At 45.1% G+C, this 142,978-nt stretch overlaps 1 protein-coding gene and 1 long non-coding RNA gene across 2 annotated transcripts; both read right to left on the reverse strand.

Annotated features, from left to right (window-relative positions):
- Positions 1-12,135: 12,135 nt before the first annotated feature.
- Positions 12,136-24,719, reverse strand: LOC142062123 (uncharacterized). Its single transcript, XR_012662376.1, has 4 exons — positions 24,458-24,719; positions 23,029-23,151; positions 17,381-17,497; positions 12,136-17,294 (listed from the first exon to the last, which is right to left on the reverse strand). It is a non-coding gene; the product is annotated as an uncharacterized LOC142062123 (long non-coding RNA).
- A 6,727-nt stretch (positions 24,720-31,446) lies between these two features.
- On the reverse strand, positions 31,447-108,430 carry SYT16 (synaptotagmin 16). Its single transcript, XM_075104146.1, has 9 exons — positions 108,210-108,430; positions 94,887-95,060; positions 81,050-81,676; positions 58,876-59,132; positions 54,519-54,962; positions 53,272-53,461; positions 39,888-40,168; positions 34,322-34,395; positions 31,447-32,558 (listed from the first exon to the last, which is right to left on the reverse strand). Exons 3-8 carry the CDS (start codon positions 81,603-81,605, stop codon positions 34,327-34,329), a joined length of 1,797 nt encoding a protein of 598 aa, XP_074960247.1. The 5' UTR covers positions 81,606-81,676; positions 94,887-95,060; positions 108,210-108,430; the 3' UTR covers positions 31,447-32,558; positions 34,322-34,326.
- Positions 108,431-142,978: the final 34,548 nt, after the last annotated feature.

The following is a 142,978-nucleotide window of genomic DNA, read 5'->3' on the forward strand; positions in this document are numbered from 1 at the left end:
ATGTAAAATGAAACATTGGAATACACCACCTGGAGAGGGCAGTGGAGCCTCCATCTTCTGCAGAACACCATAAGTAAGGAGTCAAATAGTGTCAAACCCAAGATAAGGGATTAAATAGATATACAGAGTCCCACACAGCCCCTCAAGAGCCAAATTTCCCAACAGCCCAGAACCACATTTCTGCAGTGTCTACGATCCTGCATAAGTGCTTTTATATCCCGTTGGGACTGCTCCTGTCTTTCAGCTGTACAAAACCTCAAGAAGACTGCGACCAAGACCTGTAAAAAGAGGATTATAAAACAAAGTCTTTGCTTTCTCTTCCCTTGTGCCTCCCAGAAGGACTGTTTAAAACCAGAACCCTAAGTCCAGGTCTGGCCATGAAGAATCTGTGACTTCCAAGGCTTTGCAAACTTCTAAGGTTTTATTGGAGTTGGTGCCATTTTATAGTAGACCAGTAGGGCATCAGCCCATCTGTGGATTAAACCTGTACCTTGTTTGCCATTCAAGAGGTAAGTCTTCATTAGGATGTATTTCAGGAGGCATTTAAACATCCCTGGTTGCGCAGGATTTAGTTAAACTTCTACCTACCTCCTTTGTGGGCCATTTGTACCCAGGGGAAGGAAGGAGTCCAGGAGGCTGTGTTGCACCAAAGCTCTGAAAGCAACAAAGTGTTTGGTCCAGAAATATCTCTTTTTATGGATAAATGCTGTTAGAGATGTAGGAGTTATCAGGGCAGAAGTACTTCAGACACAGAAATGGAAAAGTTCCATATGATGGCTGGAATAAGCTTGTGAGACGTGTTTTGGAGAGGCAGGGGACCAAAGGATATGGTGACCAAGTAGGAACAAGGAATTAGATCAATAAATCCTGTCATCATGTGCAACCCTGCCCAGCATAAAAACATTACCAGAAAAACAAAAGCAAGGCCTGTGGGTGGTGAATGCTGTTCTTGGTCTTCACATTTCTGCTGTTCCTCTGCCCTTTTGTAACTGCTTTTGGGCACAGCAAGAAAAGTGTGGAAACAAATCAAGAATCAGTTGTACGCAGGAGGAGCAAAATCTCAGACAGCAGCTAACGGGAGGCAGAACATATGTTTACTGTCATCTTCCTCGCCACATTTGAAAAGCCACCTTACTTCCAAGGGGGAGAAAAATCCTTTTGCAAGTCTCTTGGAAGAGGGAGAGCACCTCATCAGCCGGGTGCTGGCTCAGCTCTCAGCGGTGGTTCATTTTCCTTCATCTGTGCCACCCTCCCCAGTGCACTGGTGGAGCCTGTGATTAATTCAGCTCTTTACTCGAGTTTAATGCTGTTCCACAGTCATTTTGTGGAAGTCGTTTCTCTCCTGTGGCAGAAAGCATCACATTTTGCATTCACGTCTGCGGGCTGCTGTTTCAGATTGATGGCTTGTACTGCTGCCACTCTCAAAAATGTCCCTTCCACCATCCACACCCTGCTGCCAGGGAGGGCACGGGTCAGCCCGGTTGTACAGAAGGGCCAGGAGCCTATTAGAGGGATGGGACTGACCCAGGCTGGTGCAGGGATGCGGGGCAGCACAGTGCCCTGCACCCAAACTGCACAAACCTGAGCAGGGCGTGAAAATACAAACCAACCTGCACGTTGCTGCCTGGGGAGAGAAAGGGGAGTGAAAGAAGGAATAAAGAGAAGTAACAAATTCCACTTTTGACACTCCTATTTAAGCACAAAAACAACTGTAAATCTCTTTATTCCATAATCAAACCTTATCAATAATCTTCAATTTAGCCTGCAGGGATGATTTTTCCTACCCAAATGCAGTTTGCGCACCTAGTTCGTTTGCACAACCAGCTTAATGGGAGACTGTAGGGCTGTTCACATCTGGAACTGGACCGAACTGGAATTCATTATAGGCTGCAGGACAAGGAGGATTAAAAATGGACTATGCACAAACTACAAGAAAATGACAAATTGCAGGTCTAGGGCTCCTGTGTATAACACAGCACTAGACATACATCCCAAAGGAAGGAGCACTTTTATGCACTTAATTCCTTCACAAAAAATATAATAAACAGACCCTGTAGGTTTCTACTGCTTAATTCTCTGTTTTGTTTCATTTTTTTTCCCAAAAAGTTTACTTGGCCCCAAGCCAAAGTTATCTTTGGAATTTATTACCACAGTGGTTCCTCGGGTCTGATGGCAGCCCTGAGAAACAGAAGTGTACAGCCATAAAGTGCTTAAAAAATAAACAAGTAAGAAATTATTTTTAAAATAAATCAAACTTGTACTATTGCATATTAAGGTGATGGTCACCCTGTTCATTGCCACACACAGGTCACCTTGGAGAAGAAGTTACTCCCATGGATGACAGGAGCCAAACTTTCCCAAATGTAGCCCATCCATGTTTTCTCCTGCCTTCTCGAAAGAGGATGAAGGTTTCACTTTTCAGGTGAGTAGTTTTTACTTTGTGTCCTGGGTATTGTTGGCTCCTGGACAGTCCCACTTAGCAGCTCCACAGCATGGGCACTGCCACAGTCATGTCTGTGTGAGATCAGAGCAGAAAGTACCAGGAGCATTCAGCATCATCAGGATAAAGCAAATGTTCACAGCTGGAAATTTACCTCCAGTGATGGTTTCAGCTGGGGTGTGAGCAACCAGGTCATCTGGTCATCCTTTCGCTGTTACAGGAAGATTTCATGGCACAGCTTTCTGACAAAGTTTTTTTTCTACAGGCTGAGATTGGACAGGTAGTTAAAAGATTCTCAGAGAGAGCAAGGATATAAAGTTAAAATAAAACAAAACAAAACAAAAGCCTTGAGTTAACATATTAATGAGGATGTATGAGATACAAAGAAAAAAATACTTAAATGAGTTGTTAAGGGACATTTTGTTTTGCAAAACATTCATAGCCACATGCTATCCATGACATGTCACAGCCAACACATTTACTTGTTATGAATGTTTGACTTCAGTTGCTCACCAGGAAGATGCAAGGTACTCTCATTAGAAGGCCTGTCGCTAGGAAATCAAAGCTTGCTAATTAATATAACTCACCAAAACAGACAACGGGTTAGAGGTGTAGGCAGTAATATTTATACATTTATTTCTGAAGCAACCTCTTTCATCTCATAATTTCTATTATTTTTATGGTCTCCAGAAGGAAAACTCTCTATTTTATTGATCCGTTCAGAGAGGTGAAGCATTCCTGATTTCATGCTACTAAATCTGCAGCCATACACACTTCCTTTCCCCTCAAATCAGTCACAGTGACCAGACCTACAGCTCTACCTTTGGCTTCATTTGTAGTCTTCATATTTCTGAGTCTCATTATTCAATCCTTGATCTCTCCTTAATTTGGGTCTTAAAAAATAAGTTGGCAGCCACAGATTGTTTGAAGGTTTTTATGTCCCACACGAGGGAAGTTTGAGAGTTTATCTTCTTTTTTTCAGTGGAAGGCAGGGCTGCTACTAGGAAAAAAGAGGTTTTGTCTATTGTATTCTTGACATAGTTGTTAAAACTCTTGAACTTTTATTCTTGCTATGCTTGACAGAAGATATACAGGAATATAAACCAGTAACTAACTGGAATGAAAAAGAAACTACTGTAATAAGAGGGTACATGATATGATTCCTTGCACTCTCAGATACTGTCAAGAGCATAACTAGGCATACACCATATGTGTATGTATATTATGAACCACCATAATTCTTACTGCACAGGGCAATATTTTGGTTTTGCTTCTTCCCTGCATTTCCTCTTCATCCCCAGGAATGAATCAGCCAGTAGCAAAGCCATCTGCACAAACTCACTCGTGTGACAAGTCACCATTAAACCAGTTTCTGGTCTTCACTTGCTCCTGCATTCCCCACCACCAGTCCCAATCCCCAACCCGCCACACGCACTTTAAGTCTGCACTGCATCAGTGGAAGTTTGCTTCAAAAGAAGGAGCAAACGTGCCTCAATGACCTGAAGTCATATGAGTTTTACACGCAGGAGGTTTACAATACAGGGATTTTCTAATGTGGGCATGTTCTGGGCAGCATTAGTGTAACACAGGGCATTGCAGAGGGAGCAGATCCAGCTCCTGCATTGAGGGTCAGGACAGATTTCAAGTATTAGTGTGAAGGAAGGTTGTCTCCTCCCAAGCCATAGCACTATACATATTAATCTAATGTTGATTTACCAGCTATTTCTCCTGTTCTTGCTCTGCAGTAGCAGCTTCCAGTATTGACGGCAAAAATGCTCAGAGTTTCTAAAGTTGATATTACAGGGACAGAGTAAGATTTCCCAGGCTCAGGATTACCTGATTAGCAGCGATCCCTAACACCTCCGCTCTCTTGGAGAGCCCTGTGCTGGCTGCGAGAACCAAGGCTTTGGGGACTTGCATGATCCACTGAGCCCCAGCGCTCTCAAGACACAGAGGGCTGGATTACAGACAACAGCTTGAGCATCACTCAAGGGCACAATGTGGGCTATTTCTTCTGCCTCTTTTCTTTCCTGAGTCGGCCACATTTTTTTCTTTTTTTTTTTCCTCTTTTTCTTTGAATATGCAGTCCTTTTCATGCCCTTGGGGTAGGGGGAAAACAGGTATCTTAGCTGTGGAGGATTTCATGTCAGAGTTCAGGATGCTGTTTCATAGCACAGGTAAGACAATGAGAAACTGTTACTATCCCCAATAGGGAACCAATATAACCTTCTGTCTAATACCTTCTGCCCTATAGCTATCACACTGGCACTTGCAGCAGACAGACTGAGCGTTAGGCTTTCCTGGGTTCAAAGCTGAACTCACAGTCTTCCCGGCCCCTGCTAGCAGGCATTTCTGTCTTCATCTTCTTTCTCCAGGGTGACCTGAAATTAATGAGAACAGTTAATATTCTGGTCTTGACAAAGGGATCTGCACCCCCAGCCAACACACCTGTCTCCTGGCATTGTAGGGTGATATATTCAGAATCAATTGTGCATCCTAGTGTCCAGACCACTGAAACAAACATGAAAAGGCAGGAGTCAAGAAACTGGATAAAAAAGACTTCACTCTGTATTGGCCAAGAAATCCTTAATGCTTCATGTCATGCTTTAGAAAATCACTTTAGCCTAAGACTCACTTAGTGATTACAGTCCCATTTCAGCCCCAGATACCCCAGTGAAGCCCTGATGGAAGGTTTAGAAAAGGCATTTTAGCCACAGACAGGGAGATCAATCTGTTTAGTCTCAAAAGGCAGAGAGTGGGAGGCAGCTTGATTACACTGTCTTCACATGAAGAAGATAACAGGCACTTAAAAGGGATTCTTCATCTAGGAGAGAGGCTTAACAAAATGCTTGTGGCTAGAAGCTGAGCCCAGTCCCATTCCAATTAGAAACGAGACACTTAAAAAAAGTAATTTAAAAAAACACCACCTATTTAAGTGGTTGTGACCACTGGGACAGTCTACTCAGAAAGGACAAAGTCTCCACACCAAGACTGGATGCTTTCTGGGAGGTGTCCTGCAGTCACCCCTTACAGAGCCTGAGAGGGAAAGCCAGCTGGAATTTACCAAAAATCTCACCCAGCAGCTCCTTCTGAGCTTAGCTAAGCCCCCGAAATAGTTCCATAAAAAAGATTAAATATCCCATCCTAGCAAAGACAGCGCCATGCTATTTTGGTCCAAATCTAGCTGGGCTTTAGCAGAGTTTGTACTTTGAACCACCCTATCAAAACTCTCATTGAAATAAGGAGACCACCCAAAACAACCAGTCCAATGCCTGTTTCACTGCGTTAATACCTTACCCCAGCTGGGTCCTGTCTGCTGTCATCCTTTCACGTGTATGTTTGAAATGAACAGAAGCTGCCTTGCGTAGGAAAGCAATACATTTACAGACATCTATAGTATAGCCTTTCATAATACTCTCCTGCATCCACCATCCCATAGGCAGGAAAAGCAAAAGCGGGTTGACTAGAAGCACGCACAATGGGCAGACCTATATTTCATTCCATTTATGCACATTCATTCCCACTGTGTTAAATAGCGAGCAGTACTAGCCTTCCCTATACCAGCGTCTGGCATTAATCAGTATATAGAGAGATGGCTACCACCAGCTACAGGGCTATAAAAGCTCTAGGTTATGCAGAAGTTGTTCAACAAGAACCAATAGGGCTGCATGGCTGTTTCTCCTGGCACATTCGTCCCCAGCTTCTGCATACCAAAAAGAAAATAATACTGTGAGTTCCCAGAAAAATGAAATGTCTTGCTCCAAAAATACAAATGCCATGAGGACACAAGATATATGATACAGCTGGTTCTCTCTCTGCAATGATTTCAAAGGAAACAGTTTGCTCACTGACCAGCATCAGATCCCATTAGTGATTCTGAAGTAAAATGGTTGATTTATTTATCAAAGCTGATATTTTCAAAGGAGTTTAAAGGAAACATGATCTAGGAAGGGAGGGGGAGAGAAACAAGGAGGTGCAGCACAAAAAGGTCTCATCTAGAATGGCCTTTTCAAAAAGTTGAAGTTCCATGAAAGATTTCTTGCACTTGTCTGTGGTTTTGACCTGGCAGCCCTTCCTTGCTTGCTTCTCTGTCTTTTCAGGAGAGACCACATACCTATGTGAGGAAAAAATACTTCAACTATCACACCGTAGCCTGGAAAATGCAGAGAAGAATTTTCCATCCCAGGTAGTTTCTCACTGGCACATGAGCTGGCAAACTCGTTTCCACAGGAGTTTGTGGAGAAGAGCAACATGCTACACCAGCCACCAGCAGCACGCAGGGCGGTCCCCATGCTGGCTGGTGCTTGGTCCTTACACTGGAGCCCCATTCCTCTTCTCAGCTGCAGTGAACTTCTCCAACATAGCTGCAGCTGATAAAATTATCATGGGATAAAGTCTACTTTATTCTGAACAATTTGCTGCCCTCTGTAGTCCAAGCAGAGCTTTATTCAATCCACAGCAGGAACATTACTGTTTTTAATTGAATTCCTCTACTGCCCCTTAGAAGTGTGGGCCCAAGACGGCACAAGAAAAAGGCAGTGATGACAGGTCCAACTGGGCGAGCAACAAAGTCACCCTGCCAAGTGCGTGTCGTCACTGGGGGAGGCATCCCAAGGGTTTCCCTTTGCCAAGGAAACACTCCCCAAGAGTCAATCATCAAACATTGCAGGAACCACCCTGCAGTTAAAAAGGGGACAAACATGGTTTGGGGCAATACCCCCTAAGCCTGGCTTGTTACTTACGTTTCTAGCTGCTCTGCTGGGTCTGCAAGCTATAGAAATTCAAAGCTGGACTAGAAATTTGCAAAGGCTGTGTGAAGCTGGAAAAAAACCCCAACAGCCTGAGCAGAGACCCCCAGAGAGGCACAACTTTTTAGCGTACTTGAACACATCTGCAGATATGACATTCCCTTTGTCAAGCTCGAGCGGCTTGCCTGCCACGTTTCTCTCCAGTGAGTTAACCAGAAAAAGAGAGCTCGGCCCATCGGCCAGGCTCTGCGGAAACCTGCCGAGCCCACAAGTGCTAAGGAGAGCGGAGGTTTGGAGCCCAGAGGGGCTGAGCGCAGGGTCCCACTGGCCAGCACAGGCATGACACATAAATAAATGGCTGGCAATATGTTTAGGCAATCAAGGACCTCTTTGCCTCTGATGGCACATGGCCCCAGTATTTAGATTATTCATGAAAGAGGAAACCCAGCTCAAAACAAACTAAAGCTCCTATTTTCACAGCCGCACTATCCTGAAGCAATTTCCCACCTTCCCTCCCAACCCACTGCCTTTATTAAAACTAACCACAAAGCTTCCAACAGGGGAAAAAAGCTATTTCACTGCAAACTGATGAGGTTTACAGCCGGGTTTTTCCCTAAAGAAAACAGTTGCTGCTTTTCAGCCTTCCCCAATTACGTTGGTACAACACATTTCTCAAGGTGACAGGTGCTCTGGGTTTAAAGTAACCTAAATGAAGTCTGCAGGTAGATGTAGCCCTCCAGTGGTGAAAATAAAGACACACAGCTATGCATTTTTTCCTTGCGTTTATAGGAGACAGAATTATTGTAATGGGCAATGATTGCTTCTTCTTTTCTCTCCTGATGGCATTTGGGGGTGTCAATACACAGAAGACATTAAATCCAGCCCCGGGTCAGAGTGGGCGCATGGGCTCCATCCCACAAGGACTGCAGCTCAGGGGCTGAACCTTTCAGAGGAGCAAGGTTTCTCCAGGTACAACATCATCTGACCAAGAAGGCTATACCTCTGCAAGGAGCCCCTCAAACCACATGCAGGGTGTGCCATACCCAGGCAATCAGGGCACCCGCCCACCCTAACTCAGGCCAATCCTGCATGTTTAGTCTACTGGCATCCAGGTAATACTCAAACCACCAAGCTTGGGCTGGACATTGCCTTTGGGCTACTTTGTGCTCAGTCCCAATCCCTAGAAGACATAACTGCCATTTCACTGTAATTGCAGATGGTCTTCCATCACCTTCTCATTGAAACAGAGCCAATATCGATGCTCAGATCACAGACCTGGCAGATCTTGATCATCCAGGGGCATTTTCCTCACTGTATGGACTAATTCTTACCTGCACAACATAGGGATTATTTGCTGCTACTTCAGGTCTTTCAAGAAGCAAAAGGAGGAGAGGCAGAACATGGGCCCAGGACAGCCAACTTCATTCACTCCTCGTGGCTCTGGCCACCACTGTTTTACTTTATGCGAGCACCTGGGTCACATTCCCATCCACCCTCTTGACACCAGATCATGAGGAGGGGCTCTTGTGAATAAGTCAGAGCAGCTCCTTGCATTTTGTTATGCTCACATCACACCTTTGCAGTGCTCAGCAAGTAACACACACCACACTGCTTCTCGAGAGAGTGGAGGAGAAAGAGTTTACACCAAACTGTTAAGATTTGGATACAGTCTGGGTTCAATTGCTAAGGAAAAACTCAAAATAATGTTATAAACAGGTCTAGAGGGAGTCTTGGTTTGGGGCTACCTGTCTGTAGGAACTGGGATCCTTTGTGACCCAACCCAGACAACACCTACCACTGCACCTGTACCTGAGCTCACGTCAATGCCTCTCCCAGCTACTTTTACCCACATCTTTATTACAGCAATTTTCCAGCAATCCTTCAATATAGCAGTGCCATCTTCAGGCAAAAAGCCTACCCTACACGCCTCTGCTGGGGAAGGGACCTGCCAGGGAGCGAGAGCAAGGCAGATCTGAGTCCCCACAGCTACCGTGTTAGCTGCAGCTTGCCCTCACTTTCCAGCCGATCCCTGCAAATGAGAACTGCAAATGCCAGATCCATGTGAGCTGTTTTAAGCTTGTAACAAGTCCCATCAAACAATCATGGCATTGATTATTTTTTTTTTTAAATCCAAAGTGGAACATGAGTAGACACCGCTGAGACTGTCCATTAGACCCTGGACACTATTTCACTCAGACCCATGTCCCAAGACACAGATTACATATGAAGCATAACTCCTCGGTAGCACAGTGCAAGGCTTCTGCGATCTGAGACCTTCCACCTCTTCCAGCCCGAATTTTTCTCCTGATTCCAATACGCCTACAAAAGTCTTTCCATGCCGAGCAGGTTTTATTCTGCAGCCCGTGTGTCTGAATGACAATGGGAGCTGGACTCTGGCTCTCCTCCAAAGCAGGCATGTCCTCACCTCAGCTATCTGCATATGGACCTGTGCCCCCAGAGGGCACAAAACAGGCAGACAAAATTGACACAAAATTTTGCAGAAAAATAACTAATTACACTGATGCTGTAAGCAAGGAGCCCATCTCATTGGGCTCATCACTAAGGCCCTCTGATTCCATGATGCAAAAGCTGCAGATGTAGGGGGGAGTATCACCCTCTAGACCTGGCCGTGCCCTGGACTTGGACTGATAGATGCTACCACAGCACAGGACACCTAAGTCCTTATGGCACTGTCATGACGGACACGTTCACACAGTCCCACCCCGTGGCTCCATGCACCTGCCAAATCCCAAGGTTTCCCTGGATGACACCACCTGGAGCTGCAAACCCTGCCTGGGCTGCAGAGCTCTGGGAGAGGCGCTGTCTGCCTGGGGCATGGTGCAATCAGCCTTTGGGAATGCTCTCTGGGCAAAGTACCAATGATCCCAGCTGTGTATGGGGACACACTGTGACACTCCTGTGGCTCCCCCCAGCACAGCAGCAAGGGTCGGGGGCCCACAGGATGCCCAGACCATGCTGCCAGCACTGGACTTTCACCATGGAGGACACCACAGGGGATGGTGTAATGGGATGGTCTTAGCACAGGTGAAATATCTGCATGTTCCTGAGCCTCAAAGGATAAAGTGGGAGAGCAATATCAGCTCCCCACTATGAACAAGAGATTCTGGCACCTTACAGGGAGAAAGACCTTTACCTTCCCAGCCATCCTTCCTCTTCCCTAACAGCAGATGTTACACACAACCCTTTTTGCTGCAAAATGACAACAATTTCCACTAAACAGTTTGTTTCAGGAAAAGCTGCCTTCCACCAGTAAGAGCTAAAATTTGGCACCATTCAGCCCAGCTGGGGATAATTTACCATCAGTGGCACATCAGCCTGCGGGCAGCAAGGCAGTGTAGACTGTCCTGCTGCGTTAGAAAAGCCAGGAGGTTGCAATGCTCTGCAGCACACTTCAGCCAGGAGCTCAAAGCATCGCCTAGTTTGGCAAACAGCCTGCTTATCTTGGGGTCTGAATTAATTAAGCCCTGAAATGCATGGATTGTGAGATGTAATGGTGAATTATGGCTTTCAGCTGGATTCCCTGGGTCCTGCACCAGCTGCTCCAAGAATCTGGGCTGGCAGTGCCAAGGTAGGGCAGCCCAGCAGCTGCTTTGATTCAAACTGCTTTCAAACAGACACAAAGAGCGAAAAAAAAAATACAGCTGAGGGCAAAGCAAGCCTATGGTTGTCTGGCCACGATGCTCTCACCACCTCCTTTAGCAGCAGAGGAACTGGTGTAGAGGACCCTGCCCTCAACCTGCAGCACAATTTGCCTTGTGGCAGGATGATTCCTACGGCTTTGAAAATATCCATGGTAGGAAAGTATTTGCATGGGTTGGACAACATAGTGTGGCTGCGCTGGGAGGTGGGAAGCTGCTACACTGCCTTTTATTTACACACTAGAGGAGTTTTCTCCAGGATCGCACCAAGCCCAAGGCTCAGCATCTACCATTCCTGTAAATCATACATGTACCCATACCAAGGTCTAGGTATTGCTTTTTGATTAAAAAGAGGAGAGGTTCAGAGGTGGGTAAGGGGCTGTGTCTGAGGAAGAACATCTCAGAATTTGGGTCATGGCAGCTTAATCCTGGTAACATCGTATTCAAACAAGGTATGTAGGGGACTGAGGATCAGTGGTTTCAGAGCCATCTGCAGGTTGACAACATGCAGCTGCTCTCTCCTAAAGCAGCACCATCAGAGGAGGTGACTGATTTACTGCTGAGCCTATGGCAGCTGGTTGCAGTGCTCTGGTCCTTAAAAAAGCTGGGCTTGTAGCCCGGGGGTGGTACGCGAGCCCTGGCTAGAGGTGGGCACTGAAGTACCCAGTCAGGGAAGATGTTTCCCTGTGGCTGCTTTGAGAAGTTCCTGTGCAGTGGGGAAAGTTCATCCTTTTGTAGATAGTTCTTCTTTTCAATATCCCTAAAATGTTTTCATGGTTTTGCTTCAGTTTCTTCAGGAAAAAGAATCCCCCAAAAAAAGCCCTGAGGATGACAGAGATATTTGCACTACAACCAGTATTTTTGGTAAAAATTCCCATTTTCCTAAACTGCTCCAGTAACTACCTATTTTATCTTTCATCCTTCTGCAGCATCTGGAAGGTGCCCTGCAGAACATCATTAGGAAAATGGTTCCCTTCACATTTTTAAATAAAGTAAATAAACAAAGAAAAGGAGAAGGGTCTTGCAAGGCCATAGAAAAGTAGGGATGCAAATGATGGGATCCAGGCATGACAAGTGACTGCCAGGGTTTTCACAGGACCCAGAGGAGTTGCCCCAGCTCTGCACTGATGTCAGATGAGTCCAGGTTCATCTCAGGGATCCAGGTCCCTCAAAGAATCTGTGGGTTTAAAATTTTTCAGGGGATTGATTGTGTTAGAAACCTTTCTTTAGTAACTTTACATGTTAGCTTGTTAACCAAACAGCATATATTCAATGGCAGTCCATCTGGTTCAATAGAAATAGATCTTTATTAATAACATGCATATCATATGTATATTTAAAATACATGTACATTTTTCTACTATTCACTTTAGAAAACAATTTCATAAAAACCTTTAGTCAGGTCCCAAATAATTTTAAACATTAAAAAGCCATTTTTTGTTATAGAACCAGTAGGTATTATTCCAATTAAGTGGTGTATAATCACCATGTATTTAACATGATGCAGGCTCATGCATTTCAATAGAAATAGGTGCTCCTTTTTCTGCTTTGTTAATCATGTCAAATATATGAAGATATACTTGACAACACCTGCCACAGTTATTATATGCAATTGTGATTCCCTGCTGAGAGCGCGCTGTACAGATGGCATTTAAAAGCTGGAGACAACTTTTTTACAACTTTCTGAGTTCCTGCGAGGGGTGTCTGGCATTTTAGGTAACCCAGAACCCAGTTATGACAGAAACCAGAAAAACAGAATTTCATGAACGGTGAAGAAGAAAGCAATCTGAAAAAGAAGAGAAGCGTAAATTGCCATAGACCTCTGTTTTCATTGCAAAGTGAGGTCAGGGTCGTGTTTCCCAAGGCCCTGCTGAGTACTGAACCGGATCTGTATAGAGTGCACAGAGTTATCATCAGCTATACATGGTTTGCAGATTTACAGAACATATACAAAGGCTTGTATGAAGATGGGACTTTAAGGCACGATAGTCCATATACTCAACACATTCATTTAAAACAAAAGTTCAATTTACAGTGCAATATAAATGTATTCAAGAACTCAAGCGGCAGCTCGATAATCATTTTCACCGATAATTAGGCAATTGAGGAGTGTTTCTGCGGTGCACAGCAACCCCAGCCCCGCACACACTCACGCGCATGCTGAGCGTCAAGTACACAAGGAGCCTCTCTGGCTTGTGCGAGAGGACCTGTGCAAAGTAACTTAGATGATAACTGAAGCATTTACAGGATCAGGGCCCTAATATTTTGGGGTGTCTGCACCAGGTCGTACAGGCAGAGATGCTGCCCCACTGAGCCAGGCTGCCTCCTGGCACCTGTACCCCTCTTGCCTTCAGCCACAGCTCGTGCAGCGCCAGAAGGTGACCCCACGCACACAGCCATGCAGCCGCGCCGTGCCTCCCATGGAGCCACCACTGCCTCTTCTGCGTCCAGGATCAGGCCCAGCATTTACAGCCAGTTAGGGAAAAGCGGCACAAAGAAAACCTAACTCATTTAAACACTAATTACAGTCAAGTGTGCTGCTATTCCGAGAAGAAAATGAATTGCCCTAAGCCAGTTATTTTCAAAATGATCAGCTATCATTTCCAAGTCTGTCCTTGTCACCCACCTCGTCTATATTCTCTCTGATGAATATACTATCTCCAAGGCAACTGAGTCAAAGGGAAGGAAGGACTTTCTTTACATCCAGTGCAAACATAGCCCATATGTAGGAGTTCCTACTGCAGTCATAATAGAATATATATATATATCTATCACTGAAAGTTGACCACCTACAGACAGATTCACACATCAGAAGCCAGAAGAGCTGAATTGTAGGTACAAACCCAAAAAAGCAAAATCACTGTATGTAGCAGTATTAAAATGCTGGTACCCGGTAACTTGGTAACTAAATGTTGAAATCAGCATATAATTCAAAAAGTGTTAAATTAAATATTTCAGGAGTAACTTGCAATGTTACTGCACCTTTGTACTTCTCTATCACCCCATAAACTATGGTTTTTAAGCACTAAAATAGAGTATTTCAGACCCACTTTTCAACAGCACGAATGACTGCGCAAAGCAGAAGGCAGTAAAAACTTGAGCATGCTTAAAATATTTAGAATTGTGGACCCTTGATTCAATTTCACATAAAAAAGTCAACCATAAAACCCAGATTGTTTTCTAGAAAGAAATAATAAATTCTAACAGCTCCTAGAGCAAGTAGAAATGAAAAAAATCCAGACAATGTTTTTTTTTCAAGAAAACAACATGAGAAAAACAGGAGTAAACTATCGTCCTCTTTCACAGGTCGCCCAAGGAGTTTTGTTATCTGATCCAGATTTTTGTCTGTTATGTCTGTTCAGTTATCAGAGAAGCTTTCAATGGACAAGAAAGTATCTGCCTCTTTCAGCAGGCAAAGAAGTTACTCTTCAAAGATGAATCTGATGGGAGCAATGAGTTTTTTCAGGTGAAGTTAAAGGCTTTTAGCCCACTGAGCTTTTTCATTCCATTTAAACATTATTAATTTTACATAAAAAGTTTTGTTTATTGAGGCCAGAACCATCCTCCGAATATAGCAAAGTAGGTCAGTGAGAGAAAAAAAACATTTTAGCATTTTATGTAGCTGCTAGATTGTTACAAATTCAGGCGAAAACGACACGAAGACAAAAAAATGCATAAATCAGATCACTTCAGAGAGGAAAATTACATAGTTTGAAAAATCAGAAGACAGAAGTAATTTTCCTTTACTACCTAGCAGTCTTCTAATGTCCCTAGCCCAGCCCCTAAGTCCTCATGAGGCATGCAAGGTGCCAGCAGAGGCCAGAGAGCTCTCTGGGGGATAATGGCACCTCTCACAACAGCCATCGTATCATCAGCCCACATCCCATGCAGCAGACTGGTTTTGCTGCCAGCTTTTACTGGCAGTATTAGGGCTGCTCCACACACCTGATAATTAGCCTGGCCTTTCTCAGCCGGCCCCTGTCGAGATGGGCACGGCCACTTTTAGCTGGAGATTTCTCAAACTATGCCAAATGGGAACTTAATCATTCACATGATTTTGGGCTGGTGCAAGCCCAGGCGCAGCAGGAATATAACCACACACATAGCCAAGCAGCTCTGACACCAGATTACACTGACCGAGGGTTTAAAGACACCCTTTTGTAAGAGACAAGTAAATTTGCCTTGTCTCAAAATAAAAACAAAAACCTGAACATTCGTCACGCCTAATAGCGCCTCCCGAACAGCACTGCCCTGTTCTTCCAGCCTTCCCACAATATCTGTGCTGTTTATGTTCTCCAGTTTGCAGGTTATCCTTGTTTTGAATTAGACTGCAGCCTTCTTTTTTTTTTTTTTCTTTTCATTTAAAAAAATATCTGGATTTCACCATTTCCTTCTGTCTCCTAAACCTGTACTGGCTTCTAACTACTGATATCGGCGTTAACTTTGCTCCTTACACCTCCTGCTTTTGCCTTTCTGCCTTTTCTCCTGCACTAACACATGCCTGAGACCTGCAATGGTATGTGCAACACGCACGACTAGGATCCTCTAAGCAGGGTTGCAGAAGGAATCCTACATGAAGCACATCCCTGGCGAGCAATGGTATTTGTTCATACTGTATAATGCATCAGCCACATCTGCATGAGCAAAGCCTTTCAAAATAAAAAGTTATGTTCTTAGATACATATCTGCCTCCAGCTGAGTGTGCGCTATTCTTTGCTTTGCTTTAAAGCCTTAAAGTGGTGATAGCCAGCAAGGCAAAGCTGGTTTCTTCACTGTAAGCCAGGAGACCTGTAGGACTTTGACAGGCTTCAGATCATCTCGTGTATTTGTTCAGCAATTCTGGGATGCGAGTCACCTGCAGGTGAACTGCAGCTGTATCGGTAACAGATAGTTTACAGGCTCATTAATCACATTTCCCCAGGTTAATAGTGCAATCTTTGCTTTTGACCCCATTGCTGGAGCATCATCTTTTCCTTTGTATTACTCTTTGGTATTTTCATGACATAGCTTTGGCAGCTATAAAACTTTCCACTTGTAGTCATCAATTTGCTGAACATTTCTCACGTCATAGCTTGTGAAATATATATTTACATATTCTAAGGTTAATTCCCAGATCGAAATTTGTCATTTCACTTAACCTGAAACGCTATTACTAATGCTGAGTAGTTTCATCAGGAGAACCTCTGAGGTTTTACTAACATCTGTCAGATACATTCATTCTCTATCTATGAGAGTTAGCGTTGTTTTTCTGCTTTTTCTATTCCACATAAAAAGAAATTACTGTCTATTCCCTAGCACCAATGTGAGCCTCTGGCCAAACAGCAAATTAGCATGCAAAAAAGTATCAGGGAAACAGCTAGGGAAAGAATCAAATGAAGTGAAGGAAACACTGATGACGGGCTGAAGAAACAATCATCTTTCCTGTGAGTCATTCTGGTTTGTATTAAAATAGCAAAGTAGATACCAGCTAAGAGATAATATAAGTAAAAGGTGAATGCAATTATTAAAAAAAAAAATCAACAAAAAAAAAACACCTTGCAAATCTCAGAGCGTCTTGTAAGTAGCAAACATGTTAAATCTCTGAAAATCCTAAGCAAAAGGCTGTTTCCTTTGGCACTGACTCCTTGATGGTCAAAGCATTCCTTAAAGAAACTTTCTACCTATATCCTTGCAGTAAATAACTTGCATTTTACTCCTCACTGTTAGACTACTCCACTGCTTTGGGGGCTCCCCTTCCACTGGGGGTGGCATAATTTAACTGCAAAGTAATTTTGAACGTCTGTATCTACACACAGATAACTTAAATGCAGCTTTATTTCTACAAAACACATTGCACACAGTCTCTGCAGGTAAGAACCTCCGTATTGCACCAGCTCTGTGTGTATGGCAAGGTACTTCAGAGCCAGGGAGTTAGCAGCGGGGACTGCAGAGCATTATTCAAAGTACCTTCCACTCAGCTCTGAACACATCCGCCTTTGATCACAAGTATATCTGCAATTAGTGCCTCATCTTAACATCTCAATAAGCAGTTCAAGCATTCAGAAACAAACATCAGTGGGTCTAACAGCTACTTTAATTCATTTTATAAATAAGCAATTGAGAATTTTGCTCCAAGTGGCTGCTCGCGTAGCCCATTCCGTAAACGGCGTTCTCTGCAGAGTAAGGCACGATGCGATACGAATGCAGCTCTTCATAATAGAGCGACTGGGAACAGCACTCCTGTACCATAAACTTCAGCCGTTTTCGTGCATCAGAGTAAGCAGTCCTATAACATGGAGCCTCCTTAAAGTATTCATAGCTCTCCCTCTCTGTCTCTAGGTGAATCTTCCTCAACAGATTGTTAATTAATACAGACCTACGGAGATAGGCTTCAGGGTCATCCAGGAATCGGAGTTTCTGGAGAGAAAGTTTTAGAATACAAGTCCGGTCCTCGGGTAGTATCAGGTGCTGCAGAGTAAAGAGCAAGCAAATGGGTCTTTAGTATCGAGGAATTAAACCGAGGGAGCAGGGGGTCTGGAATGAGAGCTACTCACTTTTGGACAATAGTCATGGTAATCTTGATGTAAATGTTCTTCTTCTGCATATTTTCTCTTAAAGTAGGCTACTTTCGACGTCGTTAATGTCTTTGGTAGGCCCCGATCAGATCAGCTCTGCGTAAAATGAGAAGAAAAAGAGGCTCGGTGATGCTTGCTGCCATGGTGGCTGTAACATCATAGGGTCCGCAGCGTGTAGGGGAAGGACAGGTCCAGAGGCGGGATGCAGCCAGGATGACACAACCTCAACCTGGAGCCCTGAACCCACTGGAAAAATAATTGAGAGGCTGGCAAATGTGAAGGCATTTCTGAGCTGGCACCCTGAGGCTTGCCGGCACAGCAAGCCCCACTCCGGAGTGACAACCACAGCACTGGGCACACGCTGCCAGTGCCAGGCACCCCTGCTCAGCCACGGCCTCACAGAGCAGGGCGAGAGACATGCCCAAGCTGGGAAGGTCTCCACGCACTACAGGAGGGACCAGGATGGAGCCACATGTCTGCAGAGGAGGGGTCCCTGCGCCACGCTGCGGTGTGTGTGGGGCAAGGGAAGGGTTTTAATCTCCGTACACCATGCACAGAGCTCCGTGGCTTCCCTAGAAAACCAATACAGAACGCATTCACTAGGTGGTAGTGTCGTCCCAGAGAAGCCGGAGAGCCCCAGCTTGGTGGGAGGATGGTGGAGCTCTTTGGTCTCTGGGTTGCTTCAGTTTTACGGGGCACAAAGGATGGAGGCTCAGCCTTTGGGGTAAGAGAAGGGACTACCGGGGCTTTTGTCCTGTGACAAGACCCCAGTGGAGGTCTGCTCCCCCAGAGCAGAGCCCTGGGGAGGACCAGGGCTCTGCACACACCCGCAGCCAGGCCTGGCTGGCTGCTCCGAGCTTGCTCATCTCTATGCAAATGTGCCATGGGGCTAATTCAGCACTTTAATGAGATCTGTAACTTCAGTGGTGTTCAGTCTGCTGAACACTGGGTCCCAGTGAGAGCCAGGACTGGCTTTTGCTTTTCTATTCACTAGACAATACAAGAGAAGCATGTGCATTTGTGGGTGGCATCATCCCCTCCCAAACCCCCACTTTTGTAAGAAATCTATGTTGTTTTTAAATGCACTATTTTTAAAAAACTTATGCTGACATTTAAAGGCAGTCCATGGAAAGAAAATATCCACAGCCACGTTTTAGCATAACTCAAAATCAGGTCCTATGGGACACGTTTTTTTTCCCCAAATGGAGATCTCCTTAGGGGAACATTTGAAACAGGTTTTCTGAGGAAATAAAGGTCTTGGTTCTGGACTGCTTCTCTGCCACAGTAGAAAAGCCAAAAGGTATTGCACAGCCAAAACACAGATGTCATGTGTGTCACTGGAAGGATCCTACCGTGGGGCATGGGGGGCTTCTCGAGTCTTAGCTGCAGGTGGGAGTGAAAAGATACCCACACAACTATTTCAGGGACTGGTGGCATCCCTCCTTCACCGGCAGGAAGGAGTAATGTCCTCTCCCTTCCTTCCTCTACATCAAGAACCCACAAGAAGGGGCTGAAAAATAAATCCCCTCATAAGAGAGTCTTCTTGTGTTTTCTCCCTGAATTTCAAGTCTGTGAGGATGGAGTTTTCCCACAAAGGCTGTTACAAGTCTGGGCAGAAAACTCTTGGCTGGTGGATTAACACCTCATTTGGAGCCAAGCCCTGCTCTGGGACCCGGCCCGACATGGATTGCACGAAGCAGCAGTGTTTCCCCAGGAGAGGGACAAGCGCTCTTGCAGTGGGACAACGCTACGCTTTGGTCAGCCTGGACCACCGCACACACCAGAGACGCTCCCTGCACAGACCTCAGCTCTCAAGGGCCAGGGTACAGCTGTGGTCTTCTACCTCTGTTAGCACTGAGAAGCTGCAAACGCTGGTTTAAATTCATATGCAGCAACCTTCATTGCTTGCAGGTTTTATCCTAGTATTTGTATTACACCATAGCATGGACACCCTGGACATTTAATTACTCTGATATTATGTTCTCCTAGGTGGAAACCCCACTGCTGTGTTATCTGAGTGCAATCACAAATGCATTTATGCTCCCAGCGCCGTGGGATGGGAGAACGTTACAGTTTTCCTTGCACCACTCTGAGGAACACAAAGGTACAGAAAGATGAAGTGACATTCCTGCAGCTACCCAGGCTGTCAGGGCTGGGAAAGGAGCCAAACTCAGCGTACAGGTTGATGAGCCAACCACGGGCCCATCCTTCCCTTTCAAACTGAGCCTCTAAATGCTAAAACTTGCTCTCTAGGGGTTTTCAGTGAAAAGGCTGGAAGCACAGACCTAGCATTGCCTGTGTGCAGCGCAAGCAGAAAATCAGCCCGTGTGCAGGGGCAAGAAAGACAACCACAGCGTGCGGAATATTACAGCTCAGTCCTGCAGCTCTGCCAGCTCCAGGCAAACCTCTCCTTTGCTGCTCCTGGCCACAGGAATTCCTTTCCCTGCCCCAGAGATGGAGGGTGACAGTGGGACATTCAGCCTCCCCTGAGCACCGGCGGCCCTGGGGACACCAGCAAACAGCAGGGAGCCAGGCAAGGAGCCTTGGCAAGGGGCCGCTGGAGCGCTGGCGCCCTGGCCCTGGGAGGGAGGGCGGGCTGTGTTTTAGCACATGCCGTGAGCTGGGGGCTGATGCTGGCTGGCAGAAGCAGACAGACAGGACTGGCTTTTGCGGAGACACATATGACCATCCTGGCAGTGGGTTCATTGAGCATCCAACTAGCGCCCCCTTTCTGGGGTTATGTTTGACACCAGCCTGACACATACCCCCTGGGTGCAAAGTGGTCGCTGTATTTAAATTCCTAAAGACCTTACATCAGACAAAGTAGCCAAGTTATAACAACTGTCCGTAACTTGGTTTAATAGCAAGAAAGCGAAACAACCAGCAAATGAACACCAAGTGCACCTCTGGGCTGTAAGGTTGCTTTTAAATATGCTCCCGCTTGTAAGAGTAAAGTAGCCACAAGCTGCTCAACACCACACTAGCTGCTAGCAAATTCCAGAAGTTCCAAATCTGCAGGGCTTGGGGCACCCACTTCCTCAGCCCAGCAGCTCCCACGGGATGTCACGGGTGCCTCAACTTCTGCCTCTTCTCTGCAGGAGGGAAAGGGTGCTGCCTGCATGTCTGCAGCAACAGCATGAGAATGTGAACCGAAGGCAAGCGAGTCCCATTACAGGGCTGCTCCACAGAAGCTCAAAGTCTGCTCTTGTGCTCAGGGTAGCTGCCATCCCACCACCACCACCCGTATCATTGTCACCATCACCTTTTGTGGCTGCTGGTGACGTCCACACATCTGTCTGCAGGTGTAAGAGAACGAGAGCATGTCCTGTGCCCTTGCACTGTGCCGTCAACACCAGCACCAATGCTAAAGCTTAGAAGGAGCACCTCTCCTTGCAGAAGGCTTGCAAGGACCAAGCCTTTCTCGAGTACTTAGCTTGAAAGCCAGAGCAGAGTAGCTCTGCGTGTGCCTAAGGGCTGCTTGGCCAGGGTTACAGGCATACAAGGCTGTAGTAATGCCGCAGTGAATCAGACCCTTAGTGTTTTGTTTAAATATAAACATATTGAATCAGTGCTTTTTGTGTAGAAGGCTATTCTCTCGAGCCAAGTGTTTTGACAGTTACAGCAAGGTGGTATGAGTCACTGCCTCTGCCTCAGTCAAGCTCAGAGACAGATACATCTTAATCACATTACATTTTTTCAGCGCTACACCACAAGTCAAGGCACAGGGCCAAATTTCTCCACAGGGACTAACCAGCGTAGCACTGAGTCCTGAGTGTAAGGTTCGTCCTTCCAGCCCGGATGAACCTCAGAAAAGCGCATTCAGCATCCCACCAGCATTCAGCTGCAAGCCCTCTGCTAGTCACCAAGGACTTGGTAAAATTTGCAACAGCAGGCAGTGCTGCCATGGCTCAGGGGCCACAGGGCAGGGGCCGCCTGCTCACGCTGGCCAGTGTTTACACCCCGCCGGTGCGTGCCTGCTCTGAATGCATGGCACATCGGAGCACGGCGGCTGTAGCTGCCATTAACGCTAATGGAAGTTTGAAGCATAAATCCCACACAAGGCAGTGAGGGAATAGACGCCTCTGTCTCAAGCCTGGATCTCTCAAATGCAGCTTCGCGAGGGGTTTAATTGTACTTTTGAAAGAGCAAAATGTGCCTGTTCCTATTTATTTCTCCAGGAATAATTACAGCGCTCTGTGGCGGGGTACCCACAGAGTTATTAGGCATGTTTGGACAGAGAGTTATCTTATCTAAATTGGATTGGAAATAGATTTATAACACAGCAACTTCACAGTTGAACTGCAAATGGCAAGAAATTCTCTTCATCTGGCCCCTGCACTCCCACATCACCCAGCGACAAGAGCCCCTCTTTGGCACAGATTAGTGCCGGGTGATTTCTACAGCGCTGCAAGCTAACCAGACAGGAGGCAAGACAGAGTTCAACGAATGATTGAATAGCCAGGAAAAAAAAAAAACAAAGCTTGTGCTTTTCCATCTCAGGCAACAGAGGGGGATCTGCAAGCCCCGGGTCTGCACAGTAGCTCTGCCCCAGGAGCGCTCTCACACCTGCCTGTGCCTCCACCTCTCCTACCTTTCCTCGGGAAGAAAATTCATCCCTGCCTGCTCGGTGCTGCAGTGAAAGGGGTTGTACGAGCAGGTACTATTGGCTTGTTGATGCAGACGTCTGCAGGGGGCAAGCACAGAGGCTCGCTGGACAAGCCAGACCTGCCGGACGCGGAAGGGGTTGAGGCAAATGTGCCAGTGCCCTGCAGGGTTTCCTCTCGCAGCGTAAGGGAAGATAATCAATATGCAGGCTAAAGCTGGCTGAGACAGAACCATTTCTGACTATCTCTTGCATGCACAAATAGAAAACCTGAGGCTTCTGAGCACGCAGAAACTGGAGTTTATTATCAGCAGGAGACATGACTTTGACATGGCAGGAAATACCATCATGTCCTTGCGACTGCTGTCAAACTGCAGTGATAAATCCCCCTGTCTCCAACATTGCAATTAGGGAGTGCTCAGCTGAAACCCTCCTCTGATTTCACACACTATGCTGCTGCATTTCCCTTCTTCCAGGGGCAGGAAAAGCAGCTGGTCCCACTGTGGGATTCCCAGTTGATAATGCAAAGCTACCAGTCCACAGGCAGATGAACATGTGGATCAAAAACACATGCCAGCCCCAGGATTTCACACGGACTGCCGATCGATTGCAGTCCTTCCAGAGCATCGTGTCTTATTCCTCGCTCAGGCACAGACAGCCCCCTTTAATTGACCCACGGGAAGGTGGGGACCCACAGCCCTGCTGTTGTCTGCTGGCTGGAGCTGCTGGCTTTGCTCTTCAAAACTGCCTTTCTTTTCATTTGCTGATTGCTTTGCAGATCTGCCTAACTGCAGATTCTCCTTGGGCACATGTGTGTGCAAGACACAAGCATCTGAATAGCTCTCATGAGTGCATAAAGACGCGAGACTTAATGACTGAGTGACTATTCCTGTCTCCCTCCTTGCAGTCCCACTGCTTTTATCAAAAGAATGAAATCATATTTCCAGCTTCACCCCCTTTCAAGTGATTTCCCTCACTCTGAAGGCAAGCCCCACCAGCTGAAGTCTGCAAACTTGTTAGTTACCTGAGGATGCGGAGTCAATCTGCAAAGGGTCTTTCTGGGATAATCTCAGCAGTTCCAGTAAGATTTCCTCCTCGCACGGGCTCAGCGAGCATTTCTGGCAGCACAGCACTGCTGAACGGTTACCTGCCGTGGCGGATCAAGGAGAAACACACAAGGTTCAGGTGGCAAAGTCAGGACATACATGGCAAGTAGCTGGCCCGCAAGAGAGGAAAGTGCTATTTCAGAAATACCACAGGGCTTAATAGCAGGAAAAACAAGAGTTCTGATGTCACATCCAATTCTCTAACTTTGACCTTGCTTCCCAGGCTCCCTTTCAGACATCAGAGAAGTAAAATAAAACATCAAGAAAAATGATTCCAGTCTCTCAGTGGTATAGCTGTAATTGTCTCGGAGCAAATGCTGCAAAAATACAGCTTGCTCCCCTAAATATCCGGAAGTTTCCTGAGCTAGAACACGATTGCTGCCCTGAACAGCACCTTTTAAAACAGCACGTTATTTTCTCCATTAATTCATGTCAGCCTTGGAGGAAAGCTAAAGGGGTACTATTAAAACCACACCATTATTTTGAGTAGTAGCATTAATTTCCTATCACACACGCACATACACACCCACACTGCCTGCAGAGTAATACAGGGCTGGCGAAAGTCAGATTACCGTTGTTATTTAACAGCTATTGCAGTGTGTGTGTTTCAGCGTTTGCCTTACATACAGTACAGTTTCTAGGCTGCAAGTAGATGGAGCAGTATCCGGCTGACGCCTTGCCTTCTGCGGGGAGTGTTTAGCATGCTGTAGTAAGACTATTTCCCACTCGGAGAAAAATGATCACAGATATGCATGTGCATACCCAGACTCCGTACTTTTACATGTGTCTGCAGAGAAACTCACACTTTTTATGTACATGAATGAAAATAAACAGGTCTAAACCCTGCAAAAGAGAGAGAAACAAAGAGCGCGTATGTGTGCGTATTCATGTCTCGCAGCTATAAGACATCTATATTTAGATTGTTGTCTCACCCCAGAGGATGATACTTCTCTAACGGGCAATGAGAGAGTAGCTATGGTTACTTTTCAGAGTTCAGTTTTGACCGTAAAAAGATTACTGTAATTAAAATGACCTTTCACAGAGCATGCTAGAGTCCAGCAGAGCAGCAGGCACCTCTTCCCGCAGCCCTTAGCGCTGCAGGATGAGTGGCAAACCTCCCTCTTAGCTCTTTGCCCTCTTCCACGATGCAGCAAAGCTGAGGGATCGCAAACAAATACAAAACTTACTCCACACCAAGAGCCACCTGCTAAAGCCATTTGGGCAGATCCTGCCGGCAGAGCCCCCCGCCCGCTCACTGCCACGGACAACCCCACGGCTGGCAAACCCCACGGCTGGCTAACCCCACGGCGTGCTGTCCCCAGCCACCGCCAGCCCAGCGGCACTCACCCAGCGAGCCCCGGCTCCAGAGGGAGGGCTGCTCCCCGTCCTTCCCTGGCCGCTCGGAGCCGCCTGCTGCTCCTGGAGGAGGTGGTGGCGGTGGCGGTGGAGGTGGCGGTGGCAGCTTCTGCGGGTCCCTGCAGCCACTGAGGAGCGCATCACCTCCCGGCCGCAGCCCGCGGAGGTGGGTGCCCAGATGTTCCCGGCGCGGATTGGTCCAGCGGGAGCAGATGTTGCCCGGTTGCTAGGAGCGTTGCTAGGAGCGTTGCTAGGAGACGGTGACGCTCTCTCCATCACTGGCGCGACTCGAGGCCGCGGGGAGGGAGGGAGGGAGGGAGGGAGGGACGGAGGGAGGGAGAGAAGGGAAAGAGGGAGGAAGGAAGGGAGGGAGGAAGGAAGAGAGGGAGGAAGGTCCCGCCACCGCGATGCTCCGCGGCGGGACGGGACGGGGCGGGCGGGACGCCGGGCTGCAGGGTGAGCCGGGGATGGAGCAGATGCCGCGGCTCAGAGCTGGGAAGGCGGTGAGGAGCTGCTTGGGGCGTCGCGGCAGGGGATGGGGATGTGAAACGCCAGAGCTAGAGGGGGACAGCCCTGCTCCCAGCCTGGGGCGGAGGTGAGTATAAGACCTCCCATAAGGGAAGGCTGAAGGGCGTACGGAGCGGATCGGCAACCGCAGGGGAAGAGCCGAGGGGTACCGGGGGCCCGCTTCAGGGCGAGATTGGAGAAACATCACCCGGTGCTTGGAAGGACTGGAGGGAGCAGTGAGTTGGATTTAGCTGAAAGCTTAGCTCTTCTGCTCTCTCTCTGGGTCACGCTCCTCTTCCCTCCCAATTTATTTTGCTCCCTCCTTCCCTCCTCCAGCTCCTGGCACATTTTTTTCCCCTGAGCTTTTGGGATGCCCCACCACTGTGCCCTGTGTCTCTCCGGCTGTGGCACATACACGCGTGACCCCAGAGAGGCACCACAGCACTCTGAAATCCTACAAGCAGAAATTGGGTTTGCTGCAGGGACAGAAGCCACACAGCAAAACAACCCAAACTGCCTCTTCTCCCAAGCAAAACAGCAGGTCACTGAGGTGTGGGGCAACTCCTGCATCCCAGCCAGACAGGGGCATTTTACTACTGAGCACCCTCCTTATGGCAGTAGGTGGGATATCAGACTCAGCCTACCCTCACCAGCAAGGGTCCAGCCAGCAAGGCTCAGGGAAAGTTTAAAAGGAGTAAGTAAAACCTTACCTGTGCAGTGTGGCAAAAGAGGGCAAAACCCTTTCCCAGTGATCCTATCTACCCTATAGGTAGATAATGGCAGATAGGAGAGTATAAAAGCTTTTTTAAAAAAACCTGTTTCTCCAGCCAGCTGTGTGTAGGGGTCTTCCCTGGAAGAAGTGTGCCACTCCCAGACTTGGGAAAAGGGGCTGAACAAGATGAGCTTTTCAGGAAAGCCAGATCAGTGCCAATGGCTGCACTGAAGTTACCAGCACAACACTGGCTTAGCTCAGCCCCAGCACCCAGCCTGGGCTTTGCTCAGCACCTTTCTCCAAGAGGAAACCTCCTTAGACAATAAATTTTCATCTGTGCCTCTCGCCTGTGTCTATGTCCACACAACACAACTACCATGGATGCCACCACTGCTCCCGAGAGCCTCATGCTCATGCCACAACGACCCCTGTGTGAGCGGTTGTTCACTCCAGCCCATGCCTCATCCTAATGCTGAAGGTGACTCAAAGGCTCAGCCAATGCCAGAAACAAGGCAAGATGCTGTGGGGACACATTCAGTCTGGCAGCATCTGAAGCTCCTGGGCAATCCCGGTCCCTTGTGAGCTGGAAGATGGGTGCCCCACACATGTCATATCTGGCCATGTCGCTTGGTGGTAGGACCCATCAAGCTCCCTTCCCTCTGGTTGCCTCAGGGTCTCCGTGAAGGTCCTGCAGAGCAGCACGCACCATGCTTAGGTTTCCTCCCTCTTACACCGTGAGAATGGAGGCACACTTCTTTTGGCATTCAGCTGATCAATATCTCATCCAGATCTTAACAAACCGAGTCTTGGCAAGCCCAAGTCCCAGCTAACATACATCAACACAACAGTCTCAAACCAGTCACTCCATTGACTTTGAGCATCTGGTTGTATCTGGTGCTCAGTATGCACTGACATGCATGTGCACGCACACAGCTCCGCTCATCTTTGCAGTCTGAGAAAAGATCAGTCACGGCCATATACTTATTTCAAATTATCTCTGAAGCTCTGCTTCTTTTATTGAGAAGTCAAATGAACTCAAACTAATTTCAGATTTGAATTTTCTAGGACAATAGGAAGGCACTGGAATTTAATTGATTTTGATTACCTGCCTTATTATTATGCTGCCAGTAGCGATAGTTCAGGTTGGTGTAATTTTAAATTTACTGTGAGATGAATCTGACATTTCTCTGCTGCTGAATAGGGAGCTTGTGCGATTCTTCAGCTCTTCACAAAGATGTCATAATTAATTCAGTAATATCACTTCTGTAAGTGGAGATAGAAAAGGAAGACACAGAAGCACCTACTCTGTGTCTAAGGGCTGAATGAACGACAGGCTTAGTTACTCCAGTCTTCCTGAAACTGACTGTATTTTTTTTAACATTCAACACAATTTCTGCTCCAATTTCTGCCTGTCAGCACACAAGCAGGACTTGTTAGCTGGCAATAATTTACAGCGAAAAAGGTCAGCTAATCTTTCCACAGCTGGCTCCAAGAAGCATTTCCATCCTCTGATCAGCAAATTCTTCTGCAATCCAAGTCTAGCTGCTTTTCTTTGTCCCTTTTCTGAGGGGGTAGAGAGTGCAGGGAATCAGATCCCCTGCCAGTATAAACCATCATTGCTCTGCTGCCTGAACAGGACCTCCAGCAAGATGAACATCAGATGCCCTGTCCCGCCTCACTCCACCCCATCCCATCCCAACCCAACCCTTTCCTCTTGTCATGGGAGCACGAGAGATCACCTCCCCTCCCTGCCTGAGGAGGAGGTTTTCCCTCGGCCAGGGATGCCCGGTTGGGAATCACTGCCCTGCTGAAATGCACAATGTTTTAATGCAATGGAAATAAAACAGAACTGTGAACTGGGACCAAAGTCTCTGTTGACAGTGATATTATTTGAAAAGATAAGACTTTAAGTGTGCACTGCACAAGTTAAAACCTGGACAGGCAGACAATAGAAGAGTAGTTTTCTCTTTTTTTTTTAAGTCTTTTGAAAGCAAGATTGCCTAGCATAGTCAGTGCTATAATAAATATACGTTTTTAAATGGTTTAGAGCAATTGGGAATATACAAACCCAGAACATTAGCATTTACTTTACTTTAACTGCCTCACAGAATTAGAAAAAATCAGTTCTTTCATTTCAAAGCAGTTACATCTCCTCAAGCCAACTGTTAAAGAAAAATGAATTAAATTAATGTGCCCTTTTGAATTTAAGCACCAAACATTCAGAAGATGTGTGTATAAAAGCACCAGCACTCCCAGGCAGCATTTACCTACACACATGCTGTATTTCTAAACACAGCATGCAGACGGCATTTTCAAAGATAAAACGTACCTGAAATGTTTAGCATTTGTACCTGAAACACCAGGCAGTTTCAGGCGCGAGGAGTTACATCCTGGACCAATTTTTATCCCTGGCCTGGCCCACTCACCTGCCTCCGACAGACATAGACCCTCAAAGCCTTCCCCAGCTGTCAGCTTGTCACAGCAAATGGAGACAAGTAGCTCCAGTTTCTGAACCCTGTTCACGCCTCCCAGCGGATGACCAACCTCGGCGGGACTGGATGACTTGGGAGGCTAATCCTGCCTGCGTCTAAATGCGGCCTCTGCATTTCATCCTAAAAGACCAGCTCTTTTTCCTTCTGATTCTCCTGTACTACAACTCTATTCTTCTGCTTTCTCTTCCAATTCCTTGCATGACACAAGTTGTCAGCATTTTAAAACTTGTTAATTTTTTTGTGACCTTATTGCATTTAAAAAAAACTTCAGAAAACGTCAGAAACAAGCTGGGGAAGAGCAGAACTAATGAAGCCTGTTTTCCTACACATTTGTGCTCTTTATCCCCTACCACCAACAACCAAATTCCACCACGCCCCCCGGACACCTCCAGCTCAACCAGAGACAGCCCAAGAGGCAGCACACGCTGTGGCTACTCTGGAGCTGCACGCCATCAGGATGGACCAGCTGACTGACCCCTGGCCATCAAACCTACTTCTTTTTGCCCCTCTGTAAATGACCCTCTGCCAGCTGACAAAATTTATAGAAGCATAATTGTCTTTGAGAGAGTTGCCCTTCTTTCAAGTGTGAATGAAATTGGCCAACCTGTTAAAAAATGATGATGGTGGGGGAGAGACTGGCGAGAAGACAGATGGCAGACAGCTCAGCTTCTTTAGCCTCCACTGAGCTGATTGAGAAGTGGGAATGCTTTCACCCTCTCATGAAAAATGATATCACTCTTTCGTTGAAATTCAAAACTTAGTTTCCGAACATTAAAAATGTGACTTTTCCAACTGGTCAAAATTAGGATGACATCAGGGATGTCTTGGCAAAACAATACTTGGTGCTTCGCCAAGGAATGAAGCTGCTCTGAGCAAGGAATTAAAATGTAGCTAGAACAAGATAATCACAACAATAAAACAAAACACAGCCAAGAACCCCCGGGGAGCCCGGCAAGACCCACACGTGCTCATGCTGAATAGTGGGCTTCCCAGCAAGAGCAGTAACAAGTGGATTGCTAAGCCCACCATCGTATTTGCACGGTGGTGTTGTACACCACGCACACAGAAAGCCTGAGTATTTTACCAACAATTTTACGGGTGGCCTCAGACCAGTCATTTAGGCCAAGCTGCCCAAATCTTGGCACCAATACCTATGGCCCTTTCCCTGAGTTCAATGCCAGCAGCTTCACCGTAGCGTGTGCTGAGCTTGCACGGGGATACAGGCAAGTCTGCCCGGAGGAATAAAACAAATCCCAGTTTCGTTTGCCCCGTGCTGGTGATCAGTCTGAGAAAACCCACCCATTGCAACCGTACTGCAAGCTCCTCTGTCAGCATACGGTGGCTGAGGACACCCCACAGGGCATCATGAGGCTGTGGGAACAGCAAAGCAAGTACAGTCTCCCCAGTGGTGCCCAAGTCCTTTAGAGTAATTACTGGCACCCCTTAGGATTTTATTTACATGGGAGAAATAGCACGGAGTGGGTGGTGGAATTGAGGCCAGGCGATGGGCAGGGTGAATTTTAAGTGGTTTCCAGAAAAATACATGGGGTGAAACGGTGTTACGGCTAATCAGGCCAGGAAAGCATGGCCCCAGTACTGACTCAGGCCTTGCCACTGCCTCGGCAACAGCACCCACCCGAGCTCCCAAACCCCAGAGCACCTCGCAGACGGTGTCTGGTTGTGCAGATTCCCCTCTGCGCCACAAGGAGCTGCTGGGGGAGCTGGCTGCAACCCAGAGCAAACTCCCAGTCCCTCCTCCGCAGCCAGTCCTGATGCTGAGATCTCCAAAAATGCAAAGTTTCACCAGCACTCCCCCACCGCCTCCCCTCTCAGCTGAGCCTGGTCATCTCACCAATGTTAGTCTTTAGGAAAAGACATTTTTCATCATCAATTTGCACCAAGTAGGGCAAGTTGTTCTGAACTCCCTCGTGTCTCTCTGAGTCTCCCAGTGTACCCCATTTCCCCACTATCTTTCAGATGAAGGGCTCTGGGCTGGGTTTTCCGTGTACCCAGACGTGGCTTGTACCAGCTGCCGTTGCTGAGGCTTCCAGGGACTGAAGCTACCAACCATCGCCAGAAAAAGAAACTCTATTTCTGGTCTGGTCCTGGAAAGCCAGCCCTGCAGATGCCAGCAGGGATTCAGGAATTGTGGTTTCTCATGTCTCCCTCAAAGACAGCACTGCTATTCTGAGAGGAACAAACTACCCCCAGTTCAAAATCACCAATTTGGAAATTTTTTTAGTTTCTGTATTTCTCTGTCTTAATGTAGGCATGGATTACAACTGCGACCTGGCAGAAGTATACCACATGGGGAGGGAAGGTAGAAGGAAAGGGGGAAGAAAAGGGGGAAGAAAGGGGGAAGGAAAGGGGGAAGGAAAAAGGGAAAAAGGAAAGGGGAAAGGAAAAAGGATAAAAGAGGAAGCCCTGACCACTTCAGGGCTGCCCAAGTTAAAGCATGTTGTTAAGGGCATTGTCCAAATGCCTCTTAAACACTGACAGGCTTGGGGCATCAACCACCTCCCTAGGAAGCCTGGTCCAGCACATGACTACCAAAGGTATGTGCACCAGATAAAGACATGCCCCTCACCACTGCAGTGATGTGCCTGGTGCCCTGTCAGCCCTATTTCAGCCCTCCAGCCCAGCGCCTGAGCTCTTACCTGTTTCCAAGGCAAGATGCATCTACCCTGTGGCCACCCCAACTGCTACGGGGGCATCCCTCCGTGTCCCATTCACACGGCCAGGATGTCAACAAAGCTGGTATCTACACACAGGAGACACACTGTTGACACAGACCTCCACATGCCCTGGTGCCGGTACCAACACATCCATGGACGTATAGAAGAAATTACGGCTGAGGGACCGCCACAGAGTTTGGGGCGAGGGGCTGCTCCCCCAACTCCTGCCAGGGGCTGGATGAGAGATGGGGAACACTAGATATCAAATGCATAGCCAGCACTTTTCCTTCCCCACATAGAGCTGGCTGAAAGGCAGTATACTGAGTGAGGAGGCAGAGATACAGCAGGACATGGGAACCTCTTCAGTCCCCCAGAGCCCCTCAGCAGCCTCTGCCTGCTGCCGCAGGCCCCTCTGTCAGTGCGGATGGATAGGGAGACCAGGGCAGGGGATATTTCCCACTCCTCCCAGTTATGCATTATGCACCGGACACCCGCATCCTTGTTCTGAACAAAACACGTCCACCTCTCCTAGATGCATATTCACTCTGTTCTGCCACAATGCAAACAAAAAGGAAGATACACCAGTTTTGCATGTCTACATGAGCCATCTGCTTCTATTTTATTCATAAAAACCTGTAACAACAGCATTCACCATAACAAAATAAGACCGTTTCTAAGGTGTGGATGGTTGTATGTGTGTGTGGATAATTTCAGCACACAATTCTACAGAAGCTGAGTTTAATGCTTTTTTTCCCGTCAGATATCATCTAGACATTAGTATTCCTAACGCAGCATATAATTAGCGAGAGGCAATATATTGTATGATCATGCAAGTTAGCACTTAAGTAGAATAAAAATGTTTCATTGTCAAGTACGTGAAAAGCTAAGAATAAACCCGTACCACTCTTCCTGTTGAATATCCAAACATCTTTTCATCGTATTTTTCATCTTTTTTATCACAGTTTTGCACTTCAGATATCTCTTTCGATCACACACGCAGCAAGTGAAGTGATGCTCGTATCATTCCGGTGAACTCCCCAGTCAATACCAGTCATTTATTAAGTAGATTGAAGGTACACTATTCAGTGCAAATCTTTGAACTTTACAAAACTGAAAAGGGTATATGAATTTGTTTCTTATAACCTTCACAGTATGAACAATTCTCCTTTTATAGATTTAATTATCATAAAAAATAATACAGCAATAAATTAAAGCTCTAGAATACTTGCTTTTGCACCAACAGAAGTTAGGGACCTGGCATCCTTATTCATTTGTCTGTATTGTTATTATTTGCAGTGATCGATTTATGGATAAGTTTTGTGCTTGTCCATCTCAGGTTGAGAAAGGAGAGCTGAGATCTCTATCGCTCCCCCTCAGCCACAGGGCCGAATTACTCCAAATACCAGCTGGCTCGCTACCTGCCCATGGTCTGTGCTGAGTATATCACGGCAATGATAGAAAAAAAAAATCTTACAGGGACATTATTCTGCTACACACCAGGAGGGAGATGCAGTAAGAGGGCTTACAACGCTGTCCTGTGGCAACACACTCCGCCAGCGATGGATGTCCACTGCATAGCCAGTGGAGGGGAAGGACTACCGTGTCACGGGGTGCGTGGAGGGAAGAGGAGATGCATGCACACACCTCAGCCGCTGCATCGCCAGTGTCCAGCCGTGAGTGCAGCAGCGAGTCAACAAAACCTGTACCTGCCAGAAATGGTATATCGTTCCAGTCGGGAAAGAAGCCAATACACACTTAAAATAACTTATTATATACAGTATATTTAAATAAACAGTCAAATATACATTGAGCTGTGCTTCATGCAAAATGCCTGGGGGCACTCTACCACAAAACACATTTTAATATATACAACAGTATAAATGCCACACAGTATATTTAAATGCTAAGTTGACCAAATGATTACTTCATTTACTCATCTTGACAAACAAAACTCTCTGCTGGGAAAAAGCCAATGAAGTTACAGCTGAGAACACAGCCCAGCAAGACAAAAACCACAGCAGTGCCAGCAGAGGACTACGGGAGAGATGTGATACTGGTTTAATTGGAAAACTTGTGCTTGAGATGCCACATAGTGACAGCAAGAGATCAGAGGACAGGTTTTATCCTGAGCACCACGAACATAAAATATTGCTACCAGGCACGGACCTGACTTGGAGCAGATCTCTACAGATATTAATGAGAGGATGGGAAATGCGATGATGGAGACAGTGTGACGGAAAAGCACCTGGAAAGTGTTAACGAGACACAACAAGGATGAGGAAAGCTGGCAAAATTATATGAGTTTTCCCAGCTGCTAATGAGGAGAAAAATTTGTGAAGTTCCCCTAAGTCCGAGAAATTAAGGGAGGGGGAAGTATTTGGCACAATAAAATGCCTTCCCTGGAGGTCAAGGTTAATTAATGGTCGTGGGACTCAGGAAAGAATTCAGCTTTTGTCTGAATCCTTCTCATTCTTCGCCCATGGCCAAGATCAGCATTTCATCTCGTTACTCAATGAGATCAGGGGATAGACACCTCCATAGTATTTGGTATCTATTTGACGGTCACTCATTACAGTCAGGAGGAAACTCAAGAGCCAGGAGGTGATGTCCTCACTTCCTTGCACCTGCAGCTGCCACAGGAGATGTGATTTCTGTTAAACTACTTTTGTTAAGTAAAACCCAACAATCTGGTTTCCAATTTCCTAAAGAGATGAGCAACTAACAGGTCTGAATGGAGCTTCATAGCTCCCATTTGGCTTTTAGGTTTCTTCTTCAACCTTTCCCAGCCTCAGCTGCCTAGCACTCACAGGATGCAGCACGTACAGTGTTTTTTTGTGCAAGACCACAGAGTACCAGAGCCCACCTGCATTGCTGTCAAGCAGCAAGGACTTCCTTCATCAGTGGCACCTTGTAGGATTCGGGTTTTATGTCCCTGTGACAGGCGATACCCAAATCCCATGCAGGTTCCCAAATTAGGATTAAAAATGTCTCAACACTGGGCTTGTATGTGCCTTATACAAGCACTGGGTTTTCCTTGCTCTGTGTGTAAGGACCTCTCTAGTGACAGAGCTTTGCTCGGGCTGTTCAGCTCTGCAGCAAGATCTCAAAATTTATTCCCCCATGAGAAACTCAGGAGCAGAGAGGGGGGAAAAAAATCTCACCTTCAGCCTTCTAATTTAGGGGAGCACCACAGGGAAAGCCCAGCCCGCAGGTCTCCTCTTCCACCCTTGTCTGTACAGGTGGCTTGTGTGGAGAAGAGAGAATGTAATGCTAGAAGAGATAAATGGTATCTACCAAGTTCTTTATCCAGGGTACAGTATTGACCTATATCTGCTTCATAAAGGTGAAAAAACATGGAGAGCTGTGTGGGTTGAGCGGGAACATCTTTCTGCTGCCAGCTGGCAAACAGCTTGGGGATTACAGCATGAGGATTAATAGCCTTTGTCATTTTGTAAGTGCAGATGCTAACCTTACTCACATGACAGACTGATCTTCTTTGGATTCTGTGCCTGTTTGCTGTTCCAGAAAGATGACCTTGGGCTGCTGTGAGAGACAAAATATTTACACATTCATTTCTTAAGGCCTACAGCGTAGGCTGCAGGAAGACACGAGCTCATTCTGCACTGAAAAGAAAAAAAACAAAACCAAAAAAGCTTTATGTCTTCACCAGATCTGGAGCTAAGGAATCATGCAGAGAAACTGGGTTTCAGCTCAGGCTTGATGCCACCGCAGCCCGGCTGTGCTGCTTTCTGGAGCACAGAGTGAGCAAACTCCCAGCTCTACAGCAGCAGGAGCGCACCAAGAGCCTTCCCTCCCCACCTCCTTCCCGGCCACTGCTTGGGGTTTTCATTTCTCGCACGACAGCTTGTTAAATCTGCACCAGATTCCAAATAAACACCCAAACCAGCTATGCTGAATTATCCTGTATGTCTTTCCAAGCTTTAGGATCTGTCAGCTTCTGGCTGCTTTCATCACAGAAGCAGATCAGCTGGGAGCCAGCATCACTGCCTGGGGTATGAGAATGTATTTGCCTGGGTAGCACATGCTGAAGGGAAAAACCTGCCTCGTTCAAAGTGTGAGCTCTTCTACAAACCCTGGCTGCTTTTTTTCCCCCCCAAACCATAGTTACGAACACCACACTTAGTACATTTTAAATGGAAAGCGGATGCTCCTGCATACTAATTCCTTCAGGATCTGTTGTCCTTTTACAGAGCACAATGCTTATGAAAAAAAGGAAGAAAACAGAGAACAGGTGGTTTCCTCTCTCATTAACTTGGTCCACATTGACGTGAACCGCTGTCACTACTTTGTCATTATTAAAGTATCACAGCCCAACCAACAAGCTTCGAACTCCACAGCAGACTAGAGATCATGGAGGCAAGGTCCTGATAATGAGCATCGTAACTTTAAGACGACCCCTCCAGGAGTCGGCTCTCCTTGCGCCGGGGATAACACGATAGGGAGGGCCATATTCTTTGCTCAGGCCTTCTGTCCACCTTTTGTGCTGAAGGGCAGAAGAGAGCTGAGAGGCAGAGAGATGAAGTGCAGTGATCATACAGATTAAAGATGACGATAAATATGGGAGTGGAAAGAAAGCTCTGCAGGCACACTAGCTCCAAGGTCATCACCAGCCTCAACTGAAGGAGAAAATGAACTGCCACCAGAGGAAATGCCTGCTCCTCTGCCAAGCTGCCACCTCAGGCTTTATGCTGGAGAAATGATCAATAGCAGCTGGCAGCCTTTGGTTCTGTGCGTCCAAAAACACCTAAAGACATTCATGACTGAAGATCAGTCGACTATGTAAAGCACCAAATAACTTCTCTGGATCTGCAGCTACTAAAAATATATCCAGGTATTGTCCCTGTGCCCCAGGAGCTACACACCCCACGTTACACTGGAAGGCAATCACAGACAAGCCAGGGCGACGGGAGCGAGCAGGCCACAGCAGGGTCCAGGTAATTAAAGACACCGGTAAAAAGGAAACCCAAACAAATCAAACAAAGTAGCAAATCATCCAGATAAAGCCTTTACAAACGGGCACTTCAGTAAGCTATAGCTGTAGCTCAGTGGGCTAAAAGAGGTACTCAGTTCTGTGGGCATCATTGAAAGTCAGCATTATTACAGGGAATATAAACGTGGTGAGATCATTCTGTTCTGTTGTCAATACACATTAAAAACAAAAAATAACATAACAGCACAAAGCCTAGCAGGACAGGGGCGTGCTGGCTGGAGAGAGACCAAGGAAGGAACAGACTGCAGCTAGCTGAATTACGCTGTTCAAGATACAGAGATGTATCCAGAGCACTTGCCCACAATATTCTGGGCTTATGCCAGTGCAGTTAGTTCCTTCCCACACAATGGTTTTGTGGGTTTTCAGGCTTTTTTTTTTCCCCCAAGAGAAGAAAATTCAAATAAGCTACAAGGGGATTCCAGACAGTGGTGTCAAAATGGGCAGAATTATCTTAGAAAACATGAGTGCATTAGGAAACCTCCGAGCATTAGGACTTGCAAGCACCCAAGCATTCCCAGAACCAGATCAGCTGTTGCCTTCCCACTTGCTGAATGTCCCACGACTCTTGTCCCCTCCTGGAGCCCCATGGAAGCAGAGGTTGGGCATCAGCACCAGCACCCCCATGGATGGAGGCCAGCAGAGCACAGGACCCCAAGTCTACTGACCACCACCAACTGAGAGCCAAGTGTGAGTCAAGGTTCCCAAGGAATAGAAAACTTTCCAGAAATTTAGGCTTGTCAGCCACTTCCAAAAGAAACAAGGAGTTAAAGCATTGACTGAAAGGGCAGTGGTATTTACATAAGAAAGACCATGAGCACAAGACCAGCCTGTATCAATATTAGCAATGACTAATTCAATCTGTCAATGGGAAGAATTACAGGAGCTCTGGAATACGGGGGAGCTGCTGCAAAGCCTTCATTTCATTGTTGACTTGTCATTTCATTGTCAACTTCATTGTTGACAGACAGTCAACACCAAAAAGAAAAACAAATTTCAAAAGCAACACAAATTCCAAAATACAGCTAGCAAGCATGAGCACCCCCAGCACTGTGGTCATCCCAAGATCCCTAAGTTCCTCCATTGCTTCAGCAGGAACTTAATGAGCCCCACAAATGCACTGCTCAAGGCACAGATGTGCCAACAGGTTTAGCAGCAGCTCCAAAAACCCAGTGGTCCCCTTCCCTCAGCCTTTTTCCCTTCCCTCCAAATTTTCCTGGTAAAATATCAGGCCAAAATGTTGATGCAAGGATGCAGCAACCTGCTTCCATTTAAGAGAAAAGTTTTAATGTGCTCAGATACTCATTTACTCTAACTACGCTGTTTTCACTTGACTCCCAATACTCTACACTGAAATTATGTATTAAAATTCAGTTCCCTTAATGTCTGTATCTTCAGAAAAGACCTTGATGTGAAAACGCCATGAAAGTCCAAAACCAGTTCACTTCATTGCTTTTTAAAATGACCTTTTCCAAGAATTTTTTTTAATCACACTATTATAAATCTGGGTTATCTCCAGTTCACTGCTGAAACATATTATCAACTTATACTTTTCCCTTAGCTAATCATTAAGCATAAGCAACACTTTGCAGTTCAAGAAGTTATGAAGAGAATCTCAAAAAGTTTATTATATGTACACATCCCAGATAACAAAATTACTTGTAAACACTTGTATATACATTTTACGCAGTTCAGGAAAAAAGATGCAGAGATTGGAAAACAACTAAAATCAGCAAATGCACCTTTTGAATTGAGCTGTTTCCTCTGCTTCTTTCCCAGAAGAAAAGTACATAATATAAAAGCATTTCTATTCTGCTGGTTACCACTCAAATGCTCATTTTCTCTCGCATTGGCAATACACCAGCATTAACAGCACAGACAAAAATGTATTTGTTTGCTGAGCTGTACTTGGGTTAGATCCTGCTTTGTGATACAAAGCCCCAGTAGTGCAAAGCAGATATTATGCCAACTTATCTAGGCAGTGGAGGACAACTCTCCTGCATAGGAAACCCACCAGTCTCAGCAGAAAAATGATGCTCAGACAGTTAAGTGAGAAGAATATATAAAACCACGGCCTGTAGAATAATTGGTGTCACCTGTACCAGAAGTTCTTCTACATGCAGATTGTTCTGTCTGCCTCGCGAGGACAGACAAAGCCTGTGCACATCACACCAAATGATAACCTGTGTGTTCACACCACTGCCCCGCAGGGTCTGGCTAGTCTGGATGTGATGCAAACCAGCACCGAGGTTCCATTTTGGTCAAACAGCCAGTGCCACAATCTGCACTAGTTAGATTTCAACAGCACCGTTGAAGGGAAGGAGATGACTGTGGTGCAGTAAGAGGCAGAATTTGGTGCCACGTCTCAGTAAATGACAAAAACAAAACACGAAGTGATTCAGTACAGACAAACCTTTTCAGCAAAATATTTCCCGTGTCTTGCTGTCATCAGCAGGAATGGGGAAATGCCAGTCCTCTCATGGAGAGCGTGGGGAACAGGAGACTGGGCAGCTGACAGTATTTGAAGATCTCAGCACCCTACTGCCTACGTACCATCACTACTCTAGATGATTAACATCCTCTGCTGTGTTGCACACAGCATCACAACAGCTAAAAACTGCCAAACTTTCAGTAGTCAAGTAGCAGACTAAGACGTGCCCCCTATCCATCATCTCCACGACTTCAACTCGCAGAGACAGGAAAAAAGATTAAAAAGGAAAATGACAACGTAGTCCGAAAAGTAACTACAGAAAAGTGTCATCACCTCATCCAGCAAGCCTGCTCCGTGCATTGTTTTCAGTTAGAGGCAGGAAACCTAATACTCTTCTTTGGTGTTAGTTCAGCAGAGCCAGCAGCCCCTCTATAGGGGTCCCCTGGATCCTATCCCTTGCACACAAGAGAGCTCGCCCCGAAGATGAGGTGACATGATCTGGCACCCTCTACTGCTCAGCATGCCAAAATGGTCCCTTTTCAGATCCCGAGGAGATATTATAGGGTAGCATATTTGAAGAATAGCCCTCAGCAAACTGATTTGTGCTTAACAGAACTGCAGAGAAATGACACATCTAAAGCCTTCCCATGTATTGCTCACAGAAATGCTTTTCTGAATGAACCTCACTTTTAAAAAACAAAGTAACACATAGGCAAAACAATGGTGCAGAAAAGAGTGATTCAGGCACAAAGGTGGATGTGCAGCTTGTTCTGGTCTTTTTTGGTATTCGTGATGACAGAAGCCATGAACTTCAAGTAAGCATCTAAACATGCATTGTCTAATTGCAACATAAAACTGATGCTAGTTATCTCCCGTGTAAACATATGGCAATGCAGGCTAACAAGTGCACAGGATGCCTAACTAAAAATACTGGTAATGTTTAGTCCTAATATTAATTGTTAGTACAGAAGAACAGTAGTAATGTCGAGGCACTTAAAAGTTGACAGAGAATTCAAGAGTGCTTTTCCATGCTGCCTGAATAATATATCATCCAGTCTACAGTGGTATCAGATACTTATTTCTAGAACCTAGAAACATGAAAATGAAAGAGAGAGACTGTGATCTGCATGCAGGTTAGCCTTTCTGTGAGCGATCTGCGTGTCAAGAATATTTGCAAACTTCATTAATATAAATAAAGGGAGGGAGGGAAGAGAGTTTTCCCACAAGAAAATGGCATCGAAGTCAGTCTGTGATGATTAAGCCTGTGACAAAATGAACGAGACAATGACCCACAAGAGGATTTTGTAGGTTTTCCCATTCCTTTTCCCTAGTGTTAATTATTTGGATTTAGAAAATGCAGGACAACGTGGAAATGCAAGAACTAAACTTGCTTCCCAGGCCTTGCCACCTTCTGTACCCATGACTGCTGACACTGAAAGGTCGGGTTAAAGTGTACGTGACCTGTCAGAGCATGGTGCTTGCATTGGGATAGCTGTTTTCTGCTGATTGAGAACAAGGGAGACAGCCCATAGTCCCAGGACCCACAGGCTGCCCGGGTAACCACTAGGACTCCAGCAGCATGTGCCACCTGCAGACCTGCGTCCCCTTCGATTCCTTCATTTCCTGCCAATGACACTGCTCTTCCTCTCCGCTGCTGTTCTGACCCATAGAAATCCAGCCGATCATCTCTTTGCGCTTCATGCTGCGTCTGTTGAATATGGAGATCATTAGAGTGACGTCGGAGAGCTGGAAGAGGGCAACCTGGAAGATGAAAGTTTCCTTGTAGACGGGGTTGGGTTGTCCTCGACGGATGGAGGTCTTGCAGCGAGACATCTCCTGGCCCACAGAGTTGAGCAGGCAGAGCTTTCCATAGGTGTCTAGGACAAAGAAGAGGAAATAACGTTTGGCACGAGTGGCAGATTAAAAGCCCCAGGCAGTCAAAAAACACCCGAAAAGCTCCAAGTAGAGCAGCTTTGCCTGCAGTGAATAACAGATGAGGGCTGGACTGCTCTCCTTATAGTAAAAGCTAGGGAACAAGGAGAAGCAGGTGAAAGCATCTCTTGGATTTCCTCATATTCCGCTGGAGAGAAGAAGGAAGGAAACTGATGTGTGTTTCAGCCCTATTCTCATGGGGAGAGCAGGAAATCTGGTTCCCAAGCCTAGCAAACCTGCCTAAGACTAACTGAAACTATGAGCATCTCTATGGGTTCTCCACTTCAAATGGTGTGTCAACACCTTCCCATCTTCTCCCTCACAACCAAGCCGTGTTGGGGCTGTCTTACCAGGGCTTCCTGCACTTGCCTCTCCACCACTCTACTTTGGAAGAATGCCTCTATGACCTATTATTTGAGAGAGCAAACAAAAAGGGTCCTGAAAAAGAGGGAGAGGAAACCTGCATACACAGTGAAATGATTTGATTCATCTCATCTCACATGATGAGACCAAGGCCTGTTCCAAATTCTCATCTTAACTTTTCTGGTGGATTCAAGGTCAGTTTTGTTCACTATTTAATTCAATACAAGGAGTAAAAATGCATAGTAGATCCAGGGAGGGGATGATCCAAGTCAGTGTTCCTGTAAATCCACCCCTAAAAGTCTTGCTGCCTCCTGTATTAATTAGTTCACCTCTGTTATGTGGTTGCTATTACTGTGATCCCAGGATGAGCTCTGTGGTCCCAACGCTCCACAGACCCAGCTCAGTGTAAATTTTAACCCCACTCTGCACGTGACAGTAACAGATCACTTGGCTAGAAAAGTCCCCTCCTAACCCCTTCGTAATCCGTGCCTGGGTTTCTGCGAGTGAGTATTATTTCAGAGCGCGCTGAAGATAGGAAATAAATAACAAGCCTCCATCTCTTGTCTACAGCATGTCTATCCTCTTCTGTTCCCGTCTGATGTGCTATTTTACGCACTTATCTACTGAGCAACACAAGGTGTGAAATTACACTTCAGGTGTGAAAACACTTCTGTGTCTCCAAAGCAGGGCTCTCCACTCCTCTCAAACTGTTCCACTGAAAAAGCTGTCAGGAGACTGACAATCAAGGAGCAAATTGTGAGCCTGCACAGCTGTACAGCTATCAAGTTACTGTGGGGAAAGTTCAGCCCAATAATTAGCTGGGGGTGCCAGCTTGGCTCCCAGCGTAACACTGAAGTAGATCTTGCCAACAAAGACCTACTCATTAGACAAAAAAGCAGAGCTCTGACATGAAACAGTTTCCTGACTGTATCTGGGAAGGAAAGAACTGCTTTATCAAGAGGTGGACTAATTCCCACAGTAATATTCAGTGTTGGTGGTGCTCAGGGACTGAAACCCGTGACAACTTCAGACCGATCATAAACACAAAGCCCAAGACAGGACTCTCTCTTCTAGCTCAACTCAACGAGGAACGATGCAAGACAACTACCAGACAAACTCTTGCAATACTCATAGAGATGTCACTTTGCTTTGCACTGACAAACCATAACATGCACTGAAACATTCCTAATGTGGAAGTCCTGGTTGCTGGTCTGAGGCTGCAGGGAACTCCCTGGAAATAAAAATAAGTGGGGAGTAGGGGTTGTATGGATTTTTCTAGTGTATTCACCCTTTTTTCTGTGAGGAGGAGATTTCAAAAGAGTGAAAAATCTCCACCAGGCTGATTTTTAAATACAAACAAGCAGCTAATTAGTACAATTCCCTGTTTGAATTTGAGACTTCCTTTCTTTCAAATTGAAAGCTTACATTTTCTAGATATTTTCCAAACAAATCTCATTCACAGGCAGAAAGCTGGAGGGGCTCATTTCTGCTGACATGCAGGAGAGGTGAGTGCTGAGACTCAGGAATTCATGGTGGTGAGACCCTCTCTGTTTGCTCCTGGCCCAACGGCTGTTTTTCTCTAGACGTGTCCCTGGTGCCAAATCGCTTTCCCCACTACCCTCTGAGAACTGCTTTGCTGAGGGTGAGGGCATTTGACTGGGATCACTGTAGGGGTGGGAACAGTCAGCAAGGGCAGAGCTGGGACATGAAGCAACACTGGAAAGGTCCTGCCCCTGAACCCCTTGGCAACTCCTGGGAGGGTTTCCCTGGGTGTGCTGGGGCAGGGGGTGGGCTGAACAGAGCAGCGGTATGCAGCCAAGAACTGCTACAAACACCCTCACTGCTATCCCACCCGAGCTTGACAATGTGCAACATAACTAACAGCAAATGAAATACTTTTTTAGCTTATTTTCCCATACTGCTTTAGGGAAAAGTCACCCACCAATGCCTATACATGGTTTTCTGAGAAGATGGGGAGAGGGCTGAGGTCCAGATTTTCCTCTCAGTAAACCTTGCTATCATCTTTCCTTCTGACTGCCACCACTATTGGCAGCTCAGGTGGGATACATCACACCTAAACCATGGTTTAGGCAGTCCCCTACAGAGACAACCAAGTTATAGTCAATACTATCAAAGCATCAGATGATATAATTCAGCAACGATCTAGTAGACAAAGCTACCATTACAGATGATTTAGGTTTTAACACTAAAGCAAGTGCCACAGCTAAAACACCTCATAGGATACTGTTTCAGGATCTCCCAGTTAATTTTCCAGGCCATGAATGGATTAATTTCTTGCAGCCATAAACTCTAGGATGTCAAATCCCTGACTCAGGCCTCAACTTTTGCAATTGAGCAGTAATATAGCTGGTTTTAAAGAAAGCTGAGCATCACACACAACCAATGACTTAAACCCAACAGAGATCAATGTCAAAAAATTAGGCTTTTTCTTTAATACACATCAGATCTGTTACGTTATTCTGTACAAGGCTGGTGGGGATTCTGTAGGCATCATCTGGATTAGGCAAGAATGTGCAGGCTGGACTGAGACTACGCTCAGGGCAGAGCTAATACTAGGACCCCTATTCATCCCCATGTAAACATAGGCACAAAACCAGTGCAAGTGACAACTAAATCAGACTGCTAATTCTTCTCAAAATTATTCCACTGGGTGTATTTTACCAGCTAAAAGAATCAAGCTTGCCTGAACAGAAATAAAAGAGTAGGTGTGGATAATATATTTAGCATCTGAAATTTGCTTTGCAGAGCTGGTACGTATGAGGCTGGGCCGTTATTCTGCTTCACTAACTACATTTTAAGATTGCTTAAGATTGGTTTGCCCTTACTGCATTGTGCTCCTTGCAGCTTCTTTTTAGATGTTCCATCAGGAAACACTTCCTAGTTCTCCTTGTGGTCCAGTCTCGTCCTCTGAGATGGAAAGCTTCCCCCTTCGGTTGGCTTTGCCAAAGAAAATCCACCCCCGGATACACGGTGAAATTAGTGGAACTACAGCAAGGATGAACTTGAAAATTTACTGAGGAATGTATGTGTGCGAGCATCTATTCATTATGAAGGCAACATTTTCCATCTAATTACATGCTCAGATTCAGTAATGGCCTCATTACTGTGGTATCTCAGCACTTTATACTCTTCAGAGTATTTACTTTCATGCCACTTCTGTCAGGCACAAAAGGAGAAGAGAGATTAAGGTTTACATTCTTTAAAATGCCTAAGTGCTCACCTTCTATTTAGGCACCTATCTCACCAACATGAAGAAGAGCAAGACCTCTTAATATCTGGGGGTGTCTGAGACTACAGCTTGCCCAGAAGTCTGTGAAGAAACAGGAACAAAGTCTAATTTTGCTGAGACCAATTTTAACACTGCATCCACCAGGCTCTCCTTTCCATATAGGCTTTGGAAGAGAAGTTCTTACTAGAGATGATTTTTACTCTAAATTCATCTTTCATCTCTGGCATGAGTGGACTGAACAATGGTCACGTATATACACAATATCAACACCTCTGCATTTAATACCACAGTGAAAAGCACTAAATCAAGGAATGCTTTAAGAAGCCAGACACATTTTGGGCTGGCGCTGCATAATCTTACTCCAGGGATATGGCCAAACCTCTCCTCATGCAGACAGCTCTGTCACCATCAACACTGCCCCAACCATAAAACACCTCTTGAGAGCTCATCTGCAAAGGCAATCAGTTTATCCATGATTCTTCTAATGACCCATTTCTGTCATCATCCTTCTAAGGGAACTAACTGATAATGACAACTCAGGGGAATAATCAACTATAATTTATACATTCCTGTTTTTGGAGCAGGGACCATAGTGTGCATTCTGCTTTCATTTACCCTAAGCTCTACCATTATTAATAAAGCTGACCCGTGAACAAAAACACTGCAGTACAAAAGCATCCAACCCCCTGCTTGAATTTATATTTAGAAAGGAAATAAACAACCAAAGACTCCTGACCCCTCAGGTCTGTGGACTGCAGCGTACAACACAGTGCTGTATGAACTTCCCCACCTGTGCTCCAGGCAAGCTAGCTCATTTCCAAAAGCAGTATAACCATGTCAGCATGCTGCAATCCAGATTAACAACACCCTCAGTAAAATAAAGCCTTGGGCCTAGGGCTTAATTTCACCCAGCTGTCATGTCCACACTCTTGGCCTATGTAATGAACGGCAGCATTGCATGGCAAAGCAGCCCCAGAGCTCAGCTCTGCGGTACTCTATTCAGCACAGCTCAAGGTAGTATCTCTGAGACGCAGAAGACCATTGCTCCATTAGCGCATGGCTTTACCTCCCCATTAAACCAGCAGTGGGGCAGATACCCTGTGACCCTGGCTCACTGCAGCTGGGTTGGGAGGAACAGCAGGGAGCAAAATTAGACCCAAGCTTTTGTTCTCAAACCCACATTGTGAAAGTCTGGATTAGGGCAGAGGCAGCTTGTGGTCTACTCTATATACCATACGAGATCTAAGAGCTGCCTACTACCTCGCTGAGGAGCCAACTTTCCTTCTCCTATTCCACCCAGTCTCTGTTGCTCAGGTCCCCTCTCCTTTGGCTAGCAGCTCTCATGCAAGGGAGAGGCTAGGATCTGGCAACCTTCGTGATGTGTGAGTCATCGGAGAATAGACCAGCAGTGCTTTTAATTTAAAATGCAGCAGAAAGGAGTGCACTGCCCCCTGGAAGCACTCTTTGGCCTGAGGGGAGGGAGTTGCCAGCATCAGTGACTTGTTCCATGCAAGGAGAGGGGTTGCAGAGGGCCTGGAGACAAGGGCTCCCTGGAAGCAATGCCCTGGTCTCTCAGGAAAGGAGGTTGCTTCCAGAGACCCTCCAAGCTCAGTTCCCTGCTGATCTTCCTCTGCTGCACAATGCCCAATATCCACTCCATTTTACAGTGCCAGCCTTCACCTGGGACAGGCGTTGGGCTGTGGAGCCAGCTTACCCACCTCCCTGCACTCTCCACCCTGAGGAGGTGCAGCTTTAATCCAGGTTTACTCAGGAAAGCATAACACAGACACCTCTTCAGATATACAAGGTTACTCTCCCCTAATACGGGTATTTCAACACTTCCCACAACATACAGTGGGCTTTATGCATCGCTGCTGCCTCAGAGAGGGGGTGGGAACTTTAACTGAGAGCATATCAGAAAGCATGAATGCACAGCTTCTCAGCAACGGCAATGGTAGCAGCATGATATAAGGATGCTTAAGCCTAGCTTTTCTCACCTCCAGCAGTGGTGCCCGCAGGTATGGCTTTATTATACAGCCTGTGATCAGATCTCCTGCAAACACTGCTCTGTAGAGTCACTGCAGATTTGCACTAACGATTCAGCTCCAGCTGAAATTTGGAATTAGGAGTGTTCTCCCCTGGAAGCAATGGCTTTTTCTTCTCCTTGTTTTGGGGAGGGGGTGGATGGGGACGATTTTTTTTCTTGTTCACAGCTATGGGAGTGGGAGAGGCATCACCATACATTCCACTTCAAATGCACTCCTTTGATTCAGAGATATCTTCATTTTATATGCAGCAAGTGTAACATGGATTATACTTTTTATAGACCTTTTGGAAATATAAAAGTATTGAAAAAATTATTGAATAACTGCAAGCTATCACTGGATGTCTATTTATCACGGAACACCTCCCACATAAATCTCACAATTGCTCCTTAAAAGTCCATTATTTTGTGACTCACTTTTCTAAGCCTAATCAGTCCCAGGTCTCACACATGGTGGGAAGAGCTGTACCAAGCCAGTCCATCCACCCAACAGTACCCAATGCCACATGCCTTAGTAATTCTTTAAAAATATGGCAAATATGGCACATGCTGATTGTCTCCCAAAAACTCTCCCAGTCACCAGTGATTTGTGACTCAAGAACTTCCTCAGTCAGAGACAGTGTCTTCGTATTTAATGGTCCTCAGTGGATTTTTCTTCATGAACTTGTCCTGTGCTGTACCAAACTCAAGTAGACTTTTAGCATTCACAATGTTCTGCAGTAAGGAGCTCAATAGCATAAGTGAAGAGCTGTCTCCTCTTCAGGACCTCCTCAATTCACTTTATGATCCTTTGGTTTTATATCAGGAGAGACAACGAATAACCATTGCCGACTCACTTTCACAATGACACTTATGATTTCATAGACCTCTGTGAAATCTTCCCCCGTCTCCCCCTGTTGTGGCATCATAGGAGGTGCAGTCTATTCAGCTGCAGCTCACTGGAAGCTGTTCCCATACTCTTGATTGTCACTCCTCGCTTCTTTCCAGTTCTGCTGTATTCTATTTGAACGGAGGGAGCCAAAACTGTACATGATATTCGTTAGACTGCTGACAGTGTATTTACAAATACCAATTTTTCATTTTTTCCCCTGTATATTCCTAACCTTTGATGTACTACTTCATTACTGCTGCTGATCCTTGAGTGGACATTTTCCTCGAGCTATTGACTATAAGCCTAGTATTTCACTCCCAAGAGGCTCTGAGTCCATCCAGATTAGGTTTGAATTCCATCCCTGCCCCCATGCAATACCTTACATTCATCCACACTTCATCTTCCACCTCACTGCCCAGATGCTCATTACTAGACCTCCTTCTGGGGCTCCTTGCAGCCGGCCTCATCTTTGCTACTCTTACCTTTCTCAGCTGATCTTATTGTTACATTTATTCAAGCCATATTCAAGGATGGGTATTGAAAAGACGCAGGAGGTGATCTTGTACAAGCTTACTATGACTGACTGGCACGTACTCAGCAGTGAGTAGTGGCCCAGCACCTCTACTGCTCTGTTAACAAAGCTCTCCAGACTGAGCCTGCCCCAGCTTGACATGGTACAGACCCCCCTTTTATTACTGATGAGATGGGAGCATGACTTAAAAAGCTTTAGGAGGTCAAGTAAGCTCTCTGTTCAGTGCTAGGTATGCAGGTTAAAATGAAATATTTTTTATTCAGCTTCCTGGTCTGAATGAAAACAATTAAAGAAATTAACCTGTGCCTTAGTTCTCCAGGAATGAAACAGGGATAATAACTTTCCCTCCCTCACAAACAAGTTGATAAAGTAAAAACCACTAATGCCTTTCAAGAACTCTGATATCAGAGCAACAAATACTGTGTAAAGATCCTAATTTTACTATGGGAGCATCTTCCATACTCCTTGGCATTGTTATCTACGGCTCAGGTAGCTATTTGTTTTCAGAAAAGTATTTACTTAAAGAATTTCTCCTTTTCCCAATAGAAATCTGATCGCTTGTTCTCTCCCTCTTGTCTTTTCCAGCATTAATGCTATTGTATTTGTTTGAAGGGGTTAATATGCTGCTGGTATAATAATGATCATGTACGGATGTAATTATTATGTGTGCTTAATTCTGCAGCTGCTGAAAAGTTTGGAGGACCTTTTTTTAGGCGAGGGAATATCTTTACAATAGTCCTTCTCAAATTGCATTACACACAGACATTACCCCCAAAAGAAATGCAGAAGGGGGAAGAACGAAGCCTGGATTAGAGGAGAGAGAGCTGCACCCAGCAGAGCAGCTCATGAAGGGTAAACATCATGTAGGCAGAGACCATCTCTCTGTTGTGTGTTTATACACAGACAAGTGCAAACGATCCCTGGTCCACTACTACAATCCCAAGGTACTACTACCACGCACATAGTATGTAACTGGTTATAAATTTTTAAAGACATGTCTGCCAGTGGTGTAGGCTTCTCTTGTTACTTTTTTCAATAGTAAACGTCCTTTAGACGAACACACCGGGTTTTGTTCTAAGAAGATACAATACCACAGACCAAAACATGAACCCCTACAAAATGCCAGCATAGGTTAATGATTTTTACAAAAACCAAAGAGAATGAGGCTTCCACATTCCACACAAACCAAAGCACTAAAACATTAGCACTAAAACACCGAGGGTGTCCACATCTGACAAACCCATAGATGTTGTTCTGCATTAGGCATTTTGGCACACACTGATAATTTACAGTCCAATGCTGCAGCCATACTCTTGAGTGCTCTTAAGTGCTCTGAGTGATAATGGATCTATTTGTGTGATCAGGGACTGTAGACTCAGGCCTATAACTCAGCATGTTCCCCTGAACAATACCTGGACACATCCTTGACCAAACTACCCTTAAATCCCACACATGTGACCAGAAGAGAAGACACTGTTGCAAGATTTAAGTCTGTAAGCTGTCCAGCTGTTTCCTAATCGAGTTATTACCCATGTAAGCACCCATCACTCTGATATTTAGCTGACTCAGTTTAACACTCTGCATCCCATTTAAAGGTTTAAGTGAAGCACAAGACGTGCCCAGGAAAAATTGAGACATGCACAATCTTCCTTTCCTTCTCCAAAAAACCATCTGCTTTAGCCTCTGCAGTCTGTAACATCTAAAAATCACCAATGCCCCAGTCTAGTTCCTTCTTCTGTACGCAGCAAAATCTCTGTGCAAGGACGCTGAGGAGGGAGCACGCACGCTGCAGGAGATGCTGAGCTCACCTGTGCAGGACCCCAGGTGGCAGAGAAGAGGGTTAAGGTGGGCAGAAAGCACAGCTGGAGAATTTGCTGTCTGCAAGACTCTCCTGTCATTTGCTATAGCTGCAGCTATCATCAGCAGCCAATACTAAAGCCTGTGACAGGACCACATATGGATACTGTATAGGCTCTGTGCACGCAGGGCTGGGAACGGTGATGGATTCTACCATAGACTTCTCTCAGTCTTCCCATAAACGGTTGCCCTGAATAGCAGTTTGGGTTTGGTATTTAAGTGTCCCAAAGCACTATTATGTTTGAAATCCCCATGATACTTTAAAGAAATAAATCACTCCCTCTGAGCCTCAAACAACAGAACCACAGACAGGACGTATTTGAGAAAACACAAGGGCTATTTGCTCAGCCTCCAGAAAGGGAGGTAGCAGTTTTAGCTTTCACCTCGTGAAGGGCTTATCAAGCATCTCATTCAGCCACCAGCGTGTTTCAGACAGTAACGATCGGCCCTCACAGCACTCCTCCGCAGTGCCTGCAGGAGTTATCAGTGAATTGCTACTCCAGCATCTGAAACAAGTGCTGGTTTTCTTCCTCCTTTTAACTTCTTTCAATTTCTGCTTCACTGGGTTTTCCTTTTCTCACCACACTACTGGGAAATTTACTGGCACAGAAGAACAATGCAGAATGTAGAAGAAACAATGTGAGTAGGAATAAAAGAGGCGGATTGTGATAGGTTTGGAATTCACCTGTAATAATTTATGAATTTCCCTGTTGCCCCTAAGAACTGATCTAACACTGAGAGGTACTGGTCTGACAATGCTAAAGTTGACCTGGATACAGAAAGGACACAAAGAAACAACTCAAGATAGCCGTAACAGCAAAGATGGAAGAACTGTTATGAAACGTCAGGACTATTAGTTTAGGTGGTTGACAGGAGACTTTGGCTAGCTTACCAAGCAGATTTAACTAGGTTTATCTGAAGCCCTACAAACACAGAAATGGAAAATTCAGCCAGAATTTAAAATGAAAGCTCCCTCAAGGAATGCCTTTTTTTCTCCTATCTTGCTCCTGTTCTCATATCATCAACAAACACAAAATGCTTCTCAGGTTTAAAGATGCTGCCAACCAAGCTACTGCACTCCCGTGCGCCCACCAGCTAAAAAGCAGAATGGGATGTCTAATCAAGGCAGCTAAACTTTTCCATGCTGAAAGTTAGCCTCTGCACACACGGCTATTCTGCCAAACCCCATCCCGCAAGAGGCCCAGGACAGACACAACTCCCAGCACTCACAAACAATGAGTAACAGGGTTACTCAGCTTACTGCAACAGACGGACCTATACAACATGCACCCAGAAAGACATTCCTTAGAAGAATACCACAAACATCAGTAATTTGTTCATGATATTGCAGGTAGTAAGCTGGAAGGCAATTATTTGAGTTCTCTTCAGTAAAGAAGTTTCATTTATTGGAAAAGAGTGGGGCATTATGGGTGCCCGATCCAGCCAGACACAAGACAACTTGTACAGGGCCTGATTTAAGAACAGAAGTGCTGCATAATCCTCATCTTCAGGCAGCTAAGAGACAAAACTCCAACACCATATATCAAAACATGCCAGAAAAAAACTGCAACAAATGAACTTGGACCTATATTGGGACTATTTTAATTTGATTTCTGAGAATAAAACTTCAGGATGTATTTACACTGCAGCATATATCACAGAATCACAGAATGGTGGGGGTTGGAAGGGACCTCTGGAGCTCATCCCGTCCCACCCCCTGCTTGAGCAGGCACACCCAGAGCAGGGGGCACAGGAACGCATCCAGGCGGGGGGTGAATGTCTCCAGGGAAGGGACCCCACACCCTCCCTGGGCAGCCTGTGCCCCTGCTCTGGCACCTGCACAGGGAAGGGGTTTTTTCTCATATTCAGGTGGAACTTGCTGTGTTCCAGCTTGTGCCCTTTGCCCCTTGGCCTGTCATTGGGCATCTCTGAAAACAGTCTGGCCCCATCCTCTTGACACTCACCCTTCAGATATTTGTAAGCGTTGATAAGATCTCCCCTCAGTCTTCCCTTCTCCAGGCTGAACAAACCCAGGTCTCTCAGCCTTTCCTCATAAGGGAGATTCTCCAGTCCCCTGATCGCCTTGGTAACTCTCCGCTGGACTTGCTCAAGCAGTTCCACATCCTTCTTAAACTGGGGGGCTCAGAATGGGAAACGGTACTCCAAATGTGGTCTCACTAGGCCAGAGTAGAGGGGGAGGATAACCTCCCTCGCCCTGCTGGCCACTCTCCTTTTAATGCACCCCAGGATACTCTTGGCCTTCTTGGCCACAAGGGCACATCACTGGCTCATGGTCACCTTCCTGTCCACCAGTACTCCCAGGTCCTTCCCACAGAGCTGCTTTCCAGTAGTTCAGCCCCCAGCCTGTACTGGTGCCTGGGGTTGTTCCTCCCCAGGTGCAGGACCTTGCACTTACTCTTGTTGAATTTCATGAGGTTCCCCTCAGCCCAGCTCTCCAGCCTGTCCAGGTCTCGCTGGATGACACACAGCCTCCTGGTATATCAGCCACTCCTCCCAGCTTGGTGTCATCAGCGAACTTGCTGAGGTTACACTCCATCCCATCATCCAGATCATTGATGACTATGTTGAACAGGACTGGACCCAGCACAGACCCCTGGGGAACACCACTAGTGACAGGCCTCCAGCCAGACTCTGCTCCATTGATCACATCCCTCTGAGTTGTGTTGTTGAGCCAGTTCTCTGTCCACCTCACTGTCCACTCATCCAACCCACACTTCCTTAGCTTGTATATGAGGAGCTATTGGAGACACTGTTGAATGCTTTATGTATAAAATGTTTTATATAAACACAGCTTGCTTGCTAGAGCATGTGGTAAGACCCTTGTCTTAGTCTACCTTTGTTTTAAATTACTAAAAAGGTTTCAACTTGAAACTTTTTAATAAAACATGTACTTGCAAACAAGAAAACATCTCTAAGTAACTCACATGGAGACCTATGTTCCCACAGCTAATAAAAGACTAGCTATGGCTACACAGACTGGTGTCATGTGTTTTACTGTTGTACAGACTTGCCCTTAATTCCTGAGGGACTGACTAATTACAGAGATTGTTTCTGTAATACACCAAAGTACAGTTTAGTGGAAACTGAAGTATTACATAAATATTTTGCTAGCTCTGGGCCAAAGAGCACAGCATCTTGCAAAAGCAATCTTAGCATTTTGCAAGCTGGAGATACTATGTCAAATCCAGTGAATGCAAAGAATTGTCAAAGGTTATTACCTTTGACAGGCAGGCAACCACATCACAAAAAGCAAACACAGCAACAAATAAAAAAAATGTTATTTCACATTGCCATTAGCTGCTGGTTTCAGACAGGAAGCAAAAGGACAATACGAGATGAATACAGCACTGCCATTCAAGCCCTGAATGTGACACACCAGCAGGACAGCAGATAATACCTTGCACTATGGCTGCATGACCCCATCTATATTTTGGGCATTAGCACCGTCCATCCACTATCCATCTCAAGGACTAACTACAGCTCAGGGACTAACTAAACCTACTGTAAGGCAATTTCCATTTTTTCCTTTAGGTATTGGAAGAAGGGAACTCAACTGTTGCGACCCAGAAGAACAACTTTCAAATCTTCTTTCTGCAGAAGATTTTTTTTGTGTGGCAGTAGAGAATTCACAGCAGCAGGATCCTCAAAGGGCCTAAAGCACCAGGTCACCTAGCGCTCAGCAGCACAGTAAGGGGACTAAACAAAGCATAGCCCTGGGAAACACTTAATGGCACTAGGCAGGGCTTCTGTAGATCACATGGTAACATATAATCGCTTGAAAAGCACTTCTTTCTTTTTATGGATCTGCTGAGAATTACTCTGTGCTTTGGGTATAATAGCACTTTTGCCATAATCAGATGTTGTAAAGGTATACGCAATAAAAGAGACATTCAGGTATTACTGTCCCGTTAGCTGTGCCTTCATATGATTGCTTCCAATTACATTGTAAAATTTACCAGCACATGTATTTGAAATAATGCTTTTAATTTTCAATCAGATACTCTGCAATGAAACCCAGCTCAGAAATGACATAATTGAATATCTCGAGGAAGAAAATAAAAAGCAAATTTTGATTCAACGGTGTTATTTAATAGCAGTGGAAGTACTTACCAGGTGGCCTATTAATTGCGAGGTTTCGGAAATGGCTGCCTTTGATCATCTCCACTGACAGCCGCCCCGTAGTGGCATTGTACGACAATCCCACGAGCAGCTCTGGCACCCCTCCATGCGACAGGGACTGTGTTGAAGAAGCGCTATCACTGTGAGAGATTGCTGACAGACTAAGCTGAGAATCTGCACTCTGCAGGGAAAGAGCACTGAAAGTCTCATCAGGACATTCACCACCACCCTCCCTTAATTTATACCTTGTAGCCTTGTTTAGTAAGATCTCTCTTAAGAAATGACAATGACTAAGAATGGGGCACCAGAAGAATCAGAGCACCACTTTTACAAAAACACATCTCTGAACTTTCTCATTAAAGATGAGGAACTCTGCATAATGTGTTGTCACTCATGTAAATCAAAGTCTCCGAGACAAGCATACATCCTACTACATCAACTGCACAGTAAATCTCCTTGACAATGACTTTTGGATGGAATGCATTTTGTAGTTTGAGTTTTTTTGGTCCTGTACTGTGTATTTTCTTTCTTTCTCTCCTTGCTACCATAACGCTCTCTCTACCCCCTCTTTACCCAGAGATGTTTTACTCATTTCATGTGCACAACCTCTCACTGAGCTTTTTGCAGCCAATGAATCACAACAGAGCTCATCTACCCAAATTGATTGGCATAACCAGAGCTGGATACAACTGTGATGTGCATGGAAGACTATGAAGTAGCACAGCCAGTTCCTCCTCACATGACCCACCTCTCCATGTCCATCTGTCGCGAAAATGAACATTACTAAGCATTTCTGGTAACATGGAAACTGCACAGTGCAGAGATCCACAAGCTAGTAGTTAGTGCCAAATGAGGTAGCTCTGGCACTGGCAGTAGTACAGGGCCACCAACATAATGGTGCACAAGAACTACTGTTTTTGTTGAAATTAAGATGTAAATAGCTCTGGTGGTTCCTGGACCAACCTACTATTTCTTCGTAGCACAGCATTTGCTGACTTGTGTAGATGTAGATCTACATGTTTGTGTAAACTTGCTAGCTGAGCCGTTGTTAATAAGGTACAGCTTTGTGTAGGGAAGACATGCCCTGTGCTTCCCTTACTGATAACTTTTTAAGTGACAGTAGGACAGATCCACCAGTTGCATCCTAACAGCTCTGAATGAAACATATCAGGCACAGCTGGTCCCCATTCACCAGATGAACAATTTTATGGACTCCGTATTTCTTTCATCAAACTTACGCTCAGATTACTCCTTGGCTCCAAGACCAACGTCATCTTCACTTCCCCTTCCTGGCTGATGTTGCTCAGGTAGAATAGCTGCTCTCCCATCATCTTCTCTCCAATCATCTTGTGCACCGCATAGAGGCGGAAACGAATGGCGTGGCTGCTTAACTCCTCTGGCTCCAGCTTATTGAAGGTAATTTTATCCTTGAACATGGGGATGGGTCCTCGCTGAACGCTTGTCTTACCCCTCTGTTTCTTGCTAGGCATCAGGACTGTGTGTACCTGCCAAGTGTTCACACCACTGCGGTCTTTGTCTGGGATATCCCTGGCCTCCAAGATAGTAACTACTAGCTTTTGACTTGAGGCTTTATAGTTGAAGATGACATCTAGGTCACCACATTTACAGATGGGCACATGAGCACCATGATGAGCTGCTACACTGTTCACTCCATCATGCTCCTGCAAAGAGAAGGAAGAAGTAAAACCTCCATTGGAGTTCAACTGCCTCTGTGATCCCAACTCTATTTTAAAAGAAATTTTTTGAGCATTCCTCACTTGTGCCTGCAAGTGTAGGCAGCTGCTCTGCAGAATAAGGATCCCACTGTTTCTTGAGAAGCCAGTGTTAGTTAATTACCTGATTTTGCATAATACTCCACATACAATCTAGTAAGCAACAGCACTTGTTGAAACATTTCCAACAAAAGGTTTCATCAATATTTAAGCACTTTACAGGAGACTGTTAATTTGCTAACATTCTACATAGGGAAAAACTAGACAGATGGTTTTTAAAAATTTCATTCATGTCAATTTTGAGGCATTAATAAAACTTTTTGGTTTAATTTGAGTAAAAAAACCTTAACCTATTACTTTGAACATACACTGATATTTCTTCAAAATTGATTTTTTTTACATTACCAAAATTAAACAATTCAGTCAAACCTGCTGACTTTTGGGATATTTTGTTCTGTTGGAAATTTAAAAAATTAAGCACTGTGTTCAATTTGATGTGAGAATTTCCTGCAGAATGAAAATTCCATTTCTACATGCTACCCTATAATTCAATACTTTTCCTACAGCTAAAGCAATGATAATCGAGAAAAACAGCCTGATTAAATACATATTGATTCTTTATTCCCTTTTTAAATCTCCCAAGAGAAGCATCTGTTCCTTCTGTTCAGTCTGGATACTAATACATTCAGAATAAAAATTCAAAATAAACAATCAAAATATGTGCAGACCAATTCACGCAGAATCTTTTACCTGCCTTTAAAACAAAAATCATCTTGACAAAACAAGACAAAAAACATGGATGCTCACCTTACCTTTTGATGAGTGGGTGTGTGCGTTTCTATTCAAAAGTGCTTTTTTATCTTAGAGCAAGAATGTGCTTCATGTGATAAAGGGGTTGCTATAGTGATCGATGATTTGTATTTAAACATGAGTATACACTGTATTAGGGAAAGATTTTCAGTTAATAGCCAGAAGGTGAATTAAGGCCTGTCACTAGCAGTCTGAATCACCCTCCTCCTCAAACATTTATCTTCTTTCGCGTTTCAAGTAACACTTCTTTTCAACATGGGAATCTTATTGTTTAGAGTACAGAGGATGGGCCATAGGACTGCTGATGTAATTCCCTTCAGAAGCGTCTAGGGTGGCGTGTCTCTCAAACAAGACCTTGGACAAACCTCAAAATCTATACCTACTTCTTGTCCATCTACTTTTCAAGTGCTCAGATTCACCTGCTGTGATGTGCAAAGCTCCGCTTTTCATGTTTTCATAGGTGTTCAAAGGATTCGTGCACGTGAATACAAAAGTCCATGTGTGCACGTTAGTGACGGAGACCTGCTGTCACGCGTCTTGCAGAAGGAATGTCAAAGATTAAAATCACCGTTGGGCAGCACGTGAAATGACTTGGTTGCCCATAAAAATGCCCTTCTGTATGAACAGCAGGCTGCAAAGACAAAAATTCAAGGCAGGCCAGGTTGTCTAGAGAGAACATGATGTTATGCAAATATAAGTGGTACTGTGTAGCTCCCAAGTTATTTCTGTCTGGGTTGATGAAACAATATTTAAGAAGGAAACGTAATGGGATTGTGCTTGATTCATGTTTCCCTCCACACGTTCATCCCTCCCCACTTTCATCTGTTCGTTTGCTACTGAGGAGATGGAATCAATGCACATTTAAGAGCTGCTGCTAAAGTGTGCAGACACTTGTGCTTGTGGCATAACTGTGCTTTCAACTACATGCTGGAGAATGTGAACTCCTATGCGTCATCATAAACCCACAGGTGCAAAGATCCAAGAGGCACTCTCCTGCCCCAACAGGGCTGAGTATCTCATCTTCTGGCAGCATGTAGGGCTGACTGAAGGTCAGCTGTCTGGTTTTTGACAGAACAGCTAGAAAGGATCTGGATTTCAGGAAACCTCAAATTATGCTACTATAGCTGTGGCCACATCCACTGCAAGGAAAACTGCAGGAACTGGAGGCAGAAAGGGAAAGAGAAATGCCAGCCTCTGTGGGAGTGACCTTTCCATGGGCAACCACACTTTAGAGACCTCATGGGCTGGGCCTTTCAAAGAGCACTGTGCTATCTGGGACTTGCCCCGTACAGGTTTTCAGCACATAAAGCTTACAGATGCTCAATCTTCCTTCTGTGGAAGTCATTCTCAGAATTCCCCTTGGCTTATGGAGCTTAGCTGGGGTTATAAACTGTTTGTGAACATATTGATTATACAGACACTTAAACTGGAATCCAAGGAAACTGTGGGTTTCAGATACTTCATTTGAATTTCTTTCCCTCTTCCCAGCACGGTTTTTGAGATGTCAAGCCAAGTATACTGATTGACACTGTATGTCTAACCTGGTTGTTCAGGATAGCCAATATCTACTTCGCTAGGTAAAACAACTCTATTTCTGCCAGAGAAACCTGAAAGAGCAGCTAATTATGGACAAGGCTTGAAATGGTACTTGTGGTTCCACTGCAGGGACATAAAATTAGCGTTTTTGTCTCTAAAGAGAGGTCCTTTGAGTGGAGCATAATAGCGCTTGGACATTTCTGGCATGTCAGAACATTTAGTTCCTGCAATAAAAAGCCTTTCATTAATCCACACAATACCTTTGGATGAGAAGCTGCTTGTAGTAAATAAACTGGGACTTAGGCATATCTGCCCCCTGATGCTATAACCATTCTTTGCATTTTTCAAATGTAGATACCAGGAGAAAAACAAGGTATGTATTCCAAAGAAATATAAGAGGGCACTGGAGACATTGCAGCACATGTAAACCATGGCAATGTACATCCAAATGTGGAAAAGGAGAAATGAGCCTCAGATGGGCAGACAAACAGTGCATGTCAGAGGCACGCAGCAAAGAGAGGGCAGGGCTGCTGCCCTGCAGAGTTCCCATGTGTTGTGTAGTATTTTGTGGGACTGGTTTGTGCAGCAAACCAAAATGCTGCTCAAGGCACCCCTTAGGGCTGGAACATATGCACTGAGGAGCTGCTTTCCATCTCTTTAACTGGCTGCAGGAAGCATGCTCTGAGGAAAGGAACCTTTCCCTCAAAGCCTTGTTGCTCAGAGTGTGAGGGAGGTATTAATTTCCACGGCTGAAAAACAGTCTCTTTTAACTCAGGCAGATGACGTGACCTTTGTGCTCTTCTTTTAATATGTCTGATGCAGGCTGATTTCTTTTTCAGATATTTAATCTTGTGGTAAAATAATAATGAAAACCAAAACATCACTCAGAAAGATTATAAAAGAAAGGGGGATGCTAAGTCATCAGGTGTTTACAATGCCTTAAAATCTGTAATGTTTTCTTGAGGCTTCAGAACTAAGGCAAAGCAGAGGAGCTCTCAGGCTTTTTCCTTTCCTGGAAGGATGTCTGGTACCAAAGGGAACCAGAGCGATGGCCAAGTCACGGGCCACCCCCATCAGTTGCCTCCAGCTTTCCAGATGCTTCCTATTGTCTAAGCCACATAAACCACCCAGAAAAAGAGGCACAAATCTGACCCAGTGACCACACATCACGTCCCTAGACACACACCCTGCACGTACTGCCAGTAACAAAGCCCTGGGCCATTGCTAAATGATAGTAAATGCTGTCAGGCAGCTAATGGCTCCAACTTCAGTTCAAAGATTGCAGTCAGAAATCAAGCCGTAAAACAGCTTCTCTGAGCAAGTCTTTGTAAGCAAGGGGTAAAATACAAGAACAAGGGGAAACACAGTGAGAGGGGTGTATGTTCATGCGCACAGGAGTACCGTTATCTGGTGCCGTGCTGATCAATTTTTCACTTAATTTCTCCCCTAACATTTTTTGGCCCCCAGTACCCTTCAAAAGCTTACACCGTGTGTAATAAATGACAATTCACCATACCTCAGGGCTCCAAGCCGATGAGCTGTCAGTAGCATCATTTACTTCAAATCCCTGGTTGGTAAATGCTGTCTTCATTTCCAAACGTCCTTCCGTGGCTTGCCAGCTCACGCCATCGGCAATGCTGGACTCCATCCTAGGCCCCTTATGCTGCCCAGCGCCCCTACTCTCAATTGTTGTTCTTGAATCAACAGATACATGGTCATCTTCACAATGGGATAGGTTGTCTTGGTAACTCAGTTGGCTTAGTCCATCCAGATCTAACAATTTTCAGCAAGAAAATAATTTCAGAGGGATTAGAATAAATTCCTCCCCCTCTGCTTCCCAAAATGTGCCTTTCTCTCCTTTCTTTTGGGTTTTTTCCGCCTCCCCATCTCCAGTGTATACAAAAGACAACTTCTACTTTCGAGTACTGCAGTGTTGAACTTATAAAATAACAAATCCTGTATAAATCAGCATTAGGTGGAGTGAACATGGCTGTTTCTCACCCCATCCTGAACTGAGAAAACAGCTGCCTTTACTTGAAGAATTTAACCACCAAATGCAATTATCAATGGAGTGTTTGGGATATTCAAGCACCTTGAAAGCAGCCCCAAAACAAACACTTCCATGAAAACACAGGTCACAAATTATGGAAAAGCACAGCATAGGCCTGATGAACAGGTATCATCAATTTCCTTCTATGCAGGAGGAGAAGGAAAGGACAGGAGTTACCATTGCCCTCAAGGGGATGGCGCTGGTGAGGAAAGGAGTTTCACAAAGATAACAAAGTGCCACCACGATCTTACTACCCATTCCTGAGAGCTTGGGTGTGCATTACCAGCCCCCTAACCCAACCAGGAATTTCCAAATCCCATGTCTGGGCTAAATTGTTCCAAGGGCAACTGAGAGGAGATGTGTTCCCTAATTTCCTGCCTGCTTTTATTAGTTTTAATTAATCTGATCTTCTGCACTTTTTCCATGAACTGAAGTAAGGTTCGTCAATAAGAATAAAATAGTCTTCTCTGGTTCAGACCACAGATTCCTTCTCTGCACCACTGAAGTTTCTATTTTGAACACAGGGCACTTTACTTGAAGGCATCAGCGAGAGCTGTCTGGGTGGAGCAACACAAATAATTACATGTGCAGGGACACAGATGAAAATAACATCATGATTTGGCCTTGAATGTTTTCTGCAAGTACTTTCAGATGAAAACCAGGGACCTTCCTCCTCCTAATGCATTTGATGCCAGGCCTTGCTTTAGGAATACAAAGAGCTAGATTCTGTCTCCATGCCTTTCAAATAAGCAAGGTGCATTTACAGTGAAAGAAAACAAGTTGTGCTTCCAGACAGCTGACGACAGTAGTGAAAACAGAATGGCTTCCTTCGCAAACACAGCTATTTGAGGCTTAAAGGTTTCACAGAATGGTTGAGGTTGGAAGGGATCTCTGGACGTTACCTTGTTCATCTCCCCTGCCCAAGCACGGACACCTGCTTGTTTGTTCTCAAGAAGGTCATTACTATAGAACAATCCTTTTTTTTTTTTTTTTAAATTTGGGCTCCGACTCAAATCTTTAAAAAATAGTATTAGTTACCATATTTAATAGCCAACAATTAGTTTGCTTTTGTTTAGATGAATCAGTTTTCATTCACTGCCTGATAAATGAGACAGGGAACCTGATGACAACTGACATGGAGAAGGCTGAGATACTCAACAACATTTTGCCTCAGTTTTCACTGGCAATTGCTTGTCCCACATCTCTCAAGTCCCTGAATCTCAAGGCAAGGACTGGAGGAATGAAGTCCCACCCATCACAGGTCAGGTTTGGGACCCTATGAGGGACCTGAATGTACAGAAGTCCATGAGATCTGATGAGATATATCCCAAGGTCCTGAGAGAACTGGCTGATGTAGTTGTTAATCTACTCTCCATCAGACTTGAAAAGTCATGGCAGTCAAGTAATGCCCCCAGTGACCAGAAAAAGGGGAACTTCACATCCATTCTTTAAAACAGCAAAAATGAAGACCCTGGGAAGTACCAGTCAGCCTCACCTCTGTGCCCAGTAAGATCATAGAACAGATCTTCCTGGAAGATAGGTCAAGGCATATGGATGACAGGAAGGTGATTAGACACAGTCAATATGACTTCAGAAAGGGCAAACCCTGCCTGACTGATCTGGTGGCCGCCTACGATAACATGACTGCATTGATGGATAGGGAAAGAGCAACAGATGTCATCTAACTTGACTTTGGTCTTTGACATGGCCCCACACAACATCCTTGTCCCTAAATTAGAGAGATATGGATTTGATGAATGGACTATCTGATGGATAAGCAGTCGGCTGCAAGGCCTCAAACAGAGTGTTGCAGTCAATGGTTCAATGTCCAAATGGAGATCAGTAACAAGTGATGTCCCTCAGGGGTCTGTATCGGGACCAGTACTGTTCAATATCTTTATTAATGACATACATGGTGGGATTGAGTGCACCCTCAGCAAGGTTGTAGGTGTGGTGCAGTTTATACACTTGAGGGAAGGGATGCCATCCAGAGGGACTTCAACAGGCTTGAGAAGTGGGGAAATGTGAACCTCATGAAGTTCAAGGCCAAGTGCAAGGTCCTACACCTGGGTCAGGGCAATCCCCACTATCAGTACAGACTGGGAGATGAATTGTTGAGAACAGCCCTGCAGAGAAGGACTTGGGGATGCTGGTGAATGAAAAATTGGGTATGAGCCAGCAATGTGTGCTTACAGACCAGAAAGCCAACTGTATCCTGGGCTGCATCAAAAGAAGCATGACCAGCAGGTCAAGGGAAGTGATTCTCCCCCTCAGCTCCACTCTTGAGAGATCCCACCTGGAGTACTGCATCCATGCCTGGGGCCCCCAACAGAAGAAGGACATGGACCTGTTGGAGCAGGTCCATGAAAATGGTCAGAGGGCAGGAATACCTTTTCTATGAAGAAAGGCTGAGAGAGTTGGGATTGTTTAGCATGGAGAACTTGGGATGACCTTATTGCTGCTTTTCAATACTTAAAGGGGCCCTATAAAAGATGGTAAAAGGTCTCTCTCCAGGGCCTGTAGTGATAGGACAAGGGGTAATGGATTTAAACTGAAAGAGGGAAGATTTAGATTGACTATAAGGAATAAATTCTTTACTATGAGGTAGTGAGACACTGGAACAGGTTTCCCAGAGAAGCTGTGGGTGCCTCATCATTGGAAGTGTTCAAAGTCAGGTTGGATGGGGCATTAAGCAACCTGATCATGGCAGGGGGGTTGGACTAGATGATCTTTAAAGGTCCCTTCCAACCCAAGCCATCCTATGATTCTTTAAACATCCTTCTGTCTAGAACAAAAAGCCCAAATATTTCAGAGTAGAAGAAATTCTGTTTGGCCTTAGCAGCAAATATGCTATTTCCGATTCATACCTGCTCCACCAAAAAAAAAAACACCAAACCAAACCCAAAACAACATAACCCATAACCAAAAAAACCCAAACAAAACCAAAACACCAACCCTCAACAAGGGGAATGGAGGTTATACTCACAAAACATTTCACAGAATCACAGAATGGTGGGAGTTGGAAGGGACCTCTGCAGATCATCCCGTCCAACCCCCCCCTCTTGAGCAGGCACACCCAGAGCAGGGGGCACAGGAACGTGTCCAGGTGGGGTTTCAATGTTTCCAGGGAAGGGACCCCACAGCCTCTCTGGGCAGCCTGTGCCCCTGCTCTGGCACCTGCACAGGGAAGGGGTTTTTTCTCATATTCAGGTGGAACTTGCTGTGTTCCAGCTTGTGCCCTTTGCCCCTTGGCTTGTCATTGGGCATCTCTGAAAACAGTCTGGCCCCATCCTCTTGACACTCACCCTTCAGATATTTATAAGCATTGATAAGATCTCCCCTCAGTCTTCCCTTCTCCAGGCTGAACAAACCCAGGTCTCTCAGCCTTTCCTCATAAGGGAGATTCTCCAGTCCCCTGATCGCCTTGGTAACTCTCCGCTGGACTTGCTCAAGCAGTTCCACATCCTTCTTAAACTGGGGGGCTCAGAATGGGAAACGGTACTCCAAATGTGGTCTCACTAGGCCAGAGCAGAGGGGGAGGATAACCTCCCTCGCCCTGCTGGCCACTCTCCTTTTAATGCACCCCAGGATACCATTGGCCTTCTTGGCCACAAGGGCACATCACTTGGCTCAGGGTCACCTTCCTGTCCACCAGCACTCCCAGGTCCTTCCCACAGAGCTGCTTTCCCGTAGTTCAGCCCCCAGCCTGTACTGGTGCCTGGGGTTGTTCCTCCCCAGGTGCAGGACTTTGCACTTACTCTTGTTGAATTTCATGAGGTTCCCCTAGCCCAGCTCTCCAGCCTGTCCAGGTCTGGTTGGATGGCAGCACAGTGTTCCAGTGTACTGGCTGTAAATTCCAGCGAACTTGCTGAGGGTTCCTTCCTGGAGGTGTGCAGAAGTCCTTGCCCCTCCCCTTGGCTGCTCTTTCAATTTAACAGCTCAGAGATTAGGAGAATAACTTTATCCCCTTTCTTCAACTATGAATGGTCTTCACATTCTCCCTCCTAGTAAAATGCTTCAAGCATGGGCACTTCAGCAGAGAAGTCTGAGAGCACCTCACAGCTTTGTAATTATGGTCCTCTTCTGAGATGTGGGAGATGGTCCTTTGGATGAAAGAGGGATCCAAATTCAGATCTCTCAAACTCCAGGTGAGTGCTCTTCTTACTCCCTTCTGAAATGCAAAACTCACCTCTTCTCCTCCTCATTCTCCCAACTGGCAGACCTAGTCCTGAAACCAAGAGCCCTCATTGTCTCGACCCCGCCCTGAGCTGAAACTCTTGACTGAGGGTCGAAAGTAATTTGATTTTTTGCCATTACTCCCATTCTTTTCTACAAAGTCAGAAAACAGAAAGAAGTAAACATAAGAACGTAAGCAAGAAATAAAATAACAGAAATTCCACAAATTTACTGAGACTGAATGGGTACAGGCGCTCCTTAAGGCATTTAATTAGCAAGCCAATGTCTAATACACATTTTAAACAGTGGGTCATCCATCAAAGCACACACCACACAGCAGGCTTTCAGAATAAAATGTTACTGTAGTAAGAAATTATCCTCACACAATTATCTTGTGGTTTTGACTCCTGCTGGGATAATATCTAGATCAATAATAGAGGAATTTTCAAAAACTACATTAAAGCCATAAAAGGCTATTCATAACAGGAGAACTCCAGAATTATATTAATAGACCAAGCCATCTCTCTAAGTCTTAGGCACAAAATGAATGTGTTAGGAAAGCAAATGTAGTATTCATGGAAAGGAAGGGAAAAGGTGATTCACCAAAACCATTTAGTGAAACAGTCTGGCTTTTCCTTTAAATTTAAGTAGTTTGGTAAGAGATAATAATTTATAAATACCAGTATTAGAGGATCATTACAGGTCACGGCCCAACTCTACAGACTAGAACAACTACACCTCTCCAATTATATCCATTCTAACGTTATTAACAGTTGGACTTGATGATCTTAAAGGTCTTTTCCAACCTAAACGAATCTGTGATTCTGTGATTATATTCACAAAAAAATGGTCAAAACAGAAGTTCTTCATGCAAAGGAAAAGGTCAGAGCAGTAAAACGCCTGTAATTTACCTGAGAGATCTTTAAGGAAGAAAATGTCAACTGTCTTATGAATGCCTGACATGAGTAAGCAGCACAGCATCAGGGATATATGTTGAGAAAGCATTACCTAACTATCTGAGCTTTAATTAGCCAAAAGTCCCTACAGAGCAACAGCAGCCAATTCTAAAATTAAGGGCAGATGGCACCGTACACTAAAAGAGCGCTGCTTTTTTCAGTTTTGCCCACTCCTTTCCCTGTTGTGTCATGTGTGCCCACCAGCCAAGAAGGAGGCAAGGGGAATACTGGGGAACAGGAATCATCAACAAATCAGGAAAGTCTGTAATCAAGTTTGGAGAACTGGCAATAAAGAAACTGTGACTTTTGTCAGATGAAAGGATGAGCACCACCTCCAGATAGAACTCTAACAGGTACTAGGGCATGGAAGCATCTCTCTGAAGATGCAGCCAAAGCTCAGCACATCAAACACTGTTGGCAGGTAAACAGCCTGGTTAACCTACACTATATTTCTTCTTTTTCAAAGATACACAATCTCTCAGTTTTCTGAAGCATTACAATGTGCTAAAGAAACATCCTGAGAGGCCTCATCAGTTCCTAAAACACACTGCCAGAGTTAAAAGATGAAGCCTAGCAGATCTTGCTAAATTAACACTACATAGTTCATTGACCAGCAAGAAATGCTGATATGAAGAGTTTAATGAGCGCCTGTTACCTGTGCTGACTGAGGTGATGTTTGCTCTGTGGACTGCAGTGAATCGCTGTGCTTCTACAGGAAAAAGCATGTCTTTTCTTTGTGATTTTCCAAAACGAAATAATTGTGATCCCTTCTTCTAGACTGCATATAAACACATGCTGAAAGTTAAGAACCTGTTTAGATTTTGTCCAGAGAAGGAAAGGATTTCAGCATAGATCTAGGTACTTCTGGACTTGAAATCCTCCTAGCTACTAGGACTGATTTTCAAACCCCTCTTCCTGAAAGAAAGGAACAGCAGCAGAGATACAAGTTAGTGGGACTGAGGCATATTTGTCCTCATACAGCAGTAATCATCTTGCTTGGCCTGTGCTACAGCCCCAGTTCAAAATCACTCTGCAGCACCCCGGCACTACGTGCTCCTTGCACTGAACCAAACCAGATGCAGGGAGACCGAGCAGTGCTTCTGCCCCCGGTTATTTTGAGATTAGCCATCAAAAAGTGCTGAAAAACTCCCTAGAAGAGCCTCAAAGGAACAGAATCATTATCTAATTACAATAAATGTAAACAAAAATGGCTTGTAAATTTTGGGGGTTAAAGAGAAAAAGCATCTTAAATTTCAAGTGACATTATGCAATCAGGCCAAGATTGTTTAATTTACCACATGCTGGGTAATAGCCTGAGAAGGCTCCGTGTTTCCAGAACTAAAATAGGCTCTTTATTAACAGGGTGATTTGCAGAGAGGCTGTGGGCAGAGCTGGCATTCAAGCCATTTAGCTCCCCAGAGCATCCTCCAAATACTTCCTTCCTGCAGTGTGCACTCCTCTTTCCAAGCTCTATTCAGGTTACTACAAAGATTTTTACCAGGTGCAAAGTTAAAGCTAGATGAGTCCAAAGTGCAGACTGTAATGACATTGATAACAGAAACAGAGGGTCAAGGAAAATTTCATGTAAGAACACGATGTGAGAAGACTTCGCCGTATGTCAAGACTGAGTGGGAGAGAAGCTATTCAGGGCTCCCTGAGATGCTCAACTTTGCTGTATGCCCAGGTTTGTTATAGATTTCTGATTCAGTAAGAAAAGGAAACTGCCAGCTATACGAGTAAAAGGTCTGTTAAGAGAACACAAGGAGAAGAGAAGTCTTGGGCAGAGTCTAAAGAAGGTCTGAAATTGCCATGATCCCAATCTGGACTTAGCACTTTTGAAAGATCCTTCATCCCTCCCACCCAGAAAGGTCCAGAGGATCTGCTCAGCTGAAACAGTGCTTGATACACCATCGAGGCACAACGATGGCTTTACACGTACAAACCTTTCTATAGTTTGTGATCACGGCACCAGTTTGGGGCCAAAATGGACTCTCACACAAATGGGGTTCTCAGAGCAGCAACTGGGGGATAGCAGGGTGTGGGATTACCTGGGATTTACCCCAACCACTCAGCTTTTCTCCCAAATATATAAATGTCTCATACTGGGAGCTGTGGGTGTGTGTAACTATTGCTGTACACCCAATAACAGCAGCTCTACGTGCCTCAGAAGCCTCTCTGGCTTTGAAGGAGACATGACATACTCGAGGATTAGTTTATAGGCATTTCTTTGTAACAAAGGGTCTAATCTTGAGCTTAGTGAAGAATATGGCAGAAAACCAAATATCTTAGTGACAGCAGGCTTCATCATGTGGTTTCAGCTAGTTTCTGAACAGCTATTTAAACAATATTAATATTACCTCTGAAAAGTAAGAGCAACTCTGCAGCGTGTTGTGCCAGAGGAAGAGTTTGATGGAGGGCCATATTTTGAAATGATCTCTCTAATCAGAGGGTGCATCAAACAATTGTATTTCAAAATTAAAATATTCTACGGAACAAAAATGAAGGGCACTTTCACAGCTCTATCCTCCAATGAACTGCTCCAGATTTTAGAATGTGTTCAGGCCAATTATCTAAGTAGCTACATTTTTAAATGCATTTCATCTCTGTTTGTATAAAAGAGTCATTACATTAGTCCATAGAAGATCATAAAATTCTTCCCTTCTGTGCGATAAATTTTTAGTTTCTGTCATTGCCTGACATTTGGCGTATGTGCTGGCAAATGATTCAGCATAATTCATTCACTGTTCACCTTGTGTTTGCAAAGCTGTTATAAAAGGCAACATTCAACTTCTGCTAAAAGGCTTCTTAAAGAAATGACTTAAGTGGCACAGACCAAAAATGATTAGAACGAAGTCCTGCAGTCTTTACTCTAGCAAAATTGGCAATAAAATCCATTAAAATCCCTGCAGAGTACGAGCCAGAATTCAAAAGCCATAGACAGTTAATGGAAAGATCTTCATGGACTTCAGCAGGGTTTGGATTCAGACTCTTCCCTCTTAAGTATTTTAGAAATAAACTGCAGGTAACCAATAAGGAAACCAACTTTAGTAAGAGAGAAAGCAAGATTCAGGATTTGTTCTCCACAACAAAAGAACCTCTCAACGTTGAGGCTACAGATCTTGAAGACTCCAACTTTTTAAATCTTATTTCATGCAAACAGTACCTTTGCATTCAGATACCTCTGCACTGTACTCCTCGTGGATGGAGAGCAAACAGCTGAATTTGGGTCTACGCGCCATACCTGCTGGTGTTGCTTTTTCAGATGCTTCTGATCGAAAACTTTGTGAGCATGACACAGAGACCTCAAACTGCTTAATCACCTCATCATTGCTGCCTGAAGATGCTGTCTGTTCTTCATCCTCCCTGTAACTGTTTACTGGGAGAAAAACACAACTCAGGCTTTAGACAGTCTGCTGCGCTTGGCCAAGAAGCCAGATGATGCGGCACATTTCTAGCTCTCAGAGAGACCTTCTGAGGAGAAAAGGGGACCAAGGGTTTAGGGAGGACTGGGGAATGAACTTGAGAATTGCCTGCTGCTTCAACCTCTGGAAAGCCTGTGAATGTCATATTTTATCAGCAACATATAGATATTATTAGACCTGCCCAACTCTGCATGTTACTCTATTTTTTTTTAAATGAAGATATTTAACAGAGCAGAACACAAAGAAAGACACAACACACACAGAGAACCACTCATAGAATCATTAGCATGTGCAAAGACAAAGTAGTAAGTGAAGGACTTGAAAACTTGGCCATGCTTCCATTCCCCTTCAGCTCCTGCTAAGGTGGAGCGGGAACTTTTGTGCAGAAAAAGCAACTCGTATGTAACCTGCTCTGGGTAACATCACGAACACATAAATACAGCACATGGCTAACAAGCACTGCTGACTCCATCTGCCAGCCGCAGAAGAACTCGGGAGACCAATGTAAATTGTAACCTTTAAAAGTGAAGATACGCATTTGAGCATGTCCCTGTGAGCGCCTTCCCCTCCTGCTACCACACGTGCTTTGAATATGAGACGACTGCACCCTCATTACTGCGTGAATATCCGGCAGATGGGGGAAGGAGGGTTCAATACATACTATGTGTATTTGGCCTTGCTTTGTCAGGATGAGAATGCAGAGGCATTTTGCAGATCTCCCTACCATCAGCATCAAGGAAGCAGAACAGCAGGACGTTTTGACCCACCGACGTGCACAGCGAAGGGAGGAGTGGGGACGACAGGCGGTCAGTGTGTACGTGCACGTTTGTGTACACACACGCGAACAAGGCAGCTGTCAAGTGTGGTTGGTCCGCTGCTTGCTCCTGAGCATGAAATACATGATATGGTTGCCAAGACTCGCTTTGATAATCGCCATGGCAAACCCAAGCAGCTGAACAAATGGGCATTGCAGACAAACGGGTGGAGGGCAGCTTTCTCAGCGACACTGCCTGTTTCGCGGGGGAAAGCACCTTTTTTCACCTCAAATCTCACAGTAATCACGCGGCTAGAGATGGGGAAAGCGGATGCTGCTTTTACACACTGTGCTAGGTCAACTAAAAATCTGCAGTATAAACTTAATGACAACTGCTGTCACTGCTCCGTAAATTTACCTGCTGCTGCATGGGAGACAGCACTCCTCAGGCAGAGCGGACAGTGCAAGGAAGCTGGCAGTGCCGAAGCAAACTGCTCCCACCACCGGCCCAACAGAAGCTGGCTCCTCCGTGCCGTCATGCTGGTAGATCTGACCCTCTGGTCTGATTTGCCACAGTTTGATCCTAAGCCTGCTGTTCCTTCTAGAAAATTGCTCTCAACTGGAGGAAGAAGCTAAGTGTTCCTATTCTGACAAAAATGAAAGCCATTTTAGATGTTAGTTTGTAAATGGTCAGTGACCAGCTATCATAAAAATTGATTATTTGATGCAAGCTGTTAAAAATAAGTTTCTTTGATATTTTTGAAAATAAAAATTATTTCAAATGTAACAACCCTATGGCCTAAATGAGCTACGATCTCTTCAAATAATTGACACACATAAAACTAAACATTTCTTTTCAGCCAACTGTGTTGTAAATTCGCTACCTGCAGCTCATGCAACCTTTACAAAATTAATTTAAATGCTCGTAAATGCTGGTAAGTTCTATTTATATGTGTATATCATTTGGGTATTTAAGATAAAAATTTAAAATTATTCCAGTTTAAACAGAAGTCAGCTTTCACTCAAACAGCTTGCCAAAAATCCTGAGTAAAAAACCTTTAGTAATTAAGCCACACCTTTCACCATTTTCTAAAACAACTGTAACGTTAAAATTCTGGGTCTGTGGGCACAAGGCAGCATACTTACTTAAATGTGCTTTAACCTAGCATATAATTCTGGTTGTTACAAGAAATTTTGCAAAGGCCACATGGATGCAGCATTCCTGGACCACTCCTGAAAGGGCACTCCCTGGGTGACCTGCATGCAACTCCCTGCAAAACAGAGCAGAACCCTTTTTCTAGGACAAAAGGGGAAGGGTGAAGGGATGGAGGGGAGGAGTTTGACCCACTTTAATATATTACTGGCCACTTGACTTTGACTTCAACTTTACAAATCCCGAAAGCACAACTGCATCGCTCGGTATGACACTGGATGCTGTTTCTTACTAGCATTTGGAAGGATACAGGCTAATCAGAGGGTGGTACTGGGGAATCTGTAGCAAATGCTTGATACGTCTGCTGCTGAATCTCTGCCTGAGCAGCATACAGCTCTGTGTCAACTTAATATCTCTGTATTAATAAAATTAACTTTACCCAGGGGAGAGAAAAACGTTCACCATTCAAATATACAAGTGTCCTGATTAGGAAAGGACAAGGGGGAAACATTTTCTATATCACCATGGTAACTTAAATAAAGGACCCATAATTACAATCTAAATTCTGGAAAGATAATGAATACATCTTGAGATCTGCAGATGTTGTGTAGCATATACATATTTCTAGCAACTTCAGCTCAATTACTTCCATGCAGCATCTGTTTTACGAATCAGCCTCCCACCACTCATAAGGAGGCACGTGGGATTTATTTTTTTTTTCCCAGAGGAGACAGTGGAGGAGGAAGGAGAGTGACCTCTTTTTCTGGCAAGGTATTTCAAACTACCACTATTTATTCAGAAAATTCAAACACCCAATCAGTTACAAGGTTAGCTTACAGGCATCCAAATACACTAAGCTAAAATGCATGAAATAAATAATTCAAGAATTCTCTGCAGTGTTACCAAGTATAAAGAATAACTTATCATTTGCTTAAAGCTTATCCAAGAAAAAAATTACCTAATAAAATAGCGTGGGTGTAAAATATAGATGTACTGCATGCATCCTGTCTGCCTGCATGTTAAAAAAATACCAAACTAACAACAACACTCATTTTGGCTGAATATTGAAAAGTTCACAAATGCCAAATTTCTGCTTTCCTAGACATTTAATGCTGCCCTTGTGTGTCTACCTTCTTCTTAAAGATTTTGATTCTGCTTTACGGAAGTCAGTGAGAATTTCAATGGGAGCATCACCAATCCCGGAAGGAAGCAGAAGTACTATACAAAAAAATGTATTTGATCATATAACCAAAGACAATATCAGTACACCCATACATAATGCATATACTTGGAGGATCCCAGGAGCACTCTGTGCCATGTTCTTTGCTATTATAGAAGCAGTCACATAGGCCTGGCCTTAAAATTTTCATGATCAGGATGACATAGAGAAACAGTGATCTGCAACAGCTCCTAACTCAGCAAAACCCAAAACTGCACACAGAAAGAAAAAGGTTTCTCTGCTGGAAAACTGCAAACAATGGATACGTTAAAGCTTCTCGGAAAAATGGAGGAACATTTTGTAAAAGGGAACATTGAGCAATACCTGTGGACTTGCTACTACCAATTCCCAATCAACTACAGCTCTGATTTGCAGTGTCTTCAATCTGGAGTCATATTCTTGCTCCTGCTGTCAATCATTTGAACTGGGAGTTCAAACGAAAGTACAAAGTAATGCAACTACCTGATTTATGGGTTTGACTAGGGAGGAGAATACCCCATACCTTCATTTGTGCTCAAAACTATTTGGATACACAATCCAATCATCAGAAATCCTTCTTGTTCTAAAACAGAAACAAAATCCAAAACATCCACCTAGACCTCAAATATACTTAAAATTGATGGAGAATGTGCTGTGATACAGCAAACCCATGTTTCTACACCTGCCATTATGGACATAAAGACTGTGCACAGTGACCATGCACCATCAACTAACACCGACTAGCCATTTACTAACTAACAGAAGGCAGCCTTCACCTGGGCTTTCTGTTTGCACCCAGACGCATGTGGTTTTGTCCCTTTCTGGTAGGTATACCAACCAGGGAGCCATTGAGTGCCCAGTGGTAAACATAATGTCCCTCTTTGCTGAGTGACAAGTGAGAGTGTCCTGCTTTTGCAACACATCAAACTCTACCTCTTCATCTGTCCTCACCCCATGGCCAAAGCAATTGCGAGCTCTCTGAGGTGAACACACCTGGGTGTTGGAATGTGATGCAGGCAGAGAGAATCTTGGCAGCTTTCATACCAGGGGTCATTTCCAATAAAAAGAAAAAAAAAGCAAACAAGAAAAAAAGTCAGAGAATTACCAGAAACAAATCGTTATTTGGCTCTGACCATCGAGCACCTCCATAGCCAAACAACAGAGCAGTCAGAGCAATAAACACCAATTGTGTAAAATACTGTGCAAAGAAACAGAGAACTGTCCACAGAAACCAGCATGAAAATCTGCATCATCTCCTGTTGCTTTTTTCCTACTCCCAAATTTGGATTTAAAAAATAGGAACATGGGATTCAGCTTCAAATTGACTGTCACTTTGCTGCCCAAGGTTCTTCCATAGCTAAAGGAAATGGCAGCCAAGAAGCAGAAGCACAATCATCCCTGATTTTCCCAATCACCTACTTTACATTTTACACGTGGAGTAAGCATGAGTCAGGCTTCATTTATGCTACTGGGTTTTATTAGCACAGGCCCAGGATTCATGAAGAAGTAGAAGAAAAGAAGAGATTACACACTGTAGGAGACACTGCTAAGCCAGGAAGACCCCTGGTGTGGATGCAGTTACATCCATGAGTCAGCCTACACTCCTTTGCCAGCCCAGGTTAGGTTGTTTGAAGAAAACATGCAGCTGCAGAGGCAGAAAAGCACCTTCCGTCAGCAGATGCTGTGCCTACACTGGGGACACCGCAGGGCACAGGTGTAGCTGTGTATGCTCTGGGGTGTGGGGCTGTAAATGCTCAGGGACTTGGAAACTAAACAAATTGCTGATCCCAATGGCCAATGAGTTAGAAAACACTGTCCTTTCCTTCCAGCAAAAAATAACTCATTTTATAAGCGTTATTTTTATGACAGTTTTCCTGGTAACTTTCACACCACAATGAATTCCTTCAGATTCCCCATCAATTGCCTATTCTACTTGTTTGCTTGGCTTGGATATGCACTTCTAACACAAGGGAGTCACTTCATAAGTTCTCTCCACTACATTTAAGGAAGTTTCTCTCAGTTGGCAATAGCTTCTTCCAGAAAATGGCCTTCCACCCAGCAGAAATCAGACTGGCCAAGGAAATGCCCAGGAAACCCAGGACATTGACTCCTGACAACCTCCTTATAGCGCGGTTTCACTATGCGACACTCACAACCTGCTAGACCCAGTGCATGAATGCTGATTACATACCATTTGTAGCACCCAACACTGTAACCATTAGCTTCACACCCACAAGTCTTTGTTTGCTGATTAACAGGGTGGAAATCAACTCCCTCGCAAAGATATTTGTTTGGGGTTGCTACGGATTACAACTGCATTGCAAGAAGGCAGACATTTATTTTCCCACCGATTTTTCTAATTGAAACTTTCTGTTTGCTACCAGAGGGTTGATTCACTACAGCCCCCCCTTACCACCACTGTAACACCACCGTTTCCATGGCACTCCTGGGAAAATCAAAGATTTCAGCAGCAGCAGTGGGTGAGGATGTGGTGCAACAAGACTTATATGCATTCGGGACCAAAGCTGTCACCCGAAAAGGACAATCCTGTCCACCTTCCCTTCCCCTCTTCCTGCTGTTTCACTTTTAGCAAACATGTGGCCAACTCACCTGATTCAAAAGTAGTAGAGAAGGGGCTGGTAACTCAGCTGAAGCCATGATCCGGTCCAGTCCACCACACAGTGGCATGCTTGTGAGGCCAGATGTGGAAAGCAGCACAACTACATGATCGGGGAAGGACACTAGATTCAGCTGCAGTTTTACATCAGCTACTGACAACTGCAAAACTGCACCCTCAGGCCCAATGGTTTTACAGCTACATTATTTATGGCAATAAGTCTAGACCCCAAAATTGACCCTGCCACACAGAGCTTCAGCAAACCTCAGTGCTCTCATTAATCCAAATTCAGCGCTTTCTCTCCAGCACCACAACCCTCATTCTATTTGCTGGAAAATACTCCCACACAGATTATGTTGCTATGTATAGACTGCACGGGCTTGAATCTCTCTCAGCCAAACAGAAAGGTCTACAAGTGCGCAGCTTGCACTCATGCCCAGAGCAACGAGTCCCTCCAGGGATGCTTCATCTAACATGGATACTGAGCTCTCTAGACAGGGGAGCACCCGCCTGAACATCAGGGAACTTTTAGGTAGGGTGATGAAGCCATGAGACCATCAGCTATTTTCATGGTCATTTGAAGGGATTTTCTACAGATTTTGCTAAGGATTGGTTTAAGATTCAGCCTAAGTCATTCATGCTGGTCTACAAATAGGTACTGATAAAGCCTCCCTAACTCAATCTGAGGAAACTGCTTGAGAATCACGCAAACAGCATTTGCATAGGTATAGCCCAACCACACTTTCCTCATTACCTGGAAGACCCACGCAGCCCAACAATGCCATTCACAGTCTACAAAATTGAACATTTTTTTCCTCCATGACTAATCTCCCTCTCTTCTTTCATTGCAGTCTTTCCCCTTGGTTACTAGAACTGTTCCAGGAGTCTATGAGGCCACTCAAAATGATGGCTGCTGCCAACAGGTCATTACAACAGCCAAAAATGAACTGGGCACAAGGAAGTCATATCCATACCCCTATCTGGCAAGAGGTGAGGACTGACACCAGCTCACCTTTTGGCAGGTGATCCCATCTCATATAAGCTTACAATAGTGTTTTTTTGTCCTGTTAAGCAATGCAAAGAGGCTAAGAGGAAACGGAGATGGATTATCCATGCTTTCAGAAGTCCTACTGGTCATTCCCTTCTGCATGCATTTGCCTGCCATCATGGGTTTCCATGAGTAGCCACCTACAAAGCTGGCCAAGCTAGCAGAAAAACAAACAAAAAAAAACCCAACCAGAAAGTGACAAAAAGTACTACTGTTTGTATCAGCACACAGAAATACTATGTTCCAGCTCCGCACAGTGCTGCTAGTATGCATGCACGTAACCTCTACCACAACGCAATGAGATCATTCACACCTGCCTCGCCTGTAGTAGGAGATGGAAGGTGAGGAGGCAGGGTTTCTAGGAGAGAGGCAGCACTTCCCAGATGCTGCCAAGATGCTGTTTATTGGTAAATGAAGCCTCTTGAGTCCTAAACAACCTTCCCAGAGGAAGATAGAGTCTCAACCACCATATGGGGAGTGGGAAGAGGATGCCACTTAGCAAAAGTGGATCATAAAATACATGCACAAACACACACACTCACACACACAATTTGTTCTGTAACTGCACTGAATGGCAAAATCCATTTCTTCCTCTTAAATGCACCCTTCTCCATACAGCTTTATGCAACCTTCTAGATGGCAAGAGCAGATGACAAGTACTCCTGAACAGAGCATGCTTCCTCATGCCCCCTAGGGAGCTAGGCACAAGGAAGCTCTGCCCACCAGACAAGGAACTTGGTGAAAACCCAAACTACTGATCTACTGTGGGCTTACAAAGATACTGTGTCTAAAATCACTGACTGAGAATGAACAGCAACGTTGACAGGCCCAAGACAGGGCCTGCAATGGTAGCACCTTTGAAAATTTGTGTTTTGAACCACTCTTTGATTTCATGCCCCCGGCTGTAAAGCTGACATACCACCATCCACTTTCCTCCTGGGGCTACTGTGTACTCTCATCACCACTTAGTTTTGCCATCATGGATGAAGATCCCCTATAATTTGAAACTTTGAAAAGACAGAACTGCAAAGAAGTACTTAAAATATAAAAATGAACCACCTTCACAAGGACAAGTCTGTGCACAAACACTTTCTGCATGGTTCTGAATTTCCCAAAGAGAAAGCATTCCATGCTAACTCACGTCTGCACTTCATTTCAGAAAGCTGCGGACTCGTACCACATTATTCAGAGACCAGATGCATATCCCCAGTCATGTTAGCGCTTTCTCCCACTCAAGCAGACAGGAGTATTTTCTGTGAAGTGCTTTTGTCCACTGCCTGTCTTTGCTTTCCTTCACTCAGTGCTAGTGGTTCTACTGATTCAGTGTAGCTTCTTGAAATGTCCTGCTTTGAGTATAGGCACTGATTTTTATATGGCTACATTCTGGCCAGAGCTCCAGCTCTGCCTGGCTCCATAGCCAGACAGGTGATAAAATTCATCAGCGCTTAGGATCCTCACGGAAATTGGCCATCCATCTATTTCAGTCTGACATGCAAGGAGAAGTTTTACTTACCACAAAAGCACCATCTTTTTGTTACAGGTATAGTTTGCTATATGGGTTTATAGGACCTAGTGAAAACTCACTTCTTGCCTAGGAATTCCTGGCCATGTGAAGGGTCATTTACTGAGGTCAGGAGTGCTCATATACAGCAGAAAGAATAATTTCCTCTACTACAGCAATTACTGGCAAAAATCAATGACCCCTGTTAAGCTGGAGGCCGAGGTAAGTAAATGCAATAGTGCTTTCGAGTTTTAAAAACCTCCCAGAGCCTCAGAGGCATGCCACCCCTTCAACATGAATTAAGGGTAACTATCTAGCCATCTAGTCAAGATTCCTATTAGAACATGAAACTTCCTAGTATCCCAAGGTCAAAAAAATTATTTTAGTGCAACTGAAATTCAGTCTTTAGCTAGCACTGAGATTGTCTAATTGATGGAAAAAAATCTTCAAAGACTTCATGCAGTTTCAGTGTAGTGTTCACCTATAAATCACACTAGTGTTATGAACACAGTGTCAGACAGCTCAGGAGACTCTTCAATCACAGAACTCGTGGTGCAAAAATAGTTCAGCTCTGATTCAGAAGACTCAGCTCTGCTACTGTGTCTGTCCCCATGCCTTTTCAGAGCGGCATCTGCTGAAACAGTCACTTTGACTTTTTGTTTGCAAAGGACATGGGCCCTGAGGAAGAAGTGGGCTAAAGTCATTGCATTCATGGCACAATTATTGCTGCTCTTCACCTTTTTCGTTACTACTTTTTATTTCTCTATAGATTCAGGCTGGGAAGCAGACAGACTGGCCAGCTCAACCCCTCTGCATGCAGTGCACTACTTTTAGAAGTGGCTTGTTGCTCCACTGCTTTTTTTCAATTCTTAAGCCAAATGTGCAATGATGGATTTGGCAGCCACGCTCTCGCCAGCCACCCCCAGTCAGCTGAGCAGCAGTAGCTGAGCTGCGGGGGGACGCAAAGGCAGCTCTCTCCCTGTTCTGAGATAGGAGGCAGTTTCTCTGTAAGAAACACTGAGGTTAGACAATGAATGAGGGCCTCAAGGAAGCTGCAAGAGCAAGTTCATCTGTATTTGCAAAATTTACAGCTACGTGATTTGCAAATGGTGGCAGGGATCTGCATGCACAGAAGGCTGTGCCATCCCATCATTAGCCTCTTAAACCAAACACCTGGCCCTGCAATATTTCCTGCTGAACTACCTCCTCATTTTTAAACTGTGAATCAAAAACACCCAACATGAAAAACTTTTCCCTGCATTTGTTTGAAACCTTGGCACAACATTACTAGCATCATTTAAGTACAGACCAGGACTCAGCGGCAGCCAAATCTGCACCCTGCTGATTAGCATGCCTCACAGTGTCTTACAGACATTTGACTTAAGAACCCAAGAATTTCATTGCTCAAACACTTTATTAGATCCCTAAGCCTAAAAACGATTTGCAGTAATGTATGTGCTGCTTTGGGGCCTCAGAAAAGCTACTCTGAGAGCTAGGAAACATATCCTAGGAGGCAAAAAAATGTGATCAAACACATATTTGATACAAAGGAGAAGGGGTCATGATGTTTTTAACTGCAATTTTATTTAACCTCAGAAGCGTGCTCTAAGTTTAAGAGTAGTGAACAACTATCGGATTTTGTTCTGCATCATTTTTAAAACAATTCTCATCCAGGGTTGGTGGTTTTTTTCCCCCCTAAACCCAATAAACTATATATTGGAATGACCTTGTAACATGTTTCTGTGGCTCTTTAATCACCAGTGGCTGCTAAATGAAGCATATCTATTTTCTCTGTTACATTACTATTGGCAACCAGGTCTTCAGTAAGTGCCCAGAAATATTTCCATGGCAACAAAAAGCATTCAGCATTGCTACTGTTTTGTGCCAATTTAGCTTTAAAATATTCTATTGTGGAGAGAAATATGGTACATTAAGTGAAATAAAGTCAAGATGCAATGTTCTGAAAAGAATATAAGGATAAACAGGAAACATGTATTTTGCAGAAATGGGGAAAAAAATGCCAAATGGAAGGAAAAAATATTCAAAGCTAATATTGATGCTACTGAACGCCTTTGCTGAATATCAGCAAGTCCATATGCTCACTTACATTGTCACTTAGGGTTAGATAACAAAGCTAACAGAAATAAGGATACCTCAAACATCTTCTCTTGATCGTTTTAATCCATGACTGACATTTTAAGTTGCCAGGGTATTACAGCCTCTCTGCATGTCTAGGTTACCATCAGAAGAGTTCATACTCTTGATGTTAGAGAAAGAATCTAAAGGAAAAAGAGGAAATAAAGACTTGAAAAATTAAATACAAAGAGCATGTGTGTGTTTTGGAAGTGAAGGGTCACTTAGAAGAGCAAAACGAGTTCTTCCACATCAAAGATCTTGTGGAAGACATTTTCAAATCACAGTTCAGCACTTTCCTATTATACAACTTAGTTCTGAGGAAAAAAAAATTTAAAAAGGCATCAGCTCCCAGCCCTCCAACTCTCAAACAGGCAACTTCATGACTACAAAGTCTTGAGACCATGAATGGCCCTTTGTGCAGCACACTGCAGAGATAAAAAGATCAAAGATTATTTGAGAGCATTTGTAGTGACATTCCCTCTGGTGTAAAAAGCTACGCAATGCCTTCTAAAGTGCTTCATGTGGAAGTAGAGAGCTCTAGGCAGCAGCAACATAGGTGCTGGGGTGCTCTGTAAGGCCAGCCTTCCAGTCCAGACAGCTTACTGAGAAAGCAAGCCAATAAATAGTACGAAAGTCCAACAGCAACTTGATCAGTACCTGCTTTCAGCTGCGAGAGAGGTTCAGAGTGACCCTCCCCTTTAGCTGCAGTGATGGATTACTCTGGCACCTGTCTGTCACTGTATGTGTGTCTCACCAGGAAAATTAATCTGGTTCATCATATGCTCCTAAGGACCCTCTTTCTCATATGTCCCTGCAGACAAGACTGCAGGTGAGAAACTGCCCTGGCAGTGACAGCAGCCCATTCCTGGCCCCTATTTCCCTGACAGCTCACCACTTTTTCTCCCATCCTGTGAACAAGGGTGTAGTCCAGAGACAGGAAAAAGACCTGGAGGCCACTATAGCAATAATGCATTCAGCACGTGCCTGCTCTCCAGCCTAGTCTGAGGAGCCCCAGGATTTGCCATGAATCGCTCTAACAGCCCCTCTTGGGGATACAGGCTCTGCAGGAGGCAAGGTTGTGCCCTGGACAGCACTTGTCCAGGAGGATCCATGGCCCCAGCACCCCCTGGAAGGACACTACGTGCCCTGCCCCATGGCATATGTGCACACACTGGACACAGGATCCAAGCACACACAGTAAATCCAGCCCTGCAGCATTGATTTGGTGCCTGTGAACAAACCCTGTGGTAAGGATACCACACAGGCAATGTTCAGGGGTACCAGAAGGTAGGGGACCTGTACAGGTTACAGAGGTTGGGCTCCAAGAGATACAGCTCTGGGGTGCTTAACCTGAGAACTGGCATTCATTCATCTGGAGTATGAAAACAAGCAATCCCAGTTTGGGAGACAGAACAGCTAGACCAAAAGCTCTTTAAATTATTTACTGCCTGGCCGTAACAGTGTGAGGAATAGTAATAAAGAAAAGAGCTAATTTTAACATTCATTAAAGAACACCATCAAGGTTTATACCCTCTCAGTCTGATATTCCTATTAAACACGAAAACAAACAGGCTGATCTTCCGCAGTCTGCACAGAAATGGCTAAATATGTAAGACTTCCCAGGAGCCAAGAGTGATGAAAAGCTTTTGGTCACTATAAAACAAACACTTTCAAGAGCATCTACTGCCTGATTAAAAAAAAAAGGAATTTAGAAGCCTAATTCTGAAGACCCTCAGCAAGTATCAAGTTCTTCATCAGCTCAATATTGTAGACAACCCCTGCCCACCCTTCCGCCCTTACCCTCCCTTCCTAGGATGTTCATAAAGAGTGGCTTTAACACAGTAAGACACAAGGATGGTGTCGGCAGGACTGCAGCTTTGCTGCTTGTGGTTGGGACATATGTCTCTATCAGTCGTCTGGGACCCAGGTAACTTCCAGCCACATTTATGTGATATTTAGTGAGTACAAGTCACATGTCTGAAATTCAGTCCTGAACACAATTGCCTGAAAAGCTGTTCATGTCACTTAATGATCAGAAGTCATAGTTAGGCCTATTTAAAACTGAGAATATCAAACTCAGTTCTTCTTCCCATAATCTCCTGCCTGCTGTCCTCTTCAGTCTTATTTGAAAAGCCTGTGGGGGTGGTGGGAGGAGAGGAAAGCGATTTGGGAGCCTTTCATCCATAAAATCATGAGATATGGCTGGCTTTTTAGTACAGCATTTCACAGCACATGGCAGTAACATCTTGAGATTCCTGGCACAAAGAAACAAGGTTTGAGATTATATATATCTTTAATAGCAATGACGCAAAGGCAGATGGTTCTCAAAGCAAAGGCTTAAGGCTAAACACTCCCTCTGAAGGGTCCTGCTACCAGAAACAAAACATGGGGGGAGCAAAATACTCCTTGCTACAGCAATATGGCCTGATTGACTTCTAATACACAGCGTTTCACCCTGGAGATTTCCACTCATTTCAATTAGATTAGTTTCACAAATGAGAGAAGAATCAGAAACAGAAGAAGAAAGGTTAGATTTTTCTTAGGGATTTGGGGAGTTTTATTTTAGCTGTGGGAAACAAAGACAACACAGAACATAATGAGCAGATTAGCAACTAAATCAAATCAATACCAGAAAAGAGAGGTCTGGATAATACGTCAGGGTGTCTGTTAGCTTCTTACCTGCAAATCTTGCCTTGCCATTACTACTTTTTAAGGAACTACTCATGTTGAGGTTGTGCTTATGGCCTCCCATCCTCATACAGGGCTCACCTTCTTCCTCAGCAATGGTAGGAAGCCAATCAAGTGGCTGGAGATTTTCATTCATCCAGTAGGATCCATTGGCTGTCAAAGACCTTGTGCTTTCAACACACTGCTCTGGTAAGTTGCTGGTATTTTTAACCGGTTTTTGCCTCTGCAGACCCATGTCAGTGCCACGAGGAAGGGGTTGCGAAGCAAGATCAGGACCCCCAATGTGACCATCTTCTCTAGGATACAAGTATTCCTCATCCCAGAGGTCCAGGTGTCGTTCATCATCTGATTCCTCAGAATAATCCTCGTAAACTCCTCCATTATTCTCCAAGTCCCGGTTCTTCTCTTCTTCTGACTTACGACCCACTCCACTCAAATTCAGCAGTGACGCAGATATAGAGTCTCCCGCTTGTTGGATAGCTTCGTATATTTGAGACATCCAAGATGACAGTGGCTGAAGGAAATTCTGAGCAGCCTCAGAAGCCATGTTTAACACTATGCCAGTATCTGGTGATCAGTTGTTCAGCTTTGCCAGCATGTCACTTATAATTCAGGGAGCTACAGAATAAGCACCATAAAAGATTACTGTAAATTACTTGTCCATCAACACCTGTCGACACAGTAGCTACGTAATATGACTAGAACTGAGAGGAGAAATGGAAAAAGGACTTCTACCCATTGAGAATATCACTAGAAATCCAGAAATGATGGACAAATTACACATATTCCTACAGAGATCTGGAAAGCTTTCATTCAATTGCTAAACCTTACATAAAAATAAAAACATAGAACATTAGACGAGAAGTACCTTTTCTGAAGCGCACACATTCTGGTTACTGCTGTCAACAGACCTGGTAAAAAAAGTACAAACCAGCTTGCAGTCAAAAACCTCAGATAACCTCCTGGCCCTGACTTTGACAACACCCTTATCATTAGCATGTACAGATGGGGAAATTGATGGGTGGAGAATTTGGGAAGAATTATGTTTTGATTGATTAAAGTGACAGGCCTAAAACATGCAGAATTGGCCTACGGCAGACAACTATCTCAAATGTTTTGCTCCAGAAAGGCTCAGAAGAAGCTTTCTTTGCCCACAGAGTAAGAGAACCCAGAGTTGTTTTGTTCTTCTCAGAAATGAGCGAAACACAGGAGGTAGAATATTATAGGTATGAAATTACTGGGAATAGGAACGAGTTAACAAAAGCACTGGTATCATGTCGATATGCCCATTATAACCCATAGTGGCTGGAATAAGCTACTGGTTATACCTGCTTCAGCCACATCTTCACTATGAAAGAAAACACAGCCCAGATCTTTACAGCACATCTTCAGTACAAGTAATCATGATAAAAGAATTATAAAAGTTGCTGTATTTTAACTGTTATTTAAGTACTGCCACACCTAGAATAACCACGTCTGTAGAATTGTAAATATTAACCATTTGGATCAAGATAAACTGAGAGATGTGACTTTTCTGAAGTTGGGGATGGAGACAGGCTCTTCCTACCTTGTCTTCTCAAAAGGCATCTAAACCCTAAATAAAAACATAGGCCCTTTTTGCTTTCATAACTTGCAGAAAGTTAAGGTGCCTTTTTACCCGATATACATCTTCCCACATTATCACAAGACAGATATTCTTTTAGGAACGCTGAGAAGAAGGAAAAACCTACAAATAGGATGATGTGTTTAGGAAGAAAGAATTCAATAGTTGCAGATCTTAGGCTAAAAAAACAACTAAAAAGAAGAAAAAGAAGCTTCAAAATTTCCTACCAGTGCCTTGCTGAATTTAGCGCTCTAGGAGCAATCAAACTATAGAATGGTAAATACAGCACAAGCAGCAAGAAAATAAGCTCAGCAGCTATGTGTATTACCTTGTGAAATGGCCTCCAGAGAAAGCTACTGGGAATCCCAATGTTTTGGATTTTTAAACGGAGCACAGACAAGGAGGTCCCACCTTGCTTAGGGAGCAGCTTCTTTACATAAGAGATCAGTGAGTTAAGAGGTCTTTATCTTTTGAAACATCCATGCCAAATAATTCTGTTCAGAGACATTGACTTACACTGCAGACGCCTCCAACAAGTTTATTATCAGCTTCAGTATGTACTAAGAATTACAGTCCTAACAAGGGCAGTAAATGAACATAGGTTACTAGAGCCATTTTAAAAGCTGATGGCTGTTACAAACTCTCTGGGCTTGGGGCACACGCTGTTCCAGTACCCACCTGTCAACTGCTGGCCTCTGGCTCAGCCACTGGGACCCAGGTAACGCTCCCTGGCACGCATTAAATCTTTGGCAAAGAACAGTCAATGTCACGGCGTAACCTCCCAGGTGGGCTGTTCCCTTCGTCAACTCTCCTCTTTCTAACCCTGCCCTTGCTGAAGCCTCTCTGCTTTCTGCAGCTTATTTTCTCATAGACCTAAACTGATGACACGTTCCAAACAACACATTTTCAGCATAATGCAGATTTGCTACTGGAAGTCACAACACCACAGAAGTCACTGGGAGGAGATGGTACTTCTAACAGTGAGATTCTCCCAGGCATGGAAGGAAGTGGGTAAGTACTGGATACTGGATACATTTTTAACCTGTCATTTACTTACAGGCAACAGCAAATGAATCTCTGATTTCTGATGAAAGGATGACTTCATAATGCTCTGCCTCAGCAGCAAGATATATGAAAGCAGTCAGTAGCCCTTGGAGGGCTGCAGACATCCAGGAGTGATAGCTAAACAATGCAGATAAAACATATGGGTACTAAAATAAAGCACTGATCTTTCTAAAAATCAACAGAACATGGACTTGTGATATTTGCATAGGGAATAATTAGCTCCTCTTGTTATTAGATTTCAGAGCTAACACTCAATTTGTCCAACAGAGACCCCGCTTCTCCCGGATGGTGTGGCTGACTGCACCATGGCTCGGGCAAACATTGTGGTGCTGCACAAGAGACTCTGCATTAGGGAGGTTGGTATCACAGCTAGAAAGACAGAGGGAGTTTTAGTCATGGAATTAAAGCAGTGATGTACAGTCACCTGCAGGGCTTGAATGCAGTCACCCAGCCATCTGAAGAGGCAGACAAGACTTGAACCTGCATCTTTCATGTACCAAGTAGTTGCCCCGATCATCTTGCTGTAAAGTAGGTTGGGGCGAGTATGATGCATACACATGTCTATACACATCCACAATTCTACTTAAGACCTGGAAATCCGTCTGGATTAAAGCTGGAGAACCCAAATGGTTTTATTTCAGTTTATAGACAATGGATAGACACTGAAGTATATTTCACAAAAAAAATCTGAACTGTTTTAGTAACACCTGCAACCCACCTGTACAACTCGCAATCCAGTGCCTACATAATCCCTACAGGCAAAAGCAACACAATTTCCAGGGGGCCTGACTCTGTTTAGCCTTTGTTTAGCTTTTCCTCCTGTCATCTCCCTCTTACTCAAGACTCCACAGTCAGTGATACGCTGAACAACTGGAGCTCAACTGAATTATAAATCACTTATTTTTGGTCATGGAGCAGATGGATAAAATGTGTAACAAGCTGCAGACAAGTTTAGGCGGGCAACATTTTTACAAACTCAACAGAGGATCAAAGGGGGCTGAGCTCAGTTATAGGCTTGCTGTTTCCCAGGAGCTCTTTCCCTTAATTAGCAGGCACTGTTCTAACCAGGTGTTTATGATATATTTCACAACATGGCCTTTTCAACATAACGGATTTTTACTTCTGAATTCTTTAGCAATTTTGACTTGCATTATGAAAAAAGTATAAAAGGACTGAGAAGAGTATTTAAAACGTGTGGGAAAGAAAAATCCATTTCTTTTTAAAAGCATTCATCAAAAAAAGAGAGAGAGAAAAAAGAAACAGTTTAGCAAATTCACTTCAAGTTTCATCCTCTAAAACTAACCACAAGAATTTTCACACTGAACCGCTTGCTTAACTCAAAGTTGTTTTTTTTTCTTCCCTTGGAAAATCAGATAGCTAAAAGGATCAATGGTAAGCCTCTCACAGAAACCATCATAACCTTTACTACAATCTATATTCCCTTGTCTTGATAGGATCATTATTCCTGAGTAGCACCCCCATTGAGAGGTGTAATTACTGTATAGCTAAAAAAAGACAACTATTAGCAGAATTTCAAACACTACCACAATGCAAAGGTTTGTAATATTAGCAAAGTGTCTTTCAATCTTCTTGATATGCAGGGTCCTAAAAAACTGCCTTCAGATGTGCATTTCTTATGACTTCCCGTATTCAAGCCATTGTAGAGCATAGGCACAAAATTCCTTTTCTTCAGTCACTTTGTGTGTAGCCCTTGCAAAAGTTTTCTACCAAACTCCTCCCTTGTAGGGAAGCTTTTGACCACAGGTTGAAAACAGTGTCCCAGCATATAAATACTGAACAATTTTCAAGTGAGTGTTTATTTCTGAAACACTAGATGAGGAAGAAATCCACAGCCTCGCCTTTCTGCCTGGGAATGTACTGTCTTGTGTAGAGACACAAGAGGAGGAAATCTGCTCCCAGCTCCCAAAGATCAGAAGACATCTTTGCCACATCACTGTTTTAGAAAGATGCACTTTTTTTGCCACTGCCAAGAAAACTGTACCAAAAAGCTTTTTAGCAGTTTGGGCAAGTTGCTGAATCCATCTGTCCACAACTGAAACTCTGAGCACTGTGCTGGCTCACCGGTTTAGACACGTACCCAGAGGAATGATTCCTGCCTTGCCCACTTCTCAGAAATTTTAATTAAGTCATTGATAATGATTTACCTTATTTCCTGATCTCACAGAGAGAGCATCAGCCCCTCATGCCGACCTGGCATGCCACGGATGATAACCATAGACAGGGGCTTTATCTGAGGACACCTAGGAAAAGCAGTGTTACAGACCCACCGTGAAGCAGCTCCAAGCTTAGGAAGAAAGACCTAACACAAGGTGTGAACCTAAGCTGATGCCCAGAACATCAAGGGTCTGTGTGAAAGGCAAGGCTGTTCATGAAAGGAGGAAGTAAGGAAGGCTTGGAGGGGTAAGATGATTTAATAACTCTTTTTAAGCTACCGAAAACTATAATGAACCTGATCCTCCTTTCAGACTGGAGCCCAATTAGCACACATGTAAAATAGCAGACGGGAGATTAGAAATGTACTTTGCTGAAGGCACGCAGCAGCAGTACTGGGCCAAGAAATCCTCTATCCTAGTTCTGGGAACAATCTGGACTCTTTGCTCCTCCTGTAGTTGCCAGAATCATGTTTAACAAGATACTAGCAAAGCCCTTCCATCCTCACAGTGAAGGATAACCAAACATTGCTACGATGAAACTGTATTTCCAGTTAAAATTGTCACAGTGCCAAAACCAGCCTGTACACTTGAAGCTGATCAGTTGACTGGAGCCTCTTGCAGAAGCGTTATGAGGAAAGTTCACAGACAGTGCCTAAGGTTCACATCAGCTGTAAGCGTCATTGCTGACCAAGCTTCCCTAAGGTAAAACAAAACAGAAAAGACAGAACATCGTGGTACCTTTTTGGCCTATGTGCTATAAAAATGCTATCTATGTACCTGAATTTAAAGCAAAAACAAGAAGACAGAGGCACTTTCCAAGTGATTATGTGCTTTGTAATAACACTTTTCGGCTGGTGATTCAGAAACTCCAGGGCATTCAAGGAAGATCTAATGGTTTATGCCAATAAATTACACACATCTAATTGGAAACATTCATGGGTTACAAATCAACAGGCAATAAACCTACTGCTGCAACACATTGGTCCTGCAAGCCCCAAAAGAATGAAATGAAAACAGAGATGAGATCAGACAGACAGCAACGCACCCTACTGCACAGGGTTTAGCCTATGCAGAGGATACCTGCAGACTTATTCCTCACTCCCAGATCCCCTCATGTCTTTGCAGGCAGCTCACTACTAGTGATGCTGTGCCAAATTAGTTGTAAAAATTGATACCCAAATGTCAGAAGTGGTTTTTATCAGGGAATTTATCCCCATGGTGTTTCTTCCTTTCTTCCCATTCCTTTGTTGCATGCTCTCCTTTTGTCAAAAATAATGGCAACAATTACTGATCCTCAGAGTTTCAGTGGGATGGGGAGAAGACGAAAGGGATAGAAGAAAAAAGAAATTATGCAAATGTGACATTAATTGTTCAAAACTGTGGAGCCTTTTTCAAAAACCTAGGTCTCTTCACCCCATAGAGTATATGGTGATAAAGTCAGGCAAAAAAAAAATTGCTCCTAGAAGACCAGCATCAAATATTATGCTCAGAAGCTCCACCACCAAGAGGGCTGAGGAGCTGATGGCGATTCCCTATGCTGACCACTGCACACCTTTGGTTTTGCTTAGACTGTAAGACCTCCTGAACTCAGAAGTGTGTTTGTTTCATGTAAGTCCAGTGCATTCACAAAACAGGGAATCTGCAATGGCACACATAGATACTACTGCAACCAAAATATTAATACAGACCTTGAGGGAATTTTCAGAAGAAAGAAAATGCAAACACCTTCCTTGACCATAATATTTGGCCTGGATATACCAGAGAGCCAGACTCTGCCTCGGCACTGGTGTTAACTCCAGAGTCACTCCACTGAAGCCAGTCACATCCTCCCAATCAAAATAAGGTCCTTAGCATTTAAAGAGCCACTTGTCACCATAGGCACAAAAATCTAACAGTTCTGTGCCAAGTGGTAGTACAAAAAGCAACAATGAATGACTGTGTGTTTCTCAAACTGAGGGTTACAAAAAGGGCATAAAGAATGTCACAGATCACTGGAGTATTAGAAAATTGGTGTAAGTAACGGCAACTGTGCTCTTTCAAGGTAAAGGAGCGAGAAACATCTGTAATTACTGGATTAGGGGAATGAAAGAGGAAACCTGCAGTCAGAAATTACAGCACGTTCTGTAATTGAGTTGCTATCATTTGTTGGCTTGATGAAGACAGAGAGCCGAAAGGAAATCACAAGTTCAAAAGGCTGGAGAAACACCAATTTACACCACCGCTCAAACCCACCCACCTGTGCTGTCAAGCTGTTGTCGTAGAGCAGACCCAATAGGCTCAGTCCCCACCCCGCCTGCAATCATGCTACCCAGTCTGCAGCAACTGAACAAGCCAGGGTCAATCAGAGCAATTACTTACATGGAAATTAGCAGTGGGAGAGCATGTCTAGCTGTTTAACACAATGAAGATATTTCAGAAACATTTTGAGGAGTCACCCTGTTACTGTTACTCCTTCTTCCTCCACACATGATCCATCCTTACAGATCCTATCGAAATTGCTCTGTACGGACCACCATCGAGCAGTACAGACTGTGCTGTTTGGGAACCACAGCACTAGGTGGCAAATGCAGTAGATGATTATCCATTCCTGGTTATCCACCACTGCATGTGCACATGGCTACGTTCCTAGCTCCCACCTCCTTTCACTTCTGATAAGTCAATGACCAGTCCAGCCAGACATGCCAGGAGGCTGAGGAATCACTGGGAAAACCAGACATAGTTTCAAATGATTTAAAAGTATTCAGAGCCATAGATCTGAGCAGGCGGTTGTCCCTACCAACTGAGGAACTGCTCCCCCAGCTACTCTTAGCCTTGATTTAATTCACTCTTGTTACAAACAGGCTTTCTGATGCCTAGGGCAGGCATCAGTGGCAACATTCACACTATCCCATGTCCAACCACTCTTCCTGTGAGCCTCTAATAAAGGCAACTGAGAGAGAAAGCAATTTAGAAGAGTGGCTTCAGCTTCACTTGGGCTCAGAGAAACTTCCCCTTCCAGAGTTCCTCTCCATCTTGCCACTGGCTGGTCAAGGAACCTAACACCCCGGCTAAGCTACATGCTTCAAAACTAGATGCCATGAATAACCCCGAACTCATTTTTAATTTGCACCTTGCTGAGGACAACGGAGCCTCAGAACTACTGGGTACTCAGCATCAGGGTTACAAAGACCAACCACAGTTGTACTGCTTTGCAGAAGGACACTCATGTGCTTTCCACAACTCACCACGTTGTTGGAGGAAGCCAGCGTACTGTGCATGCCAGACTGGTACTGTCACGCTCACCCACTTGTTTCTAAACATGAAGCTAAGCCTCTGCTAGCATATGACAGTCCCACAAGCTGCACATGATGGGTCCCCTAGTGCCCAGCTGAGCCCAGGGCTACACTGACAAAGCAAGGTCAACATCCAGGCAGCGCTGCTAACAGTCCTGCCTTTGTTGAGTGTTATATGTGTTGATGCTTTCCTAAAAGCCTCAGCTACAGTTTATGTAAGAACTGCATCTCTGTTTGTTTTTGTCCTGGTTTCAGCTTGGATAGAGTTAATTTTCTTCCTAGTATCTGGTACAGTGCTGTGGTTTGGATTTAGCATGAGAATAATGTGATACACACTGATTTTTAGTTGTCGCTAAGTAGTGCTTACACTAGTCAAGGACTTTTCAGCTTCTCGTGTTCTACCATCTGAGAAGGCTGAGGGTGCACAAGAAGCTGGGAGGGGGTGCAGCCAGGACAGCTGACCCCAACTGGCCAAGGGGATATTCCATACCATATGACGTCATGCTCAGTATGTCAACTAGGGGAAAGGCGGCCAGGGCGCCGCTGCTCAGGGACTGGCTGGGCATCGGTTGGTGGGTGGTGAGCAATTGCATCATTCATCACTTGCTTTATATATTTTTTTATTACTGTTGTTGTTATTATTATTACTACTGTTTTATTTTACTTCAATTATTAAAAGCTGTTTTTATCTCAACCCACAGGTTTTGGGTTGTTTGGGTTTGGTTTTGGTTTTTTTTCACTTTTACTCTTCCTGTTCTCTCCCCCATCCCACTGGGCAGGGGAGTGAGCGAGCGATTGTGTGGTGCTCAGTTGCTGGCTGAGCTTAAACCACAATTTTAGGTGTGCTGCTCACCCCAGAGGCTAGAGCAGTGGCTGTGCAGAACAGCTTGAGAACATGAACTGAAAGCGCTCAAGGCTCATAAGACAGAAGGGAAAAATGGAAAGAAAATGTTTCTTCAAACCTTATGATGTTTAAGCTGATTTCACATATCAGGAGTACAAGCTTAACATCACAAGTATTCAAGGCAAGGCACAACTGGTATATTTTCATATAAACCACAATCAGGAAACTTCAATTTCTTCCCCAGTCTCAGGTCTCATCATTAGAAAAAGATTACAGTATAGAACAAAGAGGGCCCTTTTCTTTTTTGAGTCACAGCAATGAAGTACACGGTTAGATACAGCCCTTTACACATGATTTGCCCAGCACTGTCAAATGTTTCTGTGAAGTTCATTTCACCAATGAACTTTTGAAGCAAAGGGCTTAGAAACACTATAAACACCATATGTAAGAACACCATCACTGCCTCTTGGTCCTTGGTACTACAGAAAGGGACACTGAACCATCACAGCCTCAAAAGGTCTCACATGAGACCCCACTGACATCTGCCAGGCCTCTGTTCAAGGAAAGGTCCTCCTTCCTTGTGTGTGTGGATGCTCCAAGGGGAAACTTCACCCCCACACAGACTCCCCCACCACCTGAAAGATCACCAGTGCTGTGAGAAGCCACTCCTGCTGACTCCATTAGGACCAAAGGTGTGGTGTTTGAACTTCCCCTAAGGAATTCTGCGTATGACCTACATCAAGGCTCTACATCACTCCAGTCAGCTCAGGACTGCTTCATACCACCACTGCTTCCTTCTGCACATGCTTGGGGATAGCCAAGCAAGCCTGATACATGTGAAGTTAACTCTGTGCTACCCTCCTATCAGTTACATGTTTACCAGCTTCTCTATCAAGCTTCACAGCCTACTCTGAGCTCTCCCTTGCAGTCCCAAGTCCATCCTAAATACAGGCTGGCTGTTTCCAGACAAGCCCCAGCCCCCGCAGTGAATGGACTCCTGCAGCTGAGTGAGAGGCAATCAGGGCAGTACATCCTTGCTCAATAGATGGGCTCATCACTAAGGTCAATGAAGCCGTCAAGTATAGGATCCACAAAAGCCTCAAGTATCAAAAACATTATCCGTTGTGTCCCAGTAATTAAGAGGGTTTGTCCTGGAGCCTCCTGAAAGGTTCTTAATTAATTCTTCATTTTCACAAAGATCTTTCCTTTATCTTGTTCCTTTCATAAGGACACAAACTGTGCAATTAAAATTAAATTAGGAACAAACCAGCCAGATGTATCCTAGAGCCATGACGAAGGAAACACCTATTTCATTCTGTCACTTGCCTCATTCTGACGTCAGGCTCAATACAGAAAAGAAAAAGCAACAACTACAACAAAACAAAGGCTTTGATACTTTACAGTACATTTTCTGAACATCAGCCTGTGCACCTGCCAAATGCAAAATAGACATTTGCTTATGTTTCTGTACCAACTCTTTTTTATCAGTAGATAACTCAAAACTCAACTAGATCCAAGGACAAGAGAAACATCTCATGCACTGAACCCATACACGCCTTCTCAGGCTACAGCCTTCATTTACCTACGCTGTTGCAAATAGGGTTTTATCCTATTGCAGATGTTATAGCCATGCCAGAGGGATCAAAAAGCAAAATGCTTTCTCCTATTTAGATAGGTATAAAGGTGATAGTCATAGGAGACAGATATATTCTAACCAGTCTTAATACCAGATAGAATCACAGAATCATTAAGACCAGAAAAGACATCTAAGATCATCGAGTCAACAGCCAACCCAACACCCCCAGGCCTCCTAAATCATGTCCCCAGGTGCCACATCTACATGTTTTTTGAACACCTCCATGGATGGTGACTCCACCACCTCTCTGGGCAGCCTGTTCCAATGCCTCAACACTCTTTCAGTGAAGACATTTTTCCTAATATCCAATCTAAACTTCGCCTGATGCAGCTTGAAGCCATTTCCTCTTGTCCTATCACTAGTAACTTGGGAGAAGAGACCAACACCCACCTCACTACAACCCCCTTTCAGGTAGCTGTAGAGAGCAAAAAGGTCTCCCCTCAGCCTCCTTTTCTCCAGGCTAAACAACCCCAGGTCCCTCAGCCGCTCCTCTTAAGACTTGTTCTCCAGACCCTTCACCAGCTTCGTTGCCCTTCTCTGGACACGCTCCAGCACCTCCATGTCTTTCTTGTCCTGAGGGGCCCAAACTGAACACAGCATTCAAGGTGTGGCCTCACCAGTGCCAAGTACAGGAGGGCAATCACTTCCCTACTACTGCTGCCCACGCTATTGCTGATACAAACCAGGATGCTGTTGGCCTCCTTGGCCACCTGGGCACACTGCTGGCTCATGTTCAGCCAGCTGTCGACCAGCACCCCCAGGTCCCTCTCTGCCAGGCAGCTCTCCAGCCACTCCTCCCCAAGCCTGTAGCGTTGCATGGGGTTGTTGTGACCCACGTGCAGGACCTGGCACTTAGCCTTGTTGAGCCTCATACAGTTGACCTTGGCCCATTGATCCAGCCTGTCCAGATCCCTCTGCAGAGCCTCCCTACCCTTGAGCAGATCAATACTCCTGCCCAGTTTGGTGTCATGTGCAAACTTACTAAGGGTGCATTCAGTGCCCTCATCCAGATCATTGATCAAAATATTAAACAAGACTGGCCCCAACACTGAGCCCTGGGGAACCCCGCTTGTGACCAGCCACCAACTGGATTGAGCTCCATTCACCACAACTCTCTGGGCTCAGCCATCCAGCCAGTTTTTTACCCAGCAAAGAGTACACCCATCTAAGCCATGAGATGTGGAGAAGCAAAAAGATTTCCCCAATTTGAGAACTTAGAACTGGTAATAATAATCATTAGTGGGTTATATGTTAAAGAACAGCAGAGTCTTTAGAATCAGGATCTCCTTGTAACAAAAACAGCTCACCAGAAGAAGTTAAGAGGAAGGGTGAAAGCTAACCAGCAAGTTACACATTAGAAACGCTCCCATCCTGCTCCTTTCTACCCAGCAGAGTCAGATTCCAAATTTGAAACAAATTTGCTTGTCAACACTCCTCTTGGGAGAAGTCCCTCACCAGGAAACTGCCACGCTAGAAACAGCCTTTCCTGGCTTCCCAGCCCAAGCTGAGGCTCCAGGTTTCTGCATTCACCATATGACATGCTATGTTAGCCCAGGGTTTAATCTATTCTCTCATGCTGCTGTCCTTTAAAAGCATTACCATTTCCTACACGCATATTCCATATTGGCCTTACAAGTATCAAAATGCTACAGTAAAATTTAAACTAAATATAGAGATGATATTTTTAAATAGCTCTTAGCTCCAGCTCGCCAAGATGATTTTGTTTGAACGGAAAAAGCAGGCTCCAACTTTAAGCTTCCATTGTAATTAATGATTACAGCACATTCCTCTGCTGTATCAGATTTAGCACCTCATTAATGTGTGTGGTATTTTGCTTGTACGGCACAGCTGTAGTTAAATTTGAATTAGTGTTTCCATTATAAACCCATGTTTTCAAAGGTTTATTACTCAGACACATAAGATTTAGTCTGAAATGAAAATTGCCTTTGAGTGTGTCAGCTGGGAAGCAATTTTTTGTCCTTCAAAATTTGGAAGGAACAAAACAAAAAAAGCAAGCCACCCTGTTTATTAATAATTCACATTTTAAAAAGCATTGCAAATACATGTTTACATGATAGCCTGTGACAGCTCCATAGAATGTCAACACCCACACACTCCTGGGAGATGTGTCATCTTAAAAACCGAAATAAAAACCACATTTTTACACCACTTGATGGGAGGCGAAAAGAAGGGAAGAAAGACTTAAAAATAATATCAACGAAGAAAACTTATTTAAAAAAACTTATAGTCTTTGTTTAGGAACATTAAAGTTAGGACTTTCAATGGAGGGGGGGGCTTGGGTGGGAATAATTTCAAGTACCATTTGTACTTGTAACTTTTTGGTGCCTGTCCCTGGCACACTAATGCACTTAGCAAGAAGCAGTCTGTCCCACTGACTTCCTATTACATGTGGCGTCCAAGCCTTCACCTGTCCATAAATCCTGGACTGTTAAGGCATAACCAGATCATGCCCTTTGCAACAGCCGTGCTCTACTCAGTGTACAAGGAAAATGTACAACATAAAAACCTCCAGGGGCTCCACGCTTTGTGATTGTGCCCTTCTGCAAGTAGCTCTAAAACTGAACCACTGAGAAGCAGACTTTTTAACTGGGAGGCTTTTGAGGCCTCTTCTTTGCTGATTATTTCTACGATTATACACTTATGACATACAAATTTCCAAACAAGTATATGATGAAATTACCAAATTCTCAGTTACCACCATTACCAGAATGGATGCATTTTTGATGGCTGAGAATCTTTAAAATGTTATTTTTGTAACACATAAAACTCCCAGTTATTTTGATTCCAGGATTCATAGGTTTGTCCAAGACCTAAAGTTTCCAGACATGAAAGAGCATGTAATAGCTACTACAAGAAAACCAGGACAGGCATATCCTTTGTGAGCGAAAGGCAGTGTTGTTATTCACAATTGCTCACATTTTGCTCTTCACTGGATTAACAAAACACTCCCACAACAGACAGAGTGGGGACTGTGCCTTTTCCCCAGTGTTGCCCTCCATTTTTCAAGAGATTATTCCAGACAACAAAGATAATGGTAGCAATTTCATATCCATTTGATCAAGTTCTGGAGGTTACTATAGTCTATCCAAAACCCTACTGTTTTCCACACAAATAACCCGAGACACAGCAAATGGGTCTATCTCTGTCCTCCCTGCAATCAAAGCCTCAGGAAGATTCTGTACATCAAAGGTGGTATAATACTGTGATACTTACCAAGGCCCTCATGAACTCAGGACTTTTCTTTGTAGTGTTTTCCTCTCCCTTGTTTTTCCAGGCATGGGAGCCCACCGGTCTTTTCAAAGCAGAGCTTCTTGCTGATGAAGTGGACTGCAGGGAGGATAATGAAGACTCCAACTGCAGACAAAAAACTAACAGCCTCAGGAGTAACTAGGAACAGAAAGTCGGAAAGAAAACATCAGCGTAAGTGAGGAAAACTGCCCAGAGAAGGATGTGGTTTAACCACATCTGTATCCATGGCTCTGCTTCTCCATCCTTTCCCCAGAAGAAATAGTGATAAAATTCAGCAGAACTTGTATCCATTTAATGCAAGTCCAACATCTGCGTTGGGCCAGTCTACTGAGGACACTGACAACAGGGTACATTAAACACCAGACCTGGTTCCAATTAAGGTCTTAATTTCTGTCAAATGATGACCTCCAACACAGGAAAGACTCTAATAAACTTTAATAAACTTTCATATCAATGCAGGATTCTACCAGCTTCAAGAGAGACAATCTCCATCTATATCACAACAAGGATCTGGCCAAGAAAGGGCAGTTGGTCAAAAACCATTTCTGCACGGCTTGTGGTAAATCTCAGGGAAGGCTGTGGCGAAAGGCCCCAACACCTCTTTTACAATTTGTGTATTTTCTCTAAAACCACCAGATTACACCATAACGGTACTCACTAGCTTCATTACATTTACTAAGAACCAGGTTAATGTCTAGCCTATGATCCTCATTCAGCTGTTACTTTACCCTTAAGTAAGAATTATATTACTATACTATACAATTACCATCCTTTGCTGCAAAAGACCAGCCTCCAGCACAGGTAATTCAGTTTAGCTCTTCTGGTGTCAGGTTTGGCCACATGAAATGAGCACAGTGGTTTTGCACCGGCTGACAACCTAGTCCTATACATCAACATCCCTATGTCAAACTGTAGAGAAACAGTCTTATTTCAATTTGTCATGTTCTGCCTCTACCACTGGGTCTGCAACAAACCGCAGGCGCCAGCAAAAAGCTTTTAAAGCCATTTCACCTCTCTCACACATATCAAAATGCCAAAACAAGGGACAAGCACTGCATACATCATCCGATGTGAATGGCAAGGGCACACACATTGAAAACTGTAATTGCCATCTACAAAAAAAAAAAAAAAGAGAGAAAAATTTAAATTGGCTTCTTATTCTGGTAATTACTTCACCAGGAAGGGGTGAAGTTCAGTTGTTCAATTCAAGTCAAAGACCCCATAAAAATGAAACATCAGCAGCATCAGTGGCTCACCAGGGATGCCTGTGACTGCAAAGCTGCAGCTCACAGATGAGATGAGCAGGAAGAAAGGATGTAAAACATCCCACTGGGAGTTTATAAGACTTGACTCAGCAAAAGACTTAGGCTAGAAGAGCTACACTGTCTCCAGTTACAGTCTTGATAGCTCACAGTAGGACTATGATCTATGGGATTAAAAAAACCCCTAAATTAATACAAGCCAATGTGCCTCAATTGGAAACAAAAATCACCAATGCATAGCAGCAGCCCACATGCAAAACTGGCGAGTGTTTGGGACTGAACCCAGAGGAATATGGGTTGCATGAACTCCAGAGGTGGCTCTGACCTTGCTCACTTCAGCCTAAGGAAGGAACAGAAATACGCACTGAATTACAGCAGCTTAAATGACGACAAGATCAAGTCTACACTTCCATTGCTCTCTTCTGCATGGGCAGTCACTTCTCTGGCGATTACTTCTTTCTCCCTTGTGCCACACCAGCACTAAGCAGAGTCCATGAAGACAGTGGGTCTCCCTGCCAGCACTGAAATTTGGTGCCACAGCTTCCCTGAATAATTTGGCAGCAACTAGTGGCCCTATCTTCCCCTCACACCTCAACCCAGGGAGCAGGGCTGGGGACGTGAGAGTGGCTAAGTGATACATCTACTCTGGCTATTTTCAGCTGCTGAAGTCACAATTAAGTGGCTGCAGGAGCCAAGTATAAATCAAAGGAGCCGAGTATAAATCAAAGTAGCCATAACCCAGAATATAGAGGAGAGCCTGGCTGGGTCCCATCACAGCCTCCTCCTTTCCTTGAGCATAGCATAGGCAGGAAGAAGGATTATGCTCTACCTTAAATATAAAACACTTGGGATCACCACATTTCAGCACACAGTGTGCGTGTGTGTATGTGCATGCACACACCTGTGCACACAAGCTCACATGCACGTGTGCAAGCCTACATGCATGCATATGCATGTCTGAAGTTGGAGGAGGTATGTAGCAAAGTGACAATCATGTTTTGAAGGCTTTAAGTGAGAGATTTCATTGCAGAGGGTGTGATGTAGGGGGGTGGCAAGGACACATGCTGTTACTATTTATTAAGTCCTTTTATAAAATCTCAGCTCTGACCCCAAGGAGATGCCAGGGTCTCCCCTTCCCAGACAGGGCACAAGCAAGCCACTGATACTTCTAAACACAAATTGTCCAACACATGCTCCGATATGCTACGTGACCCCGAGCTGCAGAAATCCTTAAAGTGCCCCTTTCTCCAGCAGACCTGCACGGTACCTTACAAAATCCCAGAGGAAAAGGCAGACCCTTGACTAGGCCAGGCATCCTGAAAGGAAGTTTGGAGACAAATTATCAGCCGCTATCCATTTGCTCTAACGGATCTCAGACAGGCACAACAGCATTATCCCCCATCTATTCTTGTTTCCTGGTCAGCTACAGAGGAACAAGAAAGTAATAGTGCAGTGGCATGGGACTTGGTACAACCCTTCACGTTTCCCCTAAAACTTGGGGCAGAGATGTAAAAGGCACCTCCTGCCAGAGCTCACAAAAGGCCCAGCAGCAACTTCTAGGAGGAAGCTTTCAAAGCCAAACACTGTCCACACAGAGGCCAAGGTTTTAGAAACACAGGTAGGAAGGGACTGCACAGACCCCTCCCCATACATCCTGAACAGCAAAGACTATTAGTCAGCTACGAACAAGGGCTGAGGTCCCCGCACCATCCCTCCTTTCACTGTAGGCACCAAGCAAAGAGGAAAGGTGCCCAGAAGGACCACCACGGCTCTGGCAGGAACTGACGCCTCCTGCACAGGCGGCTCCCGCAGCAAACCACAGAGTCCCTCTCCTAAAGACGGTGTGCCCAGCTGTGAGGAGGTGGCTGGGACTTCTGCAGCACAAGGCAAAGGAGCTCATGCATCCTGTCCCACAGCTTTAAGCAGAGGTTTCCTCTTCTCTCCCCGATTTTATCCCTGCCAGATAGTAGAGGTTTGTGCCACAGAGTCTCTGAGACAGGGCTGTGATTTTGCACCTGAGCACTGTCTCACATACGTGGGTAGAAACATCACAGTTTGTGCACATGGCTCCAGCTGAAAGCTCATATCCCTCTGTGATGGGAGGCATGCTGGTGCTCTGCTCCTCCATCATGAAGAGGAAAACATGCTGCACCTGGATTCAGTTCTGACCACGTGGCCCAGCTCTCCTCTCAACCCTCAGCTGAATGACTTTCTCTGCAGACTGGAAACTCTAGGCTAAGACTATGCCTGGCAAATTATTGTAAAACTGATTTGGAGCAGAGTTCTGTTGTGGCTTGTGGTGGGAGGTCTGGGCCTGGGAGGGTGTTGAGGAGGAAGAGCAGCAGAAATACACACATGTCACTTGTGTTACAGCATCGCTGGAGTACCACAGTATTTACTTTATGATATAAATATAAATTATGATATAAAAATACATTTTTACTCACAGAGTGATTAAACACAGTAAAACGTACTTAATCACACAAGTAAAATGACCAGCCTTACTTCAGTAGATGACAGGCTGTACCTGAGCACAAGAAGAGGAGACATAGCAAGGCATTTAACTTTTGGTTCAAACCCTGGGCACCCAAGACCAGGGAAGGACCTGGCTACCATGTGCTTTGGGACACGAACAGTCCATTCAGCCAGGACTCTCCCAGATCACTTACCCATTTTTAGGCTAAGAAATTAATGCCATAGATGCCTTTGTGCAATGCCACAATGGGTCCACACACTCTGTTGCCCCCGGTGAGAGCACAAGCCAAGAAACAGTGTTTGTGCTCCTGGCAAGTTGAGGGCATGCATAACTGCACATACTCCTTCGCGCACGCTGCTTAAGAACAAGGGGTGCAGTGTGAAGGGCCCCAAGCCAGAAAAGAGGAGATGAGAGATAGCAGTGAGATCAACAGAAGACATCTGACAGAGGACACAGGGAGCACAAGACATGACGATTCTGTTCCTCCTCCAATCTCTCCCTCAGGGCTTCCTCCACACTACAAGATGACTTCAGGGGACAGTCTGTCTGGAAGAGAAGGAGGAAGTATTGGCCACACCATTACATGCATTGAATCCAGCTGGGTATTTGGCTTGTAGCAGGTTTCACAGGAACTGTCTAGGAGATTTGGCCTCTCCAGACAGACTAGGAGCAGGAGAATGAATAGAAGAAGTGCCACAATAGATTCACTTGGGAAGTCTGCAGATAATAAAACCTTAATCCATTCAGCTTTGCAAGAGTTAAATTTTGCATAAAATCCTATTCCAGACACTAGCTCTTTAATTCCATTTGATACCAAGCTTCCTGCAAAAAGAATGTTTACTGGTACTTTTTAATTACAAAAAAAACCATAAATTGTCTGTTTTACTGTCTGTGCTAATTACATTTCATTATATAATTGGAGTAAGCTATGATTTTCCTGCTGGTTCCCATGACATTTTTCATTATCAACCACTAATTGTCTAGCATGCACACTGCATTGTGAACCAAGTAGGCTGATGCGTGGGCAGAAGTTCTAGCGAAAGCTGCAAGGCACTAGAAATGCATGTTATTATTATTACTATTATGATGTATTAGAAAGTTTCCACCTACTTGCATACCTACATGTCCTCATCCCTATCAGCAGTGTCACAGCACAGCAAAGCACAGGAGTCCATCTATAACAAGCCTTGTGCTTAGCAAGGCTCAGCAACTACTGAAGGATGTCAGGACTATGGGACTAGGCTCTTTTCAGTGGTGCCCAACGACAGGCCAAGGGGCGATGGGCACAAGTTGGAACACAGCAATTTCCATCTGAATATGAGGAAAAACCCCTTCCCTGTGCAGGTCCCAGAGCAGTGGCACAGGCTGCCCAGGGAGGGTGTGAAGTCCCTTCCCTGGAGACATTCACAGCCCGTCTGGACGCGTTCCTGTGCCCCCTGCTCTGGGTGTGCCTGCTCAAGAGAGGGGGGTTGGACAAGATGATCTTCAGAGGTCCCTTCCAACCCCTACAATTCTGTGATTCTGTAAAAATTATGTGGGGCGAAACGATGACAGAAGCCCCACTGCAAGGACAAGTTCCCTGCTGGGTGCAATGGAAACAACAAGAAGGTTTCTCAGTCACTTCCTCTACTCAGTGCCCAAAGTACATGGGTATCAGGATCTTGCCACTTTGCCTACTTACAAGCTGAAGCCAAGTTTATAAAGGAAATAGAAAGATCCCATTAGTTACCCTATTCCTTTGGGAATACATATATGGCACCGAGAGAGCAAGACAGAAAAAAGGTAAATGGTTTTCATGAGCCACAGCTAACACTGTTTCCATTCTAGCAAAACCTCTAACGAATCCATATCTATGCAAGCTCAGAAAGAGCCACAAAGGGTAAAGCAACACATTGCATGCAGTATTTCGTAAATTCAGGCCAAGAGAAGCTGTAGGCACCAATTCTTCATACAGCAAACTGCTAGAATAAGGAGCGCATGACCACTGCTCCCCAGATCATCGTTATCAACCTCGGACAGGTGGCAATTCTATTCATGTGCACCACATACACAATACACAAACACTTCAGAAATAAATGTGTGTTTTCACAGGATTGCAGCTCTCTCCCGATATCTATTTCAAAGGAGACAAAGCCCGACCCTTCCTAACAGCACCGTGAGGGAACAGTTGTATAACTCCTCCTCTTCTCCTCAAGGTGATCCACAAATACATTATCAGAAACGCAATCAGCGCTGTAGCAGAAGGGTGAAATTCCCACCCAAGGCAGGAGGACTTGCCCTGCGTTGAGGTTCAGTTTCACACACTTTATTTTTATGTGCTGATTTAGAGATAGCAAGAATGAGGAAGCTCGCCAGTCCTTTTATATAAGAAATATGAAGGACTGACACTTTTGACCTGACTATGCTTCGGTTAACTTTGACTGCAAAATTTTACTGATCAAAGGATGGAAGAATGGGTCCATTCGTAGCCATTGCTGATGTGTTTGCAGGTCACCTTTAAAGATTTAAGGCGCCCTTATGGCATACGACATAGACGTGCAATTTCAAAGGTCTCAGAGACAGTACAGCAACTTCATCTCCCTTTCTTCTATGACCCACGTAACCCCAGTACCCAAACACCTTGCAGTGTGGTTCAATGCGGTTATTCCCCCAGCAACTCCATGAAGCAGGGAAACACTAACACAACTGCTCTGTGGGAGGGGAGCCACAGCACAGACACAACCCAGAGCAGTGGAAGTTAGGCCCAAAAGAACAATCAGGAAAAATCCCATCCAACTACACAGGCACTTCAGTGCCTAGAAATACCTCACTTTTCATCCCAAGGCTGAGGCTCCCCAACAGAACATCTACAGCACCTTCCTACAGATGACACCATAGGAACAACTGTGGGCCTTCAGGCATCTCCTCAGTCACCTTGAGTCACCTGAAGGCCACAGGACCACTTCTGCCCCCAAATCTTGATTCTTCTCAGGGAGGCAATCCAGTAGAGGTGCCTCCTGGCAACACTGAGTTCAAGGGAAGGCACATCAGGCACAACAGGAGACATGGAGATGGTGGCAGTAAGGAAGGGCACTCACCTAAGAAGTGGAAAGCCTGAGATAAATTCTTCCTTAAACCCACATTTTCCTTTTCCCAGTACCTTGTCCCAGGTGAACAACTAGAGCAGGGCACCCTCTACCCTTTAGGCTGATCTTGGCTCACTGTCCAGCCTGTTTTGGGGCCAGCAGTAGCGCCAGCACTGGTCCACCTGATTTTTCAAGCTGTTCACTGAGGCTCAAAAAGGGCAGACTGAGACTCAAGTTCTCCGGATGCTGTCTGGACTTCACTGACTATGTGTTGTGGACAAATGACCAGGATGTAAAAACGGGGATGGCAAATCTCAGAGCATCCAGCAGCTCACCTGTGAGAGTCAAAAGCCAACGAGGAGGCTGAAGTTCAAGGCTTTCCCCGAGACTGGATCTTCCACCTTACAAAGGCTGCTATATAGCTTGCTATATACAACCCTGTGGCAGCACTGTTTTCCCAGCAGCAGAAATCTCACTCCGGCCTTAAGCAATGCTCCTGACGATGTCTGTAGCTAAGCAGATACAGCTCTGTGAAATACTCTGCCTTCAACAGAAGGCATTTTCCAATTAGAAAAGATGAAGTATTAGTTTTGCTAGATTTGTTTCAAACAACTGTGGAGCACTAGTGCAAGTCAACAGCAAGTACAGTGTTTGCAAATTGTGATGCCTGGTGTTCTGCAGCCAGAAAAGTTCTGGCTCTTCCCATGTTCCTCCACCTGTAAGTACACACACCACAGATATGGATGAAACAAGGGAACAGAAGTGTGTCCTAATGGACAGGGGACCATTCATGCTGTCTAACAGAAGTGACTCAAGTAACCTAGGCCTCTAAAGGGTGATTTGGAGACTAATTGTCAATCTTAGTAATAATCTTAGAAAAGGCTCCAATTCAGCATGGTATTTAAAATTCATTGATGCTGACAGGGCCAGGGAGACTGAGAATTTGAGCAGCGCAGCACTTGAATTGCCATTCACAAACTGAAAGCTGGTCCCCTCCATGTCAGCGCTGAAGAGGTTTAACAGGGACAGCGCAAGGAACCTCATGGTACCCTTCCAGGCCTTGTCCCTCCTGTACCACTACCAGTCCCTGCTGGGATTGTTCTCAGAGTTGGGCCAACAGCTGAGACAATCAAAGTGAAAACCCCAGCCTTCACAACTGTTTGTCTCACTCCTCCACCAGACCAGTGAAGAAAAATTAGAACTGGGCAGAAAATTACTTTCCCAGTCCACAATCTCTGAAACTCTTACACTCGAGTTTTTTCTCTGCCATTTCTTCTTTATCTCAACGCACCCTAATCTCCGAGCTATGCTCAAATTCTCAGTTTTGCATGCTGGAACTATTTTCTAGCGTAAAAACAGCCATCACACAAAGCAATGAGGGGACCAACTTGGTCGTCAAAGCTTTCACCTAAGATGTAGGAAAGCAAGAAAAAGGCTGTAGTGATAGCTATCTATACAATCCGGATTAGATCAAATGAAAGAAAGAAGCTAGTCCCTACCCTAAAAGCCAGTCACTTGCTGTTTAGGGCTCTCATGTTAGAGATGAGACCTGTACTCAAATGCAAGTCTGAATCAAGCAGGACAGAGACTTGAACTTGCCCCTTCCATGTGTCCTTTGACTGACCTCCAGAAAACCTACCGCAGAAGCAAGGGACAGCTCGCTTCTCTCACCATCACCACGCTCTGCTCAGAGAGAAAGTCCATCCTGAATAAGGACACAACTCAGGTCTACGTAAGTTTTTTCAAGAGGATGTATTTCTTAGAAAAAGTTATAATTTAAACAGAATTTAATTGTCTGACAAGAGCATGTTTCCTTAGAATATTCTCAGCCTGCTCTTACTGTAGTAGGTTTGTCTTTGCTTATGTCCCAGGCTTGTTTTCAGTCACAGTACAACACAGGGTTCATAATCGGATACATTTTGTCATAGCTGGTAGAAAGGGAAGACGAGGGCTGTCAGTCTGCCACCTTTCTTGAACACTGAAGTCACGCTTTCCTTTTTTTTTTTCTTTTCTTTAAAGACAACTTCTTTGTTACCATGGTATCACTAATGCAGTATTTGGAGACAGGGAAAGAAGATAACTGCGCATCATCACAGTGACACATCTATCAACTGCCATCCTCTCAAAAAGGGTAGATAAGTAGGGATGCCAATGTAAACTTTTAAAGGCTCCTCCACCCTTTTTAATCTCTCCCTCTCACATACAAACTGCTGTCTACAAAGGCCATGCCTTGGTTTTCTGACAGAGGTCTGAATTTGTCTCTCAGCAAGCAGCGGCTAGGTTTATTTAATTCCTTCCCTTCTCCCCATGCTACATGACACCAGCTGAGGTACACACTCACAGGAGAACAGGAGCGCCTGCATGTTCAGAAAATGCCAGGCTGGCTCCCCATGTTTCACCACGAGGTGACTGCTCCGTAATTCTTGCTTGCGCAATGATTTCTTCCTGCGTTAACAAGATAACTACTGCTGAGCACAACTCACATTTATCTCAACAGCAAGAGAAACCAAAAAGGGCACTCTGATACATACACTCTCCCATATACCACCTTCAGCTCACGAGGTATGGTCTTGTTAGTCTTGTAGCATGTCTCTCCTGTCACTGCTAGAATTACTTCAGAGAGATCTTTACTAATTTAGCAAGTGAAGGCCTTTCATTCAGCACAATGGCATTTCCCTCCTTGCCTGTGCAAATGAGAACATTGAATCAGGTGCGTTCCAAAATCTCGGAGAAACCTCTGCACACTGCTGGTGCAACCCTGTTACCTCAGCAAAACCAGGGAACAGTCATAGTGAGAGATGCCCGTGTCCCAACAGACTCCCTGACTTCGAGTTCAGATCAATGATCGGGCAACGACAGCATGACTTTCAGCATGCCACCACTGCCGCAGTGGTATTCACAGTGGTGACATAATGAGCTTTTCATCTCCCAGGTAGTGCAAAAGGAGGAATGATGTAATGAAATGAAAACTTATATAAGCTGTATTTATCAAGGCTTCTGCACAGAGGAGGGAACGGAGAGCAACAAGCAAAGCAGTGACAGAAGGTCAAACTGGAAGGACCCCTGGTATGGGTCAAGAATTCAACAGTGAGCACAAAGTCTTCTACCAAACAAAAATAAGTATTTTACATTTGGGAGAGAGAGGAAAGGGGAGGAGAAGGAGGAGAAAGGAGGATCTCAGTTGCTGCTTCTCTCTTATTTGGGGGGATAACAAAGAGTAAGTTGTCTCCACTCAGAACTGAAGTGCTGTCACCTCTTCCAAGAGGAGTCTAATTGGGATCTTTATGCTCTCATGTACTTATTTTCTCATCCACAAAACCTTGTTCTTAGTTCCACCGATTTGACCCAAGGCAGAATGACTCACCACAGCAAAAAGGCTGGACAGCAGCCTTTTTTCTTTTTTTTTTCCAAAGACCTAAATAAACCCTACTCCATCAATTGACCAAGGACGATGCAGCTGTAAACCTCTCGCTGAAGGCTGTGCGTTGCCTTGGCAACCTGTCTGATCTCCATTGCTCCAGGGACTGGAAATGTGCTGCCAACAGGAGATTTCAGCTAATCAAACCAAATCTCTTAATACTTAGACGATTTCCCATCTGCAAAGAGCAGGCCATGTGCCCGCGGAAAGAGGGCACCCTTCAAACACAGCCCTGCTCCTCTTTGACCCGTTATTTGTTGGCTCCTTGTAGGCCACAAACATCTCCTGACAGCTACTGAAGGAGATGAGGGGGCAGCAAGAGGCCACGATGTGCTTGCTATCTGCACAGCAGCTCCACGCCTGCACTCAGCACATGCCTGGCAGGCTGCAGAGAGGACAGGCAGCGAGGAGCCTGGCTGCCTGCTGAGAGCTGCTGGCAGGCAGCAGGACCCTTGCAGGGCCCATGCCTCAACTCCTGACCTTTGAAAGAAAAATAAATTTTCCAATATTGGTAACGTACGCTCCCTACAGGCCTGGTGCTATGCATTTTGAGCCTTCTCAATCCACTCTGTCCCTTTTTCAGCTCCCATTAAACGCATCCACGTAACAGCAGTGGCAAACTGCTGATCAAAAAGAAAAAACGGGACAAGAGTGTATCTCTCGACCTTCCTAGACTGGGGACCACTGTCAAACTGCACCACAGAACTTGTGCTTTATTCTAAAACTTATAATTGGCAATGCTAAAAGGGCAGCTTTGGTGGCTAATTTTGCCTCAAAAGCATAACCAATAATTTTTTTTTAATGTAGAAACAAGACCAACCTTTCTACAGCTCCACTAAACGTTTCCAGCCCCTGCATTTAAGCCCAGCCACAAAGACAGATGATCAGTCTGCCATTTAGCACAACCAAGGGGCCACAAAAAGAGGCACAAACAGCAGACAGGTAAAGAATTTCCTACAGTCGCGCTGCTGCCAAGACAAGAAGTTCTGTTTGGTGGTGATGAGATTCATGTCCATGAGGAGCCACCAATTACCATCTAACAACCCTCAGCGATACATCACCTAAGATGGCCCTGACTATGACCTTTCCGGGCAACTGCCAGGGAATCAGGGCATTTGAACAGCAGAGTCAAGCCTGGCATTCAGGCCCTCCTCCTCCTCCTGGGTCATTCTTTACGGCATCTCAGAGGACACTAATCCAGGCCTCTCTGAACATAAAACCCACAGGCCCTACACTGAGTTTCATTCCACACATGTTGCTTGCTGCCAGATTAACTCATGGTATTGCCACAACTGGTTGGGGGGACTTTTAGATGTTTTTGTCCTGGTATGGAGGAGATCTGCACAGGAGATGCTGCGCCAGCACCCAGCTCCCTGGGACCTGGGCTAGCTAGCAAGCTCAGGCTCCTGCTCTTGAGGAGCGGGGTGGAGGAATTGTTGGTATTTAAAAGGGAGCCCTGAAGCGGAAGAAGGCTGCTCATAAAGCAGGGTGTGGTTTCAAAGAAAGAGCATACAGTGGAAGATTTCTAGGCCTCTGGTATCGACCAAGTGACCTACGCCCTGGGAAAATATGTTCTAGCAACAACAAAAGCCATTAAAACTAATGCTTGGGGGAAAAAATGCCAGTGGTTTCTAGAGTTATGTATTTAACAGAGTAAAGAGCTTAGCAAGTACTGCCACCTTCCACCATGTCACCATAAACGTTTCTCTGTCCACATTAGTGTAACAAACCAGTTAACTTGTTACCAGGGCTGCACGGAGAAGGGCATGAACTGAAGTCATCGCTCAGGTAACGAAGGGCTCTGTGGTAAAGGAAAAGCAATGAAGTCCCACAGACATAAGGAAGAAGGAACCAGAGCTGGTTTTAATGGCCAGAACACCAGCTGGCTCCCTACCTGTGCTTTCCCACCTTATTCTTCCCTATATCACACCTTCTTTCTATTCCAGGTGCTCCTCAGCTTTGCTTAATCTCAGTTCAGCTAAACTGAATCAAAGATGGATCCTGGGACTTATGCCCAAAATATCTGTCTCTACAGGGCATGGAAAAATCAAAAGCATGAAAATCAAAAGCTCTAATGGGGAGCAGGAATGATCTCAGAGAAAACAAATGTCGATGATGCAAGACACCCTCCATAATTCCTTTGAAAAAGCCATATGCAGGGCAGGATCCCAGCACTACAAAACCTGTGAGAAGGGCCCCCTCCAGATGAAAGCAACCACAAGGCTGCCTTGGAGGATTAATTTGCGTTAACAAGTCTCAAAGCATCCACCCGGAGTTTCTTTCAAGCAAAAGCTGTGACGTCGGACTGTTCTCAGGGACAAATGGAGAGCCAAGCCACTTCAGAGCCAGAACAACAGTGAGAAGGGGGGAGGCAGATAGAGGCGACTGTTAGCCAAAACAGATACAATGTGGAATCTATTTTAGTGTGTCTCCAAATTTCCAGGGCTTCTGCAGTTCTGATGCTCCAGTCCAGCCCACATGAGCAAACATCCACACACACACTCTGCAAAACACTTGACATCAAGGACCACAAGAATAAAGTGCAGCATGTTCCTTGGATGTTTTCAGACACCCTGAGCCAAGCTATGGAGTCTACTCACTACTTTATTTGGAGTTTTTCAGCTATTTTCTCCCACAGCCATCATGCTACATTTAGGTCCTTTTTTAAACCTACCTCAGTCACAAATAGATCCATGGCTTCCCTTGCACAGTGATCAGATGTGCCCTCTGCTTAACAGGAATGCAAATACTCTGCACTTGTGTTACTCATTATGGATCTAGAATTATGGTCTTACTACTGCTTTACAGTAAAATCTGAAATGCCAGCAGGAAACAGCACAATGTCAAAGCAGAAAACAGAAGAAAAGGCTAACTCCTATTCCATTATTTGCCATTTCCAAGACCTCTGTATTTCAAGAAAACCAAAGAAGCATGCAAATCCCGAGTAACAAGTGTTGGTTACACAGGTCTTGCTTTTTAAACTGTAATTGTCACTAAAGTAACAAACTAGGAAAGCTATCTTCACACCAAGAAATAGCCACAAATCATTCAAAACATTAGACTTACCTAATCGCACTTACATAAAGCAGCAAAACAAGCCAAACCAGTAATGAAATTTCCCAAGAACACTTTTTCTCACAAGTAACACATTCCAAAGTTTTCTCCCTGGGACAGGTTGCTAAATCTTCGAGACCTGCGGTGTTCACACAAGCTGGGCAAAGCTGAAGAGAAGCACAGTCCTGAGTTTCAAAAACAGCAGTTGTGCTCATGCTGTCACTCTTTTCTCTGCATGTGCTGCTTGACTTAATGTCCCAAGGAAGAAGGAAGGCTGCTGCTTGGTAAACATGTGACAGCCACCAAAGGAATGCTAGCCAGAGAAACAAGATAAAGTAGCCTATGCTGCTTCCGACAGGGTGTGTTTAAAAACTACTGCCTCACCTGTAGCTTTCCTACTGCTCTCACCTTACGAGTGCTAGGTCTGTATTCAAACAATTATCTTACTGACAGATTTGCCTAAAAAAAATTTGCCATTCATTTATCATGAAGTTGTAGGTGATTTTTTCTCTCCTATACAAAGATATAATTTATTACTTGGCTTAAATTCATACACTGGTCATAAATACTTTGTGTCCACTTCAGAAATGTACCTTTTCCACACTGGAATCCCACAGATTTGCAGTGAAAAAGTAAAGTAAGGATCACAATGGGCATTTAGTCAAAACCAAAGTGTTTCATCTCCAGGGAATAGTGTACCCCTTGCATTTGTCAGGCCTCAGCCAGTCATTTCTTCCGTGAATGGCTCTGCCCACTCTCTGGCCGGGCCTTGCTCCATTACTGTGGGCTCCCAGGCTGGGAGAGCAAAGCTGCACCAGCAGCTCTCTGCTTGCTGATGGGGTTTGTACACGCAGAGGTAAAAACTGTTCTTAGAGCAAAAGGTGTAAACACAGCACCGATCCTAATGCAAACCAGGTTATATACCTACTACACACCCATGAACAGTTGGAGATTTCATCTTGGAGACCATCTCATAAAGTCCCTCTTCATTTGAAAAAAAAAAAAAGGAGAGAATGGCCTTCAACTCCTGTTTTTTCTCTTTTTTAACCTTAATGTATATTTTAAGGAATGCTCTATGATACTTACTGTGGGATCACATCCTGTTTTCACTATGCACACAACTGATGCTTTGAATGTTCACTTTGGATGTAGACTTGATTCCCAGTAGAAGAGTTATTTGTCCCCAGCATTCAGGGTAAATCCACCCCCCCTGTCTCTGCCTGCAAAAGGTCTCTCTCCAGTAAAACTGGAGCTTTTCCCAGCAATTTATTAATGACTGCAAAATTTTGTTTCCGTCTTCTAGAATATCTGATGCTCCTCAAAAACAACATGGAAAGGCTGTAAAATAAAAATCACACACTGGAACCCAGCTACTCACAATGCTCAAAACACGAGAGAGCGTGGGGAAGGTGGACAGAAAAACAGGGGGAAGGAGGGGAGTATACTCCCACTCAGCAGGGGCTTGCAGACCTGGCTGCTCACAACCAAAAGGGCTTCTGGCCCCACTGCCTGGAGCAATTTGTAAGTTGGCTCTAATCAGCCATCAGCAGTATCTTGCCTATACCATCTTCCAGTTTACCCTATAAGGTAAAATGCTCCCTGAGGCAATTTTCTGCAGGTGTTCCTAATGCAACTGTCCCCATCGTGTCATCCCCACCCCCACCCCCAAAAAAAAGGCATTCTGATGATCTTGTTTATAAAAGCTGCTGCCTGGCAGATCCCTGAAGACTAGTCCAGACTGGCATCTTCAGAACAAAAGTACTTACAAAGAGCTCAAGAGGGGGGAAATAAAGCCCTTACTGAGCAGACATCAAGCCCCTTGACTTACGTGAGTATTGCTGCACCAGATAAATCAGGCAACCGAAGAGGGTGTCTGGTTCCCTGGGCTGTGTGATGGCTGCAGGCAAAAGGCACCGGATGGGCAGAGCCCTGGTGAAAGGCCACTGCTGGGGACACGTGCCTTTCAGCTGGGCTCTTTCCAGACCCACAGCCTCTTCCCTGTCTCCGTGATGCCAACATCAAGCATGGCTGAGTGATTGTGCTGATCAGCCGTACGAGGTCCCAGGGCAGGAGGCAGTGGCCATGGCACTGTGCTAAAAATATGCAAGGGCACAGCAGAGCAACAAGGGAAACACGAAGTCTAGTTATGTCAGACTAGTCACTGAAGCCAATGGATTGGTCAAGTTCCATCCATTGCCCAGGAGACTTGCATCATCTTCTAAACCAATGGGAGATTTCCCTACTAATTTAGAAGCGAACACCAATCCCTTGTAGCAGCTCCAGAAGGGAGGCAGTGAAATGAGTTGCCAAAGAGAGAGGAAGGCCTCAGGTTCAACACAGCTTACCCAGCGCCCAGGAAAACCATCCTCCAACCATGTCACTGCCACTGAGTTAGCATTGCACAAGGGAAGCTACTTACTCCAAACTTCTTCCCATTGACTTTTCTACTATTCCCTTACTTTTGAACTCTTCCCTTTGTAACTTTCACTGTAGCACCTAACATCTTTTCTGTGGTAATATGTTGTTTATTCACTTTTATTCAAATTCCTCCAGAATTCCTCAGGACCGTCATATCTATGAAGGAAAATGGGAGACCATTTAAGTCTTCCACTCTGACTCCCATGCACTCAGCTGCCTTCCTTGCTCTCCCACATTACCTTCTTACTCTAAACATCACTCTTGAATCCATCATTTATAAAGTTGCAATGGAAAAAGTAATCCAGAAATAATGCCACAATAATGCTAGGAGAATAAACTCTTGTCCTTCTCAACTCAACACTGCCCTTTTTCCGGGTTGTTTTGTTTTGGGGTTTTTTTTTTCCCCCCAGAAACATTGGGCTAAAAGAGCTAGAGCACAATTGGCAGAAATTCAAATACATTTTCAGATGTAGCCAGTTTTTATTATTATTTGTCATCCACCAGCTAAACTGTAGAAATATTCCCTTTATGTCCCGTTAAATGTCAAGCTGGTATTTTTAAAACCCGGACAATGTATTTCACATAAACCTTTACACCATTATTTTAAAGATCAAACATCCTTTCACCTGGGAGCCAATGCACAGCCGGTTCCCCCAGCAACGCGATGTGCTTCCAGCTCGGCCAAGCAGCGAGATCCCTTTCAGGCGTCCGCTGCCGAACCGGCGCCCGGCCGCACACACTCTCCTTCAAAGCTCCATCAAAAGCTCTTTGCCAAGGCGCCTCTGAGAGCACCCCTCATAAATTGATTTCTAATTCTTCTTTTTCAAGGTGCACCGGGCTCACATCTCTCAGGGCGGGGGGGGGGGAGTATTTTATCTGAGCTTTTCCATTGATCTGAATTTGCCTTTTTAATTTAAAGCCACACAAAGCCCTTGCTGCCTTTGCACGCCACGCTCTTCCTCCCCAGACAGGCAGCAGCTCACCGTGCGGAGCTGAAGAGAGACAAGTGTCATTCAGACCCCCCCGCCCTAATGTGGATAATAAGGCACCTCACGCCATAACAAACCCGACGTAAAAAACTAGGCCAGCACATGCTCAGTAGTTACCTCCCAGCCAGGGAATGACACCTCTGCCTTTAATTAATTAATATGGCTCACTATGGGCAAAGCCACCCCACAGGGCGACACCTGCACTGCCCCAGACCCACTATCAAGAGGTGAGGGAAGGGGAGAGAGGAGCCTTTGCAAATGCTGGGAGGAGGGAGCCAGGGGGTACCCCAGGACTCCAGAGGGCTCCCAAGAGCCCCGCTCCTGCTGCTGGCTGCCCCTGCTGCCCTCACAGCCCCTCACCCATCACCAGGCCCCACATCCCCATACGCCTCGATGGAGAGTGAAGGACTCACGGGGATCCCAACAGCATGAGCATCCAGGGCCTGGCTGAGAGATCAACCCCAGAATGGCTCAGTTATACCAAGAAAAAGAGGCTTCACGCTGACATGGTTGATTTCATTCCTTTACAGAACAGCAGCCATGCGATACCTGCCATGACGCTCCACCAGTATTTAACATGCACCACTGTCATTTTAATTCCTTTGCAAAACAATTATCACAGCACACAGCATTTGCTAAAGGTAAACTTGGCTGAACAAAGCCATTACTGTGCAGGCAGAGCAGGTTAGCAATAAGACTGCACAAAAGCATCAATGACTCACACTTTCACTTTGTTCACTACACTAAGCCTTCATCAACATTCTCTTGGCCTGCAAAAACAAATACATCTCCCATTTCTTGGGCTCAAAGCAAAATTACTCTTCCCCCTCTGACCAAACCTTATTCAAAAGAAATATAAGACTAAAGAAAGAACTGCGTACAACAGAGTCGGGCCTCTATATCAAGAGCCTCAAAAATGGAAAACCTTATGAAACAGACTTCAGGTCAGTGCACTTCTCACTCCTCTTACCAAGGTATGAATATATGAGTGAAACATCTCTGGCACATCCCACTGAACTCACCCAGCGTCTGCCCGGTGCTCCACTCCTCTGGGCTAACAGAATACAGCGCAGACTACACTGGAAGGAAGATGCCTGTACTAGGTAAGTGTGAAGTCAGAAATATTTACACAACACATTTCTGGCTAAGTCATACTCACTTGCTGTTTGCTAACAGGTATAGATGACAAGGTCCCAAACTCAAGAGGAGGAAACTGTCTTAGCAGAAGCAGCGTTTCAACTAAACACCTGCTGGGACTCCACAGCATTTCCTCACAAAAATTTCTATGAAGTGGCACAGATCAAATGCATGGCCTTGGTTACCTTAAACCACACTTGAAAACTAACTGAAATGAGACTGTAAGCCACTACCTGACAAAAAAAGAGTTTAGCTTTACCTATAGTCCAAAATATCAACAAAATCAACGTGCCCACTAAGCCTGTAGTGGGGAAATCTGAGGTATGCAAAGAGAGAAATGTGTCTGTTGAGATTATTAAGTCAGCAGTAATTCGATCAGTTTCCCTGTGGCTATTTCAGTGTGTGCTGCTTGATAGCTGGGTTCGCTGCAGTCCTGTATACCTGCACACTTCACAGATGGGTTTTCAGATCTAATCCTGACTTCTACACCAAGCTTGGACTCCAGGCTCATTTATTCCAATGGAAAAGTTTCCCACTGATTTAATAGTATCTGAAGTGGATCTGAGCAGTCCAGTGACAGAAATTTGCAGAAGTTTTAGGGGAACCCCAGGGTCTCTGGTCTCTGTTGCAACCCACATTTCTTCTGCTGTGACAGTAAAGGTGGGAGGAAGGAAAGCCTGGAGCAACACTCAGTCCAGTGGGATGCCCAGCAAAGACAAGTTGGCAGGCAAATCAACCCCTAGAAACAAAGCAAGCAGACAGACCAACTCAAACTCCCCAAGACGTGGATTTCCAGAGAAAAAGTCTATGTACACAAGGGTGGCTTAATTCTATTTAAAGGCCTGAAAAATCAATGGCAAGGATTTTCTTTGTCTAATTAAAGGTGGGTGGGTTTTTTTTTTAAATAATAATCCAGCGTTGAAAGAGAACGTTGCCAGAAATACAACCAAAACCATTAAAATTGCAGATGAGATGAAGGGAGGCTGGAATTCCCCAGAGAAACAGCAGGTTTTGATCAGAAATAAAGAAAGAGATGATCAGTGTTCTTTACCTTGCAACTGAGTCCACACACTATTTTGGAAACATCAAACTAAGTAGAGAGCTTGTGGGTTGGGTTACACAAGTCCAGCTTGCAAGCAAGAGTATGGAGAAGAGCAGATCTAGACCTCCAAAAATGCAAGCAGAGAGCCACAGACAATGGCTCTATCCAGGGAAGGAACCAAAACAAGAACACAAATACAAAGTCAGCACATAGGCTAAAGCAATGTAACTGGACAGATGAGACATACAGACAATAGCAACCACTCTACCATGGAAGGTGATATGAGAAGGCAGAGAGGAAAATACCTACCCTAACAGCTATCTTGACAGAGATGAGGGAGACAGACCAAATACCCCAGGAAGGGAAAAAAAAACCAAACAGCAATATGTGTGCTGATTGAAAACACTGCCAAATAAGAGGAAGATGCCTCCAGAGAGGCTTTAGCTAATTCAAACACTTGCCATGTACAAACACTACAATCTAATCCAGGCGACACTGATAAGGAGCAGTGTCAGACTGAAGGAAAGGGACCAGCTGCTCATGATACACAGTAAAACCATTTGGAGATGCATGAGCAAATGCAGGCGGCCAGTAAGGAGCCCAAAACACCAGGAATGTTATCACGAAACCTTCACAGTACTTGACATGCACAAGCACTGTCATCTGTCCATGCTCAGCACATGTGAATGACAGCCAGGGATCTGTGTGGAGTGCATCACCACAAGCAGGGGAAAGGAGGATGCCGGGGCCATGCTGCCAATGCATCCCAGCTCCAGCTGTGTTCTGAAACAAAGATTTGTCTGAATGCAGATAGGAAGGGGGGAAAAAAGAATATTTTAACAACAGATATCAAAACAATGGTCCTCAAAAACTTTCAGTAACTCTGAAGAGCAACTCAAATGCATGTGCCCCAGAACATGCAGGGAATCCACACTTTAAACAGATCAAATATGCTTCCAGAGGCCGTGCAACACTACTTGAATGCAATACAGTTATCTACCGGCAATGAAAAGAAAATCAAACAGGGAAAAGATAGCCACAAGCCTAACCGTGCACGCAAAACGTACAGGGGGGATTCGCCATCAGTAAAGACGTGGTTGCAAGGGTAGTCCAGCCCAGGATTTGACTGGAGGGCAAAAAAAAGATTGTGCTTTCAGCGGTAGGAACATGCTTTAGGTCATAGAAGTGACAAAAAGGACACAAAAGTCATTAAGAGGAAGCCAAACAAAGCAGGCAGCTTCTACAATACAGGCACCAAGGACCGTAAATAACATAGCAGAAATGAGTGTGTCAATCAGCTGTGGGAAGCAATGGAGGAAGTCAGTGGAGGACCTCCAGGGTTCAGGGTGGTGAGAAGATGAACCAAAAGAAAGTGGCAGTACATTAAGAGGTAGACTACATAATTGCCCATGGCAATTTAGTTTATTTAATTAAGTGTATTAATGCTGGTAAATCAGAGATTTGAGCATTTGTTACCAGAAGGGGAATAGGTATGATTTTCTGGAGCGTCATAGCAAAACTCAGCGTCAACAAAACAAGTGAAGCAGAGTCCATTTACCCCCTTCCTGCAGAAAACTGAAGTTAAGGGGGCTCAGAGGACCATCCAGGAGCTCGTACATAGGCCTGGCTGAAGGAAAAAAAAAATATCACCCCTCATGTCATTTTAGAGGAGGGTGTCAGCAGTGGCTTGCTCCCCTTGGGACAGTGCCCCAGGCTCCAGCCAGATCCCTTGGCTGCCCTTTGCTTCAGCCCTGGCACAGACCACACTAACATAAACGAGTTTTGCTGTGCAGGAATTTCTTCTGCTTTGTTTAATTTTCCTTATTTCACAGTGCATCTTCAATTTAAAACTCCTAATAGATGGCAGTTAACATCACTGAGTGATTATTAACTACCGCAGCTTGGTAAATGAGAACCTTAGCTCAAAAGTAAAGTTCTAGATTTCAGCAGTGTCAAACATTAACTTAGGAAGTGATTTAGATGAAAATTAAGACCTTTGTATAAAACTACTTTTAAACCCTAAAGAATAAGTTTAGACTCTATTGCTCAACCAGACAGTTTTCAAGATATTTAATTTCAGGAAGAGATGACAGATTTCAGCTAAATCTTAACAGTGTGGTAAAACTACTAAGTGTAATTAGTTAAAGCATCTACAGCACTTAGTTTTTTAAAACCCCACTTAAGGAAGCTAAGTAAAGTAACTTTTATTACATTTCAGAGCTTATAATAATTAAAGTTTACAGTAAATCCACAGAATTAAATAGAATGAACTGGTTATAAATCTCAGAGCATAAAACTGGTTTGCAGAGGTAGCACGTAAGGGATTCCCAGCCTTTCTGCAAGGTGCCAGCCATTGAGAGAGCTGATTAGTCAGTCTTTGATTAATTGCCTGCTGTGTAAGAGCCAGGGTCAATCTACTCAATTAGGTGAAGGTCTGGTGGAGATCAGAGATGTAAATCAAAACCTATGGCAAAAGCTTCAGCACAAGACGAGAAAGTACCAGCAGCCTTTCTTCCCTGCATGGACCTCTCTCCCCCAGGCAGCCTGCTCTCCAGCCAGAGCCGTAAGTGGATGCCAAGGAAAGAGCAAGAATGGACACCTACATGTGCCTTCTCCCGAGTAGCCTTCCCACCTCCAACCACACTCATTTCTAAGGATTTTTTGAACCTGACATGGCTTGTGTTCTTCCAGGTACTTAACCAGCCTTGCATTGAATCCAGGTAAACTTCTTGCACCCAGCAGACCCTTCAGAAGAGATCTCTGCAGGTCTACCACCCACTGCATGAAGAAGGTCCAGCTCCTGTTCCCCCTGAAGCCCACTCCCTTTGATATCCCTCAGGCCTTGTGAGGCAGTGAACAAGCCCTCCCTGCCCACCTCTCCATTATTACTCGCATCAGTCTGTATATCTGATGATCCCCCAAAGTTAATCTCTTTTGCTGGTTTATGAGTCTTGGTCAATCAGTCATGCCCAGTGCCAGCAATATCTACACTGTTGACCCAGCTGCTTATGCGGGAACTCTTCCAGTTCTGCTATATCCTTTTGGAAATGAGGGGACCAAAACTGCACACAGTACTCAAGGTAAATTTTAGGTTTATACAACAGCACAGCAGCATTTCCTACAATAAAGGACAGCTTGCTGACAAGATCAGGCAATTCCCCATCTTCAGAGAGAAAAAGCGCTGTGCCAAGGAGTGCGGAGACACGGGCTGCATCCACCACGGTCCCCAGGCGGTCACACCTCTCAACGGGCAAGCCCTGTGTTGCTGTAGGAGAGGACGGACTTGTGTAAGGGGGACACAGCATGATAAGGCTCAAGGGAAGACTCAACTCAGTGGGAAGCTGTAACTCTCTGGAAACGAGAAGCAGGAGAACATCCGAGCAAGCGAGGCCAGGGGGGAAATGGTGCAACATGCTAAAAAAGCACAGATTAAGATTAGTTTAAAACTAAGCAGGTTGTGACACTGACCACAGGGCTACAGGAGACTGGGTATGTAGACAGAAAACAGGAATGATCTGAAACTACAGTTACCCAGCACAGACTGGGAAACTATCTTGACAGGGTGATGAAAAAACTGTATTTTTAGACGTTATAAATAACTAGTCAAAAGCTGTAATAAGACAAGCAGCTAGTCCCCAGCAACACATGAGAACAGCTATTCTTCAACACCCTATAGAAGAAAAAAAGCCCACAGAAATCTAACCAATAAACCTGGATTTGAAAAAGGAAAACTACATAAAAATCAGTGTAGCCATGTAAAAAAATAGCCAGAAAGGTGGAAATACTTCAGGAGACCATGTATAGGTACCATAGGAGAGCATCAGGATACTTATATCATCAATTCAAACTACTTTAAAAAGACCAAAAAAATCAATTTGTTGTTTGGGGTTAGACAGCAGATTAAGGCAATTACTGGCAGTAAAGACAAAAAGGCGAAAAAGAATATCCTTCAGAATGTGAATATCATGTTCAGAGGAGGAAAAGAAAAAAAGATCATGAACTTCTGGCAAGCTAAATACAGAATCACAGGAGGGCAGACCAAAAAACAACTGTGGTAAGCAACTTCCTAACAGCATAAAAATTTAATTACAACTCTTTTTCAAATGTTGCAGAAATAGGACTCCTTCCTGAGAGCTGGTGGGGTCAGAGATGATGCAGGTATATGAGGAACACTCATGATGACAGGCCTAGAGTAGGAAAGCCAAATTTTGCACCAGCATTACCTGCAGAGAAGCTGAAGGACATAATTCAGCTATTTTCACTCAGAAAAGGGATCTCAGTGACTGTCCAAATAGTTCCTTGAAAATAGCTCAGTGTTCAGTAACAAGGCAAATAAAGAAATATTATGAAAACTAGTGAGTAAGACCACAAAACCAGTATTGCTACTACAAATCCATTCAGCATCCCCTTTCTTCACTACAGTGCAGAAGTCTTGAAAAGGTTATAATAGAGCCACACTGAGACACGCAACTTGGATAATGAGGGGTCTGAGACGGCTTCTACTCAAGGCAAAAACTGGACTGGTTCAGATAGAGAAAGAGGTAATTATGGGATGAGGGCAGGGATGGAGGGGTAATAAAATAGTAAGTGGTATGGAGGTGGCAAATAAGGAATGAATTGTAACGACTCCTTTCTAGAAAACAACTAGAGGGCACACAACAGAATGAGTAGGTATAAGGTACAAAACACAATGCACAGAAATAATGTTTAATGTAACACAAGACTACGGAACTCACTGCTGCAGGATGTTGCAGGGGCTGGAAGCATAAATGGGTTCAAAAAGCAAAGACATAAAAGGAGTATGGGTTCATCACAGGCTATCAAACACAGAAGCCATACTGAAACCTCTGGGTTAGAAAGTCCCCAAACTGCTGACTGTCAGAAGCTGGGAACACATAGCCAAACTCTGTCCTTAAACATTCTCCCCAGGTACTTGCTACCAGCCAGCATCAGGGACCCTTGCTTTGACACAGCACAACCATTCTTCTGGCAGTGCACCACCGATTGCTCCTTTTGTTTAACTTTTTAATTATTTTAAAATTTAAAAATAATCTGAACCCATATGATTGCAAGCTGTTAACAACAGATGAAAAATTAACTTGGTTGCAGCTGCTTGGGGTGCAGCTTTCACTCGGTAGAGCAAACAAATAACCTGCTCCAGTAGCTTTACCTGTCAAATAAACCCTTCTGATCATTTGCTTTAAGCTCAGGGGCAGCAGTCCCAGCAGAAATGGTATCTGAAAGCTAGTCACACTCTTAATCACCCAGCAACTAACAGTGCACCACGCCAGCCCAACTGGTGCGCTATGTACACACCAGTCAATACCAGTCCACTAGTCCTGCAACTCAACTGTACAAAAGTATCCCGGATATTGCATAATCCAAGCTCTCCCCTATACTAGGGCTGGGCATTAATCTGGAGCTTTACCTTTATTCATGCTTGTTTTACTAAGGTGCTTCCAATTCATGCCAAGCAGCACAGGGAAAGGTCACCACTCTGGCAGTGAACCCTCTACCAGGCCATGATCTCCTCCGGCCTGGAGCCTCTGCCACAACGATAAACACAAGTGGTAGTTCTCTTGGCCTGGTAATGTCACCCCAGAAATGGCAAAACAGCATCCTCCTTTCAGCCTCAGCCATGTGCATGTGGGGTAGTTTCGTGGATGGGCTTTGCCGCCTGATGGAGAGGTCTGGGAACCATTGCACAGAGCACCAGCCCAGCTGTGCCCTGACGGGCAAGGAAACCAGAGATGCCTTAGCCCCTCTGAAGCAGAAGCCAGTCCAAGAATAACCATTACTTTTGAGGGGGGAAGGGAGATTGAAAAACATCCCATTATTTTCTGAATGAAAAACACTCAACTTGGAGGGGAAATCTTCACATCAGCCTAGACTCCCTTGACCATTCTCACAGATTTTACACATCCAAGTAGGTAAAAAAGAGGGGAGGGGGAACAGAGGTGGATGGAAGAAGGGAGAAAGGTGAAGTAGAAAAGGAAAAAGCAATAGGAAACGTTCCGCCTCCACTGAGTGGCAAAACAGTTCAGCTTCCAACTTTGAAAATGAGAATTTCTCCCAGAAAAATGACAGTATCTTTTTATTTACCTTTTTCTTTGGTGCTGCCAAGCTCAGCTGCCAGGAAAATAACTTTTGAATAAAAATGTTTTGACCAGCTTTGCCTGGAACACTCAATTAGTGGTGAAGAGCAGAGCAGGAATGGGGGGAAAAAAAAAAAAGAGGCCAGCAGCTGGGCAGCAAACAAAGCCAGCCTGACAGAGAGAAACTGGCAGCACCCAGGACACCAAGCACCTGACAAATCTGTGTTCAAGCTAACACATCCAGCCCTTTATCTCAAGCAAGGCTCATCCTTTGAAGGACGCCCTGTACCATTTTCTCCAGAGAACCCCACCAAGCTGCCTAGGTCCCTCGGACCCTGCCAGTTCCTCTGACGAGGTCTGCAGGGCCTCTCAGGTGCCTGGATCTAGCAACAGGAACAGCTGGTGCTGAAAATAGATCAGGAGGCTCATTAGGAACCAATTGCCACGATGACAGTCACCAAGCTGGGTTAGTATGACTCCAACCACGCTTTGTGCACTCGAGTAACTGCTCAAATACAGCTGGTAGACCAGTCTCCTTTCAGTGCTCGGATTCACGGTCTTCTTTTCCTCTCCTATTCTCTCTTTTATTAATATATTATATCTCTCTGGCATGTCTAACTTAACACTCCACTGTTGGCTGGCTGACAGGTCTCAAAAAAGCATGTCTTTCTACTGCAAGCACAATTCTGTTTAATCTTGTATGGAGAAGGTATATCACTTAAGTACCTTTTTCTCCCCTTCCTTTTCTGCAGGAAAAAGCAAAGAAGTTTGAAAAAAGAATGACAGCAATGTTTTAACCTAAACGGGAGCAATTTGCATGCAAATCAGATTTTTCAGGTGCCACAGAAGATGTGGGGGCCCTGCCAATCTGGAGGGAAGAAATAAAAAGAAGGGTGAATTTGAGGCAAACACTGTCAAGGGATGAACCTACAACTTTTAGTTTCTTCCCTAGGGCGAAGAGTCCTGGAGACAGTCTTTTCTGTACTACCTACACAGTTATTTTCATTTTCATTGACACTACCATTGTAAGACAAAGAACCTGTTTCTTCTTTTATTTATATGGCTTCTGAAAGCCCCTTGCATGCAAGTCCTACAAATGTAGTCACTTTGTGAGTAGATGCAGCTGGATGTAAACCCAAATGGGAAGTGGTTTCCTTACCGAACTTGATGAGAAAATGAGTTATACAATCAATAAAGTAGCACCAGACTGCACGGGAAGAGTCATATGATGTACTAAACAGCACCCAGACATTATCACCAATAAATCATGGTACTATGGGAGTTAGCGGAGGCACAACAGGGGTGCTAAAGCTGCTGCGAACAGAGGAGCTGCGAGCACCCCAGGGAAGGCAGCAGTCTGCCACCAGCACTTTAGCTCAAGCAGTTCCTCCCTCCCAGCAGCATTTCTCCCAACAGTTAGCATTTGTTACACATGGGGAAAAAAAAACTTTACACTCCAAAGCTGGCACTCCTTGTCATAAGTAGGGCTATTTGCACCTCTCAGAGAAAGACCTTTCAGACATTGATTCCCATTCACATTTATCCTCTTCTGGCAGCACCAAAGTGATCTTTCTGGGAACCTGAACACACCGAGCCCTGTGGCAGGGGATGCCACAGCGCTCCACACTTAGGACCACTGCACCACACCACAAAGCAGCAATGTAGTGGTTCAAACTGGATCCATAGCACTGCCACACAGAGGCAGACAACATTTTGACAAAAGCCTCAACATCAGATTGACCACTTTTGTCTTATGGTTGAAAATGCAGGGAGAGCAACCAGAGGAAAATACCCTGCCTTTGCCTTCCCGTGGATTCTGCACAACAGACCTGCTGTACCAGAAGATGGTCTCCAGCAACCAGGTTAGCAAACGAGCTACAGCTGCCATTTACTATCACGAACACACACCTCGTCTTGGAAAACCTGTACCAAGCACAAGTTTTGCAAGTATTCGCTTTTCCACTTTCTACTTTGGCATTCCCGATATGCTAGTATAATTTACCACCACTGTTCTTACGAAAGTGTTACACCCTTTCTAAAATAAAACAGGGCTATGTGACAGATCTAAAACAGCTAAATGCATCAGAGCAATTAGCAGTTCTGCTGCTTTTATGGCTCTGATTGGAATTCTGATCTCAAGCGAAAAACCAGTTCTCCAGTCAGGAAATCCTGTAGCTCTGCATACGGGCTCCATCTGCCGGCACACTGCTCTCCCGGCTCTGCTCAGTATATAGTAAACTGAAACAAAACCTACACAGCCATCAATTAAATTTTTCTTCTCACAGCCTATGAATTTCAATAAATACACCATCTGTTCATCTTCTGTGTGGGAGTTCAGTCATCTTCTTGGCAGCAATATTATTCTAGAGCAATTACCTGTGTCTTTATCACCTATCATTGTGCTTCATCATCTTTTCATCATGTGTAAAAACCAACCACTTTATTACTACAATTTCTGTAGGCAGCCTGGTCCTGTTAGTTACCATGGAGATGATCTGTCAAAAGAAGTCTACATTTAAAGAAGTAAAAGCTGAGAAAAGGAGTAGGAGAGAAACACAACGAGCCTGAAATGAACTTGTTTCTCCAAGTCAGAGTTTAAACACAAAAGGCACATCTCAGGCAGCCACACTGAGATGCCACTAACAACCTAGTTAGGAATCCATCAACCTGCCAATACAGAGGATGAGTCAATGACTCACAAGCATTACAATACGCTCAGAGGTCAGAGACTCGGCTTTAATCCCTCAGCCGAGTCCCATGACCTCTCTTAGGAAGGCCAATTTCTTATTACTATAAATCAGAAGATAAAATAGGTAGAGGGAGGACAGGCTGGAATGGCAAGCAGGCAGCAACAGCAACTTTCCCTTCCCTGGCGGTCTCTAGCAAGACAGTGAATTTTGCATCAGCTGCACTATAGTTTATACCCATTCCTGAAAATCTCTTTGAATTAATCTCTTTCTTCCCCAGCCTCACTCTGGTTTTGCTCCACTTTCTCTCACCCCTTCCACAGATTCCTGCCTAGCTCCTTCCCTCACAAGCTGCACGTTGCTCTCCTCCTCTTTCCATAAAACATACACACACTTGCAGCTGTTCTACCTCTCTCTTTCCAAATTCCTATATATTTCAAAAGCAGCTGTCATTGCCAACTATTTACAGATGCTTGCTCCCTCACCCTCCCACATACACCCCCTGCCTTCACTTCATGAAATCCTGTTTTCCTCTCTGAGTTTCTTCATCTCCTCCAGCTTTCCAACTCCCATCCTTCCAAGCTGTAATTGCTCTCATGTTACTGCAGGAAAAATATTAGCAAAGTACAAAGGACTTGCTGATGCTCTGTGTTTCTAGGATGCGTCATTAGCAGCCTTGAGCTGAAACATGCCGGGCTGCAAACTGCTTTGGTTCAATTCATCCTTGTATCTCTGAAACAAATAAGCAATCTCAGAAAATCCAATTTGTTTAATATCAAGTACACATGCACTGAGATCTAATGATGCGGATTGTCATTCTGAATTGCAAGAGTACAAAAAACGCCCACCTACTCACTATGTTCACATCTACCTTCCATAGCAGAATTGCCCCAACCTTGCAAATCATAAAAAGATAGTTAGGGAGGGAGGAAACATTTTCCAAAAGGTCTCCAAACTTAAAAGCACTTTAATGTCTGTCTGCCCACCTTGAGACACAATGTACTCAATCTCCATAAGCGCTAGGCGCCCATATTTTCCATGGGTTTCTGCCTGCAGAAAACTTTCTACATTAGGAAGCTGAGTCTAAAGAGCATCAAATTTAGGTACCGCAAGTGACACAGATGTCTAGAAATATGGGACTAAGCAACTACCAGGGTATTAAAAAAGGCACTGTAGCAGAAATAATGCTTGGGTTCAGCAGTGAAAAATTCCAATGTTTAACGTCCAAGCAAAGAAGGAGGGGACATAAATTAGGAAGGGGGATTACAATAAAACAATAGGCAGGAAAGAAGAGAGTGATGAAAATTAAAAAATAAAAACCACAAGGATACATCAGGAATGCACTGCCATCAGAGTTCAAAACAGAAACCTCATGGACAAAACGAAAAATATCAAACCTGAAAAAAAATTAGCATTTGCTGAGAAAATATGAACTAATCAAGAAAAATCACATTCTGATCCAAATCTGTTCTCCCCTGAAAGTTTATTATGGAGCAGAAGTTCTTCCCAACTGTCCCCTTAGCAGAAATGCTATTAAGAGAGAGAGAAACCAGAGATAGATTAGACACTGCAACAGCTTCAGTTGCTGAGGAAATGGCACCCACGCACCCTTCTTTATCTTTAAAGGTATAGGCCCTGTGTTTCCTCTCTCTCTTTAGATACCTTTCGCAGTCAGGTTGAGCCATCAGCTTCCATATGGTGCTTTACCTTCTAAAAGACAGGCCCAAGGAGAGTCACATCCCTGTTCTTTAGCATGGCTGGCTGCCGCACAGATTGGATGGAGATGGAGATGTGCCCAGGCTAAAAAGTGGCTTCCAGCATCCTGGGCCAACTTGAGCTGCCACGTGGTAGGCATGCTGTAGGAACTTCTGCTTCTGCTAACCTCATTTCCTCCAGCCAAGCCGTCCAGACAGGCTCAGTGGATGCTGACTCCCTGCACAGGATCTCTGTGTCCTTCCAAGGCAGATGCCCTCAACCAGCAGCATCTGTGCTGCGTCTGCCCTTAGCCAGTGCTGGCAGGCAACCAGGGCAGACACTGGTTCTGCTCGCCTCCTCCTCTTCCCTGCCCTGCCTGCTGCTGCTGGGGCTGCTCTGCCTGGGGCAGCAACACATGGCAGCAGGACACCCCAATTCATGCCACCAGATACAGTCCACCACAAGGACTTGGACAGCAAGGTCCTCATCTGTCACTCCCATTCTCCCAAACCCTCAGCAGCTTTGCCAGAAGTCACTACTTCTGCTTTTTCTTTGGTTTGAACAGATGTTCCCAGTCACTGCTGCACGTTCACAGAGTGATTTCCCTCTTAAGGCTGCTACAAGGGCATGCAGGAGAGGGAGAAAGGAAAGCACTACAGGGCTTGTGGTTTGTCCCAGCCTGGCCACTCACAGCTTGTGCAAGATGGGAGGAGCAAGCAGCAGGTGATGACAGCCAGGCAAGAATAAAAATGGAGTACAGGATAAAGAAGGAGTTCTTCTTCTCTTTGGAGTAAATCATATACACACAAGCCAACCCAATGCACACACTGCTCCATAAAACGGCCGAAGTATCCACCAGGAATGGCCCTTCCAGCTCCCTTGGGGGGCAGAGCATGGGGAACCAGTATGCCCCCTCTCGCTCTGCTCTAGAGAGCTGAAAGCACATTTCCCCACTGGCACCCAGGAGCTGCTGCAGCAGCGACATGCCAGATTACTGGCCAGATCAGGCATGAATTGCTCCCCATGGCAGGGTGGCACAACAGAGGCAGGCTTGACAAGGGGAAACGGCGGCAAACACAGCAACTCTACTAATGTCAGCAGTCTCTGCACAAGGGTCTCCAGGCCTGCACCTTCCCAGAGCAGCCTGCCACTGCTGGGAGCACTGCAGAGCCCACACCACTCCTCCTGATGAGGATCTGTGTCTGGACAGGGCGCAGAAGGTATCTGCTCATCCCTCAGCAACATCACACATCTACAGCTTTCCTAACAGTCAATATGACCTTCCAGCTGTGTGCACAGCTATCACCTTCCCAGTCTTGAACTGGCTGGGATGGGAGTAGAGACAACATGGGGTTTGGCTGCTTTCAGACGACACCTACAACCCATCTCCTCCATGGTCTTGTATGATCATCCTTTGGCATGATAAAATTAACATGTGGACTCAGCACAGATATTCATGAGCTGGGCCGGCATTTGGCAATCCAAGTGTAAAACAAGCAACAGCTAGACAGAGCAGGCTGGGGTAACACGTGGTATGCCAGATGCTCATCCAGCACAAGGTCACTATTGCCTGATTTTGCTTCACCAGCAGCAGCCACATGGTCGGACCATGTGCTTTGAACTGTGCTTCGAACAGTCATAAACTGATTCCACCCAGTGATCCACCATCACCCTTCATCAGACCAGAAGGCAAGGAGAGCAATGGGAAAGCACAGGAAGAGGAGCAGCACTAAGGAGGGAGAAAAATAGATTTAATCACTTAACAAGAGGCACCATCAACTTTTTGTGCAGAATTGCTTTTTGCCAAAGAACGAAATAGAAGACAACCTTGCATCTTTCATGGTTTTGCAGGTACAAATAAATCAACAAAGCTAATCCAGTCATCCTGTCTGCAGGAGTAATCCAGAAACCAGAGGTCCCACACCAGTAGAGGCAGCCCTCAGTGAGAAACAGGTAGCCAAAAAGCCAGGCTCCCTTGCAGGCACAGAGGAGGCAGCCTGCCTTCTCACAGACAGGCTCACTTCATTTATCTGGAGTTCTGCGACAAATGGATGTGAATACTTCAATAAATCCAATTCTGATGAAACGATAACTTGCATTGCGTTAGGACTTTCAAGATGTCAACCAAGGCTGAGACACCACAGTTTACGGTGCTACATGCAGCACCCGTACAGCACCTTCCTCTGCCCGTGTGCAGGAGGGCTTGCAGGCACAATGGGGAAGGGGTAAAACACAGACCACACGCCAACACTGGTGCCGAGGACAGAAACCAGGACCTAACGCCCAAAATGCCAATCAGAAGGATTAGGATGATGAAGAGATCATTAATACCTTTCACTCTTTCCTGTAACCCTGTAATACTTACACAGACACACACAAAGCAATCCATATTTCTGTGATCAAAGCAGTGTTAATTATTTCCGCTCACAGAGTGTTTCTATCCTCAGTTCAGCAGTAGCCTTGACTTGTTCCTTAAAAACTTAGCAATAAAAGTATTCCTAGCCTCACCCTAGGGCAGCAGTTTACTGGCAGTGCTAGATAAAGTGTACAGTCAGCACCACCCACACCAGTCTGCCTGGCAGAGCAGCTGAGCTGGACTGGATTCAAAGGCAGCTCACAGCTGGGGAGATGGTAAGACACAATCATCAATTCAGACAACAGCCAGGTGAAAAAACAGGAGCTCCCTCAGAGCTTTTGGGGAAAAAAGGTCAGAAGATCACATCCCTTGTTCTCTCATGTCACTTTGGGAATGCATACACTTTTTTATTTTTCCGTATATATTACTGATTTATTGGTTGTTCCACAGGCTTTTTACGGCTTTTTCATTAAACAGCAATTAAAGCAGGCAGCCAAAGTCAAACTAGACCTGTGCGGTGAGGAGGCAGAAAGACCTGAACAAACAGTTTTTCTTTCCCCAGTATAGGTTTGAGGAAGACAGAGAGAGACACTAGATCTAGGTGACGTTTTCCCTTGTGTCTGCAGGTAGCCACATGCATCATAGTGCAAATTCTTGGAAATATCTTTGGCAATTCCCTTCAGATGATTTCCTGCCATTGCTACTTACAGATATTTCAAGAACAGAGTAAAGCTTTATGCTGTCTTCTGCTAATATTGATACACAATGCCAGCTTCAGGGACATCCTGCTTTGCACCCCTCACATAAATGCAAGCACACAACATCTGACTTGGCGAAACAGACCAGCAATCCACTTGCACACTACATGACATGGCCTCCTGCATCACTCAAATCCGGGATCCTTCATCCTTAAGTTGTCAATTTTTCCTGTACTTTAAAGCCCAAACTCAACTTGAAATTCTCAGGCATGGGGTTGCAAGTCCTCAGGAAGCTCAGAGAGTTTATCCTCTCCAGAGAACAGCTCATCGCACAAGTTTGCTGCCAGCAATGAGAGGTGGGTAGGATTTTCCTGATTAATATAATAGTATATAAATGCTTCCAGCAAAAACCGTTATAATTGTCTCTCATTCTCCAGCCCTAGAGGAATCAAATTCTCTCATATGAAAAGAAGGTGGAAGTGAAAGGATCACCAAAAAAACCCTGATGAGCCCCAAGATAATCACGCTTGCAAAAAGTTTGGGAAACTCTCGTGTAAAGTGAATACAGTCTTGTGGCACTACTGGGAATCAAACGCTCTTCTCAGCAGAAGCCTTCAGCTGCAGCAGAGCTCTAGCAAGGCACCCCTGGCCTGACATGGCATGATCTGTGCAAAAGAGGATCAAGAGATTGGCTTGCTGTCTGTCTGCTCCGTACATGGCATTGCATTAGATGATGTAGCAGAGTCTTCAGCCGGCTTCAAGCTAGTTTGCACAAGTAGTGGAGACAGCCTAGCCCTGGCAGAAATGCCCAGCTAATTAATCTTGCCAAGGATTAGTTTGCAGGACAGGCTGCCTGTGAGCTCTGGGATCTAGCCTTTTCATCTGCAGTGGGTCCCCCACAACTACAGTGCACTTACAGCCAAGAGACACCAGTGCCATGGCCAACTGACACCACTGGGCTGCACATTCTTGCTCCTTCACTGAGGTGAAATTTCACATGGGGGCACCCCATATGGTTGGTTGCCTTTGCCTTTGGCGCTATGGGGCTGTGACCATCCCTGCATGAGGCACAAGAAGCAGTTGTTCCTGTTTTCTCAGTACTGCTGCATACTGCACCTAGTGTCTGGTAGCATACTGGGGGTAAAGAGAAGGACAATTTAAATGCCTGTTAAAAAAATACAGAAAAGAAACGTTGTGGAAAACATGACACACAAGGAGATATAAATAAAGGGGGAATAATTTAGGCTGAAAAGAGGAGGGGGGAGAAATAAAAAATCGCTATGGATAGAATGGGGATTATCTGATCTCTGTATCTATTAGATGCAAGGCTTAAATTGCAGCAAGAAAACCTATCAAGAGTGAGTTAGATACAGTTCATCCAGGTGTGGGGCAAGGGAACAGAGCTGTTTTATTTTCTATGATTATCTGTGCTCCTCAGCACTCATGGGTCAAGACACCCTCCTGCTGATTAGTGTACAAAGCCAGCCAGAATAGGATTTGGTTCCCATTTTGTTCAAGCTAGAGAGTTTTGTCACAAAACAATAACGTCTCTGTGTAGCCTCGAGTCCTAAACATCCAAACAAAGAAGAGTGAAAAAATAACCACAACTAAACAATGAAAAAGAGAGTAATTCTACAAAAGGAAAGTCAGTATTAAAATCCATTAGGCAGAGAAACACAGACTCTATTAAATTTATTGCTTGGTTTCAGGACTTGGGAAGAGTCTCTTCATTTCCTGTACCTCTTGAGTATTTACTATGTCCCCTATGAGCTAAGTCTTCCAGAGTCATTTTAATGTCATGTTCTAAGCACTTCTGCATTGTAAATCATTGATTTTTATCTCCTTCTCCCAATCAATGCAAAGATATTTATGCTGAACACATAAAAGCTCTTGACACTATAGAAAAACCAATTACACCCTGCAAGACGTTTGCTTTTGGTCGTTGACATCATGGAATTACCCATTACACTTTGCACATGCCTGCCATTTACAGGAAAGCAGTGTGACCTTGCCTGCCTGAAGTTTGCATCTCTGCGACCTGGTGAAGCAACGTGGCAGGAGCTTGCAGCACAGATAGCCACCCCTGCTGAACTGCAAATTGTGAAAGCTGGGAGAAATCAGGAAAGCAGAAGCAGCTCTCATGTCAGTCCCACTCCTGTGCTCCTACCAGACATTTCTTGCTGTCAGACAAAATGCTGGCTAGACAGATCTTTCTTCTAACCACTGCAATTGTGCTTACCTCCACAGCCCCAGGGGCAGGTTGGAAAACTTGAAAACTTCATTATCTCTCTGTGTTTGCCAGTGCTTCAAGGATGGGCCCTGCATCCACCCTCTGCCAGTGTGCCAGGCTGGTCCTTCTGTCTCTTCCCACTCCTACACACTGGGCTACAAACAACTATATTTAAACACCAGGGTAGACACACAGTGAAGCACCTTCAAGCTCTTGCTATAGTAATAGTCTAGAGCACACCCTGATCCCTTTTCACTTGGCCACCCTAGTTTCCTTCTCTTTAATAAAGCTGCATCCTTCCTGGATGCAGTCAGGACACTGGGCACAAAAACACAAAAGCACACTTGGATGGCTCCCCCACTCCATGCTACTGGCAAGACAGGTTCACGGGATGAGCCAGGAACCAGCCCTTTTATCTTGGCAAAACTGCAAATGTCTTTTCAAGTCTCTGAGTGGTTTATGCTCATGACACCCACCAGTCCCTGTCTTGCATTTTCTTCTAGCAGCAGCAATTCTCACTTTCCTAGCAAAGCACCGATGAGTCTGTGTCCCCTGGAAAGGACCCACCATCAAAAGACCTCCCAGGAGGTGCAGTCTCCCTAGCCTCAGCATCACACTCTCTCACGTCACCAGCTCAGCAATGAAAAGGAGGTTTCCTGCCACGCTACGACTGACACAGGGATGTGCCCTGCTGTCACACAACTTGGTGCTTGCTTCCTCACATATTAAACAGGGAAGTGTTTCACTCAGCACTAAAACAGGCAGCTGTATTCGAGGAACAAGTGTGTTGAACAAGACCACGCAGGAGAATGCTGTACCTTCCCTAGCACTGCTGTGAACTTAGCCTTCCCATTTAAGGTGTTTGTCCAGATTTTATCTGGGGTTGACATATGCCTGTAGCCCCAGCAGGTGAGGAGCAGCCTTCACAACTCGCTCAGGAGAACTGCATCTCATTTTAAACCTTGGTAAGGTCTGCCAGTGTAGAAGGCTAATTCCAGTGAAGTCAGGGAACTGTGATGATTACATCAGATCCAGCCTGAAAACCATGAGCATGCCTTTAATCAAACTATATAAAGAGAGAGAATATTAAATACCCAATGGTCATCATTCTCTCTGCCGGTTGCCAGAGCAAGAATTACAAAAGCAGTGACATCAGCAGAAGCTTTAGGGCCTGGAGTCATCGTGCTTGATTCTCTAAGATCCCAACTGACCCAGCTGAGGGAGGAAGAAGTATCTCTCATTAGTAGAACAATTACCTTTTTGTGTGTCTGATTGATACAAGTTCCAGGTACTGCATGGGATATTTATTCATTCATAGCCGGACTGCTTTTACTGAATCTATTTTAAGTTTTTGCACTTCTCCTTCGAGGGAGTTGGGGTTTTTATCTCTTGTCAAAACAGGCAGAACTCAGCCAAGTTCACTGCAGATTACCCCCGTTAACAGCAGAACAAATCACTCAGGGGTAAAAAAGGGCAATAAAAAGCCCCACTGTGTTTAAAAACTGACAACCACACTTTGACTCTCAAATTTTAGGAAAAAATTCCACCCCCTACCCCATTATTCATTCGCCTCTGAACACCTGGAACGTCAGGCAGTCAAAGGAATGGTGCAAGAATGCCAAGCAGATACTGAGGGTGGAAGCAGGAGTAGAGAAGAGGTCCCTTATTTCAAAGGGGTTGACAGAGACATGCACACAAAAAAAAATGCTAAAGACAAGAATTTGCAGCATATCAGTTCAATGGCATTAAGCCCTTCGGCTATCTCTGTTGTGGTTTAGCGGCAGCTCAGCCCCACACAGCCGCTCGCTCACTCCCCACCGGTAGATGGGGGAGAGAATCAGAAGGGTAACGCTCGTGGGTTGGGATAAGAACAGTTTAATAATTAAAATTAAAAGAAACAACAGTAGAAATGCAATGTAAAGGAGAACAACGAGAGGCGCAAAGCCCCGGCGGAGGGGGGAAGGGAGGGGAGAGGGGGAACGAACCGCCGAAACAAACCGCACGCGCCGCAGCCGCTCGCCGCCCGCCGACCCGACGCCGCGCCGCCTCCGCGCTGCCACTGCCCCCCCCCAATATATTGGTCATGGTGTCACATGGTATGGAATGAACCTGCCATTGGCCAGTCGGGGTCAGCCGCCCCCACCATGGCCCTGCCCCTCCCAGCCCCCCCCCGCCACGCGGCAGAGCGCGGGAAGCTGGAAAGGTAGCCGACCCCCACAGTGAGGAGAATTAAACCCTTCTCAGCCAAAACCAGCACATTCTCCACCCCTTATTCCATACCATTTACACCATGCCCAGGTCCCATATGATGCAATACAACCGTACCAACCACCACCCCTCCCCTTCCCAGCCTTTAACATAATACACAGACATCATTCCCTTAGTTTATGGACCTTCCCTGTAAAATGTCCATTAAAATGTCCATTGAGTTCACGCAGTCCATGACTCTGGGCTCCATCTGTTGTATCAGTCTTTCCGGGTGGGAGAGATGGTGTGTGGCGTTGGGTTGCTGCATACCGAGTCAGTCATCGTTCCATCACTGCTGCACGGCTTGTTTCATAGTTGATCTTCCATGGGTTGGGAGGCTCGTCCTCTGATATCATTGATACAACACAGAGGTGACACACAGTATTATATAGCAGTTCACATTGTGCCATTCAGTTCATTGACTGTTTTCACCCAAAATCAAATCCCCTTGAGGCACACATCGGATTTCTCCATCCTCCCGCATCACCCACCAAGTGCACCCAGGTCCTCAAGCAAAAGCAATCCCATGAATGGGTTTGCCTTTGCCGGAGGCAGGAAGAACCCAGACTGTTTTGCCCAGCATACTTTTTGTGTGCACTACAGGGACTCTATCCCCTTCCACAGTATGTAGGATTTCTGACTGGGCAGGACCAGCTCGGTTGGCAGATCCCCTCGTGTTGACTAACCACGTGGCTTTTGCTAAATGTGTATCCCAGTGCTTGAATGTTCCACCCCCCATTGCTCTCAGTGTAGTTTTTAACAGTCCATTGTACCGTTCAATTTTCCCAGAGGCTGGTGCGTGATAGGGGATGTGATACACCCACTCAATGCCGTGCTCTTTGGCCCAGGTGTCTATGAGGCTATTTCGGAAATGAGTCCCGTTGTCTGACTCAATTCTCTCTGGGGTGCCATGTCGCCACAGGACTTGTTTCTCAAGACCCAGGATAGTGTTCCGGGCAGTGGCGTGGGGGACAGGATATGTTTCCAGCCAGCCAGTCGCTGTTTCTACCATTGTAAGCACATGGCGCTTGCCTTGGCGGGTCTGTGGGAGTGTGATATAGTCAATTTGCCAGGCCTCCCCATACTTATATTTCAGCCATCATCCCCCATACCACAGAGGCTTTACCCGCTTCGCTTGCTTGATTGCAGCGCATGTGTCACATTCGTGGATAACCTGTGCAATAATACCCATGGTCAAGTCCACCCCTCGATCACGAGCCCACCTGTATGTTGCATCTCTCCCTTGATGGCCTGAGATGTCATGGGCCCACCGAGCTAGAAATAGTTCACCCTTATGCTGCCAGTCCAGATCCACCTCAGCCACTTCAATCTTGGCAGCCTGATCCACCTGCTGGTTGTTTCGATGTTCTTCAGTGGCCCGACTCTTGGGGACGTGAGCATCCACATGCCGTACCTTTACAACCAGTTTCTCTACCCGGGCAGCAATATCTTGCCACAATGTCGCAGCCCAGATGGGTTTGCCTCTGCGCTGCCAGTCGCTTTGCTTCCATTGCTGCAGCCAGCCCCACAAGGCATTTGCCACCATCCAGGAGTCAGTATAGGGATAGAGCACTGGCCACTTTTCCCGTTCAGCGATGTCTAAGGCCAGCTGGATGGCCTTTACCTCTGCAAACTGGCTCGATTCACCTTCTCCTTCAGCAGTTTCTGCTACTTGTCGTGTAGGACTCCATACAGCAGCCTTCCATCTCCGGTGCTTTCCCACAAGGCGACAGGACCCATCAGTGAACAGGGCATATTGCTTCTCATCTTCTGGCAGTTTGTTATACAGTGGGGCTTCTTCAGCACGTGTCACCTCCTCCTCTGGTGATAATCCAAAATCTTTGCCTTCTGGCCAGTCCATAATCACTTCCAAGATTCCTGGGCGACTGGGGTTTCCTACTCGAGCCCGCTGGGTGATCAGTGCAACCCATTTACTCCACGTAGCATCAGTTGCATGGTGTGTAGAGGGGATGTTTCCTTTGAACATCCAGCCCAGCACTGGCAGTCGGGGTGCCAGGAGCAACTGTGCTTCAGTACCAACCACTTCTGAAGCAGCTCGGACCCCTTCATATGCTGCCAATATCTCTTTTTCAGTTGGAGTATAGTGGGCTTCAGACCCTCTGTATCCCCGACTCCAAAACCCTAGGGGTCGACCCTGGGTCTCCCCATGTGCTTTCTGCCAGAGGCTCCAGGTAGGGCCATTCTCCCCGGCTGCAGTGTAGAGCACATTTTTTACATCTTGTCCTGCCCGGACTGGCCCAAGAGCTACTGCATGGACTATTTCTCGTTTAATCTGTTCAAAGGCTTGTCGTTGCTCAGGGCCCCATTTGAAATCATTCTTTTTCCGGGTCACTTGATAGAGAGGGCTCACGATCAGACTGTAATTTGGAATATGCATTCTCCAAAAACCCACAACGCCCAAGAAAGCTTGTGTTTCCTTTTTGCTAGTTGGTGGAGACATGGCTGCTATTTTGTTGATCACATCCATTGGAATCTGACGACGACCATCTTGCCATTTGATTCCTAAGAACTGGATTTCTCGTGCAGGTCCCTTCACCTTACTTTGTTTTATGGCAAAACCAGCTTTCAGAAGGATTTGGACTATTCTCTCTCCTTTCTCAAAAACTTCTTCCGCTGTGTTGCCCCACACAATGATGTCATCAATGTATTGAAGGTGTTCTGGAGCTTCTCCCTGTTCCAGTACAGTCTGAATCAGTCCATGGCAAATGGTAGGACTGTGTTTCCACCCCTGGGGCAGTCGATTCCAGGTGTACTGGACGCCCCTCCATGTGAAAGCAAACTGTGGCCTGCACTCTGCTGCCAGAGGGATGGAGAAGAATGCATTAGCAATATCAGTTGTGGCATACCACTTGGCCGCCTTTGACTCCAGTTCGTATTGAAGTTCTAGCATGTCTGGCACAGCAGCACTCAACGGTGGAGTGACTTCATTCAGGCCACGATAGTCTACTGTTAGTCTCCACTCTCCATTAGACTTCCGGACTGGCCATATGGGACTGTTAAAGGGTGAGCTGGTCTTACTGATGACTCCTTGGCTCCTCAGTTGGTGAATAAGTTTATGGATGGGGATCAGAGAGTCTCTGTTGGTGCGATATTGCCGCCAGTGCACTGTTGTGGTGGCGATTGGCACCTGTTGTTCTTTGACCTTCAGCAACCCCACCACAGAAGGGTCCTTTGAGAGACCGGGCAAGGTAGACAGCTGTTCAGTTTCCTCCGTCTCCAAGGCAGCTACACCAAAAGCCCACTTGTAACCTTTTGGGTCCTTGAAATACCCTCTCCTGAGGTAGTCTATGCCAAGGATGCACGGAGCCTCTGGGCCAGTCACAATGGGGTGCTTCTGCCACTCATTGCCAGTTAGGCTCACTTCGGCCTCCAATACAGTTAGCTCTTGGGATCCCCCTGTCACTCCAGCAATGCTGATGGGTTCTGCCCCTATATAGTTTGATGGCATTAAGGTGCACTGTGCGCCGGTGTCCACTAAAGCTTTATACTCCTGTGGGTCGGACGTGCCAGGCCATCGGATCCACACAGTCCAGTAAGCCCGGTTATCCCTTTCCTCCACCCGGCTGGAGGCAGGGCCCCTCTAGTCCTGATCATGGCAGTCACAACTCACTTCCTGTAAATGTGAATCAGGAGTCCCTCTATTACGCTTAGAAATAAAATCTGCGCTTCTACTCCTCTGTCTGGGGACTTGCTCGCTGGAAACTGGAGCAGCAGCTTTTCTGGAAGAGCCTCCCTGAGTGACTGTTCTTCCTTGCAGTTCATGTACTCGTGCCTGTAGGGTCGAAGTAGGCTTGCCATCCCACCTCATCATGTCCTCTCCGTGGTCACGCAAGTAGAACCATAGGGTGGCCCGTGGTGTGTATCCCCTTCTTTGAGCCAAAGGACGCTTATTCCTAACAGCTGAGACACTGCTCTGTCGAGGTGGGGAGTAGGACAGATCTTCTTTGAGTTGCTGGACCTCTTGGGATAGTTTCTCCACAGCAGAGACAAGCGAGGAAGAGATATTTGTGTCGTAATCCCAGAGTCTATCTATCACCTCTGCCACTGTTGGTGTCTCGTCATCTTTCCAGGACATCACTGCCAATGAGTTTGCATGCGAAGATGGTGCGCTCTGTACAAACTTCCGCCACATGGGTCGTGTGCACTCAGCTTCATCTGGATCTTTGGATGACCGTTGATCGTCCAGGTCACCATAAATCACCTCAAACACAGCTAATTCCCTTAGATACTGGATGCCTTTCTCCATAGTTGTCCATTTTCCTGGGCGATATGTAACATCTTCTTTAAAGGGATACCTTTCCTTCACTCCAGACAGGAGTCGCCTCCAGAGGCTGAGGGCTTGTGGATTTTTTCCAATTGCTTTGTCAACGCCCCCTTCCCCAGAAAGGGATCCCAATTGTTTGGCTTCTTTTCCCTCTAGTTCCAGGCTACTGGCCCCATTACCCCAGCATCGGAGCAGCCAGGTGGCAATGTGCTCACCTGAACGACGGCTACAATCTTTTCGCATATCTCGCAACTCGCTTAAGGACAGGGATCGGGTGGTCTCTATTTCATTTATTACTTCTCCCTCTTCTCCCCGCGATGGCCCTGGTTCTTCATCATCCCGTTCTAAACGAGTTGATGTCCGCTTCCAATATTTCGTCTTGTGTATGGGGGCAACTAATACTGGTACGGGTTTATTTTCTGAGCTAGCTCCGGTACTTGTTGTGGGGGTTTGAGTGGCTGCAGTGCCTGTCGTCAGGGCTGGATTGTCTACAGTGCCAGTCACTTTGCATTTCAATCCAGAGACATTCTCTTCCCCCTGGGGGCACTGAATACTGGTGAGCAGGGCTCGGTATGCATGGGCCAGACCCCAGCATGTTGCAGTTATCTGTGTCTCTCTGGAGCTCCCAGCGTAACAACATACTTTCTCCAAATATTCTAATAGTTTTTTAGGATTCTGCACTTGTTCGGGGGTGAAACTCCAAAACACCGGAGGTGCCCACTGCCCTAGGTATTTGCCCATGCTATCCCACATGCCCTGCCACTCGTAACTATCAAGCCTCGGGGCAGATTTCTGGGTGATATTCTTAAGTTGCTTAGTCAAAACCAAAACAACATGCCCAAAAACTAACAATGACTGCACCTTAACCACCCAAGGATGTTCAAGATACAAAAACGTTGTTGTAACAAAGGCACAGACATCATAGAACAAAGTTGCAAAGGTATTATTCTGTATTTCCTCCATATAAAATCTCTCAGAGGAGGAGGTATAATTGCTAATTGCCTCAACAAGGTGGTATCTGAAGTACAGTAACGGTTTCAGCAAAAACCCCAAATACCAGATAAAGCTGAAAACGAGTGTTTGTATAACAAATCCTGTAGGCAAAACATTACTAATCACAGCAGAACACAGCAGACTCAACAAACCAACACCGATCTTTAACACCAACTGCAAAAAGGACAACATGGTGCTGTGACCAGCAGCTGTTGTTATCTCCAACCCTCGAGCCCCACGTTGGGCGCCAAAAAGACCGTTGTGGTTTAGCGGCAGCTCAGCCCCACACAGCCGCTCGCTCACTCCCCCACCGGTAGATGGGGGAGAGAATCAGAAGGGTAACGCTGTGGGTTGGGATAAGAACAGTTTAATAATTAAAATTAAAAGAAACAACAGTAGAAATGCAATGTAAAGGAGAACAACGAGAGGCGCAAAGCCCCGGGGGAGGGGGGAAGGGAGGGGAGAGGGGGAACGAACCGCCGGAACAAACCGCACGCGCCGCAGCCGCTCGCCGCCCGCCGACCCGACGCCCCCGCGCTGCCGCTGCCCCCCCTCAATATATTGGCCATGGTGTCACATGGTATGGAATGAACCTGCCATTGGCCAGTCGGGGTCAGCCGCCCCCACCATGGCCCTGCCCCTCCCAGCCCCCCCTGCCACGCCACGCGGCAGAGCGCGGGAAGCTGGAAAGGTAGCCGACCCCCACAGTGAGGAGAATTAACCCCTTCTCAGCCAACACCAGCACAATCTCTCTTCTTCAAAAATCAAAGCAGTCTTATATAATAGAAGTATAAAATTAAGCTGATTTCATACTCTCTAATCTAAATCAAGTCAGACAGCACATGTGGCACAGTTTTAAACCATAGAGGAAACAAGAACCTTCATTCAGGAGATGGTGTGAACAGGGATTTGGTATCATTCTGTTAATCCACTTTACGGTCACACCTTAGTTAATTAGAAAACACACAGGGAAATTAATTGTACAAATGTAAATTAACAGTGATCTCTGCAATACCTATGCAACACTCAGTAGTCAATCAGATTGATCCAAGATCAAGATCAATCAGGTCAGATTCAAAAAGGCTCTTACCAATAGGTCTCCAATTTGACAACGCTACATTTTAGTGTCTGAAAACCAAGGTGGTCCGACAAGCAGTTTGTTCAATTCACCTGGCCAGCTGAACAAACCCATGGGCCACCGCCAGCCCATGCTCCACACTTCCTAGGCGGGGAATCAATCGGACTGATGCATACCTGCTCTGCCGCTAAACCTGCCCCTGACTTCAGGCTCAGGCAGACCTGGAATTTGAAGGAAGGAAACCTAGCGAGGAAAGTCTGCTGGGCTCAGAGAAGGCCAAGGACAATATCTGAGGGGAAGAAAATGAAAGAAGGCAGTGCATTGGAGTGGTCTGGAAGAGACCATATCAAACAAAAACATAACGACATTGCATGTACACTGACAAAGCACAGGTACCTTCATCGCGCTCCCGGCAGCACAACACATCCCTGGTATCGCTGTGCTGTTCAATCATCAGTCTGCAGCCATGCTTCCCAACTACAGCATCTTCCCTATAGGAGCCAGTGCAGGAGACTCCTGCACGTCACAGCTGGGAGCTGAGGGCCTGAGCCACGTCACACAGTGGCTGGAGCCAAGTCTTCTGCCCGCTGTCAACACTGCATGGCCCTGTGGAAGGCAGAGGAGCAGGGAAATCCCCTTAAACAGTCTGCAACCCCTCCACTGTAACAGCCCCCTTTGCAACAGGGTGTTGTCTCCAGCCTTAGACACCTGTAGCTTCCAAAGACTGGAGAGAGGGTAGAGAGGTATTGCTGCAACAAGAGAAAAGGCATGGCAGAACTGTGGCATTCTAGGTCTCATATACCTTTTCTTTAAAGGCAGAACCAAAGAAAATAAAGCAAGCAGATAAAAGTGAGAGGGAAAACTCTACTTTTTAAAACGTTATTATTCAGCAAGTACGTATAAGCGATTTTTCTTCACTCAGGTTGAAGTGAGAGCATGTTGCATCTTATTTTTCAGCTCAGTCATGTGAAGTCCTGTCTCTGTTTCCCACAGCTCTTCTTTCCTATCATCATCTCTAATTTGCACAGATGAACTAGGTGCACTCTACTTAGAAAACAAACAAATACGTATTTCAAAAGCATCAAAGAAACTTAAAAACACTTTGCACAGGGATGCGCTATATGATTTCTGTAACGTATATAAGGTAGCAGCTGTATGTCATTACATTATTGGAAGACAAAGTCCCTAAACAGAAACAATGTAGGGCAAAGGAGAGTCAGTTGTTTAATGCTGAGCCTACACGCAGATTTTTGCATGCACCCAGAGCAACTATTTGGGATCATCTTCTCTTTCCTCCTGTGAAAGGCAGCCAATTTTAATGTGGAAAAAGCATTGCTACTGTGAAAGTTAACAGAAATCTATCATCCACTGACTTACAGAGTGATGGTAGCACCATCCTTGCTTGGGCACCTGTCGGTTGGATTTCAGCACTGACTCCTCAATGCCCATCACTGAAGGGACCTGCAACGTGAACGACGCCCTGACTCTGTGCACATCCCTAGTACGTGTACCTGTGTGAGCAGCGGGCAGGTGCTGCACACGCCCTCAGTGAAAGGCAGCCTGTGGCACCTCCAGAAGGACAGTGAAGACAGAGCAGCAACCCTTGCTGATGGCTGTAAAACAGCAGATATTACTGTATGTGCCTATTATTTGCTTCAGAGCTATCAGGAGAAGAGGGTCATGTAAGCCAAGTGCACCATCCAAACATCCTTCAACACAAGTGTGTGCACATGTGCACACATGCACGTCCACGTGCACCCTTCTAAAGAGAAGTGGAGGCATCTGAGTGTGATTCCCCAATTTAACTCGCAGCAAGCAAGTGCTCAGAGGATGACAGGTTCCACAGGTCTCGTGTGCTGCAAGATCTGGATTTCGGTTCACTTTGCAGAGACATATAAGGTCACAGGCTGGAGATGTGAACTCTCTCATAGAGCAAAAATCCATGCCAAATGCTCATTAGATAATCACCCAGCTGCACATAAACTGTTTATTGGGTAGCAAGGAGCTACCAACTCCTTCTGACAGCATAAGCAGCCTCTGGGTTGTGGCTCAACATCCTTAAGAGCAGCTTGACATACTGAATCAACACCCTGTCATTTTGAATGCAGCCTTGTAATACTATCTGTAGATGTGTGTGTATGCCACATCTGAGCTCCCACCTAAAATTAATTAGAAACCTTCCAGCACAGGGAAGATTTGCTTCAAGCTGTGCTCTGCTGACATGATGATTTATTGATTTATCTCTCTACAAGGAAAACAGAGAGCACCTCCAGTCAAAGGCTGTTACATTATGAGACTGTCCTGGAGGAGGGGGAAAGCAATGTGAAAACAAATAGTTCCTTTGTGGACTCTGCTAGATGCACTGGAAGGATGAATTTGGATTTGTTTGTTACCTTAAATCATACACAAGTATCCTGTAAGTTTTTTCAGGAGATTAAAACCTTTTCCACACGAGTACAGCCAGTCTAATTCTCAAAGTTCCTCTAAAAAGAAAGTCAAGTCTTCTTGGTACAAAAATTTGCATTACTCAAAACTTCCTGTGAAATAATAATTAAAACTTTTACTTAATTCAGTATTATTTTTACCTATTTTAAGCAACCATCCTGCAGAGTAAGATTGCTATGAATAAAACCCTGGAAGTACTCATATCACAGGGGTGCTGCACTGCCCTCTAGAGTCTCTCACTTTCTCATTCCAGCACCGAAACACAGATTCTCACAAAATTGGCTCTAAAGACATCACAGAGGGGAGTGCTGTCTACCAGATATGAAGGACGGCCAATAATTAAGACTCTTCAAGTGGTTCTCAGTGTTATTTTGGATAACATCTTCCTCCTAATCCCCCTCCTCTGTTTTAAAAGGCATATCTATAAAATAAGACATTGCATTTTAGGAGGGACTTTCAATATCAGTATCTTGATATCCTACAGAAATAAAGATACTAACAAAGGTAAAAACAAATATTGTCTTTTCTTCTTACTTGATCCCTTCCCAAAAGCCACAACTATTCCCGTAACTCAGATCACAGGACAAAGAATCTACCCAGCTCCTTGCAAGATGGAAAATTGCTGCACTCAGACCTGCTGCATTCAAACTCTGTGCAGTGCTGCAGATAGCTGGATATTGCTCCCATGAGCGCTTTGTTTTGATTTTAAATTAGTTTCAGTTCTTTTCTCTCTAAATTCATAATGAAAGATTCCCCAACACAGCTCACTACTATATATACATATCCATCTGCAGGCAGCCAACCACCATCATTTTTTTCCATTTTTAAGCTGGCAAGGAGGGGACAAAACATACCTTAACCCTAGTACACATAAACTACATCAAATACCTTCCACCGATACCACATCCTAACAACCCTGTAGCAGGATGTGGTCCAGACACATTTCGTCCTTCTGTACTGGGGTTGGTAGAGCATCTTCTACACATCATTTCAGACCTCTTGCTTCACCCCTACTAGTTACAGATCTGAGCAGCCCCACACACTGTCCCAACATGTGACATCTGCCTTCTCATTTTGAAATACACAAATACATTCTTTGGACTCGAACAGTGCTCAAAGACTGTCGGTGATTTCAGGAATCCCTAACAAGCTCACAGTAAGAGATGGCTTACACCCTAAAAATCACTTGGAGCCTAAAGAAGGAACAAAAAGGGCATGAAATAAGGACAGAATCCACCTTGTTTGATTTGTCACTGTCCACGTCAAATTGCACAAATGCCGTAGTAAATGATTCATTTCAAGTACGTAATGGATACGTGCCTGAAGGTACACACACGTGAAGTACCCCTGAAAGAACACAGGGACACGGCTGAGCCAGTCTCCTGCTGTCCATTATCAGCTGACTTGCTGATCTTCTCAGCACCACAGCACTAATAGTGAGTTCAGCTCTGCAGAAGGTCTCAGCCTCTTGAACCAGTTGGGAGAAAGGGAGCAGGAGTAAGGAGCTCTGGGGAAAATGGGGAAGAAAAATTAAAAAAAAGGCTGCCTAGTTGCTAAAAGACATGCTGCAGATTACAAAGCCAGGACTGTCGGGACCCCTCTCAAAGAGCCTGGAGATTATATTAAGTCTTATGCAGCCATGGGAAAAGAAGGATCACTAGAAGATGGTCCTGGACACTGCCCCGACCAGCTGCTGGATGGCAGTGGGAGCATCAAGGACTGTGTTTTGTGTGTGCCATTCCTAGGCACAGAGGATAGGGGCACAGAACATGGCTCTTAAGAGTTTGTCTGGCTACGTGTCAGCATCTGGAAGAGGACTGAGGTCTCCAGGAGGCATGATGACTCCTCAGTCTCCAGCAAACATCGTAAGAGTCAAGATTCTGGGGTTTTAAGGTTGCTCCCTTAAGTTTGCCTGTTTTCCAAGCTCCACATCATCTCTGCTGTACCCTGTCCCACGAGGCTTGAGCTTGCATGGAAATTACAGCACATTAAACTCACACCATGGCCTAAGTAAAGCACCTTGTGTGAACAACTGGAGCTGCCCAGGGGACCTTCTATCACTTTTTCTATTAAAGACAGAAAAGATGACTCATCTGCTAAAAGGCACACTATCCTGGGTATCACAAACACAACCTTGAAGTCTTTAGCTTAGCAAGGCTCAGTGTAACCAAGTTCCTGCTCCATCTCATGACACAGGGAGTTCCCAAATGCAAAGTTTGCAGTTTACCCTCTCTGCCTGCCTCGTCGAGGCTGGGTCCCCATGACTGCCTTTAGCTGTCTCTTGGTTTGGGTTTGAACTCAGCTTGTTCTCCTGAACCCTCTCTGATGGAAGTGGGAAGGAGTTTGCTATTTAGTAATGATGGCAAAGACCTCACTCTCAGGAACA

This window comes from Phalacrocorax aristotelis, chromosome 9, assembly GCF_949628215.1.
Source record: "Phalacrocorax aristotelis chromosome 9, bGulAri2.1, whole genome shotgun sequence".
NCBI lineage: Eukaryota > Metazoa > Chordata > Aves > Suliformes > Phalacrocoracidae > Phalacrocorax > Phalacrocorax aristotelis.

Excerpts from the sequence above, each read along its gene's own strand:
- SYT16 (XM_075104146.1), bottom strand. The coding sequence starts at position 81,605 with ATGGCTTCTGAGGCTGCTCAGAATTTCCTTCAGCCACTGTCATCTTGG. Across the intron at positions 59,133-81,049 it reads TGGCAAGGCAAGATTTGCAG|ATCTGGATGGACTAAGCCAA; the intron begins GTAAGAAGCTAA and ends GAAAATTGTTAG. Across the intron at positions 34,396-39,887 it reads AGGAATCGAAGGGGACGCAG|CAGCCCAAGGTCATCTTTCT; the intron begins GTCTGCAGGTGG and ends TGTCTCTCACAG.